The 144,179-nt window shown below is 39.0% G+C and overlaps 1 protein-coding gene across 1 annotated transcript; it reads left to right on the forward strand.

Annotated features, from left to right (window-relative positions):
* Positions 1-15,036: 15,036 nt before the first annotated feature.
* LOC135714984 (uncharacterized) lies at positions 15,037-117,032 on the forward strand. The gene is made up of 5 exons (XM_065238388.1): positions 15,037-15,335; positions 47,964-48,077; positions 68,372-68,488; positions 86,382-86,872; positions 116,673-117,032. Exons 2-5 carry the CDS (start codon positions 47,976-47,978, stop codon positions 116,917-116,919), a joined length of 957 nt encoding a protein of 318 aa, XP_065094460.1. The 5' UTR covers positions 15,037-15,335; positions 47,964-47,975; the 3' UTR covers positions 116,920-117,032.
* The last annotated feature ends 27,147 nt before the right edge of the window (positions 117,033-144,179 follow it).

The raw sequence follows: 144,179 nt of genomic DNA on the forward strand, positions 1-144,179 counted from the left end.
CTACTACCAAAGGCACAAATCTAGGGAACTGTATGGAAAATGTTTTGTAGAACAACTAAATAAACAGAAATGAAAATTTTCAAGTTAAAAACACTAAAATGTATGAAATTTCACCAGTTTTTTTGGTACTTTCAACATACTTTTCAACTTTAATGTATGATAATTAATTTTAATCGAGTTCTTTACCAGACAGCATTGATAGCTAAGACTTTAATCTTTCATTTAATATGTTGAAATAAGAAAACTACATTAATATTAAAAAAATATAGCTAACCAAAGTTGGTAATACAATAAAACATAGAATGTTGAATAACTCACTTAGCAGTCATTTCCGACCCTATGTTTCATGGGGATTTATTCATAACTTTAGGAGACCTATCTACCCTGAAAATATGTAAAACCTGGAACCAAACACCCTGTATTGATAAGTGTAATGGGCGCTAAAGGCAAATCGGTCGTCATATCACGTTAATTTCCCCTCAGTTTCTTTCTTATGAGCAAGGAATCAGCTCATAAGAAAGAAACTGAGGGGAAATTAACGTGATATGACGACCGATGACACATACACGTGATTTTGGTTTCGTATTGGACAAATGGGAATTTGTAATAGTAAAAGAAGCAAATCACATGATCTTTTCCTACTAGGTAAGGTACACTCATAAAATAAATCACATAACCAGTGGAAAATATCCATGTGAATTTCACATAACTTTCATGTGATCCCATAATTGGAAATTGCACCACTAAATCACATGAACGTTATGTGTCCAATGAAATCTATATGATTTCTCATATAGAATTTCTAAAGCTATGTGATATTCAGGTAAAAATCATTGATTTTGTTTTTGGAAAAATACTATGTGCGTTCCTAATAGAAACTAAGTGAAAACTTTGTTCAATGTAGGCTTCTTCTTCGACCATTTAAAGATTGTACTCGAAAAAATGCAACACTTTCTTTGGTGAATAACTTTTTATTGCATGGGTAAAAGAAAGATCGAAGTGAGAAGCGAAAAATGCTATCGAGACAAGTTATGTAAGTGTAAAGAGAAAATTAGTGGGTGAAAAAACCTTGAAACTGTGTCACTTTGTCCACCTAAGTTGGTAGAATGTTACTGAAGTGCTCACAGGGTAGAGTTTGGAATTAGGAATGAATTTGAGGGAAAGGGAGCGTCGAGTGGAGCGCAGTGGCCTGCTATCTGATGCTAAGCCTGGCCAAATGAGTGGGTTATTGGTTTTGTTTTGCACTTGTTTAGATTTGGAAGTTAGTATTAGCACAGACAAACAGACGTAACACATTGAATATTTCTCACTGTCATACATTGCCGCTAAAACATAACCGCCATCTATTGAGTACACCTTTAGTACGCTGAACAGATTGCGGTAGTGTGAAAACGTCAAAGGCAAGGAATTTTAAATTGACCGATAAATGCTTGTTTGATGAACAACTTGCGAAAGTTATGCCTGTTTGTCTGTGGTGCCAATTTAGAGCATTTTGCTTGATTTATTTATACGGCATCTACCAACTTCCGTAAACACAGTTAGTAGTATACAGTTCTACGCTACGCCCCGTAATGTGGGTAGATCACCTTTTCGTGGTACGTTATGGGATGTAAGATCTACCACCGATTCCTCAGCTTTGTCTACCGAGGATGATCTTTAAACAAGGAAAAAATGAGTTAATTGTCTTCATATATGTGATTCTTAGTCTTCTATTCGTTGTTCCCTAGTTCCTGACTAGGGGAACAGGATTTTTCAGTAATCCAAGGAACACATCTTAGTCCTTGTTACTTTTTATGCCTTGTTGATAGTGACAAGACTCGGCTTTGTCTACCGAGGATGATCTCGAAAGAAGGAAAAAAATGAGTTAGTTGTCTTCATCTATGTGATTCCTAATCTTCTATTCGTTGTTCCCTAGTTTGAAGTGGTTAAGACTAGGGTTCTGATGCATGGTCATTATCGGTGTCATACCTTAATTTTGTTGCTAAGGAATCCAATTTTGATTGACAAAGGGGCGGCGCGCGCAGGGTGTTTCAACATTCCGAAGGGTATAAATAGCGGGACCTTTCAATTAGAGTCGGATCCTTGCGATAAATGCTAGAGTGACAACTGTAAAAAAATCGAATACTTCATCATTTCTCAATAGTGATGGAGTAATACGACATGCACTAAACTAAGGACACGGGATATACTACAATAGATCAATTAACTGGTCGCAGTAGTGTTAGGTCCCGAACAGAGGAAAAAAAAATACAGTTCTACGAGTTTTTAAATTTAGTGGTATATTTTATTCATGAATCAAGACTGAGCTTCATTTTCACTTTTTCTTTCCACTGTTCTCTTCGGTTTCTATGATCTCGGCCATCAATCTTCCATTTACGTCACATATTCCTCGAGTACACCTATCACTTCCTCTGTTGTTGTTGTTGGTGTTGTTGTTGTTGTTGTTGTTGTTGTTGTTGTTGTTGTTGTTGTTGTTGTTGTTGTTGTTGTTGTTGTTGTTGTTGCTATCCAACGATGTACTTTCCCTCACTTAATCAGTCAGGTATCTTGTGCACCTTAAGTGCACGTGAAACGCCAACGTGAAACACTTCTATCCTGGGTGGCTGCTTGCTTTCTCCTTGGCCTGGACCCTGGTTAGATTTATTTCAACTTGTTTGATTACTTTGTTAAGCCTCCGTTGCCTTGAGTTAACACATATGGCTCAATTGTTTATCCTGTTTCTCCCCCTTTTTCATCTCTCGTTGTTGCTGTGTTTGTCTCTTATGACAATAATCCTCCCTATTGCTCTGCCCTAGAATGGGGGGTTTGACGATGGTTTGTCAAGTTTCATTTTGCATTTGTTTTTGTATTCATCAAAGTTATTTTTATAAGAAATATAATATTGCCATATAATTGTAATTTTAGGGTTGCTTTTGTAATTGCACGATAAATAGTTTACGTCAATTGAAACATTGAGTTGTATAAACTTGACGAATCATACCTCTAACATAGTAGTAGTTACAGTGTCGCATGACTGAACAACCACTGCCTGCAACTAGTGTTGGAGAGGCTGGCAGGGTTGACTACGGATCAAAACGATCATAACTCTAACACTAAAATGATCGCGAAACTAACGTCAATGCGCACTATTAGTTATAAAGTAGTTCTGTTTTCCTAGTAATTGATCTATGCTTCTTTCTATTGTTTTTATACTTTTTCAATGATCTGCCTACGTTTCTTTTTTTTTGTTTTCCATTTTATCTTTATTCTCTTTTTATTGTTCTGCTATTCTTTTGTTTTGTTTGTTTAGATATAACTAATACTAATACCTTTTTGTTTCCTCCCTAATGTTTCGTCTCTAATTTGTCTGCTATATCCCACCATCACGACGAGAGATGAGCTACCCTACATAGTACACGCCTATATGGGCGCCCAAAATAGTATGCCGCAAGTAAGTATATCACCAAAACAACTCAAGATCCAGAAATAAAAACCAATGGCGCTGCAGAATAATGAGGTAACTTCTACAATGTACTGTAATTTGTACAATAATACTCATATTACTCATATTACTTTAAACAATCGTCACGTCGGTCATAGCTTGTTATGATTGCCTGAACAATGCGTAAAGAGCAAATCGAAACATTGAACGTCGCGTGATAGTGGAATTTAATCAAGGCCTAAATACTTTTTCGTAGCCTTTTGTTTTCGGATTTGAATTATCGTCGGTTGCAGTGGCTTGCTTACTGAGCAGAAAAACGCGGTCCCAGGTCCTTTCATATTAAAAATGTATGGTAAGATCGCTTGTTTATCGGGTATTTTACTAAACCTTTCTTTGTCGTTGGTGCCGGGTTTGAATAGTTATAACAACTTGAGTAACGGTATGATGTGATATGAAGGAGCTCGGTGGCCTTAGAGCAACCGTTTTTGCTTACTGAGCAGAACATCCTGAGTCTAATCTCAAGCCCATCCACATCAAGATTCGTCAATCGTTTTATTTGTTAATATGACTACATGATAATAACAGCAACTCGATGATTAAAAAGGAGCTCGTTTGCCTAGTAGCAAACGTTTTTGCTTACTGAGCTGAAGTCCGTGGGTTCAATCCCAAGCTCCTTCGCGTTATGCGATCGTTAGGACATCAATTCAGCTTATCGTTTACCAAAACGAACCCTGCTGCAAACCCAACCCTCTTACCCAACATCCCTGTGATTCATCGTGGAAGTGCAGAGGACTCCTCGGCTTCCATCAAAGCGAGTGTCACGTCAACACATTCCTACCCATTCCTTTCTTGACTTGCGTTCAGGTGCGGCTGGCGCTGGTATTGCCTAATTCGAGATCACCAGTTTTTACACATTGAGGATGATTGCTAGTCCCAAACATCGTCTATTTATAGGTTCTCTGTGTAATAACAGCTGGTCTGGCAATAACAGAGTAGCAACCGTGGGCGGTGAATCATGCTCATGCTCATGCTCATGCTAATTGAAACAACAAAATGCAATATAACTTCAACCGGAATTGTTTGTTTAAATACTACTAAAGTTTTTTTTTGGTTCAATGCAAACAATTTTCTGTCCGTGTACCACACAAAAACTGGACGTGTGTTCAAGGTTGTCATGAAAGGACTACCTAGTGGTAAATCCCAGGATCAGATCAATGATGAACTGGCAAAATTTCTTGGAGTTGTGCTACTCCAAGTAATCAAAATGAAAATGAAATCCCGTCCTGGCGATTTGCGCAAATGGGGTTTCTCATAATTTTTATTTAGTTCACTTCAAATCTAGTGAACTAAACAACCTTAAGGCCTTGGAAAAAACCTAAATACTCCATGTCCGAGTGAAGTGGGAACACTTCAGGAAGACTGGAGGAAGTTTCCAACGAGGGGGACGACACGGAAATATTGTGTTTTGCTGTGGCTAGCTGCGCGTACGCTGAGTAGATAGAATGAAGATGTATCACGATTTTGAAGATTTCCTGCAAAAAGAGGATGCGCGATGCAAGTAGATGCGAGAAATGAAAGAAGATTTTTCGAAGATTTATTCGCTAGTGTGAGATTTTTTGAGCATCTAGAATTGAGATTTAGATGTGTCGCCCCCCTCGGTTTCCAAAACCTCACCCAGTGCCGTAAGTGACAGGGATGGGGTCACGGAACAAAAAATTGCTTCATGCCAGCTAAATGCATGAATTGTGGTGATTCCTCTCACGCAAAGGACGACTGTCTTGTGAAGGAAGATCCTTAGAAATTTAATTGTTCAAAATTTTGGGAATGTAAGACTCGCAAAGCAATCCTACAATCTCGTTCTAAGCACCAGGTAGGAAACGCTCCACGTTTCCGAACATGTACAAATTCCTTTGCTGTTAACAACAGTCAGCAAGGAAACAAATTCTACATTCGTACCCGTAGGTTAAAATATCACCCCTGTTTCAAATTCTTCATCTATATCTGCTCCCCTCGTTGCTAACAATGATCAGCGAGTAAATTGAGCTACCTATGCTGCTATTGCAACGGGTAGAAATCAAAATACTAGCCAACGTAATTATAACTGAAATTATGAAAATTTTGACTTAGGAAGCATTACTGCTCCTAAAATGGATTTTTTACAGAATTCATTAATTGACATGATTACTGATATGCTAAAAACTAACTCTATGTTTGATGCTATTCAAACAATATCGTCATGACTTTAAAATTCAGTAATGGATTTTAAAGCATTAAATATTTTAAATTGGAATGCTCGATCTCTTAAAGATAATGAAGAAGAGCTATTTAACTTTTTGATAGTTCATAACGTGCATATTGCCGTTTTAACTGAAACGTTCCTTAAACCTGACCATAAGGTTAAAAGGGACGCAAACTATTTCATTTATAGAAATGATTGTCTTGATGGACCCTGTGGTGGAGTTGCCATCATTGTTCATAGACGAATCAAACATAAAATTCTTTCTTCATTTGAAACCAAAGTTTTTGAAACTTTGGGAGTTTCTGTTAAAACAAATGTTGGACAACTTACATTTATAGCTGCCTATTGGCCATTCCAATGCGTAGGCCAGCAAAAGAATTTTCTCAAGGGTGACCTTCAGAAACTTTCCCGTCATAGGTCTAAATTCTTCATTATTGGTGATTTTAATGCAAAACACCACTCATGGACTAATGCTCAAAGCAATTCCACTGGAAATATTCTGCAGGGTTTTTCACTATTCAATATCCAAACAGCCCAACATGCTTTTTTCAGCAAGAAATCCCTCCACTATTGATTTGGTCTTAATTGAGTCATGTCAACTATGTAGCCAATTGGTTACCCATGCTGACTTCGGTTCTGACCAACTTCCAGTAACTTTTGAAATATCCCAAGAAATAATTTCTAATGCCAAAAGCTCTACTTCCAATTGCCATAGAGCTGATTGGGAGAAATATCGAACATTTATGGAATATAGCATCGATCCAAACATTCCGTTGCAAACCAAAGATGAAATTAATTATTCTCTTGAATCTCTGACTACTTTTATAGTTGAAGCAAGAGCTGCCTCAGTACCAAAATACGAGGTTAAATTCGATTCAATTATAATAGATAAGAGATGAACTAGCCTCAGGCTAAAAATCTCTATAATAAAGAAAAAAAAAAAAAAAAAAAAATTATAATAGACGATGATCTTCAGCTCTTGATCCGTCCTAAAAATGCCCGTAGGAGGCAATATTAAAGAACACGCGATCCTGCCATGAAAGTTATCTGGCAGGCTTTGCATGAACAAATTAAAAAGCGATTCTCTGCCCTGAGGAACAAAACTTTTGAAAGTAATGTTTCGAAATTAGACCCAAGTTCCATACCCTTTTGGAAACTCACAAAATTTTTGAAAAAAATCTCAAAAGCTTTTTCCAGCGCTTAAAAAAGGTGGTGAAATTTTGATAACAAATTCGGAAAAAGCTCAGAAACTTGCTAAGCAATTCGAGAGTTCCCATAATTTCAGTTTGGGTCTTACTAGTCTTATTGAGAATCAGGTTGCTCTGGATAATCTGAATATTTTCTCTCAGGAAAATATTTTTGATGATTCCTGGGGACGAAGTAAGATCTATAACTAAAAAGTTTCAAAATATGAAAGCTCCAGGTGATGATGGAATTTTTTATATCCTCATCAAAAAACTCCCAGAGAGTACCTTGTCATTCTTGGTAAAATTATTTAACAGATGTTTCCATACTTTCTTGATAAATGGAAAATTCAAAAGTTGTTCCAATTTTGAAACCGGATAAAAATCCAGCGGAAGCTTCTAGCTACCGTCCAATAAGTTTGCTTTCTTCAAGAAGTAAACTTTTTGAAAGATAATTTTAAATAGAATGATGCTTCACATCAATACAAACTAAATTTTTGCAGATGAGCAATTTGGATTTCGCCATTGTGGTAGATAGAGTTGGTATATAATAATAATCAAGGTAAATAATGGTAACTAATTATTTGAATACAAAAAAAAAGAAAGTTGAGTTGTATAGCACCACACTCAAGTTGAGTAAATTTGTGTCAGCGTGTAGTCGTACAATAATGTCACGAACGATTTGAGCATAGTTGAGTCAGGGTGTAGCGTTGATTTGATAATCAATGAAACGCACACATACATGCAATGTGGGAACAAACCGAAGCTTCACTGCTTCGTCTTTGTACATGATTGAATCTTGAATCAGTCATTTAACCAATCTTGTAGCGCACGGTTGTGCGTCTTGTTCTCGGTAGGTCCTTGTTGCGACACATGACCGAGGCTAGAAACCTCGGTCAGGTTACGACAATGGCGCAGTCTGAAATGTGTTTAGTTGGTAGTATCGCCACCTGTGGCGCGCATAAATTTTTATGTACCTACTCGACAACTCAAAAATTGAAATTTATTTGCCATAACCCATCATCGCACAAATTATGCAAAATTTGGGTCATTAAATCGCATGATGGCGTCTTACAATCAATACTGCGAAACCATTGACTTTTCAATGTATCGGCATAAACTAAAACAATAGGGGGAGGTAGCTCATCGATTCTTCCGGTTCGCCTCCTAGCATCGTGCTATAAGGTACCAGGCGATAACCAGGGTAGTTGATCGATAGCTCGATGACGTCATTTCGTTGGCGTCTGCAATGGGAAATTCTCATAGCAGGCGTTGACGATGGGACGTTGTCGAGTTGTTGAATAGCAACTATCGTGGTAACTCACCGATTACCTGTCGATCTGCCAAATTTGGAAAGACGTCTGCATTGAATTGTCTCATATAATAATATTCCGCCCACTATATCACAAGAAATTGCGAGTAGCTGAGTGGAAAGGAGATAAGTTAAGCATTGGGTACAGGACCAAGTCTCCCCTGGGTGGTGCAAGAAGATGAGCGCAATAGAATCATCAAGTTGCCATAAGGCACAGAATGAGACTATTGCATGGCTGGGTAGTAAAAGTCTTCCATACGTTAGTCATTTCAGGTGCCTAAAGCCTGACCAATATATATATATAGATACATTCATACCATTGGCATTTTGTATTTGAGATAAGACAGAGACAGGATGCGGAGGGCCCGCTTAGGGGGAGCGTAACCCATGTTATGGCTTCCATTTATTAAATAGTTCAGATAGGCTGGAAATGATAGGTTCATGTTGAGAAAATGTACCATATGGTGCCCGTTCACTGATCAAAATTAAATTAGATTCAAATCGTCAGGCCCTGCCCTGTAATAAGGGGATTGACTATGATTAGTCAAGTTTCATTTTGCATTTGCATATAATTGTAAGTTTCGGTTTGCTTTTGTAATTGTAAGATAGATAGTTTGGCTAAATTGACGAATCATACCTCTAAAATAGTAGTAGTTACAGTGCCGCATTATCTAACAACCACTGCCTGCAACTAATGTTGGAGGGGTCAGCAGGGCTGATTACGGATCAAAACTAACATAACTCTAACACTGAAATGATCCCGAAACTAACGCTCATTCATTGCACTTTGAGTCATAAAGTAGTTTTATTTATTTTCCTACTAATCTATATACACACTTAGTTTTTTCTACCGAGCTCGGCTGTGCGGGTCTCGGCGGGGATGGTTTCGCTGAGATCTCGGCGGGAGTGACATTTGATTGAGGTCTCGGATAATGCCTTTTCTAATAATCTGCCTACGTTTCTTTCCATTGTTATCTACTTTATCCCCTTTTTATTTTTCTGCTCTTCTTTCCTCTTCTCTTCTTTTGTTTTGTTTGTTTACATATAACTAATACTAATACCTCCTTGTTTTCTCTCTAATTTGTCTACTATGTCCCACCATCACGATGAGAGATGAGCTACCGTACATGGTACACGCTCATATACACTCCCAAAATAGTATGCCGCAAGTAAGTATATCACAGAGGCAACTAAAGATCCAGAAACAAAAAACCGGTAACGCTGAAGATAATGAGCTGTGGTGATTTATATGACTAAATAGTATTATTTATTTATACTAACCTAAACACAACGTGGGGTGACCCAAATCCAAACGATCACTAACCAAAATAATAGACTTATCTTTTTTCAGCAGCACTACACCAGCCAGCAAAGTTCAACAATCCATCGTTGCTTATGCCTTTGTTGTCGTTTGGAACCAGTTTTGCGAGGTAGGCGACGATTGTGCGTATTTCTCGCGTAACTTTTGAAAAGAGCCTATTTATAGCCTGAACAATACGTAAAGAGCAAATTGAAACATTGAACGTCGCGTGAAAGTGGAACTTAATGAAGGCCTAAGTACTTTTTCGTAGTTTTTAGTTTTCGGATTTGAAAGATCGTCGGTTACAGTGGCCTGCTTACTGAGCAGAAAAACGCGGTCCCAGGTCCTTACATATCAAAGAGATCTATGGTAAAATCGCTTGTGTATCGTGTATTTTGCGAAGCTCGTTGTTGTCGTTGGTTCCGGGTTTGAATGGATACAAAAATTTGAGCAACGGTATTATGTGATATGAGGGGCTCGGTGGCCTTAGAGCAACCGTTTTTGCTTACTGAGCAGAACATCATGAGTCTAATCTCAGGCCCATCCACATTCAAGATTCGTCAATCGTTTTATTTGTTAATATGACTACATGGTAATAACAGCAACTCGGTGATTAAAAAGGTGCTCGTCTGCCTAGTGGCAAACGTTTTTGCTTACTGAGCAGAAGACCGTGGGTTTAGTCCCAAGCTCCTTCGCGTTATATGATCGTTAGGACATCAATTCAGCTTATCGTTTACCAAAACGAACCCTGCTGCAAACCCAACCCTCTTATCCAACATCCCAGTGATTCCTCGTGGAAGTGCAGAGGTGTTCTCGGCTTCCATCAAAGCGAGTGTCATGTCAACACAATCCTTCCCATTCCTTTCTTGACCTGTGTTCGGGCGCGGCCGGCGCTGGTATTGCCTAATTTAAGATCACCAGTTTTTACACATTGAGGATGATTGCTAGTCCCAAGCATCGTCTATTGGTTCTCTGTGTAATTACAGCTGATCTGGCAATAACAGAGTAGCAACCGTGGGCGGTCAATCAAGCTCAAGCTCAAGCAAGCTCAAGCTATCGGCATAAACTAAAACAATATTTTAACTTCATACGGAATCATAACTCGTAAGAAGTAAAAATAGAATAACCCTCGTGTCGTAACCTGACCGAGGTTTCTAGCCTCGGTCATGTGTCGCAACAAGGACCTACCGAGAACAAGACGCACAACCGTGCGCTACAAGATTGGTTAAATGACTGATTCAAGATTCAATCATGTACAAAGACGAAGCAGTGAAGCTTCGGTTTGTTCCCACATTGCATGTATGTGTGCGTTTCATTGATTATCAAATCAACGCTACACCCTGACTCAACTATGCTCAAATCGTTCGTGACATTATTGTACGACTACACGCTGACACAAATTTACTCAACTTGAGTGTGGTGCTATACAACTCAACTTTCTTTTTTTTTGTATTCAAATAATTAGTTACCATTATTTACCTTGATTATTATTCTATACCAACTCTATCTACCACAGCCATGAACATTCAACTACTCATCAACTCTTAAGAGTAACCAATTTAATTCGTTGAAACAAATCTGAAGGCTTCTCAACTGGAGTTGCTCTTCTAGACATATAAAAAGCCTTCGACAGTGTTTGGCATGAAGGTTTAATTGCTAAATTGAAAAGTTTAATTTTCCACTTTATATTATGAAATTAGTTCAGTTGTTGCACTCCCAGGAAAAAAAAAAACACTTGAAAGGATTCAAAATAAGTTGTGAAGAAGTTTCCTCCCTGGTTCAGTACTACCAAGGTACATAGAATTTCGAATGTTGAGGCTTCAGAACAAATGTCCAACAAAATAATTAATAATTTCAGGCAAAAATCGTTGCAATCCTCAATTGCAACGATTAATTCCCTTTATACTTAGATAAGATTTAGTTTTAGTTTTTTGTTTTAAGATTTCAATTGTTATACTGTCATGCAGGTTTAAAAAACCTGTTTAAAATACTGAACTACCAAGGTAGGAACAATGTAAAAACACTTAGATATATATCATAACAATTAAGGCTGGTAAGTTACTGTAGTAACTGGAGCACCTAGGTTAAAAAGAAATGTAATTTATTTTGAATTTGGAACAAATAAAGAGTTAAAAAAGAATCGTAAATAATGGAAAACCAGGATAAATCAGGATGTTGTTAGAAAATCAGGATAAATTAGGAGTTTTTCATTTTTATCAGGATGTGCCTAAAAAATCAGGATACCTGGAAAAGCTGCTAGTGAACTAGTCTACTAGCACCGGTTCGAAACTAACGATTTAAAATTGGCTCACCACTTGACTAGCCTATTGGCTCCTTTACATCTATAAGCGTACCTCATTCTAGTCGAAATTCTAGTACTACACTTTGTTTGTTTTGATTCGCTATGAAAGTTTGACAGATAAAATGAGGGGTTCGTGGATATTCCTATTATTCGAGGTGTGCATCGATTAGCTTGGGACCGAAGAGAGTACCAGAGCTGAGCCAAAAAGTTGAGCACGTTTCTTCGGGACCTTCTGGTCTTAGAGTTACCTCTATGCTACTAGGCTGCTGAAATATCGGAATTGGCAGAAAACGCCGTGACAACAAGAAGACAAACAATATCCATCATCAAGTGCTGTTGGATTTCCGTAACGACGAAGATCAACAAAGTGCTGTCTGACGTAGCGTTGTCAGTTATAACCAATTTATCGGTATTTCCCAAAATCGTTCTGCTTGAACCTGAAAAGATATAAAACGACGTTGCTGTCGTGCCTCTGCTCATTACCGCTTCGGACGGCGTGGCCCTTGGTCCTGCAGCAAGCAGAACCAAGTCAGCGGATAAAGGTGGATCACGGCATGATCACCTGTCACATAATGAGGAATGAAAATTAGATATGCAAAATACCCCTCCCCCCGTCTATAATGTCAACTAAAAAAAGACATGGATTTGACGATAACTATTTTTCCGGGAAATAAATTTTAAGCAAACTGCAATTATAAGTAAAAACAAAAGCCAACATTTTCAAAACAATTGCTTAAGAGGAAACATACATCCGGTGAAATTATGTTGGTAAATTACCAACAACTGACTGCAAAAAAGATACGTTCTGCCCCGCCCATTCATAATAATGAGTATAATAGTCAAAAATGCATGACAAACATCAATTTTGCGTAGTTCTACGTCATACTGCGGTCGTGCCTAGGACAATACCCTCTATTTTTTTAAAAAATCAAAAGTTTTTTTTCAATGTCATATGCTTGATAGTCTTTCAACTAGTCTTTCCAGTTCCTTGCCGTTTTTGGCTACCCAGGAATCGACAGGAAATACTATTATCCAGTGACCTATCATTTTTTAACTTCCCGAAGTTTATTTAATTTTCCTTTGGAAGTTTCTTCCAACTTTCCCCGTAAGTTATTTTCTGATTCCTCCCAGAAAGTTAGTTATACTTTTGGTTTCGCTCAAAAGGTTCTCTCTCCAGTTATTTTTCCAACTTCCCCTGGAATATTGTGGTAACTATCCCTAGAAGATTCTACCGAAATTTTTTTCTTCCTGATTTTTCCCGACCTCGAAGTTTCTATCGACTGTCCCGTAAATCCTCTGGCTTCCAACTTTCTCCAGAAGTTCCTTCCAAATTACCTTAGGAAGTTTTTTTTTTATGTATAATGTATCCAGGAAGTTTCTTCCAATGTCTCCACGTAGTTACTTTAAACTTCTACCGGAAGCATCGATTGAATTCTCCCAGAAGTTTCTTTCGACTTCCTTTGGAGTTTCGCAATAAGCTTCCTCCGGAGGTTTTTACCGACTTCTATTGGAAGGTTGTTCCGAGCTTCTTCTGACTTCCCCTGGAAATGACTACCCCTGAAATATTTTTCAGGTTTCCGAAACATTTCTGGCCGTCTGCATGTGTCATCCATTTACTTGCGAAAGTTTGTTTTAATTGCAGTTCCTAGGATGTTTTTCTGACTTTTCATAAAACTTTGTTCAAACTTCATCCAGAAGGGGTCTTTTTTATCAAATTTTAGCCTTAGAAAACGGTGAAAATATAAAATTTATTAAAGTAGGAAATACCGATAAATACCGAGTTTTTTAAAACCTTAACGGCATCCCGCATTAACGGCTTCCCGCTCAATCGAAGACCATGCGCATCAAACCAAAACCGTTTTTTCAGGGCGACAATTTTACCGATTTTACCACTACAGAGTTAATTTTGACAATATTGCTTTTCATGTTGCCAAAAAAATTAGTGAACCACAACCCACATGAAAAACTCCAGGAATCAACTGCCACGTACTGCACCTGATTGGAACATACAATTAACGAATCACCAATGATAAAGAAATCTTGCATTAAATAATATTTTACGCTAAAACCCCTGATATTCTCGTTTTCGTTCGAACCGTTTTTCCATACATTTTTTTGTATGATAAATAAGGTTCGAACGAAAATAAGAATATGGGTATACATTTAGTAGCGTAGTCCTACGTCAACAGTTCGTACAACCAACAATCAATACGAAACTAACGATTTTAAATTGGCTCACCACTTTAGTAGCCTATTGGTCCCAAGCAAACGATTAACGTACCCTATTCTAGTTGAAATTCTATTACTATACTATGTTTGTTTTGATTCGCTATGAAAGTTTGACAGATAACATCAGGGGTGTGTGGATTCATGCAGAACATGCAGGGGTGAGTGAAATAGCTTGGGACTGCTTGGGACCGTTGTTCTGGTACTGAGTGAGCCAAAAATAATAATGATTTTCTTCGGGACCCAGTGGTCTTAGAGTTACCTCTATGGTACAACCCCATTAGTCCCTTGTAGTTTTTTTTCTTCATTTCCTCCTCGACTACTGAAGCTGATACCCAAATGAGCTGATGTTCGGAACCATCACAGGCACATTCACATTTTCAACCATTTTTAACCATAATGTACATAGTTTTAAGTTTTAGTTGACTTTTAAAAATGTATTTTATTTTGTTTGACCCTACCTTAATGTTTATAATTTACATGTAATGTTTATGCTGAAATGATATGAGGTTTTTATGCCCTTTTGAGTACGACTAGAATTTGAGTAACCATCTCAAAGAGAGCTTTTCCTCATCAAAGAACATTTCATTAAGCCTTGAAACTTGATGGAAATAATTAAATAAGCTGTTAATATAATATTTTTACTATAAGCTTATCCTGGACAGTTATATACGTAATTCTACTTCTAGAGGGACTGTGCATCTGAGTCTATAACCTAATTTTACTCCAGACTTAAACAACTGAGTATTGAGTCCCAATTCATGTAGAGAAATAATAAAAAAGGATAAATTAGTTAAATAAATTACATTTGTTATGTGATTGCTCATTGCAACTCAAAAGGAGGACTCGTATATATTACATTACACCGAATATTGCTTTACGCGCCCCTTGAACAAATACTTGTATGTGTTCACCATTTCAATGCATCACCGATGTTAACAACGTTTTGAGTGTGTCCTGCCGTTTTACTGTTTCTGAAGGGCTGCTAGGAAGCCGTCTTTGTGTACAAAGCTTTTTCACCCTATAATAAAACATAGCATTTGCGCGATGCAACCCTTAAATTTTATTAGTATTGGCGGAAGAAGTCATACTCAATACATAGTGTAGATTTTGGGGTTGAGTTTAACCATTATTTTTAGTAAGACATTGCAAATTGAGTTCATAGCCACTTCCAAGTAACGCAATGTTTTACAGAAGATAATTTGTGAGAATGTGGCACAAATAATCACAATCCTGTGTGAAAAAATCATTCCTGAAGTTTCGCTTCCGTACACCAAGAGTGGAAATTAAAATCTGATGTGATGCTGTAAAACAGTGAAAATTAACTATTCAAGAAACATTTAAACTTAATGTAAGTACATGTTATCAACATTTCACAAAAAAAGCTTTCTCACAAATATTTTGTTGAGTGTATGTATTTAAATTAGAAACCAGGTGTTGAAAAATAAGAAGAAAAAAAAAATCAGTAGGTAGCCGTTGACCGTCATGACTAAGAATGCAGATTTTGTATTCCATTCTGCAGGCAGCATATCCGCAGTCTGATTCATATTCATGCGTATAAATAGATGTTGTCATTGCATGTTAGCTTCTACCAGAATTAATATAAGGTTTGCGGTATTAACGCTTAGAAGAGGTTGTTCGTGAACTTAATAAATGAATGAATAGTTCAATTTAGCCATCTCAGGTGCTACTACAATTTAATTATTAGGGGTGATCGAATCATTCGTGTATTGTGTGTTAGTGATTGAAAATTACAGCTATTTTTCTACTAACAGTGTTAGCTTTGAAATTTGGTTATGCGGAAACGTGACAGTTTTAGCTTTGTAGTAATCTATACAGCTTTCTATTCTACTCAAAATGTATTGATATCGTGTTGTTTATGACGATCATTTAGCTTAGTTTTAGTTAAATCCTATAAAGCTTATTTAAATTGTACTGGAACGATTTACTAATACTATGTATCAATATGCATTTACTATGATTATGTTGAAGAAAAAATTCAATTCATTTCTAAATTCTTAAACAATCTTAGTTATGGGAGTAAAAATATGAGTTCAAAAATATTTTTTTTGTTGAAATTATTAACATGATAAAATAATTCTGAACTGGACAATAAGATTCAACGTGATCTTTTTGCAGAGTAAAAAAGAAAAAGAAAACATGTAGTAACAACAACCTTGGAAAAAAACTCAGTCTACTGGTGAAATTCGGACACCTCCTACAAGACAGCCACTTTCACCTTCACGTTACTTCAGTTTGTATTGCTATCAGCCCACGTGTATATTATTTCAAGATTTTCTTAACTGTTTTACTATTGAAACACATGTTTCAGCTTTTGAATATTGGTCTAAAAAATGACTGATCACTGTTGGAGAAAAAGGGAACTGAGAGTTGCTTCATTTCAAATGGAATTAAACATAATTATTGCAAACAAAAATAGCATATATAATTTGTGAATGACAGACAAAAAAACGAGTAAAGAATTCATGGGTGATCAGTAACGGCATGCAATAAAATAATGTTGAGTGTTCCATGGCCAGTTTATTTTCTTAAATATCTGTAGCATTCATTTTTTTAGTTGCATTTCTTTTTGTTTACCGATTTCTATTAACTTGTGAGAAGGGCACCCCCCCCCCTACACGTGTGTACATATTCATGAAAAACACGTAATTTTTACCAATTCCCACTTTTACTAAAAATAGGTAGTTTTGGGTAGGAAAAGTCCAAAATCCGAAGTTTTGATTAATTCACTTGTGAATCGGTTGACAATTAACAAATTGGTAGGCAACTCGAAAATCGGTAGGCAATTCCAAAATCGGTAGCACTATCGATAAATCGGTAGGTCTGGCCACCCTGTTACTTTACCGTTATATAATCATGTAGAGACGCAGGGAGAGTTTGCCACGCATTACCTTTGTTGTTGCTCGTTCATCGTTTTTTGATACCATCAATTAGATTTGTGCGTATAATCGTCACTCATTTCACATAGAATCGGCTACGTCCTACATAACTCCGAATGTCATCAAAAATAGATTTACAATTCGTGATCAACAGTTATGCTTCGCGGCATAGGTGTAACCAGAGGACAAGAGGGGAACAGATGTCGCTTAACTCAGTAATAATTTTTTTTTATATTTCTTACAAAGAAGAATGTACATGTTACTTGGAAAACCGGCCAGAGTGTCATATACAATTTGACTCAGCTCAACGAGATAGGAAAATGTTTTTGTATGCGACTCCCGTTTCGTGGTAACCACTGAACCGAATTGGATGTAACAACCACCACATGAATGGGACAATTCGGGAGATATGTCCTTAAGACCATATTTTCCCTAATTCGGTACAAATACAGACTACTTCGACCACATTTCCCATGCAAAAATTCCAAAATTTACCACCACATCTCAAAATTCCTTCCTACCTCGTTGTTCGCAAATTTCTATTTAGAAAGAGTTTAGTCTAATAAGGTTTACTTTTATTTCCCTCTCATTCTCTCTTGTTCTGTCTCATTCTCATATTTACTCACGCTGCATGTAAGCGTAATGTGGGAACGCTTTGTCTATATCTCGAGAACGAGTAAAGTCATGTTTTTACTTATAGCTTACTTACTTACCAATCAGGCTAAGGCCTTGTTGTCCTCTGCTCCACTCTACTCGATCCATGGCCACAGTTCGCCAGCCTCGTAGTCTGCGAAGGGTCCACAGGTCACCTTCTACTTGGTCGATCCACCTTGCCCGCTGCGCGCCTCTTCTTCTTGTTCCTGTTGGGTCGCTTTCTAGAACCATTTTCACTGGGTCGTCGTGCGGCATTCTTACGACGTGCCCAGCCCACCGTAGTCGCCCAATTTTTGCAATGTGGACGATGGATGGTTCTCCCAGCAGCTGGTGCAATTCGTGGTTCATTCGCCTCCTCCACGTTCCGTCATCCATCTGCACTCCACCGTAGATGGTACGCAACACCTTCCGTTCGAAAACACCAAGGGCGCGTTGGTCCTCCACGAGCATAGTCCAGGTCTCGTGGCCGTAAAGGACCACCGGTCTAATCAGCGTCTTGTAGACAGTCAACTTCGTGCGGCGGCGAATTTTATTCGACCGGAGCGTCCTCCGGAGTCCAAAGTAGGCACGATTCCCTGCCATAATGCGTCTTTGAATTTCTCTGCTGGTATCATTTTCGGCGGTCACCAGTGAGCCCAAATACACGAACTCATCGACCACCTCGATTTCGTCACCGTCAATCTGAACTCGGGGTGGGAGGCTAACATTGTCTTCCCTAGAACCTCTTGCTTTCATGTATTTTGTCTTTGATGCCCAATCCGTCTAGCTTCAGCCTTCAGTCTGATGTACGTTTCCGCCATCATCTCAAAGTTCCGTGCCATAATGTCAATGACATCGGCGAAACCAAGGAGCTGGATGGACTTCCTGAATATCGTGCCACTCGTGTCTATCCCAGCTCTTCTGATCACACCTTCTAACGCGATGTTGAACAGCAGACACGAAAGTCCATCACCCTGCCGTAACCCCCTTCGAGATTCAAAGGGACTCGAGAGTGTCCCCGATACTCGAACAACGCACATCACTCGATCCATCGTCGCCTTGACCAATTGCGTCAGTTTATCCGGAAATCCGTACTCGTGCATAATCTGCCATAGCTGATCTCGATCGATTGTGTCGTATGCGGATTTGAAATCGATGAACAAATGATGTGTGGGCACGTTGTATTCGCGGCATTTCTGCAGAACCTGCCGAATCGCGAAAATTTGGTCCGTGGTAGCGCGGGCACCCATGAATCCCACCTGGTATTGCCCCACGAACTCTCTTGCATATGGTGACAGACGGCGGCATAGAATTTGGGAGAGTACCTTGTAGGCGGCGCTCAGCAGTGTGATCGCGCGGTAGTTGCAGCAATCCAACTTGTCGCCCTTTTTGTAGATTGGGCATACGACACCTTCCATCCACTCCTCCGGTAATATCTCCTCCTCCCAAATCTTGGCAATTACCCAGTGCAGCGCTCTAGCCAGTGCTTCACCACCGTATTTCAATAGCTCACTTGGTACACAGCAAAAAAAAATGTAATATCGATCAACGTAATTCAAGCTGATGTATGAAATAATGATGTAATAGCAAAAAGCAGATACAATATTACATCAATGGATGTAATTTTGTTCGCAAAATCGATGTACATCGTACAATGTGATATTACACAACCGATGGATTGACCTGGTTGCAGCAGTTTCGATGTAATATTCAACAACTTTTTTTGCTGTGTAGTTGATCTACATCAGTTGCTTTGTTGTTCTTCAGCCGACCGATCTCCTCCTCAACTTCTTGAAGATCAGGGGCCGGTAGCCTATCGTCTTCTGCGCGTGCTCCAAGGTCTGTTGCCGTGCCACCTTCGTTTTCTGCTGCTTCACCGTTGAGGTGCTCGTCATAGTACTGCTTCCACCTCTCAATCACCTCACACTCGTTCGTGAGAAGGTTACCGTCCAAGTCCTTGCACATATCGGCTTGCGGCACGTAGCCTTTGCGCGAACTATTTAGCTTCTCGTAGAACTTCCGTGTGTCGTTTACGCGGTACAGATTTTCCATCGCCTCGCGATCTCGGTCTTCCTGCTGACGCTTCTTCCTTCGGAAAACCGAGTTTTGTCTGTTCCGCGCTTGTCTGTATCGCTCCACATTCAATCTCGTGCGGTGTTGCAGCATTCTCGCCCGTGCTGCATTCTTCTCCTCTACTTACAGTTTGCATTCGCCGTCAAACCAGTCATTTCTTCGGTCCGGGATTGCAGTACCTAGTGCCGCTGCAGCAGTACTACCTATGGCTGAACGGATGTCCCTCCAGCCATCTTCAAGAGAAGCTGCGCCAAGCTGCTCTTCCGTGGGTTGCACTACCTTCCAGCTGCTGCGCGTAGTCCTGGGCAACTCCGGTGTCCCGTAGTTGCTCAATGTTGGGTCGTGGCGTTCGACTTCGACGTGTGTTATGCACCGTCGAGAGTTTTGAGCGCATGCATACTGCAACTAGGTACTGGTCCGAATCTATGTTCGCACTGCGGTACGTGTGGACGTTGATAATGTCGGAGAGGAATTTCCCGTCGATTAGAACGTGATCGATTTGGTTTTCTGTGTGTTGGTCAGGTGATCTCCAGGTGGCTTTGTGGATATCCTTGCGGGGGAAAAAGGTACTTCGAACTACCATACCCCGGGAGGCTGCAAAGTTCACGCATCGTTGGCCGTTGTCGTTCGATACGGCATGCAGGCTGTTTGGCCCGATTGCCGGTCTATACATTGCCTGAGCGTTCATGTCACCGATGACGATTTTGACGTCCCGTTGCGAACAGCCGTCGTACACCTGCTCCAGCTGCGCATAGAACGCTTCTTTCTCGTCGTCGGGTCTCCCTTCGTGTGGGCAGTGCACGTTGATGATGCTGTAGTTGAAGAAACGGCCCTTAATCCTTAACTTGCACATCCTCGCGTTGATCGGCTGCCAACCAATCACGCGTTGGCGCATCTTACCCAGCACTACAAAGCCGGTTCCCAGCTCGTTGGTGGTGCCACAGCTCTTGTAGAAAGTAGCCGCTCGATGCCCGCTTTTCCATACCTTTTGTCCCGTTTAGCAAAGTTCCTGCAGTGCTACGACTTCAAAGTTGCGTGGTTGAAGTTCGTCATAGATTAACCTATCGCAACTCGGGAAGCCGAGCGATTTGCAGTTCCATGTTCCGAGTTTCCAATCGTAGTCCTTATTTCGTCACGTAGGTCTGTGCCGATTGTTCCGATCCGTATTTCTTTCTTCGGTATTTGAAACTTTGTTTTTTTTCCAGGGCGGCTTGTTGGGCCTGCCCCAACCCCCTGTCTCGCCGGGGACCATCGTGCACAGCTCTGTTTAGAGTCCCACACTGGGACTAGGACGGTGATCAGCCGCTCCTAACATGGAGAACAGACGCCGTTTTGAGCCGCACCTCCATGGTGAGCAGACGCTCAGGTTTGGTGAAGCATTTCCTCTATCACCGTACTATGGTTACCGCGCCAGTGTTCGCGTCGCACCTCTTCACTTTGCTATTGCCGGACTGGCAACATTGCCTAGGCTACGCCAACCAGCTGTGTCCATGTTTCAGCTGGTAGTCTTTTGTTATCATATGACTCGAGGAGGCGTGAAGTAGGAACTTGTGAGGACCAGGGCTAGGTATTCCGCTCCTTCCAGGTTGTCAACTCACCATTTTGTAGCCCTATTACTTATAGCACCTTATGTTTTATTCGAAAAACTTCATTGTACGACATTTTGGACATTGCCTCCTCTATATGTAAACGAAATAAGCAAAAATGTTGCTATTTTACTTAATTAGTCTCAATAATCATTTCTGCATGGGAAAACATGTCTCCGAACTATTTTGAAAAATAGGAGCATGTTCTGGTACTTTTGCTTGACGACATAAATAAACAAATAGATCTTTTAAATTTGTCGAACCTCTTAACGGAATACCTTTATGAAGAGCTTTGAGCGTGTTGGTTTATTTCCTTTAAATTCCGTTATAATTACTTATCTTAGCATGCCTGATGGGAATATACATGACTTCATTTTTTCGTTCGCGAAGTTAAAGAACGTTTTGGGATCAGATTTTATACTGTTCTCTACTCTTGAATTGTAATTATAATATACCGGTAGCCTCTTGAGTAGAGGATATCCGGTTTCGTCGGGTCCCGCCGACTTCCCGTTCCGGTACTGGCGGTGTCGGGGGGTGCTATGAAGTCTGCGATGAATGCGATCGATGGCTTGGTTTTCTGCTTGAACTTGTTGTCATACTTGTCAATGGTTGCGAGCTCGGCGAAGTAGGTACTGAGTTCATCAGCTACCGTTTCCGGATCGGAAACCGTGGAACCATTAACCTGGACGTGAAGTGGTTTCGTGCGTCGTTTCCCACTAAGGGCGTTGATTCGCTGCCAGAGATCGGCCGAGGATTGCGATGCGTTCATCCCTTCCAGGAACTCCATCCAACTGGATCGCTTGGCATCTCGGATTTTTTGTCGGCATTGGTTGTGTAGTTCACGGTAGTGACAAAGGGCCTCCTCTCTGTCGTGGCGTCTGATGGGGAGCCGCTTTACACGTCGAACTACCTTCTTCGTATCTTCATTCCACCAGCGGAGCGCTTTTCTCCGAGGCGAGGAATTAAAATATTGCTTTAATTTGTTATTTGTCATTGTAAAGTTAATGTTATCGCAGTGTTTATTATATGTATCCATCATTTGGTTCAAGGGTCCAATTTTGGCATAATTCGTACGATGACGATTTGTAGCAAATATCAATGCGATGTGATACGATATCGTTTACGAAAGAAATCATAGTAAATTCACGACGCTCTTTTAATGTTTGGATATTTATGAGTATACACCGAGCTGTGTAAGATGGCAGAGGAAATACAGTCCAACCTAACTTGCGGAGTGCATACAATAGAAACTGCTTTTGAACGGACTCTATTCGTTCTTGGTGTGTGATTGAAAAAGGAGACCAAACTCTGCTGCAATATTCTAATATCGAACTTACATAAGCAATGAACAATGTTTTTATCGTATACGGATCGTGAAAGTTACAGCAGTAACGTTTTATGAAACCAAGCATGTTGTTAGCTCTGATAATAATTGTGTTATAATGATCGGTGAAAGTAAGTTTTGAGTACAAAATAACACCTAGATTCTTGAGCACTCATACATAAAATTTCCAGTGAAAACTAGATGTCTTAGTGCTCATTGCAAGACAGCGTATATCACGTGATATACGCTGTTATGTGAACGGGATATTAAACTATTTAAAATATCTCGAAATACTGAATTATAAATTTTTGTAGTGATTTGTATCATTTCCACAAGTCTTAAAATACAAATAATCAAATCAAGTCCCAGTAGTGAGAGACAAACCTGAAAATTCTTTAATGAAGTAACAATCACATTTTCTTGGATTTTTTTTGTGTCCGAGATAAAATATCTCGTTCTGGTCATTTGAGGAAATAATAATTTATGAACTATATTTTAAAGTTCTATGATTCATTTTCTCAGATTCTTCTAATCAAACCAAATTTCAACTTTATTTAGCTTTTATAAGATTGAAAGGATATTGAATTCCATTGTTGTTGCTCGAACCTATATTATTCAGTGTTTTTTGTCAGTTAATACAGTTTGAGATACTTGCATCTGTATTTTAAGATGTTTTAAGTACTCATCCGCTCGGTAAACATTTTTATACCCGTTATCTCATGAAAATCATGTTTAAAACAGGATACGCCTTTAGTGGGATTGACACTGATGAAGACTGCACAATAGACTGATGAAAAATTTGAAATTTTCGTTCCACAGTGCTCAAACGGTTCCAAATTGGGTCCAAACGGTTCCAAATTGGGTCCTGATTAGCCTCCCAAAATTTGAACTACTTTAGTAAGAAACTGACTTGGCACAAACCATTTCAAGTTTATATGGGAATTACTATAGGAAAACCTATGTTTTTGTTGATATCTATCTAACAATTCACCACATCATTATGCTGGTGCGAAGAATAGAGCACAAATATCATGGCTACTATGTCACACTGCAGAATACAGTGTTGCCCACAGAACAGCTGCTTGATCATGCCATAAGATTTTTTTTTCCTTGATTTGTTTTCCGTCGATCTTGTTTTCCGTGCTGAGCACCAATTCTACCGACGCACGGATCAATCTAGCAATCTAGCTGGCCAAAACAATTTTTTCGTTGTAACTATTTCAGATGTAATTTTAATACGTCTATAATGGTACTATGACCATATACATGGAATATGTTCAGACTAAAACCAATTACCTGTACCGTACATGGGTGTAACTTTGGATAATGAGCGTAACTTTCCACCACATTTTTCTTCTTTTTGTTACACTGAAAAATAGTCCAAAAACTGTTGCGAAAGGTATTTTTAAACCCCTAAAACGGCATTATGGCCATATACATGGTACATTTTCAGTCTTCAAACCAATTATCAGTACCGTAAATGGGTGTAACTTTGAATTATGAGGGTAGTTTTTCACAATATTTTTTCCTTTTTGTTACACCGGAAAATAGTCCTAAAACTGCTACAATAGATGTTTTGTCACTTCTAGAACGGTGCTATGATCATATGCACGGTATATTTTAAGATTTAAACAAGTTAACAGTACCGTAAATAGGTGTAATTATGGTTTACTTGGGTAACTGTCCACCACTTTTTTCTCCATTTTTTGTTACACTAAAAAATTATGTTAAAAAGTTACCGAACCTGTTTGACACCTTCATAATGGTACTAAGACCATGGTATATTTTTAGACAAAAAAACCAACTACCAGTACCATGCATGGGTGTAACTTTGGATATTGAGGGTAACTTTTCAACATTTTTTCTTTTGTTACACCGGAAAAAAATCATAAAACTGCTACTAATGATATTTTACCACCTATATAATGGTACTATGAGCACATGCATGATATATTCTCAGACTTAAAACCAAGTACCAGTACCATACATTGGTGTATTTTTGGTATACGAAGGTATTTTTCACACCTTTAACTCGCTATTAAGTGTAACTGGCAAGCAATGTGTTCCTTAAAATAATAATAAAATGAAAAACGTTCAGGTTATGCCAAAAGAAACAAGCATATTTAATAATCACAAACTATGAACAAGCACAACAAAACTAAAAACACATAATCTAATCTGAACATGACCACGGTTCTCCTTCAGATGATGTTTCCGTGCTATCCGACAATTCATCCGAATTAGAGACTGTATAAAAATGATCAATTGTAGGTTCAGCTGGCAACAACATTTCCAAAGACTCCTTTAAGAAGGGTTTGGATTTCTTTCGCGGTGTTTGTCTCATTCCTAGTGAAAAACGAAAATTTACATGATTATCATACTATTATAACTCGTAGAAAACGGCATACCTGAAAGTAGAGGATCCGAGTCAAGAAGTAGCCTATTGAACACGTCTCTGTTACACGATTCTCTAGAAAAATTCCTGGCGAAATTCTCACGACATGATCGAATGTGCTTGTTCCTGGCCTCTACTGCTTCTTCTGAAAGCTGCCCTATGGGAAGCAGTGCATTTTCAATAACAATCCCACCGTGTATCAATATTTTATGAATCGTGGGCGTCATAGGGTGCCATGGATATAATTCCACATACAGTTTAGCGGTGTCTTTTGTATAAATAGAAAATTTGTCGATGTCAATTTTATGGCCAGTAGATAGAACCTCCAGAATAACTTTGAAGCGATAGAGTAAATTGCAATCAATACCAGTTATATCGGCTGAAATAGTTAGTTCTGCGAAAAAACGTCGACTGGTATTACCATCATTCGTATTTCCAAATCCTGACTTGGGTACATCCACTAGAAGGCCTAGTTTTTGTTTAAATTCATCTTGTATTCTAGTTTTACTTTGCTTTACGATATCTTTATCCTCTTGTAACTGCAGCCTCCATATTTTTTAGGTAGTTTATACGAAAGATGCAGCATACTTTCAAAGATACGGTTCCTTGCATGTAACACCGAGAGACCAAAGTTTAATGCTTCTGGATTAATTTCTTTTATAATTTCTAGATTATTAAAATCTTTAGATGCTCCACATATGTAACATCTCATCGTAGAGTTCGTTTGCGTGGCAGCGTTGCAAACCTTACCGTCGACCATTGTAAGCATCAGCGTGTGTTTGATCAGTCCGCATCGTGCTCTCTTGCCGTGCGGATCTATTTGCTTTTTGCAGAATGAAGTGTTACTACTACCTAAAGCTACAACAAATTTAAACAGCACTTTTCAGTGCTCAACCTGTAAAAATTTTTCTACCTTGTTCAACTCTTATTCCTCTTCGATCCTTGTTTGGACCCTACCCGAGGTAATCCTTCTTGGATATCGATTTGGAAAATTCCTCTTCGATCCTTCAGATTCTTATAGTAATCTGCTTGGAAGTCGATTTGGATAAAAATTTACTGCCACCCGCCTAAACGCAAAAGAAAGGGGCAAACTCTTGACCCCCCTTCTGATGAAATTAATTTGAGTAATCAATTTGATTTGCTCACGGATGATGAGAATGATCCATCATCCAAGAAAAAATCTAGTAAACTTTCCAGGCTTAATGCCAAGACGGAAAAGATTCCCCCTATTGTGATAACCACTTCCGATTTCCATGCTCTTCGCATGGAACTTTTGAATTTCGTGAAAGTTAAGTTTTCACTACAAACTGGACGTCGGGGTGAATGCCGTGTATTGGCTGAAACCTTGGACGGATTTAAATGTCTTCTCAAGTATCTTACTGAGAAGAAGCACAATTTTTTTTTATTTACGACACCAAAACTGAACGTGTGTTCAAGGTTGTCATGAAAGGACTGCCCAGTGGTGAATCCCTGGATTAGATCAAAGATGAACTGGCAAAATTACTTGGAGTTGTGTCACTCCAAGTAATCAAAATGAAAATGAAATCCCGTCCTGGCGATTCGCGCAACGGGATTTCTAATGATTTTTATTTAGTTCACTTCAAGTCTAGTGAACTAAACAATCTTAAGGCCTTAGAAAAAGCTAGCCTTATGCTCCATGTCCGAGTGAAGTGGGAACACTTTAGGAAGACTGGAGGAAATTTCCAAAACCTCACTCAGTGCTGTAAGTGCCAGGGATGGGATCACGGAACTAAAAATTGCTACATGCCAGCTAAATGCATGAATTGTGGTGATTCCTCTCACGCAAAGGACGACTGTCCTGTGAAGGAAGATCCTAAGAAATTCAAATGTTCAAATTGTGGTGAAAACCCCAAATCCAATTTTTGGAAATGTAAGACTCGCAAAGCGATCCTACAATCTCGTTCTAAGCGACAGGTAGGAAACGCTCAACGTTTCCGACCAGGTACAAATTCCTCTAACAACGGTCAGCGAGGAACAAATTCTACATTCGTACCCGTAGGTACAAATATCACCCCTGCTTCAAATTTTTCATCTGTACCTACTTAGAGATGAACTAGCCTAAGGCTAAAAATCTCTTAAATAAAGAATAAAAAAAAAAAAATCTGTACCTACTCCCCTCGCTGCTAACAATGTTCAGCGAGTTGATGGAGCTACCTATGCTGCTATTGCAGCGGGTAGAAATCAAAATACTAACCAAAGTAATTCTAACGGAAATTTTGACAATTTTGACTTAGGAAGCATTACTGCCCCTAAAATAGAATTTTTACAGAAATCATTAATTAACATGATTTCTGATATGCTTAAATCTAACTCCATGTTTGATGCTATTCAAACTGGAGTAAAATTTGCAAATAATATTGTCATGACTTTAAAATTCAGTAATGGATTTTAAAGCATTAAATATTGTAAATTGGAATGCTCGATCTCTTAAAGATAATGAAGACGAGCTATTTAACTTTTTGAGAGTTCATAACGGGCGTATAGCCGTTATAACTGAAACGTTCCTCAAACCTGACCATAAGGTTAAGAAGGACGCAAATTACTTGATTTATAGAAATGATTGTCTTGATGGACCCTGTGGTGGCGTTGCCATCATTATTCATAGACGAATCAAACATAAAATTCTTTCTTCATTTGAAACCAAAGTTTTTGAAACTTTGGGAGTTTCTGTTGAAACAAAATTTGGACAACTTACGTTTATAGCTGCCTATTGGCCATTCCAATGCGTAGGCCAGAAAAAGAATTTTCTCAAGGGTGACCTCCAGAAACTTACCCGTCATAGGTCTAAATTCTTCATTATTGGTGATTTTAATGCAAAACACCGCTCATGGAATAATGCTCAAAGCAATTCCAATGGTAATATTCTGTTTGATGATTGTTCTGCAGGTTATTACACTATTCAATATCCAAACAGCCCAACATGCTTTTCTTCTGCAAGAAATCCCTCCACTATTGATTCAGTCTTAACTGATTCATGTCAACTTTGTAGCCAACTGGTTACCCATGCTGACTTCGGTTCTGATCACCTTCCAGTAACTTTTGAAATATCCCAAGAAATAATTTGTAATCCCAACAGCTCTACTTTCAATTACCATAGAGCTGATTGGGAGCAGTATCGAACATTTATGGAATATAACTTCGATCCAATCATTCCTTTGCAAACCAAAGATGAAATTAATTATGCTCTTGAATCTCTGACTACTTCTATAGTTGCAGCTAGAAATGCCTCAATACCAAAATGCGAGGTTAAATTCGATTCAATCATAATAGACGACGATCTTCAGCTCTTGATCCGTCTTTAAAATGTCCGTAGGAGACAATATCAAAGAACACGCGATCCTGCCATGAAGGTTATCTGGCGGGATTTGCAAAAACAAATTAAAAAGCGATTCTCTGCCCTGAGGAACAAAACTTTTGAAAATAATATTTCTAAATTATACCCGAGTTCCAAACCCTTTTGGAAACTCACAAAAATTTTGAAGAACCTCAAAAGCCTATTCCAGCGCTTAAAGAAGGTGGTAAAATTTTGATCACAAATTTGGAAAAAGCTCAGAAACTTGCTAAGCAATTCGAGAGTTCCCATAATTTCAGTTTGGGTCTTACTAGTCCTATTGAGAATCAGGTTGCTCGGGATTTTCTGAATATTTTCTCTCGGGAAAATATTTTTGATGATTCCTGGGGGACTGATTTGGACGAAGTAAGGTCTATAACTTAAAAGTTTCAAAATATGAAAGCTCCAGGTGATGATGGAATTTTCTATATCCTCATCAAAAAACTCCCAGAGAGTACCTTGTCTTTCTTGGTAAAATTATTTAACAGATGTTTCCATTTGGCATACTTTCCTGATAAATGGAAAAATGCAAAAGTTGTTCCAATTTTGAAGCCGGATAAAAATCCAGCTGAAGCTTCTAGCTACCGTCCAATAAGTTTGCTTTCTTCAATAAGTAAACTTTTTGAAAAGATAATTTTGAATAGAATGATGCTTCACATCAATACGAACTCAATTTTTGCAGATGAGCAGTTTGGATTTCGCCATGGGCATTCAACTACTCATCAACTCTTAAGAGTTACCAATTTAATTCGTTCAAACAAATCTGAAGGCCACTCAACTGGAGTTGCTCTTCTAGACATAGAAAAAGCATTCGACAGTGTTTGGCATGAAGGTTTGATTGCTAAATTGAAAAAGTTTAATTTTCCACTTTATATTATGAAATTAGATCAAAATTATTTAACTGACAGAACTCTGCAGGTAAATTATCAAAATTCCAAATCTAATCGACTACCTGTTAGAGCAGGAGTTCCTCAGGGTAGCATTCTTGGGCCTATATTGTATAAAATTTTCACTTCGGACCTCTCTGATTTGCCTCAGGGTTGCCACAAATCTTTGTTCGCTGATGACACAGGCATTTCCGCTAAAGGAAGAAGTCTTCGTGTTATTTGCAGCAGACTGCAGAAAAGTTTAGATATTTTCTCTTCTTATTTACAAAAATGGAAGATTTCTCCCAACGCTTCCAAAACGCAACTTATAATATTTCCACACAAGCCTAGAGCTTCCTTTTTGAAACCTAGTAGTAGTCACATAGTCACTATGAACGGAGTTCCAATTTCCTGGTCAAACCAAGTGAAATATCTTGGATTAATACTTGAAAAAATATAAATTTTAAAGATCACATTGAGGGCATTCAAGCCAAATGTAACAAATATATAAAATGTTTGTATCCTCTTATAAACAGGAAATCCAAACTTTGCCTGACGAATAAACTTCTAATATTTAAACAAGTTTTTAGACCGGCCATGCTTTACGCTGTGCCAATATGGTCTAGTTGTTGCACTAGCAGGAAAAAAGCACTTCAAAGGATTCAGAACAAAGTTCTGAAAATAATTTTGAAGTTGCCTCCCTGGTACACTACTACCGAAGTACATAGAATTTCGAATGTTGAGACTTTAGAACAAATGTCCAACAAATTGATCAATAATTTCCGGCAAAAATCGTTGCAATCCTCAATTGCAACGATTAATTCCCTTTATACTTAGATAAGATTTAGTTTTAGTTTTTAGTTTTAAGATATCAATTGTTATACTGACATGCAGGTTGAAAAACCTGTTTAAAATACTGAATTGCCAAGACAAGAACAATGTAAAAACACTTAGATATATATCATAACAATTAAGGCTGATACGTTACTGCAGTAACTGGAGCACCTAGGTTAAAATGAAATGTAATTTATTTTGAATTTGGAACAAAAAAAAAAAGCGTGTGGTTGATTTCAATAAATTTATCAAAAACAGCTACTTTTGTTCGTTGCAGTGCTTCTATGGAGCCTTGAATGTACAATATTTTTTCGTTAGTGATGTCGACAGATTCTTTTAAAAAACTAAATCAAGGTGGATGCAATTTAAAGCGTCAATAATAATATTAATAATAATTGGGATTCATTTTTTTAATTATTATCGAACATCTTTGGCGCGAAGGGTCTCAGAATGTTATGAAAATTTTCTCACAGTTTTTATAAACAACAACAGAAATTCAAAAAATTCAGGGTGGTTAATTTTTTCGGAAAATTTTAGTTATAATTTCCAGATTTTCCCGAATATCACGTACACTCAAGTCTTTTTTACACGGTTTTTTTTACGTGGTTTTTGACGTAGACTACGTCTTACAGGAAGGTATTGGGGGTAAATCGAAAATCTAAAATTGCGACCGTCACGAAAAGTTGTAATTTTTTGAACGCTATAAGCTTTGTCATTTATAGATGAAATTAAATCCGAATACACCAATCGATAGGAAATACCTTTCGTAAGCTGTTGCAATAAACTTTTTTTTTTTTTCAATTTTTCATAAAAAAAACTGTTTTAAAAATTGACATATAAAAAGCGATAATTTTATCACTGTTTTCATGAAATAAACGTTCTCCCCAAACCCAGTCCTCATAAGCAAGTACCATTTTGGTTGCACATCGTGCTGCTTGAATCAGAAAAGTTATAAAACAGCGCTGCTAATGTGCCTCAACTCATTTTCGCTTCGGACGGCGGGTAAGCAGGTAGCAGCAGCAGCAGCAGCAGCAGCAGCAGCAGCAGCAGCAGCAGCAGCAGCAGCAGCAGCAGCAGCAGCAGCAGCAGCAGCAGCAGCAGCAGCAGCAGCAGCAGCAGCAGCAGCAGCAGCAGCAGCAGCAGCAGCAGCAGCAGCAGCAGCAGCAGCAGCAGCAGCAGCAGCAGCAGCAGCAGCAGCAGCAGCAGCAGCAGCAGCAGCAGCAGCAGCAGCAGCAGCAGCAGCAGCAGCAGCAGCAGCAGCAGCAGCAGCAGCAGCAGCAGCAGCAGCAGCAGCAGCAGCAGCAGCAGCAGCAGCAGCAGCAGCAGCAGCAGCAGCAGCAGCAGCAGCAGCAGCAGCAGCAGCAGCAGCAGCAGCAGCAGCAGCAGCAGCAGCAGCAGCAGCAGCAGCAGCAGCAGCAGCAGCAGCAGCAGCAGCAGCAGCAGCAGCAGCAGCAGCAGCAGCAGCAGCAGCAGCAGCAGCAGCAGCAGCAGCAGCAGCAGCAGCAGCAGCAGCAGCAGCAGCAGCAGCAGCAGCAGCAGCAGCAGCAGCAGCAGCAGCAGCAGCAGCAGCAGCAGCAGCAGCAGCAGCAGCAGCAGCAGCAGCAGCAGCAGCAGCAGCAGCAGCAGCAGCAGCAGCAGCAGCAGCAGCAGCAGCAGCAGCAGCAGCAGCAGCAGCAGCAGCAGCAGCAGCAGCAGCAGCAGCAGCAGCAGCAGCAGCAGCAGCAGCAGCAGCAGCAGCAGCAGCAGCAGCAGCAGCAGCAGCAGCAGCAGCAGCAGCAGCAGCAGCAGCAGCAGCAGCAGCAGCAGCAGCAGCAGCAGCAGCAGCAGCAGCAGCAGCAGCAGCAGCAGCAGCAGCAGCAGCAGCAGCAGCAGCAGCAGCAGCAGCAGCAGCAGCAGCAGCAGCAGCAGCAGCAGCAGCAGCAGCAGCAGCAGCAGCAGCAGCAGCAGCAGCAGCAGCAGCAGCAGCAGCAGCAGCAGCAGCAGCAGCAGCAGCAGCAGCAGCAGCAGCAGCAGCAGCAGCAGCAGCAGCAGCAGCAGCAGCAGCAGCAGCAGCAGCAGCAGCAGCAGCAGCAGCAGCAGCAGCAGCAGCAGCAGCAGCAGCAGCAGCAGCAGCAGCAGCAGCAGCAGCAGCAGCAGCAGCAGCAGCAGCAGCAGCCGCAGGAACAAAACTTTTGAAAATAATATTTCTAAATTATACCCGAGTTCCAAACCCTTTTGGAAACTCACAAAAATTTTGAAGAACCTCAAAAGCCTATTCCAGCGCTTAAAGAAGGTGGTAAAATTTTGATCACAAATTTGGAAAAAGCTCAGAAACTTGCTAAGCAATTCGAGAGTTCCCATAATTTCAGTTTGGGTCTTACTAGTCCTATTGAGAATCAGGTTGCTCGGGATTTTCTGAATATTTTCTCTCGGGAAAATATTTTTGATGATTCCTGGGGGACTGATTTGGACGAAGTAAGGTCTATAACTTAAAAGTTTCAAAATATGAAAGCTCCAGGTGATGATGGAATTTTCTATATCCTCATCAAAAAACTCCCAGAGAGTACCTTGTCTTTCTTGGTAAAATTATTTAACAGATGTTTCCATTTGGCATACTTTCCTGATAAATGGAAAAATGCAAAAGTTGTTCCAATTTTGAAGCCGGATAAAAATCCAGCTGAAGCTTCTAGCTACCGTCCAATAAGTTTGCTTTCTTCAATAAGTAAACTTTTTGAAAAGATAATTTTGAATAGAATGATGCTTCACATCAATACGAACTCAATTTTTGCAGATGAGCAGTTTGGATTTCGCCATGGGCATTCAACTACTCATCAACTCTTAAGAGTTACCAATTTAATTCGTTCAAACAAATCTGAAGGCCACTCAACTGGAGTTGCTCTTCTAGACATAGAAAAAGCATTCGACAGTGTTTGGCATGAAGGTTTGATTGCTAAATTGAAAAAGTTTAATTTTCCACTTTATATTATGAAATTAGATCAAAATTATTTAACTGACAGAACTCTGCAGGTAAATTATCAAAATTCCAAATCTAATCGACTACCTGTTAGAGCAGGAGTTCCTCAGGGTAGCATTCTTGGGCCTATATTGTATAAAATTTTCACTTCGGACCTCTCTGATTTGCCTCAGGGTTGCCACAAATCTTTGTTCGCTGATGACACAGGCATTTCCGCTAAAGGAAGAAGTCTTCGTGTTATTTGCAGCAGACTGCAGAAAAGTTTAGATATTTTCTCTTCTTATTTACAAAAATGGAAGATTTCTCCCAACGCTTCCAAAACGCAACTTATAATATTTCCACACAAGCCTAGAGCTTCCTTTTTGAAACCTAGTAGTAGTCACATAGTCACTATGAACGGAGTTCCAATTTCCTGGTCAAACCAAGTGAAATATCTTGGATTAATACTTGAAAAAATATAAATTTTAAAGATCACATTGAGGGCATTCAAGCCAAATGTAACAAATATATAAAATGTTTGTATCCTCTTATAAACAGGAAATCCAAACTTTGCCTGACGAATAAACTTCTAATATTTAAACAAGTTTTTAGACCGGCCATGCTTTACGCTGTGCCAATATGGTCTAGTTGTTGCACTAGCAGGAAAAAAGCACTTCAAAGGATTCAGAACAAAGTTCTGAAAATAATTTTGAAGTTGCCTCCCTGGTACACTACTACCGAAGTACATAGAATTTCGAATGTTGAGACTTTAGAACAAATGTCCAACAAATTGATCAATAATTTCCGGCAAAAATCGTTGCAATCCTCAATTGCAACGATTAATTCCCTTTATACTTAGATAAGATTTAGTTTTAGTTTTTAGTTTTAAGATATCAATTGTTATACTGACATGCAGGTTGAAAAACCTGTTTAAAATACTGAATTGCCAAGACAAGAACAATGTAAAAACACTTAGATATATATCATAACAATTAAGGCTGATACGTTACTGCAGTAACTGGAGCACCTAGGTTAAAATGAAATGTAATTTATTTTGAATTTGGAACAAAAAAAAAAAGCGTGTGGTTGATTTCAATAAATTTATCAAAAACAGCTACTTTTGTTCGTTGCAGTGCTTCTATGGAGCCTTGAATGTACAATATTTTTTCGTTAGTGATGTCGACAGATTCTTTTAAAAAACTAAATCAAGGTGGATGCAATTTAAAGCGTCAATAATAATATTAATAATAATTGGGATTCATTTTTTTAATTATTATCGAACATCTTTGGCGCGAAGGGTCTCAGAATGTTATGAAAATTTTCTCACAGTTTTTATAAACAACAACAGAAATTCAAAAAATTCAGGGTGGTTAATTTTTTCGGAAAATTTTAGTTATAATTTCCAGATTTTCCCGAATATCACGTACACTCAAGTCTTTTTTACACGGTTTTTTTTACGTGGTTTTTGACGTAGACTACGTCTTACAGGAAGGTATTGGGGGTAAATCGAAAATCTAAAATTGCGACCGTCACGAAAAGTTGTAATTTTTTGAACGCTATAAGCTTTGTCATTTATAGATGAAATTAAATCCGAATACACCAATCGATAGGAAATACCTTTCGTAAGCTGTTGCAATAAACTTTTTTTTTTTTTCAATTTTTCATAAAAAAAACTGTTTTAAAAATTGACATATAAAAAGCGATAATTTTATCACTGTTTTCATGAAATAAACGTTCTCCCCAAACCCAGTCCTCATAAGCAAGTACCATTTTGGTTGCACATCGTGCTGCTTGAATCAGAAAAGTTATAAAACAGCGCTGCTAATGTGCCTCAACTCATTTTCGCTTCGGACGGCGGGTAAGCAGGTAGCAGCAGCAGCAGCAGCAGCAGCAGCAGCAGCAGCAGCAGCAGCAGCAGCAGCAGCAGCAGCAGCAGCAGCAGCAGCAGCAGCAGCAGCAGCAGCAGCAGCAGCAGCAGCAGCAGCAGCAGCAGCAGCAGCAGCAGCAGCAGCAGCAGCAGCAGCAGCAGCAGCAGCAGCAGCAGCAGCAGCAGCAGCAGCAGCAGCAGCAGCAGCAGCAGCAGCAGCAGCAGCAGCAGCAGCAGCAGCAGCAGCAGCAGCAGCAGCAGCAGCAGCAGCAGCAGCAGCAGCAGCAGCAGCAGCAGCAGCAGCAGCAGCAGCAGCAGCAGCAGCAGCAGCAGCAGCAGCAGCAGCAGCAGCAGCAGCAGCAGCAGCAGCAGCAGCAGCAGCAGCAGCAGCAGCAGCAGCAGCAGCAGCAGCAGCAGCAGCAGCAGCAGCAGCAGCAGCAGCAGCAGCAGCAGCAGCAGCAGCAGCAGCAGCAGCAGCAGCAGCAGCAGCAGCAGCAGCAGCAGCAGCAGCAGCAGCAGCAGCAGCAGCAGCAGCAGCAGCAGCAGCAGCAGCAGCAGCAGCAGCAGCAGCAGCAGCAGCAGCAGCAGCAGCAGCAGCAGCAGCAGCAGCAGCAGCAGCAGCAGCAGCAGCAGCAGCAGCAGCAGCAGCAGCAGCAGCAGCAGCAGCAGCAGCAGCAGCAGCAGCAGCAGCAGCAGCAGCAGCAGCAGCAGCAGCAGCAGCAGCAGCAGCAGCAGCAGCAGCAGCAGCAGCAGCAGCAGCAGCAGCAGCAGCAGCAGCAGCAGCAGCAGCAGCAGCAGCAGCAGCAGCAGCAGCAGCAGCAGCAGCAGCAGCAGCAGCAGCAGCAGCAGCAGCAGCAGCAGCAGCAGCAGCAGCAGCAGCAGCAGCAGCAGCAGCAGCAGCAGCAGCAGCAGCAGCAGCAGCAGCAGCAGCAGCAGCAGCAGCAGCAGCAGCAGCAGCAGCAGCAGCAGCAGCAGCAGCAGCAGCAGCAGCAGCAGCAGCAGCAGCAGCAGCAGCAGCAGCAGCAGCAGCAGCAGCAGCAGCAGCAGCAGCAGCAGCAGCAGCAGCAGCAGCAGCAGCAGCAGCAGCAGCAGCAGCAGCAGCAGCAGCAGCAGCAGCAGCAGCAGCAGCAGCAGCAGCAGCAGCAGCAGCAGCAGCAGCAGCAGCAGCAGCAGCAGCAGCAGCAGCAGCAGCAGCAGCAGCAGCAGCAGCAGCAGCAGCAGCAGCAGCAGCAGCAGCAGCAGCAGCAGCAGCAGCAGCAGCAGCAGCAGCAGCAGCAGCAGCAGCAGCAGCAGCAGCAGCAGCAGCAGCATCATCAGCAGCGGAAGGTGGTTCATGTCAAGCGCGCAGAGTTCGAGTTTTGCACCTCGAACTTTGCGCGTCGTTCCCGTCGAGATCATTGGCAGCGGTAGCGGCGTCGCCTCGATGGCGCAAGCGCTCCTTACCTGAATGATAACTACAAATCTCGATTAATTTTAGGAAGGACATATCAGCTTTTGTAAACAACGCATTTTATCGTTGGTTTGGCATAACTAATAGCTCGGCCCACATACTAACACAACTATATCAGGTAGGGGAAAATTTCCCCCTATCTGATGGTAGTACTAGCATGCGTGGACGAGCTACCAGTTACACCAAATCGACGATCAAATGCGTTGTTTACAAAAGCTGATACGTTCCTTCGAAAAAGTAATCGAGAAATACTTCTTGGGCTGTGACCAATTGCCAATTGCCAATTGTTAAATTTAACTTGTGTTTAAACGTGACATTTCGAAAATGCCGGAAATTGATCAGTTTTCAAACAGACCTCAGCCACGGTTACCAAAATTTAACTTCTAGTCGGTCCGAAATAACCACGCTCGTATAGCAGGGCTATTCGATAACTCATCTGTCACTTTTTACCACGAGTTAAATTAAACTCACCCATTGCGACACAGCCTTGGAAGTAAAATTACGGCCATCCATAAATTACGTATATTTTTGACCAATTAACCCCCCTTCCCCCTCGGAGCGTGTTTTGCAATACACCTAATACATGGCTGGTCCCAACTTCTGAAACACCTCTCCTCCCTCTTTTTTTTTTCCTTTGGTTTGTTTTTTCCGTCGATCTTGTTTTCCATGCTGAGCACCAATGCTACCGACGTGCCAGGAAGGCAGCTCCCACACCTGGACCCTACCTATCGACCCATCAACTCATAAACCGGGGACCAACGGTTTTACTTCCCATCCGAAGGAAGGCGTGATCAGAGATGTTATGCCTCAGAACATCCCGGCGGCGCCGACTGGGATTGAACTCAGGCCTGCTGGGGTGAGAGGTAATCACGCTTACCACTACACCACCGGCGCCGTTAAACTCTCCTCCCTCAACTACTACGTTATTTATGAAAGTTCCCTAATCATTGGGCAACACTGAAAGGCAGCAGCACACACCACACAAAATGGGTTGGACATTTATGCTAAATTTCGGTATTGATAGTCAATATCGATCAGAACATTTTAGCTTGAAATCCCTCCATTTAATTCTCGGTACATCTTTAATCTATTGATTGAATTAAAAAAAATCTTAACATGATTTTTTTTAAGATTTCGTGCGTTTTGTGAACGCACATTCATTATTTTGCATAAGAAAACAGGAACGGGGTGTTTATGTGGTGATAAAAAGGATTTTTCTACACAGATTACAGTTTTCTGTACCAAGCACTGTAATTATCAGACGGTACCTATATTTATGCTTTTAGATTAGCTATGAAAGTCCCTCCTACTTGGAAAATTATGCTATAGAACGGTTTATACAACCCCATTTTTTTGCATAATTCTTCAAGTAGGAGGGACTTGCAATGCTTATCTCTTAGCATAAACAGAGGTACCGTCGAGTTTTTTTCAGTGCTAGGTTCTAAAATTCGACAGTGAGCATTCAAAAGGGCCTGCTTTTTCGATTCTCTTCATCGATTTTCTGTTTACAGCTAAGTGAAACAATTCAAGCTGAACATTGCATTAGGTCCTAAGTAACACTGACAAGGTTCTCTTCGTCGACTTTCTCCTTGAATCCACTCGGCCCAGGTATTTTCAGCACACATATCGATAAAAGAAGTTATTATCTAGCATCTAATACGACAAACACAACAAGAAACGATTCTGTGCTCAAGTTATTACGGCTGTGTTCCATTTGGTGAATTTTTACTTAAATTTGACAGATGGAAGATTTTCAAATAAACTTGCTATTCCAGCAGACTTATTTCTGACAGACAAAGAATCAATTTGACAGACGCTTGTCCAGAGTCCTCAACGACGTGAAACAAAATTGCACGAAATCACACGACCAACTCGTAAGCCAACTTTGAACTGCTACAGCAAGCAAACAGAAACGAAAAAGAGAAAAACAATTATAGGGTATTGTTCACCTATTATTAACGTGTTCAATGCACTACTGCATTGACAGTTAGCTCCCCTTTGAAAAAATGGGTTGTGGCCAGCTAGATTTGTCAAATACCCCTCCGTGCGACGCCAGGAAGGCAGCTCCCACACCTGGACCCTACCTATAGACCCATCAACTCATGAACCGGGGACCAACGGCTTTACTTCCCATCCGAAGGAAGGCGTGATCAGAGATGTTATGCCTCAGAACATCCCGGTGGCGCCGACTGGGATTGAACCAAAGCCTGCTGGGGTGAGAGGTAAACACGCTTACCACTACACCACCGGCACCGCTGTATGCCATAAGATTATCTATCTCTTAAACAATTAATAACTATTTAATTTGACATTTGACTGAAAAACGATATTTCGCAAAGTTTTAGCTTAGAAAATTTACCGTAAGAATAGTTATAGAACTTTTCAAAAAAGCAATATGGAAAATGGGTAGAAGACAATGGATAAAAAGGTTAGTTTTCCCATATTAATTTCCATATAAACTTCGAATGGTTTGTGCCAAGTCAGTTTCTTACCAAAAAATTTTGGGAGGATTATCAGGATCTGATTTGAAACCGTTTGAGCACTGTCGAGCAAAAATATCAAATTTTGCATCAGTCTACTGCACATTGTAGTCGAAATACGTATCTGTCTTGGATACAACAATTGTCCCTGACGAAACTGACCGTTAACAACTCTGCTCGTAACTATGAAACTGAAGTACCAAAATGTTGATTTTGTCTGGTTCTAGAATCCAAAAATCGGAGCAATTTTAAAATTTTCCATCATAATTATTTTTTTGCCAAAGTGCTTTAAAAAGTCAATGTTTGAAATCATACAATTTTTCGTAACTATGAAGCTTTACAAGATATAAACTTTAAGGTTCAATTTACTTTGCTGCTTTTTGGATAATTTCAAAAGCAGTTTTTTCCGACGCATTATTTCAGATTGAAAAAAGCTTTCACTATTCGATTCCTTTTGATATTTTACACAAAATAACGCGAGCTTTTTGCAATCTAAAATAATGCGTCGAAAAAAACTGCTTTTGAATTTTTTAAAAATGCATCAAAGTAAATTGAACCTTAAAAATTATCAACATGCCAGTGCATGTTGAAAATTTGATCAATTTCGGAATTTAAAAAAAGTTTAGTGAACTCCGGATCATAAAATATCGCAAAATATTGCAGATTTGTCTATGTTTTATGCATTTAGAAATGCTGACATGCCCACATTTGATAGAAAATTGCAAAATTATTACCCTTTTACATTGATTTTACATGTCTGTAACAGTTCCGCAATACAGTAATGACTCAATTTTGTCCCTCCGCGGGGCAGACTTTTAGCTCTCAATAATGTAACAAAACCGTAATTTAAAAACTTTCTCATTCATCTTCAAGATGGATGTTTATGGTATACTTTGGAGCAGTATTAGAAAAGCTTTTCAAAAAAAGTGCTATCAAAATCGGGTTATTACTTGAATTTGTAAACTTAAAAGTGTCCAATACAAATACAAAGCTTTAATCCATATTATATTAGACCCTTATGAAAAAAAAAACTCTGAGAAGATTCTAATCAAAAGAAATCCTGTGAAGAGTACTACTGGAATAATAATGAAAATAAGGCTAGTAAAATAATTCATGATCCGAAGCTATCAAACTTTTCTACGTGATGTTTCTAGAGTTTCGATAAATTTCGTTAAATTTCTCTTATATCAGAATCCTGGAAATTTCTCCAAAACAGAATAAAAACCACGATCTAGTATAAAAAATCTCAGGGTTCTGAAAAATCTAGAAACTTGCAGGCATGATCTTAAATTTTAAAATATACGTTGAGTATAAAATTTCAGGTGAATCCTAAGGGTACAGTTTCAAAAAAGAGATTTTTAGGAGAACAAGAATAATTCCAAGGACATTTTGGAAAGAATATAGAAAATTTTGAGCAGAATTTTAATACTTTTCCGAGGTGCATTGAATGGAAATTCTATGGAGATATACAATTATGTAAGGAAGCTTCAGTGAATTATTGGAAGAATCATTCCAAGTTAATCTTAGCCAAAATTTGAAGTAAATCTTGGCATTAATTCCATAATTTTTGGTAGAAGTAAAGAAAACATCAAGGAAATCCCAGAAACACATGTTCACTATACAGTAGTTCCACGCAAACTGATCTTCAAAAATTTGTACTAAAAGTTGACGTAATGAAAATTGAAGTAAAACGGAAGAAAAATTGGCTTATGCCCCAATTTAAAGAGAGAGCTTGTTAAGCTACCCGAAGGCTAGTTCATCACGGAGATGAAAAGCTAATTGTTGTGTAAGAAGTGAATGAATTTCCAGTCATTTTTCGGGAGTTCGAGTTTCGATCCCACTATAGCGTGGCCTTTGAATGATCGAAGTGAATAATAGCGAATGATGATAGAAGTGCCAGCCAGGCAGAGATGAGGGTGGTATGGAGGAAGAGTCGATCATATCTGGTTACTGTGTGACTGGAATTGACTGGAGAAAACTATGCGTGGAATGTTGGTTGTTCGGGTTTCGATAGAATAATTGTTTATTTTTGTCGTTTCTAGTTCAAATGAAGTCAATTTCGTTGTTTTTGGTGCCCAGTCACGTATGATACATTATGGTATGCTTTAGATGTGTTTAGGTTTATTTTTATCTTTTATTGCATTATGTACTAGGTTGGACCCGGAGGCAATAACATAGTTGAATCTTCCTAATAAAATACATTTGGATCTATCCTAGGCCACTATTGTTGAAAATCATAACTGACAGAACTCTGGCGGAGCGGCGCCGGTGATGTAGTGGTAATTCCGCTGAGCTTCTAAGCTTGTGAGCGAAGGGGGAAAAATGGGAGTGAGGTTTGCTGCCATTTATGTTCATGTTTTCTATCACACGCTCTTACTCTGAGCTTCTTGCGTCGAACAAAAAACGAAAAGCGCACCTCACATCAAATTATCCTCTCGCTGAAGTTCAATCTTCCTCTCTCTCGACGAGTTTTTGTTTACTTCTTCCATATTCCTGCCGCCCCTGCGCTTTGGTCAGAGAGCGTATAGGGCGCCGTTGTGCCAATTTGGTCGTGGCTGGCACATTACGAGTATGAGAGAGTGATTGCAGTTTGCTCAAAAGTGCCTGAGTAAAATGCAAGTATTTTCGATGAATACCCGAAAAAAAAATAACAACAAAAATACAATAAAAAACAATGTAACAATAAGACGAAAATTATTGTCTTAACAATGATTTATATTGTTACGTCTACAATAAATTTACCTTGATTTATGTTGTACAAAACAGTAAATTTCATGGTAAATGGAAAATTTACAATAAAAAAGGGGGGTTGTTAAGTATCTTAACAATGAAATTTTCGTGATTTCCCCATACAATTTTTTTTCAAAAACATAATATATTATTGTTATTTTATTGTTGGTTGGCGAATTTATTGATTAAAAAAAATAACAGAGTACTTTAGAGTGTATGTGTTGGCTTGACAGATCTACTTTATCGATTTTAAAAATAAATCGAAAAAATAAAACATTGGCCCCGGGAAGTGAAGGGGGTGGTATGTATGTTACGGGTGATTCCTTTTTTTACTGGTTATGGATTGAGATTCGATCCGGAACTTGTGAGAAATGGAAGCCAACTCCCCTGCACTCGATCTCTCTAGGTCACGTCTCCTTGGTGGTTGAGGGTCGTTGATAAGTTAATGCATTCAACTGGAGAGAATCGCCCATGAAATATGCTTCCACCTGAGAGTTATTTCATGACATCTTCAAGTGGTGGATTTTTCTATTATTATTGTATGATTATTGACTGCACGGAAAAGGTCTGCATTAAGCGGGATTTAGATGATACAGGAGAGTTGAGTTCAACTCAAACCGATCTGGTCGTAGGCGTTCAATTGACTTGGCAACGAATAGAGCCAAACGAACTGTCAAAGCAAGAGCCATATGAGCAGCGCCTATCTTGATTACATTGGCAGTGTTGCTGACCCTCTCATAGTCTGCATGCTTCAATCAGATTTATTTTTATTGTTCGTGAAGTAACCCACAATGAAAACACACCAATATTTAATGTAACAACAATTTTTATTGTAATAGAGTTGTTCATTATTGTTCGTGATCGAATCATGTTAACAATAAAATAAATGAAAATAAAATAAAAATCATTGTAACAACATTTTATTATGTACATTCATTGTACAGATAGGTAGCAGTTTTGCCGTTTTCGGAAGGGTACAACATTATAACAATCATTTTTATTGTCGACAATAAATATTAATGTCAGAGCATTGTTTCCACTGAAAATTTCACTGTAATTTTTTTTTCGGGTACCCGTAGTTGTTACAGTGAAGATATACACCCATATTCTCGTTTATGTCTGGACGTGTTTGCCATACAGAAACATTTTTATTTGATTTTGTGTGGTGGATGGGTTTCGGGCGTGGACAGGCATATGGGTGATAATATTAAGTTTACGTTAGGATAACGTTGGAACATTGAGAAATGTATCGCTTCAGTTTAAGAAGCACTTCACTTCGCAACCGATGAACCATTCTGACGGCCCACATTGCCGTGCTGGCGCCGTGTGTTGGCAGGGTCCAATATTGAACAGTTTGACGTTTATAAAGTACCATCAGTTAAAACTGTATTTTTGAACTTTATCTCTATACATTCTTATAGCGAATTCGTTTATTATCGGGGTTGGAACCAGTTCCAACCCGTGCGAACCCGAACTTTTTGTCAGTGCGAACCTCGACCCGTGCCAGGTTTCAAAAACAAATGATCAAACTGACGTTTGCTAGTTAACAAGCAGACCCAATCGTGATACCCGATCCAGGTTGGAACTGAATAATAAACGAATTCGCTATTAGATGTTTCTTAGTAGATTATCATGTTGGTGTAAGCTGATTCAAAGAGTAAATGGTATTAACATTGAGCTGTCCATAGTTGGGCGTTGTTGAACCTCTGGTACTTGCACGACATTTCATGTGAATACCAAAGTAACCATATAATCACAAAATAGCTTTAGGTGTGGGTTCAGAGTGGTACAATGTCACTGAGATATGGTTAGTTGGGTATTCAGATGAAACTATTACTTTAAAAAACTAATCCTGGTTGTATCTCTTTTTCGTTTTTTCGTTTGCATGTAACACTGTTTGATATTACTAACCGCACCGAGCCTTCATTCCGGCTGGTGAGCGAACCTGAAGAAGAAGAAGAAGACCATAAACCCCTTTGTTTTGTTAGTGGACCTGGTCTGCGATTCAAGGTTGGACTCTGTGATGATAAGTATCACATAACAGGTAAAGTAGGCAGCATCATCTTTATCGAAATGTTAGTATTATTGACAATAATCATAATTAGATTATATGCAAATTTATATGATAGGTACCTGGATCAACGTTGTTTAAACATGCGCATTCAATCGTGACGGCTAATATATATATATATCAATTTAAGTCAAATATATATATATGTATACATATATGGATATATATGTATATGTGTATATGTGTGTATATATATGTATATATATATATATATATATATATATATATATATATATATATATATATATATATGGATGTGTATATATATATATATATATATATATATATATATATATATATATATGTATGGATGTGTATATATATATATATATATATATATATATATATACATATATATACATTCATTAAAATTACTCACTATAAATTTCATGCATTGTTTCTTCTCATTGTAGACAGCGAATAACGAATAGCGAGCAAGGGCGCTATAACCTAGGCGAATACAGGATTCCCTCCTTATAGGTTACGTCCGCACACCGCTCTCTGTTGTCCTTCGACTGAGGTCAGCTGGATCGATTGAGGGATGGCAGTGGGTGGGCGGTGCCGTCCACGCTTGTACGGAGGGAGGACTGTACGCTCGAACACAAGGGGTAAATACCTGTGTTCCATCCCAGGAGATCGGAAAACCAAGGAGTGTACATTAACTTTCTTAGCTCTGTCACTCCCAACGATTTATATAGCCTATTTTCAAATCCTGCATACGGAGCGGTTGGTACGGTATGTCCCCGCTCTTTGATTACCTGTGGATTAAATGTTAACCACTGTCTATACTTATTAAGTAGACATGGTAAACATTCACACGCTACACAGTAGGCCTGGCCGCTTTATTGTTTGTTTCACATCCTTGATGTGCAGCAGGCATTAATAATGACAAGAAAAATGATAGATGTATCATTTTCCAGGATTCTTTCAAGTACTGGCTGTGTATGTGTAGACTAGACTAGACTAGACTAGACTTCTTCCATATTCCTGCCGCTACTCACTCGAGGTGAGGGCTTGCTAAACTCGCAGGACAAGGGTGTTTTAAAACCTCCAATGAGTTTGAGGAGTTTCAGCAAGCCTGGTTCCCGGTTCATGAGTTGATGGGTCAACAGGTATGGTCTAAGAGTGGGAGCTGCTTCCCTGCTTCACATTAAGGAGATAAATAGTCTCATCGTTTGCTTATCATGAGTTTTTCGAAATCACCATCGTCGTCGCCGTCGGTATCGTTTTCGACAACTCGATCATAGATGGTACGTGATATGAGAGGCTCGGTAATCTTAGAGCGACCACTTTTTCTTACTGATCAGACCATTCTAAGTTTAATAAAGGATGTAACATGAGCTGGCGCTTTTTTTTTTGAAGTTTTCGGAGATTTTGGATTAAATGTATGCCCTAATAAAAATAATTGCTTCACCGACAACCATTGTAAGGCGTCTAACATCAAAGTTGAGGAAGTGAATCTATTACATCTCAAAATCAAACGCATTATTTTATTCTGCAAGCGCTGTAATCTCGATGTTTGTGTTGCATTGGCCAGAAATAAAATGGAAGGGCAAAAGTCAAGATGAGGAGAGATGATTGATTTGTATAGCTGTATTTTACTGGCAATAGTTAAATCATTTTTCAGTCGACATAGAATTCCATACTTCTTGGCAATTTTCTTGATGACATTGTCAATGTGAGAGTTGAACTTAAGTGTGTCATCAATAATCACGCCAAGATATTTAATCTCCCGAACGCGATCAATAGTCTCATCATCAATTACAACAGAGAGGTTCTCATTTACTCGTTCCGCGAAATTACCATAAATTTAGTTTTACTTGTATTCAATTTTAACTGCTTATACTTCAACCATCTACTTAGAGAACGCAAATCTTCATTCAAGTGTAAAACGGCATCATCTAAATCCTTAGCTGCAATGAATAACACAGTATCATCTGCAAAAAGATTAATGTCGCAAAATCGTAAAGCACGTCGCAAGTCATTAATATACATAATAAATAACAGGGGCCCTAATACACTTCCCTGGGGCACTCCAAGGTTATTCTCCACGGGACTGGAAACAGAATCATTAAAAACAGTCCGTTGAGTTCTGTCAGACAAATAGCTTTCAAACCATTTATGTACAGTACTCGTAATTCCAAAGCGCTTGATTGATCTCAACAATAAGGGCCTAGAAATTGTTTCAAAAGCGCGTTTAAGATCCAAAAAAACAGCAACAATCGTATCTTTACACTCCAAGTTATTTTTCCACTTCGCTAATACCAAATTCAACGTGGTTTCACATGAATGACCTTCCCGATATCCCGATTGTTCTGGTATCAACAAACTATTACTATTTAAATACTCCAACAGCTGGCCTTTAACAACAAGTTCTAATTTTTTTTCTAATGTGTGCAACATGTTGATGGGAAGAAAATCTTCGGCTTTAATCGTTCCAGCAACTTTTTGAATAGGGACCACTAAGGATTCCTTCCAAATTTGTGGCACATGTCCAGTTTGTAATGATTAATTAATAAGGTCCAGCAAGATGTGGCCAATGACATGAAAGCAATCTTGAATAACTCTAGCATTAACATTATCTACTCCAGCCGATTTTCCTAATGAAAAACAAATAACTCTAAGTTCATCTAATGTGATTGGGTGAAAAACTTCAAATCTACAACTACTATTAACTGGCTGTTTTATTTCGTCAGGTTCATCGACCAATTCAATAGATTGATTAATAAATGAAACGCTATCTACGAAATAATCATTAAACTTAGCTGCAATTACTTGTTCTGACTGTTGTAATGTGCTATTAAACCGCGGTTTGCAAAAGATTTCAAAATTTTCCATAACTCTTTGCTGTTGTTTTGATGCTGATCAATCTTCCTTTGAACATATTCTCAACGAGTTTTCTTTATCGATTATGAATACTTATTACGCGCGATTGTGTACCTAGTCCAATGATAGTCATTATTAGACTTAAGACATGAATAGTGTATAACGCGAATGATAATGGCTCTGCAAAGTTTATTCGGTTTAGCCTTTAATTCACATACATACACACACACACACACACACACACACACACGCACACACACACACACACACACACACACACACACACACACACACACACACACACACACACACACACACACACACACACCACACACACACACACACACACACACACACACACACGCACACACACACACACACACACACACACACACACACACACACACACACACACACACACACACACACACACACACACACACACACACACACACACACACACACGCACACAGAGGCTCACACACACAGAGACACACACACACACACACACACACACACACACACACACACACACACACACACACACACACACAGAGAGGCACACACACACACACACACACACACACATACACACACACACACACACACACACACACACACACGCACACACACACACACACACACACACACACACACACACAGAGGCTCACATACACAGAGGCTCACACACACAGAGAGGCACACACACACACACACGCACACACACACACACACACACACACACACACACACACACACACACACACACACATACACACACACACACACACACACACACACACACACACACACACACATACACACACATATGAACTGCCAGCTGCCTCATCATTCACTGCCTTGTGAGAGTCTGAATTATTGGGAAGTAAACGAATCACTGACAGCCGAGCACTCAGTCAGTAACTCAGTCAGCACGTTTATTCTTCCGTGATGGTACCCAATCATTGTTTTGAATGGCGGAGCGTACATTTTATATGGAAAAATTCCTCAATTACATGCTGTGTGAGCGAAGGCAAGCGGTGTGAGTCACCTGTTCTTGAGTGACTGCATGTTTTTATTGGCTCTTTCATTGCCTCGTTCTTAAACGTTTGGTACAAACGGTCTGGACAGAGCAATGCATTGAATAGTGCAGTGATTTCACTCTCAGCCTAAGCAGTCAATAATTTTACGCTCAGCTCATGCTCATTCTCAAATTTTGTACTAAAAGTTCATGTTTTACGGTTTTGGCCAATTCTGAAGTGTCCATTGTGATCATTTCAGAAAAGTTAGCATTTTTTAAAAAGCTTTCCAATGAACATAAGTTTGTTTTATTAGAGTTCTAAACATTTGTTTTTTTTTCTCATTTGTTAACGAGAATGTTATTTTTCCGTGTAGCAAACCAGTTTCCTACAACTTTGTGCCATACGTCATTTAGATTAGATAAGCCGTTTTCGTGCTATGATTTATTTAAAAATATCGAAAACGTAATTTTAATAATTTAACGAGAGTAAAAATAGCCTAATTCTATTTTCATGAATGGCAGTTTACCCATCGACTAAGAATAGACTTTTGGTACTCTAATCTTGATCAGTTTTTCGCTTTAAATACCCTAAGTGGCGTGCGTGGTCATATTAATTTAAATTTTCATTTTCTTTTTCAGATCACTGGCAAAATGGAAATAATTCCTGAAGGTAAACATTTTGTCCTGGTAAAGGAAGAAGACCTGCATGAAGTTCTTAAAGTGTTGGAAAAATACTTTCCGTATGCTATCAAGGTACGTCTTTTATATGAGTTGTTCACAAAAAGGTATTTTTTATGAATAGGGTTGGTTTACCAGTTAGGGTGTATAACTGATACACCAACCCTATTCATTTTATTCGTTAATTGTCAAAAGTTTTTAATCCGTTGCGTTCATAGACTTTGCTATAATTCTAAACATTGAATGTTCAAAGGAAAGTTGGTTCGTCCTTGTTGAAAAATTGTTTTAGGCCAATTATTTGCATAATATAAGCTAAAAGAGCAAATTGAATTCTGTGTCGGTGCAACAACATATAAATTTGATACTGTTACGGAGTTTCAGTGAAAATACATTTCAGTTTTAGGTCTACACACAGTAGAGTGTATTCTCTAAAAAATATACATTTGAAAATTTCAAGTTATTTGCTGTCATGGTTAAAAATATATAGCTATTTAAGTGAGTCCAATTGTTTTCGTAGATAACCCTTTACACATAAAATAGTGCTATGTTTTATCATTAATTGAGTTAAATTACATTAGAACACAAACAAAAAGACCGTAAACAATAGAATCAAGAAGACTGACAACTTTCCTGTTTTTTTCATACGACCACTATGACACAGGCACAATCTCATGGACATGTTCCGAGTTCCTCCAGGGAAGTGTACAGAATCTGACTTGAACTAAAACCCATCATGCGACACATCTAATCACATGAGAGTACAAAAATAAAATCATTGATCATATGTATCCTGGACCACATTGGTCACACCGGGACATTATCCTGGTGCCCCAAGGATGTGGCCAGAATCCGACTTGAGTTAAATCTCTTAATGCGATATATAATATTTTATATGGATGAAGGGTCAGATCCCACCATAGGTAGATAAATTCAGGTTTTTACAAATAATTCAACTAGTGCATTAGGGTGGTTCAAAATACCGATTAAGCTCCACCAAGCCCAATCGATTTCAAATCAGGTCTTGGTAATTCTCCCAAAATTTGAGCTTATTTGGATGCGAACTCATTCTGCACTGGCCCTTTGAACTTTATATGGGAATTACTATGGGAAAATGGATTTATTGTTCTCATCGTTCTAGCTCTTCGTTGTAATGATCTTCAGAAAAACTGAATCTTTGCTGAAGACCCCATTTATACCCCGTTCACATTACAGCCTATATCACGTAATATAAGCTGTCTTGCAATCAGCACTCATACATAGGACTTCCAGTGAAAACTAGATGTATGAGTGCTCGTTGCAAGACAGCGTATATCACGTGATATATGCTGTAATGTGAACGGGGTATTACATTGAACGTCAGAATAATTAGTTATTAATTAATGAACAAGGTGATATGCCTATGACATGCTCCATAAATTTCTCAGCAGGCAACATTGGTGTGCTTGGCACGAAGAATAGGGCAAAAAATCATGAATGCAGTTGATAAATCATATCAGAAAGTTATAGGCTTCGACATCTAAGATACACCGGGTCAAGTGGGACCTAAAAATTTGATAGTTAAGCATTATATGCTTGTGAAATCTTCAATAATCAATATTTAAAATGTTTAAATTTGTTTGCATCCCTGCACAAGCGTAGGCACATAAAATCCCAGATACCCAACATTAAAAAGTTCAAAAAATAATTGATCGCACATGTTGTGTTTACGGAGAAATGTATAAAAAAATGGTGGGTTTGTGTACAAGACACGACCGCATGGTTGACGTAGACTACGTTAAGCTGTGTAGTGAAATTCTCGTGTGTTTTTCTAGATATTTATTTAAAATACAGTAGAAGTGATTTCGGTCTTATGTACATATTTTGGATTTTCTACTTAGTAAAACTTGGTTAAATTCAGGACCTCATAAAAATGCGAAAACATATTTTATTAAATTTGGTTCCTAAATAACAATCAGATATGAGTAAGACTTTCTTCAGGTGATTCATTGAAGCGTCCAACAATGACCGTCATGATGGCTGATATTCCCTAGCACTTCAAGATTTCTAGGACACAAATCTTGGACGGTTGTGACATCACTCATGAAATTGAAACTCCTTGTGTACTGGACTGCAACAAACGTGAAGTTCAGGTTTCTTTGTTATAAGTTTTGTGAGAGCTGATATCTGTACTCTTGAAATTTTTCTAAGGTAATGAGATTGATCCTCAGCGATTCAACTTCAAAACGCTAAAAATAAATGCACACACAAAAACGGAGTGCACAATTTTGCATCAATATTATGCAACATTTCATAGTTGATCGAGATGATATCAATTAGCCATGAATCCCTCCAATAAGTTCTCGGTACATCTTTTATCTACCGATTGAACAAATAAAAAAAATACTAAGGCTGTGTTCCATATATGGGAAATTTTTACTTAGATTTGACACTACGACAGTAAATTAAAATGTTCGAAAATCCCTCAGTTGTACATCGGCCGATTTTCGAGAAAGCGTCTGTCAAATTGATTCCTTGTCTGTCAGAAATTAGTCTGCTGGAATAGCAGGTTTATTTGAAAATTTTCCATCTGTCAAATATAAGTAAAAATTCACCAAATGGAACACAGCCTCAGGCTGTGAACCATTTGCCGAGTTAAATTTAACTCGTAGTTAAAAGTGACATTTCGAAAGTTATTTCTTATGTTCAAAAATACCCGTGCTGTCGATCGACCGGTTTTCGAGCCACGGTCGTCAAAATTTAACTTCTTGTCTGTCAGAAATAACCACGCTCGGATAGCAGGGTTAATCGATAACTTTCCATCTGTCAAATTTTAACCAAAAGTTAAAATAATCCACCAAATGGTTCAGAGCCTTAATAACTTGAGCACAGAATCGTTTCTTGTTGTGTTTGTCATATTAGATGCTAGATAAAAACTTCTTTTATCGATATGTGTGCTGAAAATACCTGGGCCGAGTGGATTCAAGAGAATCTTGTCAGTGTTACTTAGGACCTAATGCAATGTTCAGCTTGAATTGTTTCGCTTAGCTGTAAACAGAAAATCGATGAAGAGAATCGAACATTACAAGCAGGCCCTTTTGAACGCTCATTGTCGAATTTCAGAACCTAGCACTGAAATTAAACTCGACGATACCTCTATTTATGCTAAGAGATAAGCATTGCAAGTCCCTCCTACTTGAAGAATTATGCAAAAAAAAAAAAACTGGGTTTGTATAAACCGTTCTATAGCATAATTTTCCAAGTAGGAGGGACTTTCATACCCAAGTAGCATTTCTTGTTTTATTGCACTCTATTAGTGGTTTGTGAGATCAATTTTATAAAACCGTCAATAAAATTAATAGCTCCAGCACAACCTTTTGATAACCGCTATAAGATCGTCTTACAGCTTAGTGGACTACTCTTGATAAGGTTTATAAAGCGTGTTTGAGAATCACAACTGCCTTAAAACCTTTTGTCAGAAAGCCTCATACTCTACAAAAGGTTCTCATAACCGCTTTAAGAGTAATATTGTATTCAAGCAGTTTTATTACGCTTTGGTTTCAGTTATAAATCCAATTTAATTTTTATTTTCTTCGAAGCAACCGCCATAAATTAGCTTGTTGTTGTTCTGTTTTGCTGAAACTTTTTTTTTTCATATGGAAATCTTTAGCGGTAAAAGTAGGTTTGAGTGTTGGTGTCAAGATCACCATGCAATCAATTTTGTTTCATGGCGACATTAGTCAAAATCTTAAAGAAAATATATGACTTTTTAGAAGTTTCAAAACATATGCGCTTGAAATTTTATCGTGTATATTGGAATAATATGAGCGTTAAATAAATGCGCCTCCAAAATAATTCAAGTTAACAAAAAAGGTTGTTTCAGAAATCAAATGAATTTGATGGAATCATCTTAATTTTACAGAAAATAGATCCCAATACATAAATTCATACCAATGCACACTAAAAATCATGGCGACAGAGGACAGCAGGCAAGAAAAAACACCAAGCGTAATTTCTTAAAATGTCTAATGCTTACATTGCACACTGGGTCTGGAATGCAACCTAGCGGAGCAAAATTAATAACTCCGAAACGAAACATTTTCGCGACTTGGTGTCTTGGGCAAAAGTTCTCATCATAATAAGTACCATCTATTGACATAAAAAATAGTTCAAAACTCTTCCGCAAAGATGGCGCCGCAATTTAACTCCTTTCTCTGACGTTTTGGAGACTTGATGTCTTCAGCAAAGTTGTTTATCTTGACAAAATGAACAGCTCTTTCAAAGACGTGAAATTTCCACAGTCTATTGGTTCCAAGTTATATGGAGTTAAAAAAAAATAATGTCGAAAATATATTTTTTTCTTTCTGTTCCGTTTTTTTTTGCTTACAACCATATAATGTTGTATTTTTCTCTTATGCAAATGCAATAAATAAATAACTTTTGTGAAGAAACATACTGGATTAAGCTTCAAATTTTAAAGAAATTGTTGAAACACGAAAAAAAAGAGACAATTTTTGAACTTTAATATCTCCCAAAGCGCAAAAAATCGCAACCTGAAATTTTCAGCAAAAATTAAGCAATACTCTGTAAACAAAATATCAAAATTTTTAGATTTCTTTATTTTAGCGGAACATGATTTTTTTTCTATAATTTTTTTTAATGCATTGAACTTGTGTTTTGAAGACTTGACGACTTTGGCAAAGTTATTTGTCTTGATGAAATAAACAACTCTTTTTAAGACGTTAAAACTTCACAGCCTACTGTTTTCGAGTTAAATGGAATTACAGGAAAAATGTTAAAATAAGTGTTTTAATTTTAATTATATTTTTTAAATGCATATACCTCGAAAACAGTAGACTGTGAAGTTTTAACGACACCTTTGCTGAGAAATTCTAAATAAGAAAACTAGAGCAAAACAACTGTTTTTTTACAGCCACCCTAACTTAATTCAAGAAAATAGCTCTGAAAAAGTTGTTTTTTTTTTTTACAAAGTTGCTTGAAATTAGCTCAGCTATAATTTTGTTGAAGAATGTATACCTTAATTTATTCAAACAAAAAAGTTAGATTTTTTATTTTATTGATAATAGGAACCACCCTAGAATTTATAGTCATAAAAATGAGGGCCTAACTATAAGGAACAACTTTCTAGAAGAGATTTTAGTCTAAAGATTCAATTTCAAGCTCAAAACATATCATTCCATCTAAATCTGCATTCTGGACCACTGTGCAGTGTGCATTGAATGAAAGCAGAACAGAAAAGCATGATTTTATTACGAGTACTTTTTTCTTTTTACAACACGGTAACCGAAAAATACCCAATAATGACTACAAAGTAAGCATTTTCGAGGGAAACTGGGACTACCCATTAAATGAGTAAAATTTTACCCACTTATGAGTAATTATAACTACAAAAATAAGTAGTAAGTATTCATTTTTGAGTAACACATACTCATAAATGGGTAATATGTTTACTCATTTAATGGGTAGTCCCAGTCTCCCTCGAAAATGCTTAGTTTGTAGTCATTATTGGGTATTTTGCGGTTACCGTGAAGAGCAATTCATGTTTTTATTTGAGGGCAAATGTATTTTCCTATTCTACGGGTGCAACCGATGAATTTTACAAACATTTGGAAAAGTTTTGAATGGTACATTAACCTTTATGAAAAGTTATGCATGATTTCAACTTTTTTGTCCTAGAACTGTCACCATTCCATTTATTTCGACCAATGGAATGGTAAGGAGGCACACTCTTTACAGCTTGTGACATCCGCAGAAAATGCATCGGCATTTTTTCTTGGAGTTTATTCACGAAGGTTTGCGGCGAACTGTAGCAAATAAACGGGCTCATGCTAAAAATTTTGTTGATTTTCTTTGCGCTTCACTTGGAAATACCGGAAATTTTTGATTCTTTACTATGTTGTAGAAGTAAACCGCACATTTACACTTCTGACTAGTTGCAACTGAATGCTTATAATTGTTTTAAAGTAACTTTTCATGGCCAACTAGCTTTATTGCGCTTACTTATATAGCAATATAAGGATTTATTTTTAGGTTTTACAAGGGCAATTCATATTGCTTTTTTTATACTTCAAAGCAATCATAAAACCTTTAATAAGTGAAAATAGCATAAGCATCAGTTGGTTTTTTATAAGCTTTATAGGGGTTTTGTAGATAGCTATAAAATGTTCCATGACTTGCATTGTATATGACCGTCATAAAGCTGTAGATAATGGTTGCAGCTGCAATAAAACCTTTATAAATTTTGAATATAGCCAAGTAGCTCTAAATTTGTTACATGGGTAGCTAATCTAAAACCATGAATAGAGGTGCCGTCTGATAATTTATCACATTTATCCTATTTATCACCACATAAACACCCCGTTCCCGTTTTCTTATACAAAATAATGAATGTGCGTTCACAAAACGCACAAAATCTTAAAAAAAATCATGTTAAGATTTTTTTTTAATTCAATCAATAGATTAAAGATGTACCGAGAATTAAATGGAGGGATTTCAAGCTAAAATGTTCTGATCGATATTGACTATCAATACCGAAATTTCGCATAAATGTCCAACCCATTTTGTGTGGTGTGTGCTGCTGTCTTTCAGTGTTGCCCAATGATTAGGGAACTTTCATAAATAACGTAGTAGTTGAGGGAGGAGAGGGGTTTCAGAAGTTGGGACCGGCCATGTATTATGTGTATTGCAAAACACGTTCCGAAGGGGAAGGGTGTATTTTAGGTAATTTAACTCGTGATTAAAAGTGACAGATGAGTTATCTGATCAATTTCCGGCATTTTCGAAACGTCACGTTTAACTACACGGTAAGAAAAAAGTACCCAACGGCCAGTTCACTTTTACCTACTTTTGACTAGTTTGTCTCATTTCCTCCCTTTAATGTTGTCAAAAAAGAAGGAGCAAAACCACCCAACAGGGGTAGTAAAGTGTGGGAACCCAACGTTGGGTATAATCATATTTAACTACTGTTGGGTACAACTAACTTACTTTTGGTTAAAAAGCTAGTGGAAAATTCCATACGAACTACACACAAGTAAATGAAAATTACTTTGACCCGCTTTACCTACTTTTGGGTTCCTGCACTATAGTGCCGAGATGAGTGAAAAGAACTTAATTTTGGGTACTTTTTTCTAACCGTGTAGGCTTGCAATTGCTCATTACAGTTAAAATGCTATTTTTCGGTATTATGAAACAATGGGAAACTATAATGATAATTTTTATTTGTAAGATACAAGAAGAGGTGGTAATGTTTGTATATGACATATAAAATTTGTCAATTTTGCTTTCAGAAGGTCACAACTAGCGATTTTATGATCGCTGATTGCTCGCTCATCGCGTTGCTCATCGTTACAGCTAATTGCTATTTTCACACTCTGAAAGCTAAATTGACATGTTTTATGTGTCATACAAACACGTTACCTTCTGTTCTTGCATCTTGTAAATAAGAATTATCATTAAAATATCTCAAAGCTTCCTAAATCCGAAAAATAGCATTTTAGCTGTAATGAGCATTTGCAAGCTTGCGTTTAACTCGGTAATTGGTACATAGCCCAAGAAGTATTTCTCGATTACTTTTTCGAAGGTACGTATCAGCTTTTGTAAACAACGCCTTTGATCGTCGATTTGGCGTAACTGGTAGCTCGCCCACGCATGCTAGTACTACCATCAGATAGGGGAAAATTTTCCCAACCTGTTAGCGGTGTTAGTATGTGGGGCGAGCTATTAGTTATGCCGAACCGACAATAAAATGCGTTGTTTACAAAAGCTGATACGTCCTTCCGAAAAGTAATCGCGATTTGTAGTTATCATTCAGGCAAGGAGCGCTTGCGCCATCGAGGCGACGCCGCTACCATCCGAGCAGGAATGAATGTTTCGATACCTTAAATTGGTATGGATGAGCCTGACATAAGAGGTAAAATACCGAAAAATAATACCAAAAAAATGTTCCCACAATACCATTCCAATACCAAAATTATGATAATGCAATACCAAAAAAATACCACCCAAGCATTCTTTTGGTATCCAAATATCAATTTTTGGTATTCACAAAGTATTTTGCATGTAATTTTTTGGTATTATTTTTTGGTATTTTACCTTTTATGTCATGCTGGTCAATACCAAATTTAGGTATCAGATCAGAATTAGGTATTCATTAGCTATTTTCTCCTGCTCGGGCAGCAGCCAATGATCTCGACGGGAACGACGCGCTAAGTTCGAGGTGCAAAACTCGAACTCTGCGCGCTGACAGTGTGGTATCCCAACTACCCAACCGAAAGGAAATAAGTAATCGTCCAGTTAATTATTACCGAGAAATCACTTGACACGGGAATCCAATTGACTCGATAAAACGTGACTTACCTAACCAAATACTGATGACTCAATGGATGCGATACTAGGGTTGCCGCACACGGCATCCGCTGTACAGTGGTGCCATCATCACACACTAAACTATGAGGGGTAGGGTAATGCGGAGATTAAGTCCTATGTACAGCTCACAGACAGGAACCGCCTTCCTAATGCCACAAACGAAGTGACAGACGACTAACTGGCGAAGAAATCCATTAAAATAATGTGGTTCACTGTAATAGAATTTTCTTGGAAGCTTGTGCCATCATCCACCAGATGGGTAAGTTTTTTTGTTTTGATTTGAACAAAGTTGATTTTGTGTACAATGATTATTTGACAGTGTGCAAAGAGTGTATCATTTTGTGAACCAAAACATTCTAATACATTTGGTGAAAATACTAATACAATCCAGTAGTAGTGTTGCCATGTGGTACAATCCAGTAGTAGTGGTGTTGCCATGTGGTACACTGAAAAATTGAAATAGCAGGTTAGTCACCAAAGTTTTCGAGCCGCTCCGTCTGTCACTTCGTTTGTGCTAATGCTTCTGCTGTTGCTGCTGCTGCTGCTGCTACCTGCTTACCCGCCGTCCGAAGCGAAAATGAGTTGAGGCACATTAGCAGCGCTGTTTTATAACTTTTCTGATTCAAGCAGCACGATGTGCAACCAAATTGTACTTGATTATGAGGACTGGGTTTGGGGAGAACGTTTATTTCATGAAAACAGTGATAACATTATCACTTTTTATTTGTCCATTTTCAAAACAGTTTTATGCGGGAAAGCTTATAGCGTTCCAAAAATAACACCTTTTCGTGACGGTCGCAATTTTAGATTTTCGATTTACCCCCAGTACCCTCCCGTTAGACGTAGTCTACGTCAAAAACACGACCGATTAGCCGTCCTGCCATGGTGGAGGCATAAGAAGTATATTTTTATTTGTCAAATACAATACAAAACAGTACAGAAAGAGACACTCGTGAATACTAGTGTAGCGACATCTGTGTGAGGATAGATGTACCTCTTGAGCAAGTATGGTAGTTGCACATGTACTAGATGTTTGCACCGAGAGCACAAACGAAGTGACAGACGGAGCGGCTCGAAAACTTTGGTGACTAACCTGCTATTGCAATTTTTCAGTGTACCACATGGCAACACCACTACCAGTGGATTGTACCACATGGCAACACTACTACTGGATTGAACTAGCATTTTCACCAAATGCACTAGAATGTTTTGGTTCTATCTCTTTCACTCTACTCAAAACTGGAATGCATAAAAAAATGACAAAATGATAAACTCTTTGCACACTGTCAAAGAATCATTATACACAAAATCAACTTTGTTCAAATCAAAACAAAAAAACTAACCCATCTGGTGGATGATGGCACAAGCTTCCAAGAAAATTCTATTACAGTGAACCACATTATTTTAATGGATTTCTTCGCCAGTTAGTCGTCTGTCACTTCGTTTGTGCCGAGAGGGTCGACACATCTAAATCTCAATTCTAGATGCTCAAAAAATCTCACACTAGCGAATCAATCTTCGAAAAATCATCTTCCATTTCTCGCATCTACTTGCATCGTGCTTCATCTGTTTTGCAGGAAATCTTCAAAATCGACATAAATCTTCCATCTATCTACTCAGCGTGCGTGCAGCTAGCCACAGCAAAACACAATCTTTTCTGCATCGTAGATAGAGTCGTCCCCCTCGGTATGCACAAACAATAATATTAAAAAAATGCGCAATAGGACTCACTTTCCCCATTCACCGTGGGACCTATTTTGAATTTTGTTTATTGTTTATTCTTCATATACATCAACTGTAGCTGAATGATGTTAATATTAATAACAATAGCTACACGCAAACCAAAAATTGATTCAATGTTAGTGGCACTTCCTATCAGCCTCGGCAGCCAATGTAGAGAATGATATTAGTTGGCCATGCAGACGATACAACACTGATAAATTGAACTATTCCCATTTTGCTTGAAATTTAATCAATTTGTCATTAAGCTCAGTTTAATCATATCGAATGATTAAAAATTAATACTCTATTTCTAAAAAATAAGCATCTGATATTAAATCCAGTTTAATCATGATTGATTAGATTGAAAATTATCTTTTTAGAATAAATTTCATTAATTTTTTATTCTATTTTAATACTTTTGGAATGAATTTTAATTAATGAATATTAATATTAAAAAAGAATTAAAATTTATTACTGTAAAGATTATTTCGAATTTAATCATGCATGGCTACTACTACTACATGACTCAATAAAGTAAAGCGGGAATCTGCATACTTTTTAAGCTTTTTTGATTTAATTTATCTTTGAATGAATGATTTTTAATCGTTTTTATTTTGTGTTCTGTCGTCACTCTCTATTAATTTATAATATTGTAGAACGACGTACACACTTGCTTCAATTCTCTCCTATTCCCGTTCTGCAAAATCAAATTATCGTACTGTGAGCGCTTCTTATTCGCTTTAGCCTATCCATGTTTCGAAGCAAGAAAAGAGCAGTGGAGAAAGCAGTCGTCTAATAAGCGCAACGTTCGTGGTTCAAATCCTTTTTTTCGTCGTAATTAATTTCTCTCGCTTATAAACTCCACATCGGTCTCCAATTGTCTTGCATTGGACCGCAGCTCCGTATATCTCATCCTCTGTTCATGCGGTCTCCACTAACATCCTGCGATTCATCATCATAATCGGTTGCTTTATTCGTGAGAACGTTATGGCAGAGCACTTGGCTGGGTTCACTAATATTCGGTTTAAAATACACCAATTGGCGAAGACATTAAACTGGCGTTTAAGAGAAAGACAGCAGTTATCGAGTGGATTCGTAAATAGTTTTTGAGGTCATCTGCATATTATTATCGATGTTCTGCGATAATCAGATGCACGTCGTTGAAATAGGATGGAAATATACCACTGGAGAGGGACATGCGACATGGACGATGAAATGGAGTTAACAAGCTGTTTTTTTTAAATACGGACGAAAATCCATCGGGTCCAGGGTAAAAGGACGATTTGAGCTGCATCGCGGCCTTGGATATTTTTTGATTAAAATTATCGAAACATAGAAACTTATGTCAGAAGATCAACAGTATACATAGTTTGTCATATGTATAAGTGCTTGAAGTACATATTTTTAGAAATGGATCATCAAAACATACCGTAACGTCTCGTAAAGATAGTACTTTACATTCGAATAGGACAGAATACAATAGGGGTATTCGCAAAGCGCATCGTAAACCTACTGAGATTATTAATCAAGCAAATTTCATAGAAATATCGTAAGATTTTTTGCGACAAGATTTTATGTAATTTTACATGACAGAAGACAGAACTATGAAGAACGGTCAGTTTTTTTTCATTCAGCTATCGCATGATTTTCCGTACATATTACTATGAATTTCAATATAAACGAACGGTAGGTATCATTGGATTTTGCAAACAATTTCGAATGTCATTTCGAATGAAACTCATGCGGGAAATGAATGAAATGTATAGTTTGATAGGGTTAATTATTTTCAGGTTTATTTTGCACGACAAATGAACTGAAGTTCAAAAGATTTTACAGCACGACAATTTGTGGTAGCTGATGATAGAAAATTAAATTGATTAGATTTGCAAGTACTAATTTTTGATCTTTTGCCTTACTTTTCCAGGATCCTCAGCGTATTTCTTTTATGAAGCACTTAGCGTCATTCTGTCAACTCTGTTGCCTTCAACACAGCAGTTTAAGTTGATTCGGTTATTGAAGGCAGTTCCGATTTCTGAAATCGAAAATTGTAATAATCACAAATCAACTGAGACTTTTATACTTACGATTTTGCGATTCTACTTGCTTGTTGTTAAAATACTCGTGTCTATTTAAAGATGTATTAAATTATCAAAACAATAGCAATAGGTTGTATCTGTTGAAGTGGATATCGAAAAATCAGCAGCAGCAGCTAGCTTAAATGTCTGCTAATGTATATAAAGTTGTAGACTACAATGGAACAATACGATTTAAATTTTACTTACGGGTTTGCGAAGCCTTGTGCAACGTCGTGTAACTGGATCTGCTATCTTGTTTTTTTTTTTTTTTTTCTCTGACCTCATAATGTTCAAACGATCATCGTATGATACTTTGCAGCATAAATTGACGGAACAATCATGGAACGATGATGTTCTGGGATCCCACGAATCTCCCGCGTCATAGATAAATCAAAATTAACTGAATTGCCGAAGTCGGAGAAGCATACACGATGAGGATTATGCTGTGAAGGGCTGACATCCAGTGTTATGTACACGTAGTACAATGACATAAAACGAGTTTGAGGGTTCAGCTCAAGAAGCTTTTCAAAGTTTTCGATTACCAGTGGGTTCATAACTTCGCAACGGGTGAGGAGCCTGAGGGACAATTCCGAAAACCGATCCGATAGTGGCAACCCGGGACGGGACTTGACAATCGATCTTCTCACTCTTCTTAATGTTTTTGGAGAATGCCCTTCGGAAAGTTGTGCATGGTGTTTGACGGAGTTGACTAGTGATGCCAGGAATGTAAAATATTTTTTTTTTTTAATTTAATTTGGATTTTATCCGGCGTTTCTACCGCAGTTTAGCAGCTTGTACATCACTTTTTGCTCAACACAATAAAAACAACCACTAACAAACAACAATATGCATCGCTTAAAACACGCAGTGCACTCAATTTTTCAACTTTACTTTCGAAAATATAAACAATTAACAGCCTTATTGATTCCGGCATCACTGCCAGCCAAATTAATGCGATCCCTCTGTTCTTTTTATTCCACGATTACTACTGTCAAATCGACCAATCAGAAACTGGCTCGGGTTTGACAGCAAATTGGCTCGAAATCGCTACCCGATTGTCAAGTCCCGTCCCAGGTGGCAACATGCCCGCCAACACTTCTAGACTCATCGTATGAGTCGAGTGCATGCATCCTAATGCGATACGAAGACAACGATACTGGATACGTTCCAGTTTGATGATGTGAGTTTTAGCTGCCGACTGGAAACAAAAACTACCGTATTCTAAAACCGATAAAATCGTTGTCCGGTACAACGTTAGAAGATCTTGCGGATGAGCTCCCCACCACGTTCCGGTAGTTGTTCGGAGAAAATTGATCCTTTGTTGGCATTTTCGTCTCAGATACTCAATGTGGGATCTCCAGGTGCATTTGGAATCGAACCAGACCCCAAGATATTTGAAGGACATAGAATGAGTGATCGGTTTACCCAAAAGTTGAAGCTTTGGTTGTGCTGGGCTATGCTTCCTAGAAAAAACGACCAACTCAGTTTTCTCCGTGGAGAATTCGATACCTAGCTGAATAGGCCCAAGTAGACAAATTGTCTAAGGTATCCTGTAAGGGTCCTTGCAGGTCGACCCCGTTGGGCCCTGTCATAGACACTACGCCGTCATCTGCAAGTTGTCTCAACGTGCAGTTGTCACTTAGACAATTGTCAATTTCTCTGACGTAGAAATTATACAAAAGGGGGCTTAAACATGAGCCCTGGGGGAGACCCATGTAACTAAATCGAGAAACTGTAGAGTTTCCATGAGAAAAGCTCATATTTTTCTCTGACAGCAAATTGTACGAAAAGTTATTTATCAATGGAGAAAGGCCACAAGCGTGGAGTTTGTCTGAAAGGACTTCAACCGATACTGAATCAAAAGCCCCCTTGATATCCAAGAATACACAAGCCATTTGCTCTTTTTTAGCAAAAGCCAACTGAATTTCTGTGGAAAGCAACGCGAGACAGTCGTTCGTTCCTTTGCCCCTACGGAATCCAAATTGAGTATCTGAGAGTAGGTGGTTCGTCTCAACCCATTTATCCAAACGAAAAAGGATTATTTTCTCCAACAATTTTCGAATGCACGATAACATCGCGATGGGACGATACGAGTTATGATCAGGGTTGCTTCCACTCACTTGCTATAAAAAAATATTATTCGGAATTATGCAATCATTAGATGCAATAATGCTATGTTGTACTTGTTAGTAACAAGACGAGGGAGTAAAGTATGTGTTTGACTCATAAAACCTGTCAATTTCGCTTTGAGAGCGTCACAATCAGCGATCTTATGATTCGTGAGCGTTCACTCAGAGTGAGCGCTCACGAGTCGTAAAATCTCTGATTGTGACGCACTGAAAGCAATATTGACAGATTTTATGTGTCAAGCATATACTTCATGACCTCTTCTTGTGATTTACAAGTACTAATAAGCATTATACTATATCATGATTTCATAATACCGAAAAACATTTTTTTATAGCAAGTGAGTGGAAGTAACCCTGGTTATGATCTGACGCGGGTTCCGGGTCATCCGGAACAATATTGAGCTCCAGGAACTGACAAAACAAGTTCAACATGCGCCTTTTAGCGACGTCTGGGAGGTTCTTCAACAAGTCGAACTTGATTCTATCAGCCCCCGGAGCCGAATTGCCACACGAAAGGAGCGCGAGTGAGAGTTCCAGCATTGAAAAAGGCTGGCTGATCTCGTCTACCGAGTTCGTCGTTTCGCGAGGAATCATCTGTGCCGGCACGGAATCAGGACATACTTTTCGCGCGAACTTGAGAATCCAACGATCTGAGTACTCCTCGCTCTCGTTGTTCGAAGACCGGTTACGCATCCTTCGCGCCGCGTAATCATCGATGTTTCGCGCGATAATCTGTCCACGAATTGCCGCTAGTATCCGCGTTTCTTGGCTTTGATGAGAAGAGTACGTTTCGAAATTCACGGGTGTTCCACGTTTCCGGAAAAGCTTAAACGCGTCGGACTTTTTACGATAAACCCCAGTGCATTGCTGGTCCCACCAAGGGGAAGGAGGTTTCCTACGGAAAGACGTTCCAGGAACCGGCCGTGTTTGAGCTCGAAGCGCGCTGTCTAAGATCAGATTGGAGAGGAAGTTATATTCCTCCAACGGTGGAAGCCCTTCTACCGACGACACGGCTTCCTCTATCGCGGTCTTGAACGTTGTCCAATCGATATTACGGGTGAGGTCGTACGCGACGTTAACGGATTCCGACAGATTGAACCCACTGGCAATCGAAATTTTGATCGGCAAGTGATCACTACCGTGGGGATCTTGGATCACATTCCACGTGCAATCTAACGATAATGATTTAGAGCAAAGTGTGAGGTCTAATTTACTTCCATTTGAGGATGGACCAGCCAAACGTGTTACTTCTCCATTGTTAAGAATTGTCATATTGAAGTTGTCACAGAGGTCATATATCATAGTAGAACGGTTGTCATCATACAGTTCACCCCAGCCTGTACCGTGGGAATTGAAATCCCCCATAATCAACCGTGCGCAGGAAGTACTGAACATATATCTGAAAGTTGTTATCGATTAACAACGGCTCTAGGAGGAATATAAACAGAAGCAATACAAAGGCTCTTACCTTTAATAATAGCCTGACATGCGACAACTTCAATACCTGTAAATTGTGGAAGATTCACTCTATAGAAGGAATGGCACTTATTGATCCCCAAAAGTACCCCTCCTCCACGCGAATCCTCACAATCCAGTCGAATAATGTTAAAATCATAAAAAGGAAGATCTATATCTGAAGAGAGCCAAGTTTCACAAAGAGCAAATGCATCACAATCATTATTGTGAACTAAAAACTTAAAAGAGTCTAATTTTGGAATAAGGCTTCGGCAATTCCACTGTAGAACAGTGATCTAATCCCCGACCTCGTTTGAAAAATGCAAGCTGCAAGGAGGGGCCATTTCTATGTCAATTGCTTCAAGAGGGTCTTCACAGAAGGAAGCATTGCCAGAACAATGCTTTTGAGAGGATCAGAAATATTGAGGTACTTGAGGATATCGTCCACAATTTTATCAAATGAGAACAACCCAGATGAAGAAGGGGCTTCTGTTCTTAAAAATGGGACATCAGGGGTTTTGGATGTCCCAGGGAGAGTTGGAAAATCCTGGGTATAGTCAGTTCTGCGGAACCCAGGAGGAGTAGAAGTCTCTTTTTTCCACCACTCCTTGATTTGGGCAAGCTGATTTGGGGTTCTTGATCTGCAACTTTCCACGAACGGATGCGTTTTCGTTTCCGTGCAGAAAAACGGAAAGAAGTTCCCTCATCAGTCAAGTCAGAGTCAGTCTCATCATCTGACAAAAGAGAGACTGGATTTTTGTCGTTGGTCGATGGCGTGGCCGTCTTAAGCATTTCCGCAAAAGATTGCCGGGAACGTTCCTTGAGTGAGCGCTGAAATTTCTCCCCGCGTTGTTTGTACACCGGGCATGACGAGAGACCATGAGGAGTTCCCTTACAGTACACGCATTTTGGTGCAGTGACTGTGCAGGCGCCATCCTCGTGCTTCTCCCCGCATTTGGAACAGCGTGCCTTGCTGGCACAGTGGGACACCGTATGTCCCAACTGCTTACAGTTTTGGCAGTTCATGACCCTGAGAACGAACAAGCGCACAGGTAGTCGAAGTTTTCCCAGCTCGATGTAGTGAGGAAGGGCTGAACCAGAAAAGGTCACACGGAACGAGTCTGTGGGGGTAAAACTCTTTTTACCCTCGCTGACTGATACTGAGCCCAGTTTTTGGACATCCAGTATCTTCACCGGGGGAAGCAAATGGTTCTTGAAACGGCCAACCGCCTGCTTCTCCAAGATCTCGGGGGTCAGACTCGAAGCGACGTTAACGTCACCGAAGCGGTGACCACACCTTCGATCTCCACATCACGAGCTGGGATGTAAACTCTATACTCGAGCGTAAAGAGCTGGGAGACAGCAATCTCATTAACCTGTTTCAGATTAGAGACGGACACATTGAGAACAAAAAGTTAAATTTTCCCATAGTAATTCCCACATAAACATCAAATGGCTCAAGAAACTCAAATTTTGGGAGAATTATCAAGACCTGATTAACACTCCGAATACGATGCCTCGTAAAAGCGTGTACCGTCAAGTTGGCAACCTAGCCATTCCTTGATTAATTTCAAAAATTGTGGTACTTCTAGAATTCCTAGGGTCTGTAGATTATTTTGATCTTAAGAATATTGAAATAGGGTCGTCTACTTTTTTAAAAAGCGAAAAGAGTCGTTGCACTTTTTTTTTAAAGGTGCTTTTATGGATTTGGCAAGTGGCTTAAGATCTATAATTTAGATTAATAGGCACAAATGTTCATAATTTGCCAGAATACAGTCATGGTTCCTACATATGGATCCTGGAGATAACGGAACGGTCCTCCGGAAGAATCGGAACATCCGTAAAAGTGGGCAATCCACGAAACTGATCCTAGAGCTCCGCGGTATTTTCGAAATCATTTGGAACTGTGATATACGCAAGAACTTTGGGTCATGACATAAACATGGTTCCGGATGGCCATGAGGTCGTCCTCCGAAAAATCCGAAACATTCGTAAAAGTGGTCCATCTATGACACGGATCCTAGAGCTCCGCAGTTTTTCGAAAACACTTGGAACTGTCATATAAGCAAGAATTTTGGGTCGTGACATAAACATGGCCATGGGACTGTCCTCCGGAAGATCCGGAACATCCGTAAAAGTGGTCCATCCATGAAACTGATCCTAGAGCTCCACAGTTTTTGCGAAACACGTGGAACTGTGATATGAGAAATAAATTGGGGTCGTGACATAAACATGGACCCGGATGGCCATGGGACCGTCCTCCGGAAGATCCGAAGCATCCGTAAAGGTAGTCAATCCATAAAACTGTTCAATATCAGCTCCAGGGTTTTTATAAACACTTGAAACTGTGATATAAGAAAAAAAATTGGTCGTGACGTAAACATGAACCCGGATGGCTTTGGGACCATCCTCTGGAAAATCCGGTACATGCGTAAAAGTGGTAAATCCATGAGACTGGTCCTAAAGCTCCACAGGTTTTTTTTTTCGAAAATATTAAGAACTGTGACATAAGAAAGAATTTGGGGTCGTGACATAAACACACACCTTTACAAAAACGTTTTTAAAAAAGTAGGTTGTTGAAATCCATCAATAAATGGCTATGTTATGTTATTGAAAACTTGCCGTTAAACGCTTTTCGGAGGCTTCGTAGTCGGTGTAAAGTTATTTACTAATCGTATTCGGAGCTTATAGAGCTAATAAAATACTCTTCTTATACCGCAATCTATAAGCGCACGGTCATAAAAATAGTGTTCAAAATCTTAATTTCACATGCTAAAGATGCATATACCTTGATGGACTATTCAAGTTTGTTCTTAATGCAGTTTTCAATCAAGTAAATGCTATTCTTGTGGTAGAAAACACTCTTTTCCAAATTCAACAAAGTTTGGGTCATAATATGTTTGAAATTTTAATTCCTTGGCGAAGAAGTGCATGGATATTGTGCCATGAGTCGCAAACGCCTTCTTCCAAACCGTAATATTATTTACAAATGCTTATTTATTGTTTGCATTTTAAAAGAAGGCAACGGAAAACTTAAGAAGTGATTGTTTGATCATCTTACATCTTCATTGAATCTTCCTAACGCGACACTTCTGAACGAATGGTCTGATTGAGGCCACCAATATATAATAAGAAAGGGCTTAACGAGTACTAAGAGCATTCGAATTTTTACTTTCCCAAATGTTTAATATTTCCATAATGCCAAAAAATTTGTCTTTCTTAACGGGACACCATCATAATGTGGCTGTTTTTGAAACTGTTTAAAATTGAAGTGAAATATATTTTTATAAGAAACACAACTAGTGTATGAAATAGTACTTTCATTTTCCATGTATAACTCAACCTGTAAGCAGGGTTAGTTAGTTATCTTTGTTAAGGAGACTTTTAGCCGAATTCTGGTTCGTCTCCGATAAGCAGGGTTGCTTCCACAGCAAGTCATAAAAAATGTTTTTCGAAATTATAAAATCTTTAGATGTTATTATGATATTTTGTACTTGTTAGTTTAAAGAAGAGGTTGCAAACAATGTGTTTGACACACCTGTCAATTTTGCTTTGAGAGTGTCACAATCAGCGATTTTATGATTCGTGAGCGTTCACTCAAAGTGAGCGCTCGCGAGTCAAAAAATCGCTGATTGCGAAAATTTGATAGGTTTTATGCAGGCTTGCAATTGCTCATTATAGCTAAAATGATATTTTTCGGTATTATGAAACAATGGGATACTATAATGTTAATTTTTATTTGTAAGATGCAAGAAGAGGTGGTAAAGTTTGTATATGACATAAAAAATTTGACAATTTTGCTTTCAGAAGGTCACAACTAGCGATTAGCTGTAACGATGAGCAACGCGATGAGCGAGCAATCAGCGATCATAACAACCTTCTGAAAGCAAAATTGACAAATTCTATATGTCATATACAAACTTTACCACCTCTTCTTGCATCTTACAAATTAAAATTACCTTAATAGTATCCCATTGTTTCATAATACCGAAAAATATCATTTTAGCTGTAATGAGCAATTGCGAGCCTGGTTTTATGTGACAAACACTTGCCTTTCAACCTCTTCTTGTATCTTACAAATATAAAATATCATTATAACATCTTATGATTCCAAAATTCCGAAAATCATTTTTATAGCAAGTGAGTGAAAGCAAGCCTGGCGCTTGCATAGCACTGAAAGAAATTCAGTTCAAAATCAAAAATTTGCATGTTCATAATGTATTTATTGTCTTAACATTCAATTTATTTACAATTTGTTGCCTGCCAATTACCTGCGGCATTGCTGGCATAAGATCACGTGGACGTTTCTATACAATCTGTTTAATATTGACGACGGATAGCTCACGATATGTCACTTGTTGAGATCTGCGATGATGTTTTGAACGGTCAGATGTTCGAAGAGTTAAGTCTGCTTGTCTGCAATCTGACAAACATAACTAAAATCTTATTTACTAAATGGCAAACAATGTTGTGAACACTGTTGGATGCAAGTTTGTATAGAAACGTTAAAGTGATCAGCAAATTGAACGTTAAATGCTTGTATGATATATGAGAATGGCGAATTACGTCTGCATCTGGTATGGCCATATGAATTATTGTCTAATGTTACTAATAAATTATATTTCAGTTCCATCAAACGATAATGACGTACCTGAAAGATAAAATTTGGCAGTTTCATTTCTACATCTCTAAAACATGGCCAGAAGATCCGATTTGTCTACATTTTCCAGGATGCACCTTAACCGTAAGTATTAAATTATTATGGAAATATTTATAGTAATCAGAATCGAAGCATTTGAATGTTTTTCGGTTCTGAACAATATTTTGTTTATTGTTATCACATATCACACAAACCGTATTGCCCCAGGCTTCACCTTCAAGCGTGATTTCATAAATGCTAGTTTCTATTCGTTGTACTTATTGCATTACCGGGTCAGTCGCCAACCATATTGTACTCTTTTCTTTTCTTTTATTCATGATTCATTCATTTAACGTCAGTCTCTGTTCCGCAATCTAGTGCCGATCATCGACGGACATCAATTGCCATTCATTGACGGTAATCGAATGTTCAGGGAGGTGGCTTCCACACCTGGGTAGATATCGCACCCATCAACACGTGGGCTGGGACTAAAGGCTTCACTTCCCTTCCGAAGGAAGCTTTTGCAAAATCATGAAGTATGATGTGTTGAACGACGAGTTTTAATTCTAGTTGAGAAATGGCCACTTCCTAAAGGGCCCCAGAACATTTCCGTGATGGCCAATGTGATCGTGGTCTCTCAATAAGGCTACTACCAGCCGAGTTTTGAAAAACCATGAAGTTGGATATGTCACACGATAGGTTTTGGTTCTTTTAGAAAACTAGCCTCTTCCCCGGAGACACCGGAACATAACCGAGAGGTCTAGTGTGATTGTGGTTTGTCAATAAGGCTGGCCATGTTTTGTAAAATCATGAAGTTTGATGCGTCGCACAACGGGTTTTGGTTCTTGTCGAAAATTGGCTACTTCCCGGGGGCTCCGGAACATTTCCGGGAACTATCGGTATATCGGATATGGGTCCAATTACATCATTTGAGTGAGAAAATATTATGTTCACCGTGTGTATAATTATTACAGAACAGTAAAGCCGAATGCCGTGAGAGTGAACCCAACGTGCAGAAAAAGTTTGAAAAATGGTTTTTTGAGTGCTAATTTCATTACGAAATTTATGCTAATTTAGACCTTAGCCACATTAATATCGAAATAAAGCTTTCGCTCGTCTTAAAGTAGATAACTTTAATATCAATGAATTTAATTTAAAATGGGAGAGATTAATGAACAAATCACGGTAGTGCTACTGACAATTTATGAACATAACATAACATCTACTCGAAAAACCAGTTCTTATACGTAATTATCAACACTCTTCCAGTGACTGAAATCTGTCTATTTAGTGTTAACCTTTTCTTTCCCATAGTTGCTCAAGATAATCAACAAGTGGGTGATCATTTTTTTTAACAAACTTATGCTGCAATATGCATTTGATATATTTTCAAATCGAATTCTAACATTTCAAAACAGTGAAAAATCTTGTGGTAAGTATAGGGTTCAACATTTTCTAGACCGCTCCGGAAATCGAGTCCGCCGGCTCCAGATAGGCCAAGACTCCAAAAGTTTGAACGGATCTTCCTGCGGCCCATCTGGTGACCACTTGGAGCCAATGACCAGCTCAGGGGAACGACACTTCAGGATTATCCCATTTTTACCCAAGCCTCTCATAAAATTTTCAACGTGCGCAAAATTTCAATCCATCCTATCCAGGGTAGAGAACTACTTCGGCCTAATCGCCCATTTTGGGCCTATCGAGCAGAAAACTTCAAATAAATCCATGATTTCAGGGTTAACTAGTCAATTATGTGTATGGTACGATACTTTAGTTAATAAGCTTCCGAACGAAGTCAATGAGAAAGCGTGATATGAAGGTTTGCACCCATTATTCCCAAAAACAAAAGAAGCGCTCCGACCGAATCAATTTTTATCTTCATCGGATAGGCCGAAGTGAATTCATTGGCGGTTCAATGGCGTTTCAATGCGTTAGGCCGAGTTTAGAATCCGTAGGCCGAGTTTGGCGTCAAGAAGCAGTGTTAGACTTTTGGCAATATATCAACGATTGGTTTTTCTTTATCAAATCTTTTGGTACGTACGGAAAGGTAAATTAATTTGGATCCATCAGTAATTATAACATTCCGTTTCGTGCTAAACTGCGTTAGATTAAGAAATACTAAGTGCGGGTTGTGCTTAATAGGCCGGAAATGGGGTAGTTAACCCTATTCTTTCTATTCCCAACTTATCCCTTCTGCATGCACTCAAATTGTCAAGCAAGCCGTGCAGTTTCTCGAAGTTTTCAGATGACAAGATATTTACCTTATTTGACAAAACCCAGGTAATCATGACGTTTGATTATAAAGATTGCTGACGTTTATCGTACGTACACTACGTCACGTATATGTATACGCAAAATGCTTTCATCGGGAAAAAAAACTTCATAGCGGAAAATGTTCCCGATGAAAACAAATCACTGACACAATAATACTTTAGCAATCTCTATTGAAAACAATTAGAATGAAGAAAAGAAACCTACTGCTGTCATGATAACCTGGGTTTTGTCAAATAAGGTAAATATTTACATTGCTTGTACCAAAGAATAATCGGTCTCGGGGGCAAAAACATCAAGTGCATCACGGAGGAGACGGCAACGCACATCCATTTCCCGGACTCAAACCGATCGAATTCGACGGATAAGAGCCCAGCTGTCTGTGTGTTGTAGCATGAAAGTTACCGAACAGGCGCGAAACAACTGTTGATTTCGTTCGAATTGATGATTCTAGCCCCGGGAAAAGCCACACCAATGAAACCCCCTACGACAAGCAGGTGGAAAAAGAATTCATGTTATTTTTTTCCACTCGACCTAAACTTTACTCGTCGCTGCTGCTGGCCAAGGGTTTGGATATGAAGGAGCTAATGGTGAAGTAAGACACCCACCGGCTGATGGAGTTTCTGTACGAGAATATTGCGAATCAAATTCCCGTCCAAATACAGCTGGGAATGTTCACCGGAACCTACACTGAAACAAGGACCATAGTTAGGAATACTATTTTGCAGAAAACACTTTCAATATAACCACGCTTATTACCGTTAAATCTACTTCGATTTCAGTAACTATGAATATAAGCAAATTTACTATGACTTTGGCAAAACTACTATGCTTGCTCAAATTGCGTAGATATTTGGATAGAAATAAAAGTAACATTAAATGAAATTGTTTTCAGCAAAAATCTATTGGTGAGGGTACTTAATTTAAACCAGCAATATAGTATTTTTGCCGATGGATTTTGTATCAGTGTAGTGATCCATCGCCACCATTCATCCTACTGTACAGTTTCGACGTATTCCGTACGGAACCGTTTTCTGTGCTTGAGCTGTCAGCTTTTTTTTTAACTCTTTATTTGTTCCATATTCAAAATAAATTACATTTCATTTTAACCTTTTTTAACAGTAACTTACCAGCTTTAATTGTTATGATATATATCTAAGTATTTTTACATTCTTCCTGCCTTAGCAATTCAGCCTGCATGTCAGCATAACAATTGAAATCTTAAAACTAAAAACTAAAACTAAATCTTATCTAAGTATAGAGGGAATAAATCGTTGCAATTGAGGATTGCAACGATTTTTGCCTGAAATTATTAATTATTTTGTTGGACATTTGTTCTAAAGTCTCAACATTCGAAATTCTATGTACTTCGGTACTAGACCATATTGGCACAGCGTGAAGCATGGCCGGTCTAAAAACTTGTTTAAATATTAGAAGTTTATTCGTCAGGCAAAGTTTGGATTTCCTGTTTATAAGAGGATACAAACATTTTATATACTTGTTACATTTGGCTTGAATGTGATCTTTAGAAGTTAATTTTTGGTCAAGTATTAATCCAAGATATTTCACTTGGTTTGATCAGGAAATTGGAACTTCATTCATAGTGACTATGTGACTACTACTAGGTTTCAAAAAGGAAGTTCTAGGCTTATGTGGAAATATTATAAGTTGAGTTTTGAAAGCGTTTGGAGAAATCTTCAATTTTTGTAAATAAGAAGAAAAAATATCTAAACTTGTCTGCAGCCTGCTGCAAATAACACGAAGACTTCTTCCTTTAGCGGAAATGCCTGTGTCATCAGCGAACAAAGATTTGTGGCAACCCTGAGGCAAATCAGGGAGGTCCGAAGTGAAAATGTTATACAATATAGGCCCAAGAATGCTACCCTGCGGAACTCCTGCTCTAACTGGTAGTCGATTAGATTTGGAATTTTGATAATTTACCTACAGAGTTCTGTCAGTTAAATAATTTTGAACTAATTTCCTAATATAAAGTGGAAAATTAAACTTTTTCAATTTAGCAATCAAACCTTCATGCCAAATACTGTCGAATGCTTTTTCTATGTCTAGAAGAGCAACTCCAGTTGAGTAGCCTTCAGATTTGTTTGAACGAATTAAATTGGTAGCTCTTAAGAGTTGATGAGTAGTTGAATGTTCATGGAGAAATCCAAACTGCTCATCTGCAAAAATTGAGTTCGTATTGATGTGAAGCATCATTCTGTTTAAAATTATCTTTTCAAAAAGCTTACTTATTGAAGAAAGCAAACTTATTGGACGGTAGCTAGAAGCTTCAGCTGGATTTTTATTCGGCTTCAAAATTGGAACAACTTTTGCATTTTTCCATTTATCAGGAAAGTATGCCAAATGGAAACATCTGTTAAAAAATTTTACCAAGAAAGACAAGGTACTCTCTGGGAATTTTATATAGATATAGATAATTCCATCATCTCCTGGAGCTTTCATATTATGAAACTTTCTGGTTATAGACCTTACTTCGTCCAAATCAATCCCATAGGAATCATCAAAAATATTTTCCCGGGTGAAAATATTCACATAATCCCGAGTATCCTGATTCTCAATAGGACTAGTAAGACCAAAACTGAAATTATGGGAACTCTCGAATTGCTTAGCAAGTTTCAAAAGTTTTGTTCCTCAGGGCAGAGAATCGCTTTTTAATTTGTTTTTGCAAATCCCGCCAGATAACTTTCATGGCATGATCGCGTGTTCTTTGATATTCACCCCTATTCTGTATTTCGTTTCGAACGAAATTCTCATACAAAAAAAATATTTTTTGTATGAGAATTTCGTTTGAAACGAAATCCAGAATAGGGGTGATTGTCTCCTACGGACATTTTAAAGACGGATCAAGAGCTGAAGATCGTCGTTTATTATAATTGAATCGAATTTAACCTCGCATTTTGGTACTGAGGTAGCTCTTGCTTCAACTATAGAAGTAGTCAGAGATTCAAGAGCATAATTAATTTCAACTTTGGTTTGCAAAGGAATGTTTGGATCGAAATTATATTCCATAAATGTTCGATATTGCTCCCAATCAGCTCTATGGTAATTGAAAGTAGAGCTGTTGGGATCAGAAATTATTTCTTGGGATATTTCAAAAGTTACTGGAAGGTGATCAGAACCGAAGTCAGCATGAGTAACCAATTGGCTACAAAGTTGACATGAATCAGTTAAAACCAAATCAATAGTTGAGGGATTTTTTGCAGAAGAAAAGCATGTTGGGCTGTTTGAATATAGAATAGTGTAATAACCTGCAGAACAATCATCAAACACAATATTAGCATTGGAATTGCTTTGAGCATTTTTCCATGAGCGGTGTTTTGCATTAAAATCATCAATAATGAAGAATTTAGATCTATGGCAGGTAAGTTTCTGAAGGTCACCCTTGAGAAAATTCTTTTGCTGGCCTACGCATTGGAATGGCAAATAGGCAGCTATAAACGTAAGTTGACCAAATTTTGTTTCAACAGAAACTCCCAAAGTTTCAAAAACTTTGGTTTCAAATGAAGCAAGAATTTTATGTTTAATTCGTCTATGAACAATGCTGGCAACGCCACCACAGGGTCCATCAAGACGATCATTTCTATAAATGAAATAATTTGCGTCCTTCTTAACCTTATGGTCGGGTTTAAGGAACGTTTCAGTTATAACGGCAATATGCACGTTATGAACTCTCAAAAAGTTAAATAGCTCATCTTCATTATCTTAAAGAGATCGAGCATTCCAATTTAAAATATGTAATGATTTAAAAGCTATTACTGAATTTCAAAGCCATGACAATATTTTTTGCAAATTTTACTCCAGTTTGAATAGCATCAAACATGGAGTTAGATTTAAGCATATCAGAAATCATGTCAATTAATGATTTCTGTAAAAATTCTATTTTAGGGGCAGTAGGGTAGAGAACTACTTCGGCCTAATCGCCCATTTTGGGCCTATCGAGCAGGAAACTTCAAATAAATCCATGATTTCAGAGTTAACATATAAATTATGCATATGGTACGATACTTTAGTTAATAAGATACCTAACGAAGTCAATGAGAACGCGTGATATGAAGGTTTGCACACATTATTCCCAAAAACAAAAGAAGCGCTCCGACCGAATCAATTTTTATCTTCATCCGATAGGCCGAAGTGAATTTATTGGCATTTTAATGCGCTAGGCCGAGTTTAGAATCCGTAGACCGAGTTTGGCGTCAAGAATCAGTGTTATAATTTTGACAATATCCCAACGATTGGTTTCTCTTTATCAAATCTTACGGTACGTACGGAAAGGTAAATAAATTTGGAAGCCATCAGTAATAACAACATTCCGTTTTGTGCTAAGCTGCGCTAGATTAAGAAAAACTAAGTGCGGGTTGTGCTTAATAGGCCGGAAATGGGGTAGTTATTCCTACTGCTTCCTAAGTCAAAATTTCCGTTAGAATTACGTTGGTTAGTATTTTGATTTCTACCCGCTGCAATAGCAGCATAGGTAGCTCCATTAACTCGCTGAAAATTGTTAGCAACGAGGGGAGTAGGTATGGATGAAAAAAATGAAGCAGGGGTGATATTTGTACCTAAGGGTACGAATGTAGAATTTGTTCCTAGCTGACCGTTGTTAACAGCATAGTAATTTGTACATGGGCGGAAACGTGAAGCGTTTCCTACCTGTCGGTTAGAACGAGATTGTAGGATCGCTTTGCGAGTCTTACATTCCCAAAAATTGGATTTGTGGATCTTCCTTCACAGGACAGTCGTCCTTTGCGTGAGAGGAATCACCACAATTCATGCATTTAGCTGTCATGTAGCAATTTTTAGTTCCGTGACCCCATACCTGGCACTTACGGCACTGGGTGAGGTTTTGGAAATTTCCTCCACGCACCAATACGAAGACGACGATGAAAGCACCCACATCGACCGGAGAAAAGGCTTCCCGCAATAGGCAGCATGACTAGGCCGCCGTCATCCGGTCGGGATCGACTTGCACTGGTGTGACCACGATTTGAAAAACAACCGGTCTTTTTTAGTGCCAATTCAAAAACGGAAAGATCAACATATTTTTTCCGTCAACTAGCGGTTCTACGTCAAGCTTCCGTTCATGCCCCTAGGAACAGCCCCTTCTACTTTTTTTCGTATCTATTGAATAAGCCGAAAATTCCATGCATTTTGTGCTCGAAAATATGTAATTTTGTCATCAGAAAACGAGGCGTTTCCGTGATGGGAAAAGTGGTTTCCATACAAAGTCGCCGAATATTGATTCCGAGCACTGAACATGTCAGACGGTACCTATCTTTATGCCTTTTAACACTCCGAATACGGGTTTTAACTTTACGCCGACTACGAAGCCTCCGAAAAGCGTGTAACGGCAAGTTTGCAATGGTATAATTTCTTAATGAATTTCAAAAACTGTGGTACCTTTAGAATTCCTAGGGTTTGTAGCTGATTTTGATTGTAAAAAGATTGAAAATAGAGTCGTCTACTTTATTAAAAGGCGAAAAGAGTTGTTACACGTTTTTCTGAAAGGTGTGTTTGTAGGGTTTTGAAAGTTCAATAGAGGATAAAAAGCGTCCTGGAGAAAATCTTACGAAGTGTTTCTGGTTATTTGACATGGTCATGTGGTATTCGGTAATTGCGAGAATTTGTATGTACCACTTCAATACTTTTTTTTTTATGTTAATTTATTTGTACAGGCTCAATCGAATAAACTTTACAGAGCCGAGTTATCATTTGCATTATACATGATTAATGTCTTAAATCTAGAGTTAAAGGAATTGAACCGATTACTCGCGGTCGTCTCGAGGTTAGTGGAGATTTACAATTTTTTGGATGGGGAAAGGGAGAAGGAGAAATATGATTTATTATACAAATATTTAATTAATCCTAAAACATGAACTTATTTCTATTCATCTTGAAAACAAACAAAAAAAAAAAAACTACACGCACAATACACAAACTAAACACAAGGTTAATCAAACTTACAATCTAAGGTTAGTATTCTTATAGTAAACATATATGAGTTTCATAAACTCCAGATCACGTCTAGCCAAAATATCCCGAACTGGAACATTAGGTTGTCTGCCTCGAGCCCGAAGGGAATCGCACAGCTCAGATCTGACTCCACGATGCTCAGCACAAGACCAAAGGATGTGATCGGCGTCTTGGTAACCTTGTCCACATTCACAGAGATTGCTGTCTCCCAGCCCAACACGAAACAAGTGAGCGTTTAACGAATAGTGATTGGACATGAGGCGAGACATCAGACGAATGAAGTCTCGACCCACATCCAACCCCTTGAACCAAGGACTCTTCGACACCTTAGTGATGATCGAGAATAGCCATCGTCCCAAACTTCCTTCACTCCATTTATTTTGCCAGCTGGCGAGCGACTGTTGACGATAAATGAAGAAAAATTCATTGTAGGCGATTTGTCGATCGTAAATATCGCCTTGCATAGCGCCCACCTTAGCAAGTGAGTCCGCCTTCTCATTGCCCGGAATCGAGCAATGAGATGGGACCCATGCAAAGGTGATGACAAAAGATCTCAAAGATAAAGCACTCAGAAGCTCTCGTATTTTCATGAGAAAATACGAGGAGTGCTTTACCGGCCTCATGGATCGAATAGCCTCGACAGAACTGAGACTATCCTAAAAATAAAATAGTGATCTGGTGCAAGTGAGGCGATCGTTTCTAGCGTATAGTGTATTGCCGCCAGTTCAGCAACATATACGGAACAAGGAGCTTGAAGCATTCGAGAGGCGCTATGAAATTCGTTAAAAATACCAAAACCAGCGGACGACTCTATTAGTGATCCATCTGTGAAGAACGATCTTGCGGAATCAACTTGGCCAAACTTTGCAGCGTAAATTGACGGAACAATCATGGAACGATGATGTTCTGGGATTCCACGAATCTCCCGCGTCATAGATAAATCAAAACTAACTGAATTGCCGAAGTCGGAGAAGCATACACGATGGGGATTATGCTGTGAAGGGCTGACATCCTGAGTTATGTACACGTAGTACAATGACATAAAACGAGTTTGAGGGTTTAGCTCAAGAAGCTTCTCAAAGTTTTCGATTACCAGTGGGTTCATAACTTCACAACGGGTGAGGAGCCTGAGGGACAATTCCGAAAACCGATCCGATAGTGGCAACATGCCCGCCAACACTTCGAGACTCATCGTATGAGTCGAGTGCATGCATCCTAACGCGATACGAAGACAACGATTCTGGATACGTTCCAGTTTGATGATGTGAGTTTTAGCCGCCGACTGGAAGCAAAAACTACCGTACTCTAAAACCGATAAAATCGTTGTCCGGTACAACGTTAGAAGATCTTGCGGATGAGCTCCCCACCACGTTCCGGTAATTGTTCGGAGAAAATTGATCTTTTGTTGGCATTTTCGTCTCAGATACTCAATGTGGGATCTCCAGGTGCATTTGGAATCGAACCAGACCCCAAGATTTTTGAAAGACATGGAATGAGTGATCGGCTTACCCAAAAGTTGAAGCTTCGGTTGTGCTGGGCTATGCTTCCTAGAAAAAACGACCAACTCAGTTTTCTCCGTGGAGAATTCGATACCTAGCTGGATAGCCCAATTAGACAAATTGTCTAAGGTATCCTGTAAGGGTCCTTGCAGGTTGACCCCTTTGGGCCCTGTCATAGACACTACGCCATCATCTGCAAGTTGTCTCAACGTGCAGTTGTCACTTAGACAATTGTCAATTTCTCTGACATAGAAATTGTACAAAAGGGGGCTTAAACATGAGCCCTGGGGGAGACCCATGTAACTAAATCGAGAAGCTGTAGAGTTTCCATGAGAAAAGCTCATATGTTTCTCTGACAGTAAATTGTACAAAAAGTTATTAATTAATGGGGAAAGGCCACAAGCGTGGAGTTTGTCTGAAAGGACTTCAACCGATACTGAATCAAAAGCCCCCTTAATATCCAAGAACACAGAAGCCATTTGCTCTTTTTTAGCAAAAGCCAACTGGATTTCTGTGGATAGCAACGCGAGACAGTCGTTCGTTCCCTTACCCCTACGGAAACCAAACTGAGTATCTGAGAGTAGGTGGTTCGTCTCAACCCATTTGTCGAGGCGAAAAAGGATCATTTTCTCCAACAATTTTCGAATGCACGATAACATCGCGATGGGACGATACGAGTTATGATCTGACGCGGGTTTTCCAGGCTTTTTAATGGCTATAACTCTCACTCGCCTCCAATCATCTGGAACAATATTGAACTCCAGGAACTGACAAAACAAGTTCAACATGCGCCTCTTAGCGACGTCTGGGAGGTTCTTCAACAAGTCGAACTTGATCCTATCAGCCCCCGGAGCCGAATTGCGACACGAAAGGAGCGCGAGTGAGAGCTCCAGCATTGAAAAAGGCTGGCTGATCTCGTCTACCGAATTCGTCGTTTCGCGAGGAATCATCTGTGCCGGCACGGAATCAGGACATACTTTTCGCGCGAACTTGAGAATCCACCGATCCGAGTACTCCTCGCTCTCGTTGTTTGAAGACCGGTTACGCATCCTTCGCGCCGTGTTCCAAAGCGTATTCATCGACGTTTCGCACGATAAACCGTCCACGAATTGCCGCCAGTATCCGCGTTTCTTGGCTTTGATGAGGCTCTTGAGTTCGTGTTCAAGAGTCGAGTACGCTTCGAAATACTCGGGTGTTCCGCGTTTCCGGAAAAGCTTAAACGCGTCGGACTTTTTACGATAAACCTCAGTGCATTGCTGGTCCCACCAAGGGGTAGGAGGTTTCCTACGAAAAGACGTTCCTGGAACCGGCCGAGTTTGAGCTCGAAGCGCGCTGTCCAAGATCAGATTGGAGAGGAAGTTATATTCCTCCAACGGTGGAAGCTCTTCTACCGACGACACGGCTTCATCTATCGCGGTCTTGAACGTTGTCCAATCGATATTACGGGTGAGGTCATACGCGACGTTAACGGATTCCGACGAATTGAACCCACTGGCAATCGAAATGCCGATCGGCAAGTGATCACTACCGTGGGGATCCTGGATCACATTCCACCTGCAATCCAACGATAATGAATTAGAGCAAAGTGTGAGGTCTAATCTACTTCCATTTGAGGATGGACCAGCCAGACGTGTTACTTCTCCATTGTTAAGAATTGTCATATTGAAGTTATCACAGAGGTCATATATCAAAGTAGAACGGTTGTCATCATACAGTTCCCCCCAGCCTGTACCGTGGGAATTAAAATCTCCCATAATCAACCGTGGAGTAGGAAGAACTGAACAGATATCTGAAAGTTGTTTTTGACTAATCGAAACTCGGGGAGGAATATACACAGAAGCAATACAAAGGCTCTTGCCTTTAACAAAAGCCTGACATGCGACAACTTCAATACCTGGAAATTGTGGAAGATTCACTCTATAGAAGGAATGGCATTTTTTGATCCCCAAAAGTACTCCTCCTCCACGCGAATCCTCACGATCCAGTCGAATAATGTTAAAATCATGAAAAGGAAGATCGATATCTGAAGAGAGCCAAGTTTCACACAGAGCAAATGCATCACAATCATTATTGTGAACCAAAAACTTAAACGATTCTATCTTAGGAATAAGACTTCGACAATTCCAATGTAGAACAGTGATCAAATCCCCGACCTCGTTTGGAAAATTATCCATCGAAGGAGATGATTGCTGCAAGGAGGGGCCACTTCAATGTCAACTGCTTCAAGAGGGTTTTCACAGTGAGAAGCATTGCCAGAACAATGCTTTTCAGAGGATCAGAAATATCGAGGTAATTGAGGATACTGTCCACAATTTTATCAAATGAGAACAACCCAGATGAAGAAGGGGCTTGTGTTCTGAAAATTGGGGCATCGGGGGTTCTGGATGTCCCCGGGAGAGGTGGAAAATCCTGGGTATAATCAGTTCTGCGGAATCCAGGAGGAGTAGAAGTCTCCTTTTTTCCACCACTCCTTGATTTGGGCAAGCTGATTTGGGGTTCTTGATCTGCAACTTTCCGCGAACGGATGCGTTTTCGTTTCCGGGCAGAACCTTCCGGAAAACTGAAAGAAACTCCCTCCTCAGCCAAGTCAGAGCCAGACTCGTCATCTGACAAAAGAGCGAAGGGATTTGTTTCGTTGGTCGATGGCTTGGCTGTCTTAAGCATTTCTGCAAAAGACCGCCTGGAACGTTCTTTAAGAGAGCGCTCTAGTTTTTCCCCGCGTTGTTTGTACACCGGACACGACGAGAGACCATGAGGAGGAGATCCTTTGCAGTACACGAATTTTGGTGCCGTGACTGTGCAGGCGCCATCCTCGTGCTTCTCCCCGCATTTGGAACAGCGTGCCTTGCTGCCACAGTGAGAGGCCGTGTGTCCCAACTGTTTGCAGTTTTGGCAGATCATGACCCGAGGAACAAACAAATGCACAGGTAGCCGAAGTTTTCCCAACTCGATGTACTGAGGAAGGGCTGAACCAGAAAAGGTCACGCGAAACGAGTCTGTGGGGGTAAAACCCTTTTTACCCTCGCTGACAGATACTGAACCCAGTTTTTGGACATCCAGTATCTTCACCGGGGGGAGCAAGGGGTTCTTGAAACGGCCAACCGCCTGCTTCTCCAAGATCTCGGGGGTCAGACTCGCTTCGGTGACCACACCTTCGATCTCCACATCACGAGCTGGAATGTAAACCCTGTACTCAATCGTAAAGAGCTGGGAGGCAGCAATCTCGTTAGCCTGCTTCAGGTTAGAAACTACAACACGAAGTTTATTATGCCTAACCTTCGTGATTTCGGTCACGGCCGAGTATCGCTTCGTCAGATCAGTGGAAATTTGCATCAAGTTCAAAGGTTTGATTTTGGGCTGAAAGTAGACAACCCATGGCCCAGTCGAGTCATCTGGATAGGCTCGCGATCGGGGGCTTTTCTGAGACGAACCATGAATGACAGGACGTTTTCGTCTTTTCTTGCCCTCGAGTGGCAAACTGGTGTCATCTTCCGACAAAATGTCCATATCGTCTTCTGACGAGACGTCCATTTTGCCGTACTAGTGGGAGCGGTAAACGCTCTACCACTGAAACGATGCTTAAAACCACACAGACACAATAAACAGAAAAAAACTACAAACACAGAAACATAAAATTAAATTTAACTGATGGGCGAGAGAAAGAAACAGGAAAAAAAACTTATCTGCTATACTACTACCACCGAGTGATTACACAGCAGCAGCGGAGCGACGCGCAGCGTGGGTGACCTTCGATGCGCGTGTGCGGGCGATCTTTGTAGTGGTGTGCTTGTATGAGGCTCGGCACTCAGCTGGACACACGATGATGGATGACCGGTATAAATGCGGAGGCAGATGTTGACACTCGATGACGATGATCTGTGTGCAGGTATGCGTGATCACGCACCGATGAAGCACAAATTGGTTTGCGAATATCCAATTGCAAGTGAACAATTTTCTTTCCGATGACACCGAAAACCACACTTTCTTCTCAGAAAAACGCACTTTCAGATAATTGTTTAGCCGGGTACAGTAATCACTAAGCGAGAAAAAACTGATAATTTAAACCAACCGAATACCGAGAAAACTTCCGAAATACCGGAGCGCGAAACAAGTCGACTGTACTTCTTGCTAGGTAGCAGTGGGATGACTTCAATACTTGACGCATTTGACCACAAACGTTTGGTTGCTGGGTACATTACCAAAGAGCTTTGGGGGTGATGTGACTGGCAGCAAGGCGAGCGAACGTTCAATGAAAATTAACTCTTAAACAACAACAATAATGTATGATGGTCCTGAAAAGAACCGTTTTGTAGTGAAGTGGGTCGTTCCCTACAGTTTGTCGATTTTTCCCATACAAACTTCAAGCCCTTTGAGCGAGGGGTTCCCGTGAAACAAATTACTTCAAACTTTGGCATGGTGTTTCTGACCCCTTCAAACTACCATTCCAGGGGGTAGCATTTGAAATTCCAGACTTTGACTCTTTTTTTCATTTAACGCTGAAACATTCTATTATACATAGGGGAAATGGATGTAATGTCGGCCTACATGCCTCTAATTTGGGTCCATACTTAAATTCGGCAATCGGCTAAATTTTCAATTACGACCAAAACTATTCATTAATACCGTCCCAATGATGCGTTCATCTAGATAAAATTTATAAATAGCAGATTTTTAGCGATGGGCCCAATCTTAGATCTATAAGCCAACATTAGAGCCATTTTCCCTATATGTTAATATGTGTTTTATTCATTACTTTATTTTTGTAGTCCACTCAATTGATGATGAAGCGAAGGTTTACTGTCCTGAAAAATTCTGTAAACATACTTCTTACAGTTCAGGTAATACATAATGTTTGTTTTTGTATACAATTATTTGGTATATATTACTTTACACAGTTAAATAGCTATTTATGCAGAAAGTTGTAAAAAGACGGTTTTTTCAACACGAGTCGTAGTTTATCCAACGAGACTTGCCGATTTGGGAAATTACGACGGTTGTTGAAAAATTCAAATTTTGCAAAGAGTTGCATAAACAATTTTTCGATACTCTTTTGAGTGCAATAACTCAAAAGAGTGTCGAAGAGTGACACTTTGCAGTAATGAGTCATAAAAAATGTTTTATGTGCAATTATTACTTAAACAGCATATTTTACTGTTGTCAAGTGATCATCACATGTTTTTTAAATATAAATGTATCGTTTTGAATAGAAAATTGGATTCAAACACATTGTTTTGATTGGTCTCGCTTGCTCGGGGTCATGAAAGGGAATTCTGGGACAATTGATACAAACTATCTTAAACTTGTAATTTTGTTCATGTAAGATTATTCAAATCACCTGATGCCAGCAAAACAGACCTATCTCAAGTAAATTTTTACAAAATGCTAAAGTATGTTCACTAGTTCAAAATGACAAGTTAGTAAAAAGTGTGTCCTGGAAATGGGATGAAAACAATCATTATTTGACTGTATACAATTTACGTGATAGTTTTTTTTTCCTTTGTGCGGGACCTAACACTACTGCGACCAGTAAATTGATCTATTGTAGTATATCCCGTGTCCTTAGTTTAGTGCATGTCGTATTACTCAATCACTATTGAGAAATGATGAAGTATTCGATTTTTTTACAGTTGCCACTCTTGCATTTATCGCAAGGATCCTACTCTAATTGAAAGGTCCCGCTATTTATACCCTTCGGAGTGTTGAAACACCCTCCAAAGGCACGCCCCTTTGTCAGTCAAAATTGGGTTCCTTAGCAACAAAATTAAGGTATGACACCGATAATGACCATGCATCAGAAGCCTAGTCTTAACCACTTCAAACTAGGGAACAACGAATAGAAGATTAGGAATCACATAGATGAAGACAACTAACTTATTTTGTTTCCTTGTTTCAAGATCATCCTCGGTAGACAAAGCCGAGTCTTGTCACTATTAAACAAGGCATAAAAAGTAACAAGGACTAAGATGTGTTCCTTGGATTACTAAAAAATCCTGTTCCCCTAGTTTGAAGTAGTCAGGACTAGGAATCGGTGGTAGATCTTACATCCCGTAACGTACCACGAAAAGGTGATCTACCCACGTTACGCGATAGTACTGAGGCTTTAATTTTCAGGCGGGTTTGACCCTAGAAAATTTTTCACAGCTCGATAAAGAAGTGTAAATTTCTGAATCATGAAAATTTTTAGTGTGATAATTTAATAGCTAGAGAATGAGAAATCTGAAGACATACTTCAAAAACTCCGCGTACGGGCTAGGCAAAAAAGGAGTACACGGGTTAGACAAACAAGGGGTACACGACGCTAGGCATACGGTCGTTAGGCATACGGACGTTAGGCATAATGTACGATAGGCATAATGGACGTTGGGCATAAGAGCCTTAGGCATAATGGACGTTAGGCATAATCTACCCGATGAATTCCAGAAGGATAATAATGGAAACCGTTTATTGATTGCTGACTTCGGTGACAATAATGAAAGAGCCTTAATTTTTGGAACTCATGAAATCTTGCAACGTCTTGGACAGGCAAAGTATTGGGTTACAGATGGTACGTTTACCACAGTTCCTTGTTTGTTTCGGCAACTCGTCATTGTTCATGGAAGTTTCGCTCCCTCACATCAGCAAACGGTTCCGCTAGTTATCATTCTGATGACAACAAAAACAGAATCGTTGTATCGAAAAGTATGGCAGGAAATCCTGGAAGCAGCCGGTATGTTTTTTTTTGTTTTTGAATGAAAAGCCACATAATTCACCATTCTTCATTTCATGAGCTGTTCTTTGGCATCATATTTTATTCAACCTTAGCTGTTTTTTTGTTATTGAATGAAAAATCACAGAATTCACCATTCTTTATTTCATGAGCTATTTTTTGAGGAAAACTTTTTCTTCTTTGACAATTACAATATGTGTGTACGAATATATTACAACAAATGTGTAATTTTTTAATTTCTAGATGCGATTGATTTCAAGATATAGTTCAAAACTATGGTGAGTTTTCATTGCCAGATTACTTAACCACTATCGCTACTAATCTTGGATCTAAGTAAATATGTAGCTACGTCACTTATGATATGATAAATAATGGATTCCAAACTGTGCTTATTGAATAAACTATCATAGTTAACTTGTATCATTTTTTATTCAACGCTTAGCCTAATTTAAGCATTGTTTACCATGCTCGAAACAGGTTTCTAGAGTTGCACAGCAGTAAGGTATTCTATGCCTAACGTATATTATGCCTAACTTTCATTATGCCTAATGACTTTATGCCTAACGTCCGTATGCCTATAATCCGTATGCCTAACGTCCGTATGCCTAACGTCCGTATGCCTAACGTCCGTATGCCTAACGTCCGTATGCCTAACGTCCGTATGCCTAACGTCCGTATGCCTAACGTCCGTATGCCTAACGTCCGTATGCCTAACGTCCGTATGCCTAACGTCCGTATGCCTAACGTCCGTATGCCTAACGTCCGTATGCCTAACGTCCGTATGCCTAACGTCCGTATGCCTAACGTCCGTATGCCTAACGTCCGTATGCCTAACGTATTTATGCCTAATGGGGTACACTCGCAAAAAAGTGTGCTTGTACTGTCGCATTTATGGCCCTTCGCTCATTTTCAACTTCTATTCAATTTTCATACTACCGTAATGTAACGAAATTATCTAATTCTAAGACCAATAAATTATCACATTAAAAAGCTTCATGTTAGATAGCATTTCCAACCAACTCTAAAAAAATGTTTCATCAAATTATGGAATAATAATATATTATAATGATATTTTGTATGTGCAAGTAACAAGAAAAGATTGTAAAGTTTGTGTTTGACACATAAAACCTGAAAATTTAGCTTTGTGAGAGACACAATAAGCGAAGAGTGAAGAGCGAAGAGTGGGTGAGATGAATGACAAAATCTCTTATTGTGACTCTCATGTAGCGAAATTGGCAGGTGTTATGTGTCACACAAACTTCACAATCTTTTCTTGTTGCTTATACACACAAAATAAAATTTTATCATAATACACAACAAAATAAAATATTATCATAATATCATATTATTCCATCACAATTAAAAATCATGTAGTGGAACAAGTGCGACAACCTAGGCATAATTGTGGATTCACAATTTAAACGTTGATTGCGCTTTGGTTGTGATATATGTGATAGCAATATTCCAAACCAATCGCTACTATTACTATTAGGTATTCTGTAGTTCCGAATGCTAATAAAAATGTTTTTTTTCGTAGCCATATAATAAAATCTATGAAAGTGTTGGTATATTTTGTCCGCCAGATCAGCTTGATAAAATGTGCATGATAGAACGTGAGGACATTCTCTTTAACTGGACTGAACCTATTTATATGAACTTCACACACGTTGGTATAATGAACAAAATGGATAACATCTTTCGCACAAAAGTTAATGGACAACTAGTTGGCCGCATCTATGGGGATATCTACGTTCAGGACAACCCATCTGAATTGGATCTAGAGTTGGAACCAATGTCAATGAATGAAGCTGCTATCCAGTCCCTGCGAATTAGAGACGTGAAAGACATTCACGATTTATATCCTGCGAGGGACATTGAAAGCATAGAGCTATTTGAGAAATTAATGAATCAGCTGCCAGGCTTCGGAGTGTTCAGTAAAACTAACGATGAACTAGCTGCGTGGAGTTTACAATCATACTATGGCGGAATGTTTTCTATGCAAACCAAGCCGGAATTCAGGCGAAAAGGGTAAGTTATTTATTATTATTTGGATAGAATAATATAAACTGTTAGCTTCTCCAATTATCCGATTTTTATATATATTTATAATAAATAAATAAATAAATTCCACTGCACTATTATTGCAGATTTGGAAAGTGTGATAAATTAATTAAGAAAAAAGAATTATCTAAAAGTTTATGATTTGAGTTGCTTAAAATTATTTGGTTAGCAACTATGCAACTGTGCGTGACGTTACAACGTTTTGCACTTCTCAACTACACTACTCAACAACTATTCACCAAAACGCTTTGAGCTACTCAAATCAGAAAATGTTTTTTATTATTTTTTTCCTAAATTTGTTTTCCGTGCTGAGCATCACCAGGGAGGCAGCTCCCACACCTGGACCCTCGACCCATCAACTCATGAACTGGGGACCAATGGCTTTACTTCCCTTCCGAAGGAAGGCGTGATCAAAGATGTTATGCCTCAGCACATCCCGGCGGCGCCGACTGAGATTGAACCCAGGCCTGCTGGGATGAGAGGTAATCACGCTTACATTACACCACCGGCGCTGCTAAATTAGAAACTGTTGATCAATTCTTATAAGAAATTTAATGCACTTTCCAAATCTGCAATAGACTTCTCTGACGTTTGTGAAATGCACAAGTATTAGTGCAGAACTCGGGGTAAATTATAAGTATTAGTGCAAGAAAACCTTTGAATTTACCCAAAGTTCTGCACTAATACTTTTGCAATTCACAAACGTCAGAGAAGTCTTAAAGCTGGAGTCAGAATGCTGCGTCATCGTTAGCGTCAGCGTCAAATTTGAATGCTATCAAAATTGAAAGACTAACGCAACGTCGATGTGAAGGGGAGATGTTTGTGGAATAGCAACTTGAGATGTGTTACACCCAGTGTTGGCAAAATCAGAAATCAATTGATATTTTTCCGCTCTCATGTGCACGCAATATCACGCGTGATATTGGAACAAAATATCATGCTTGATATTGATTTTACAAGCTCCTTTGATATTGCGAGACTATTCACAACGTGCAAAAATCAAGCTGAGAGTTGACTCGACACAAAAATGATTCTAACGGCGCCGGTGGTGTAGTGGTAAGCGTGATTACCTCTCACCCCAACAGGCCTGGGTTCAATCCCAGTCGGCGCCGCCGGGATGTTCTGAGGCATAACATCTCTGATCACGCCTTCCTTCGGATGGGAAGTAAAGCCGTTGGTCCCCGGTTCATGAGTTGATGGGCCGATAGGTAGGGTCCAGGTGTGGGAGCTGCCTTCCTGGCACGTCGGTAGCATTGGTGCTCAGCACGGAAAACAAGATCGACGGAAAAAACAAACCAAAGGAAAAAAAAAAACAAAAATGATTCCGTTGCACATCATTTACTTAGAAAGAGAAAGTATAGTATGCTATCTCTTTTTACTCTTCACCAATGGCAGACACGAAGCGACTGCTGCCAGCAATTATGGAAGTTTCGGTTGCATTCGGGTGTAAAGCACAAATTATGAAACTCAATCTCACCACAGTTTGCTGAGATTTGCAGCTGGTGAGTTTTGTTAGCTTGATATTCCGAGCTGCGATCACAGCTTGCAAAATCAACCGCAGTTGTTTGCTTGTTGATTTTGTCCACGAAAATCAAGCGTGATCTTGGGCGTTGGTGAGATTTGATTTTTTGATATTTTTCCAACACTGATGTAACTGATTTCATTTGACGAATGAACCCCATCGTCAACGCTGACACTGACGCACTATTGTGGCTCCGGATTACTATTTAGGAGTAACTTTTCAAATTTTCAGTAAAAAAACAGACACAAACCATCACGTATAATGAATAGACACATTATACGTGATGGTTTGTGCCTGTTTTTTGATCATGATCATGATCATGTTGTGCGCAATCATTTATAAAACTACGGTTTTGCAGTCATATAGAGTATCCTGAGCCCATTCGCCACATCCAAACATGTTCTAAAATCTTCAGGAAAATAGTCCACAATAGGCGTAGTAAGGGTTTACTGTGCCCTTAGATTTTTAATAAATGATGTCCCTATCTATCCAGATTGAAAAAAAGGTTTAAAGTTTAGACAGCGCCGGTGGTTGAGTGAGTGGATTGCTATCGCACCTCAGTGGCCGCCATTGTTGTTGAGATATTCTCTGGTCATATCTTCTTTAGGAAGGAAGAAGACGTTGGTTCCGACTCATCATGGGGATATATAGGGTCCAAGTGGAGTCGCCTCGCTGGTGTCGGTTATTGGAATTTACGTGGCGTAGCAGATTCTCTTCTTTGGTTTTATTACGTCCCCACTGGGACATTCGGCCAGCTCTCAACATCTAATGACTAATGATTCCAAAATACTGAAAATCATTTTTTTTATAGCAATTGAGTGGAAGCAGGCCTGGTTGCGTTACATAAAAGTAGCTCATGGTGTATTTTCATAACATGAAAACATGAAAAAAAAACACAAATTCATGAAATCATGAATATTTTTTCTGAATTCGGAGATTGGATTTGTTCTCGTGTAGAAGAAAACAAAAACATACATTAAGCACATAAGTGTTTTACTTTTTCCACTCATATTCAAGCAACTTAGAGTAAACGCTCCTATCGTTGCGGTACGTTGAAGCGTTAGGTTCCAATAGTTGTGTATGGAGACTCCATACAACTATAGAAGCGTTTATCCTACTTCAATCCCAAGTGGTTTTTGTTAAATCTTCTGAACCACAACAAAGGATGCGCATATCCCCTAACCAATTTGTGCCTTCTGTCAGTTTACCCAACTAACGAACTGAATTCGATAGTTGGGCCGAGGTGGTGGCCCAGCCCAATCAGGGAATTTCGGCTGTGGCAAGTACAATCATACTCTATGCCCAGGAAAGTCGACACATTTTTCAACTCGAAACATTCGTAGACTGGACCGAAAATCGAAACCCAACCGCCTCCATCATGGTCTTGATTTATAGCTGCGCCTTTATCGGCTGAGCTAATACTGACAAAAAAAAAACCAAAGAAAAAATTAACCAGGATTCTTAATAGAAGGGGCGATATATCCAGAATTATAAACTTAAGCTAATTCCAGGACACAGATTTTATCAACTTCTAATTCTAATTCCTTATTTTTTTTTATTTTAGACACTTTAACGCTCTTGGGTTATTCGTGACTTGTTCGGGGGTGCGATTTGAACTCGTGACTTTGGCATGAGAGGTATAGATGCTACCACTACGCTGGGGTCGCCCCCTGATTCTGATATTAAACACATTTTTCAAAAGTTTCAGATTCCTTAATTTTTTTAATTCAAATGTATGGATTTTTTTAAACTTAGTATTCTCAAATAGCTTTTAGATATCTCGTACTTCAAATAATGTTGTGAGTTGTGAATGTTTTTTTGATTGTTTCAGGCAGAATACCTCATATTTCTTCTTCTAACTGCTACCTTTAAATTATTTTTATCTATGCTCAGCGTATCGCAACAAAATTCAGGTTTAAGTCCTTAAAACTCTCAGTACCAGAATGTTTAAAATACAATAATCAAGTCCCAAAATCATAAACATTCGTTCAACCTCTAAACTTCCATGCAATAAAATTGTTTAGGTAATTCTTTAGAAAAATAAAACTGTTAAGGGTAAACTTTAAACTATATTTTATGTACCTTAACACTTTCGTTGCACATATTCACAGGTTAACTTTCAAAATTTCCTAGGAATTCTCTTTGCATCCCTCACACAATTCTAAGAGACAGAATTCAGCATTCTCTTATCAATCTCACCGCGGTATGTTCTACAAAAAAAATGTTGTCTTTAGAGTTCCATTGGGACTGTTTTTATATTCAGATTTTCTAGGATTTATTACCACAATTCTCTTATCTAAACTTTGCAGCTTTGAAGTTTCCTCAAATTGTGACCCTAGGAATTGTAATATGAATTGTCTTCAGAGTACCTTGCTTAGATTTCCTTTGAATTATTCGTGGGCTTTTCGTTACATTCCAAATGAAATTCTCCTTATAATTACCATTTATTCATAATACACTTGGAATATTCGAAAAACTTCACCTGATTTTCTCCTCTCAAAGCTTATTAAATACTTTTCAAAACTAATTTGAAATTCTCAACGGAAGTCCTTAAGAATACTTTCCAAAATTGCGAAGGAGTTCTCTGCAGAATGTCTTTGGAATGACGCCTATTGATTAAATGTCAATGAAATTAATATCGTGGAAAAGGAAACCCAGGGAAATACTACCACATCAATAAATCTTACAAACTCTCCCAAGAGAAAACATCAAAAAAATATTCTTCAACATCGCAATCGCAATTCTCGTCTAAGCAGCTTCTGTAAGTCTTTACTTCTATTGATAAATCCCACAAGCAGACGTTACTGGATGCGTGAAACATGGCGGTTTTTACCTTATTGGGTAGCCCAAAAAATCCCGTAACCAAATGTAAATCTTTGCGTGAAAATGCCATGTTCGCCATGTTTCGTAGTCGCAAATATGCTAGAATGCACAAAAATACGGATGCAATAACACAACAGACGGAAATTTTGCAGATATGATAGGTTACTTCTACACAATATCGATGTTGCATGATGGTGTTTTACCACCCATTGTAACACGGAAACTAAGTTCGATAGCAGTGGACTCTCTTATCTGTTTGTCTTGATCATGCTTAATAACCTCTGATTGTCTTCAAGACGTCGCTGTATTAATGGCCAAAAACGGGTTGGGTGGATCGATAGGCAAAGACGCCTATACGCATCTACGGGACAATAAAGAATCTCCTTCTATAATTGGTCAAAAAGACGAGCCCCCAAACAGGCAGATGCCCCAATTAGTGGGAGAAGAGCCGCCTTTTATCCATGAAATGTTATCAACAAGGAGTTGGCATTCCCACTCTCCCCGTCCAAATCACTTCAAACGGGTGCCCTGGTGGACCCTCCCTTTCCTTTTGTACATGTATTTAAATGTTAATGTTTGGTAAATGTTATATATAATGAATCATCCTTATGCAATGGCAGGTGAATGGCATGGTTTACACGTTCAATTCGCGTTCAAGTCAGTTGAATTCAACTGACTTGATCAATTGACTTGCCCTGTCTAAACCCAGCTTAACTAAGGGATAGAAGTATTGTTTCAATTTGGCTTTCGAACGCCTTGTTGCCATAACAATATTTTGATTGTTGCGCAGAAATTGATGTTGGTGTTTGGTATATTATGAACTTTGATTGATTTCGTCTAATAGCCTTTGACTTCTATTACTCTAAAAGTTGAACCGATGCATGACAATGATTATTATCGTGCATCGTCACTTGATCAGTGACCTCCTCGCCGATGCCGTGCATTAGCTTCAACAGACAACTGGAATAGACTAGACACTTTCCGGCGCCGGTGGTGTAGTGGTAAGCGTGACTGCTTTGGAAAGATTGTGTTTTGCTGTGGCTATGTGCTCACACGCTGAGTAGATAAAAAGACGATTGATGATGATTCTGAAGATTTCCTGCAAAAAGATGATGCGCGATGCAAGTAGATGCGAAAAATGCAAGAAGATTTTTCGAAGAATGATTCGCTAGTGTGAGATTTTTTGAGCATCGAACATTGAGATTTAGATGTGTCGCCCCCCTCGGCTCTGCCGAAAGTGAAGACATTGGACTGCCTTCAAATGCAGTCAGTATCAATCTTAGGCTAAAAAAAATCGTATTCCATGTCGAACTCGTTTCGTGTGACCTTTTCGGGTTCAGCGTTACCTCACTACGTCGCTATAGGCAAGGTTTGGCTGCCTGTACGTCTGTTTGTACCTCGGGTAATGAACTGCTCTAAATGTAAACAACTTGGTCACACATCGGACTACTGCTCGAACAAACCACGCTGCGATCAGTGTGGCGAGCAACATCAAGAGGGCTCTTGCGGTGCTCCTCCAAAATGCGTGTACTGCAAGGAGAGCCTGCATACCCTGACTGACTGCCCGAGGTATAAACAGCAGGGAGACAAAATTAAGCGGTCTCTGCAAGCTCGCTCCAAGAGAACAATAGCAGAACTCTTGAAGAATACCGCTCCATCTTCTCAGACCACACCAAAAAGCATTAACACGTTCTCCATTTTGCCAGTTGATGATCTAGACTCTGACTCAGAGGTGGTGAGGGTAGTCCGTTTGTCTTTAAAGGCAATACGAGAAAACGAGCAAAAAACACAACACCGAAAAGCCTCGTAAGGCCACTCGTACGGACCACCCTTCCACCTTGGAAAAATCAAGAGGTAACGGAAATGCACCGAAACCCATTCCACCGGGGTTTAAACCTTGTAATTATGACAAGAACTTTCCGTCACTTCCAGGATCATGTCTGACTGTCAAACTGATGTCCCAGTTTTTCGGCCAGAAAATCAGCTGAATAATCAGCAAGAACATGCCTCCATGTTCACGTTTTCTGGTATTGTGGATAGCTTCTTCAGTATATTCAATATCTCTGACTCAACGAGGAGCATTATTAATTTAGTGCTGCCAATGGTGAAAACTCTTTTGAAGCAACTAGCTTCTAGGTGGTCCTTCCTTGCATCGATCATATCCTTTGATGGATAATTCTCCAAATGAGGTCGGGGATATGATCTCTGTTCTTCAGTGGAATTGTAGAAGTCTTATGCCAAAACTTGACACATTCAAATTTTTAGTTAACAACTCACTTTCTGATGCATTTGCCCTTTGTGAAACATGGCTCTCTTCAGACAACGATCTTGCTTTCCACGATTTCAACATTATTCGCCTTGACCGTGCAGATTCGTATGGAGGGGTGCTTCTGGGGATCAACAAGCTCCATTCCTTCTACAGAATCGATCTGCCTTCGGTGACAGGCATTGAAGTTGTTGCATGTCAGGTTAACATTCGAGGTAAATGCCTCAGTATTGCCTCAGTATATCTTCCACCGAGAACCGCGATCCCTCATCAAAGTTTCGCGGATATCTGCACGGCTATGCCGGAGCCACGGTTGATCTTGGGAGATTTTAACTCTCACGGTACAGGCTGGGGGGAACTGTACGACGACAACCGCTCAACATGACATGTGCGACTTCTTCAAAATGACAATTCTGAACACCGGGGAAGCAACACGAGTAGCCCAACCAGACTAGACCTCTCACTTTGTTCGAGTTCACTATCGTTGGATTGCTCGTGGAAAGTAATTCAAGATCCCTACGGTATTGACCATTTGCCAATCAAAATTTCTATTACCAATGGTTCATCTTCTACTCGCTCGGTTGACATCGCGTACGATCTTACAAAAAACATTGACTGGCGAAAATTCACGACCGCGGTTCTTGATGTCAGTCAATTGGTTGAAACACTTCCTCCACTGGACGAGCACAAACGAAACGTTTTCCGGGTGTTTCCGTTCGCAAGCGACCTCCCACTCCGTGGTGGGATATGGATTGCACCGACACGAACAGTGAGAAGTCCGCCGCGTTTAAACGCTTCCGCAAACACGGTAAGGTCGAGGATTTCGAGTGGTACACCGACCTCGAGAAAACGTTTAAAGGCTTGATTAAAGCCAAAAAACGCGGTTACTGGCGTCGGTTCGTCGATGGCTTGTCGCGAGAGACTTCCATGAGAACACTCTGGAATGTCGGCGGTAGAATGCGAAACGCGTCATCACCGATTAACGAAGACAAGGAGTACTCGGACAGTTGGATATTCAGCTTAGCGCGGAAAGTTTGCCCGGATTCGGTGTCGGTTCAAACCAACGTTCGTGATCGTCCGTCGGGTAATAACGAAATAGATTCCTCGTTTTCGATGGTGGAATTCTCACTTGCTCTCCTTTCATGTAACAATTCAGCTCCAGGAATGGATAGAATCAAGTTCAACTTGCTTAAAAATCTCCCAGACGTCGTGAAGAGACGCTTGTTGAACTTATTCAATCAATTTCTGGAGCACAACATTGTTTCGGATGACTGGAGGCAAGTAAGAGTTATCGCCATTCAAAAACCTGGTAAACCCGCGTCAGATTATAACTCGTACCATCCCATCGCGATGCTGTCCTGTATACGGAAATTGTTGGTGAAAATGATTCTTTTTCGTCTAGGCAAATGGGTCGAGTCGAATGGTTTACTTTCAGATACGCAATTTGGATTTCGGAGAGGCAAAGGAACGAGCGACTGTCTTGCGTTGCTTTCAACTGAAATTCAACTGGCCTATGCGCAAAAACAGCAAATGGGTTCAGTTTTCTTGGACATTAAGGGGGCTTTTGATTCTGTTTGTATCGATGTCCTTTCGGATAAACTCCACGATAGTGGGCTTTCACCAATTATGAACAACTATTTGAGCAACTTGTTGTCTGAGAAATATATGAGCTTCTCTCATGGAAACTCGACAACTTCACGAATTAGTTACATGGGTCTCCCCCAGGGCTCATGTTAAAGCGCCCTTCTTTCAAATAATTATGTAAAAGACATTGATGGTTGTCTTGATGAAAATTGCTCGCTAAGGCAGCTTGCAGATGATGGCGTTGTTTCCGTCACTGGGCTAAGTGCACCGGACCTGCAAGGACCATTGCAAGATACCTTAGACAATTTGTCTACTTGGGCTTTGAAGCTAGGTATCGAATTCTCTTCGGAGAAAACTGAGTTGGTTGTTTTTTCTAGGAAGCATCATCCTGCACAGTTACAGTTTCAACTAAAGGGTAGAACAATCACTCAAAGTATATCTTTCAAGTATTTAGGTTCGATTTCAAAAGCACGTGGGGAAAACATATTGCGTATGTGAAACAAACTACCATCTGATCACTATTTTATATTATTGATAGCCTTAGCTCGTTGGAGGCTATTCGATCAATGAGGCCGATGAAGCACTCCTCGTATTTCTTGACCGAAATCCGAGCTAAATTGAGTACTTTATCTAACTGCTCCTATACTATCACATTAGTTTGGGTCCCATCTCATTGCTCAATTTCGGGTAATGAGAAAGCGGACTCGCTAGCTAAGGTGAGCGCTATGGAAGTCGATATTTTTGATCGACAAATCGCCTTTGCGGAATTTTTTTCAATTACCCGTCAGTACGTCCTCACCAACTGGCAACAAAAATGGAATGAGAGTGATCTGGGAAGATGGTTACATTCTATTCTCCCACAGGTATCGAACAAGCCATGGTTCAAAGGATTGGACATGAGCCGTGACTTTATACGTGGCATGTCAAGGCTCATGTCTAATCACTACTCGTTAGACTCGCATTTCTTCCGAATCGGGCTCGCAGGCAGCAATTTGTGCGCTTGTGGTAGTGGCTATCACGATATCAACCACGTGCTTTGGTCATGCACCCTACATTGTGTTGCTAGATCCGAGTTATCCGCATCCCTCAGGTCCCGAGGAAAACAACCTTTGCGGTCCATTAGAGACATCTTGGCGAGCCGAGATCTCGAATATTTTAATTTAATTTATGTGTTTTAAAACGGATCGATCTGAGGATTTAGTAGTTAGTGTCATCTTGTGTTCTCTCAAGTTGCTAGGTCTCCATCGGTGTACCCCCATGTTTGTCTTTTTCTCCAGTATGTCGCTTAGTTCTAGATCAAGAGCACATTGCTCTAAAAAACCTTGTGTTCTCAATCCCTACCCTACCACCCGTTTGTTACAATTTGTTACCCCTAACCTCGATATAGCCTCGAATAATCGGCCCCCGCTTTACTAACGTTAGTTTTAAGTAATTTTGTTTCCCAAACGATGAATATCGGCTCCGCAAAGCTACGGCAAATGAGCCTTGAAAAATAAAAGCTTTAAAGAAGAGCATGTTTATTGCTCTATAATCGTCAATGAATGATAGTTTTGAATCTAAGATAACTCCTAAATCCCTAATTCTTTCAAACTTTTCTACTTGATTTACTAGAGCGATTGATGTATGGTGTGTTTCATTTCCTACACACCAGCTAGGGGAAAAAGTTGCCTTCGGCAATACCTTAACCTATTATCGGGGGGGGGGGGGGGGGGGTAAAAAAAGTCCTTGGGCACTCAAATTGCTCTGAAACACAATGTATCCACATGACAAACTTGAGCTCTCAAGGACGTTGTTTACCCCCTGACGATAATAGGTTAAGGTATTGCCGAAGTCAACTTTTCCCCTATTGAATTACATTTTTGTACGTTAAATTTTAAAGGGTTTTTGTTACACCAAACATAGAAAATGTGTATTTCCTTCTGGAATATCTCGATGCTTTCTTTGTTTCTTATTTCTTAAAAGAGCTTTAGGTGATCGGCATAAATAAGAAGTCTTATATTTTTAAGAATGAAGGAAATGTCGTTGGCAAAAAATATAAACAACACAGGGCCTTAATAAGACCCCTGGGGTACTTTTGATGTGACTTGAACATTATTTGATTTCTCCCCTCGTTAGTTTTAACGTAGTTAATATAATGTTTTGGGCATGATTATGTTTCAAGTTCGGTTTTTGAATTGTACTCCTCAAATGCAATATCAAAGGCTAGATTTAGTCGATCGCAAATGTTTCTACTTTTCTCTTTATACTCGCACTCGTCGGGTCTTTATTTTGCGTGAACAAATAAAGAAAATTCCATTGCTTTGTGAAACGCTTAGCTTAACGTTAAGTATGCTTGGAGCCAATTCAGAAGTCTAGATTCCATTCCTATTTTTTTGCAATTTAAAGAGTAATAATGGTATGTCGATTCGGTCAAATGCTTTACTGAAGTCAGTATAAAGAGCTTTTACATGATTGATTTCATTGATTCCTAAACTTGCAATTTTGTCAAAAATAAACTGCAATGTTTCATTTTCCCCAACGACTGCTAATAAGATGCTCTCATTTTCAGTGGCTCGAATAGTCAATACTACGCTGATTAAAGTCTCCGTATATGTAAACTTTTATTTCTGAGGAAAGCTCGGACGTAGTTTCGTCAGCAATATTTTTTCCATTATTTTAACGTCGGTCTCTGTTCCGCAATCTAGTGCCAATCACCGACGGACATCGATTGCCATCCATTGACGGCAATCGAATGTGTAGGAAGGCAGCTTCCACACCTGCGTAGGATATCGCACTCATTCAACACACATGGGCCGGGACCAACGGCTTTACTTCTCTTCCGAAGGAAGACGTGACCAGAGATTTTTACGCCTCAGAAAAATCCCACCGACCTCGGCTGGGATTGAACCCAGACCCATCGGGGTGTTAGAAAGCAGTCACGCTTACCACTACACCACCGGCGCCGGCTCGTCAGCAATATGAACAAAAAACTTTTCATATGCGCATGTTTCTCCAGCCACATGTTTTTCACCCATACATGTGTTCGAGTTCTTAAAATTTTGTAGTAGTGATAAGGTCTGAATTAAATTTTACCGAAATAGCAATTGCAACACCCCCTCCTGACTTCTTTTCAAACATTTAGAAAATTTCGGTCATCTCTAAAACATTCAGCAGCGCCGGTGGTGTAGTGGTAAGCGTGATTACCTCTCACCCCAGCAGGCCTGGGTTCAATCCCAGTCGGCGCCGCCGGGATGTTCTGAGGCATAACATCTCTGATCACGCCTTCCTTCGGAAGGGAAGTAAAGCCGTTGGTCCCCGGTCGAAAGGTAGGGTCCAGGTGTGGGAGCTGCCTCCCTGGCGTCGGTAGCATTGGTGCTCAGCACGGAAAACACGATCGACGGAAAACAAACCGAAGGAGAAAAAAAAAAGAAATCTCTAAAACATTGTAACTATTACCAAAAACTTCTTCATTCCTAACACTTTCATCCCAATCTTTAATCTTAGCCGAATTTTCATACGATTGAAATTTTGGAAGTACACCAACATTTCTGTTCCTAGCTGTATTTGAGGTGAAGTAGTGTGCTAGATCGTATCAGCCGAAAAATTTAAAATATTAAAAATAAAAATCTCTCCTTGATGTTTTCCTCCAGGGAGTAATGCTGCGTGCTGTTAACAATGTCAATTGACGTTAGATATTGGTCTAGCACTAAATTTCACTCCCGAAACTTATATTCTTAGTAAGAAGGATATCAAGCGGTATGGCTTTGACATTGCTATCCATATGAATGTTACTAGGGAAAAGTTGAAAATCTTACTATTATCTTAAAAAATCAACTTTTTTTTGTTCAACCATTGCATTGTTTTAATTTTACTGGTGAGTTTTCTAAAGATCGGTACTCGGTTAGCTTGCGTATATAAGAAACAAAAACGAGACAGTACTTTGAATATCAGTGGTCCCTTTACGTTGTCAATGACATTTGCGCAAAGGCATTGAGAGGAATTATATTGATATTCTAATGCCGCGGATACACTTGGATGACAAACTATGAGCATGAGCATTATTTGTATAATAAATTATTATAACGATTAGCTGTAACGATGAGCAACGCGATGAGCGAGCAATCAGCGATCATAAAATCGCTAGTTGTGACCTTCTGAAAGCAAAATTGACAAATTTTATATGTCATTCATAAACTTTACCACCTCTTCTTGCATCTTACAAATAAAAATTATCATTTTAGTATCTCATTGTTTTATAATTAGGAAAAATAGCATTTAAGCTGTAATGAGCAATTGCAAGCCTGGATAGTGGCAGGAGCTTAAAATTCTCCATCTTGAAATGTTGTTGTTGTTGTTGTTGTTGTTGTTGTTGTTGTTGTTGTTGTTGTTGTTGTTGTTGTTGTTGTTGTTGTTGTTGTTGTTGTTGTTGTTGTTGTTGTTGTTGTTGTTGTTGTTGTTGTTGTTGTTGTTGTTGTTGTTGTTGTTGTTGTTGTTGTTGTTGTTGTTGTTGTTGTTGTTGTTGTTGTTGTTGTTGTCGTTGTTGTTGTCGTTGTTGTTGTTGTTGTTGTTGTTGTTGTTGTTGTTGTTGTTGACTATATGTTTTGTATTACTTCTGCGTGTAGTAAAGTTTTTACATAGTTGAAGATGCTAATTTCAAATAACAGACTAAAGTGTTGTTGTTGTTGTTGGTCATTGGCAAGTCGAGTCATTTGGATAGACTCACGATCGAGGATTTTTCTTAGCCTGTCCATTGCCAGACTGAGACGACGAACCAGGGATTATATCATCAGATTTCTGAGTCCATCTGGTTATCCATATCGTTTTCTGATAAAACATTAATTTTACCGTACTAGTGGAATCGCAAAACGCTCTATAAGTTTCAAATTCACACAAACACAATGCGCAAAACAAACACAAATTGAAAATTTAACTGATTGAGGAGGCAAAGAAATAAAACCAAAAACTTATCTGATAATCCAAAAATCGATGTGCCTGAATGCCATAATATTCCATCTAATCTGATCAATTCATTCATTTCATATCGTTTGAAATCATGCGATTCTATGATGATGTAAGATTTTCCCAGTTGATAATTTTGTTTGGTTTGATCAGATAATTGATAAGTACGAAATAATGAAAATCCCAGACAATACGCATTTGTCTCATAATCATGAAGCTATTTCCGAAAAAAAAAATAACGTTTGACATTTCACTCAGATTTCAATACGTCTTATGTGTTTCCTTCTCAAAATAACAGAAAAAACTGGTTCGATTTTTGCAGTTCAGAAATCATTACGTCTTCGCCAGACCTAGCTTCCAACCAGTTGCGGCATAATCACTTTTTTCCTTGATTTTTTTTTCCGTCGATCTTGTTTTCCATGCTGAAAACCAATGCTACTGACGCCAGGAAGACAGCTCCCACACCTGGACCCTATTAATCGACACATTAACTCATGAACCGGGAACCAACGGCATTATTTTAACTTTTGTGGTACCCCTGTTTACTGTTCGTATCATACAAGCCTTTTAATGAGTGGACAGGTAATTGCCTGGACACGTCCTTTCCCAGTCAGGTATGATATGGTATATGAAACCAACTACCTTTCCAGGATTAGCAGACCAAATTCCACTAGGTTGTAAGATAACACTACGAAGAAATTTAGATCTACGCCTGTGTCATGCACCGCAACTGCAGAGCAGATATTCCGAGGTTTCACGTTCTATGCTACAGAAACGGCAGATATCGCTCTGAACCCGACCAATGTTCTTCAAATTATATCTACTCGGATAATGCCCAGTTACTAGGCCAGTGTATATACTAAGAGCCCGTTTATTGAGCTCCAAGAGCTTTTTGGTATGTGTTACATTTGGAGTTATAAATCTTTTCGACTGGTTGCACTTCGTGACGTCCATCCAGTTGGCCATCACCCCTTGTTCTTCCCAGCGTTCGAGTTCCATTTTTACCGTACAGTTTGATATTCTTCAGTATGGTTTGAAACTATCTTTAACTTCCTCAGGGTTAGATGGACTCTTTCTAAGCCCCTAGTTGCTGGTCAAGCCACGGCAACCGTCTGGGGTGGGCGTAACATGCGCCTCTTTTGATGATAGTTGTGGTTAAGGGTCGTTACAATGGAGTCGCCTGGAAAAACTTCAACTTACCTTTTCCCTCTGATTACTGGATGAGACAACAAAGTGGATTATTTGAACAATAAGAACAATAGGAATACAAAACAATCAAAGAATTTTCAATTTTTCAATTCAGAGTGCAGTGAGAAAAGCAAAAAGGGGTTTTAGTCTAGGGTTTTAGTACTTGCGCATTTTATTTCACTGCATTTCACCGGTGAGCTAACGTTGCGGCCGTGATGCACTCGTTGGTCGACATTGATGAATGGGCTCACGTGGCAGTCATCGGTAGGGTGTCCATCGACGAACGCAGCTGTGCAGGGCTTCTTCACGACGGGAGGATTCCAGATGCGGTGGCAAATTGGCCTATTTGTAACGGAGGCCAGCAGCGTTTCAGTTCACTTTGGCCCGGGGAGTGGTACCAGGTGCGCATACAAACTACCGCGAGTGTCTAACGGTAAGTCGAGTGAGGTTTATAACGTATTTGGAACGGTCTTCACTAATGTCCAACGGTTCCCTAATGTCACAATGGCGCTTTACTGTGCCAATCACTGACCGTCCATGCACTCGCGTCGTACCAGTACGAATTTGTTCCAAACCGTGGACCGAATAAAAGTAAATACCACACTATTACCTCACTCGACGGATTGATCAGCCCTTGGCGAGCGTGTGGTGACACCAGTCGATCACTGACCTTAGGATCTAAATTGGAAATAACTTTTCGAAACGCAGTCACGTGTAATTTGTGACAAGCCGCGACGTCACTCCTCCGGGCAAACACACTATATAAGAGACCGTGCTTTTGTCCCCAGAATCCTTATATAGGTTTTCGGGGATTGCTATCAATAATAGAAGCCCATACACAATGCTGCATACGTGGCATCTCGGTGTCTCCTCTTCGATTACGGGTTGACAGCAAAAAACAATTTTATTTTCATAGGTTGGTATTGCGGACATTTAAAATTTAAATTTAAATTTTATAGCAAACGCTAAATTCCCTAATCCTATATTTTAATTCGATTTTACTACAAACTATAAACAAAAATAGTAACAAAACTAATTAACTAATGCAAAATATATACAAAACCGCAAAATACCAACCTAGGGCTACTAGACATAAAACATTCATCTCTCAAACACATAACGTGGAGTATATACAGACAAATCTTTTATACCTAGACATTTACTAACAATTTTAATTATTTACAATATATACAATTTTTCAATGCTAAGTGCCCCAGTAATAAGAGCACGATTGTAACCGTGAAATGGTTGGTAACAGGTTCTGGGCCAATTAACGGTGAATTGGATCCTAATTTTGCGAGATCGTCTTCCCTTTTATTCCCTTCAATGCCACAGTGTCCAAGAACCCAATATAAGTTTACTGAGTTCTGTTTGCACAGCTGTCGCAACAAGAAAATACATTCCCAGACAATCTTTGATGTACATGACTTTCAGAAAAAATACAGATATTTGCACATCTATATTTTCACCGACTTCCCAATCCGAACGCAACATTTCACATACGTTGAAGGGAGTGTCATAATTGTCCTCTGGTTTCATCCAGTCTCCATTCATACTCATCACTGGTCCTCTTTGGAAGTATTGTAAAATGCTTAGGTGATCAACCAGGTCACCAGGCATGACTTTTTTAGACCTTTTGAGCCTTAGATCACTTTTTTCCGCTTCTAGTTGCACGTATTCATGCAAGGGTAGTAGATTGAGAATTGTATCTAACGCTTTTGATGGGGTGCTGCGCATCGCACCCGTTATAGCAATACATGCTAGACGTTGTAGTTTTGCAAGCTTTCTCTGTGTGGTAGCCTCTTTCGTTTTTGGCCACCACACTAACGAAGCATAAGTTATTTTTGGACGGATTACTGATGTGTAAATCCACATTGTCATTGTTGGTTTCAAACCCCATTTTCTACCAACAATTTTGGAGCATAACCACAGGGCACTGGTTGCTTTGTTGATCACAGAATCAATCTGAGCATTCCAATTCGACTTGGCATCCAGTATAACTCCTAGGTATTTGACCTGTTCACTAAGACGGATCTGTTCTTCTCCAAGCTTGAACTCCTTTAGGCCCTCCTTAATACACCAATATTGGGTAAACTTTAGAGCTTGTTGCATTCTTTCTGAAATGATACCGTCAAACTTTCCTCTAACTACGATGACTATATCAACCGCAAAGCCCACAACTTCGAACCTTTCGCCTCTAGGCTTTTTAGAAGATCATCTACAACTAAAGACCACATTAGTGGTGAGAGGACTCCTCCTTGAGGACTGCCTCTCGTTGCCTTTACTGTTATAGATGAGCTTCCCAGACCAGAAGTGACTTTTCTTTTTGCAAGCATACCAACGGCTTTACTTCCCTTCCGAAGGAAGGCGTGATTAGAGAATTTATGCCTCAGAACATCCCGGCGGGGCCGACTGGGATTGAACCCAGGCCTGCTGGGGTGAGAGGTAATCACGCTTACCACTACACCACCGGCGTCACTCTGCTGCATAATCTCGATCGGTTTTTTTTTCATAATGATTATTTGGTAGGCTTATTGTCTTTTGGAGCTAAACGGAGCGAAGGGATTGATACATATTTTGCAATAGTATTATCATCTTGATTTTTTTTTTCAACAAACTATTTTTTTTCTCTTCCAATCTCCTTTTCTTCTCCATCGATTCGTATGTCGCAAGATCCGTCCAATGTTCTGCCGTCAGTTCTGGTTACGACTGTTGTGCTCTGGTCTCCGGGGTCACCATGTCAGAAGTCCCCAAACCGTAACGAGAAACAGAATACGGTCGCAAAAAGTCCTGCCCGGAAGTTGTATGACCACAGTTGTTGAAGTTGTTAACGAAACCACACTGCTGCGTAATAGATGACGAGCCATATGTGAAGGCTGACTTCAACCAGAATCCAGGAAACCTGTATGTGACTCCCAAGGATAAGTGTGATGTTCCTGAGAACCTCCGGACACAGAAGATGTAAAAATTCGCCAAGAAGTTCTTAATTTGGGAAGCGATTTGTACTTGCGGAAAGCGGAGTACACCTTTCGTTACGGAAGTGTATCTCCAAAAGCGGATTCTCCTTCTCCTGCAGGCTCATGACGGTCCGACGATCTTCTGGCCGGATTTGGCATCATGCCACTACACGAAGGACGTGCTAGGGTGGTATAAGGCGAATGATGTTGATTTCGTGCTGAAAGATCTGAACTCCCCAAACACTCCAGAACTGCACCCAATAGAAAAATACTGAGTCATTATTAAGGGGCACCTTCTAAAACGACCTAAAGTGGTGAAGAATGTAGAAGAAATGAAGAAAGCATGGGTTAATATGCAAAAAAAAAACTGTCAATTCTGAGGTCGTGCAGAACCTTATGGCTGGGATTAAGGCCAAGGTTCACGCATGCGGATACAAAGGCGAAATAAATTAAATGAATGATGCCAAAACTAACTTTAATTGTTTCTTCTAAGTCCCTGAAAATTTGGTGATAATCGTTTAAAAACTTGTGTTGAGAATTAATTTTGTGAGTGCGGGTTTTAAACGGTACACCCTTTATTTGCTGTTTTGTTTTGATTCTGCGTTCCGTTTCTCATCATTCCATTTCGCTGCACTTCATTTCTAAATAAATGTCTTTTTTTTATCTATTTCTTTTTCTTTTATGGAATTCTTAATCGCGTTAACTTTACGGAGCTGATTAAATCAATGTAGTTTGAGCAATTTTTAGTTTGCACGGTGTGCATATTAGCGGGGTTCATACTTAAAAGTGTTCAGATTTAGAACGGTCAGATTACCAAGGGGTCCACGGTATTCCTCTTCTAATTGCGGAAATTAAGCGAGGAGGGAATCTCCTTTTCCACATCCATTTAAATACCTCCCACACCTTTATACATATTCTTTCCTTCTACAATTAAGCTTTTAGCGAGTAGTTGAAGATGCTAATTTCAAATAACAGACTAAAGTGGTAATTTTTATACGATAGATGGAGGAGATGAAAGTCTAGAGTTGATAGTTCCGTTAGAGTACGGCAGTGTGAAAATTGCATATAGATAGTAGATTGCGAGCTAGGACAACTTTTAAGGAAGGTACAAATCGGTTTTTTCATTTCTCTTTACCAAACTCCCCCTTTGGAGAGGGATGGTTAGGGGTCCCCCCCCCCCCGCCACTACTGGCAAAAAAGAGATGAACGCCGACCAACTCAAGTACCAACGATGTGTTTGAAACAGTTCTACCGATTTTAACCGCACTTCAGTTGTTATTTGAAGGAAGGCTTCCAGTCGTAGGTTTGGAAATTGCAGCTATTGTTTACCCCTACCACGGTATGTGATTCTGTCATCGTCGACTTGACTATCTCGAGGGGACACGGTTGGGGTAGGTGCTGCTACTGTTCCTTTCGACCAATGACAGTAATTGATTAACAGACTAAATTGGTAATTATTATACGATAGATGAGGAGATAAAAGTATAGAGTAGATAGTTCCGTTAGAGTACGGCAGTGTGAAAATTGTATATAGAGAGTAGAAAGCGAGCAAGGCCAACTTTAGGAAGGTACAAATCGATTTGATCATCTAGCCAGTGGTGGCGGGGGGAATACCTCTCACCATCACCACGTATCCTGCCAATTTATTGTACTTCTTCAAAATATACTTTGTAATATTTCGGCACATACTCGTATTCTGGCACATACTGGAATCTGTGGGAAGAAGTTTTATGCATACATGTTTAATATTCAATTGATGTGTGAAATACTTCATTCTTACATAAATTAGCTAATAATCTATAAATACAGAATTCTTCAATACACTTAGTAAATAATAAGTATAAATTGCGTTTTGCTGATCCTCTACGCTATGCCTTTTTTTTGCAAGTTGCATGTACCTCATTGATTATCACAATCAAATCTGTGAAGGTTTTAAAATATTTCACCTTGGTTTTTTTTGAGGAAAAGTGTTTTGAAATTTAAATAAGTCGGTGTTGGATACTGAAAATATAAAAAAAAACTGATTCGTTTCAAAACATATTCAGTTAAAATGATTTTATTTTATTTTTATTTCAGAGTCGAAATGCCATATGGCAGTTATTTTTGGTTCCGAAATCATTAACACATCTCAAACAATGTGGTGCCGGTAGTGTAGTGGTAAGTGTGATTGCCTATCACTCCAAAAGGCCTGGGTTCAACCCCAGTAGGCAACGCCGGGATTTTCTGAGGCATAAAATCTCTGATCACGCCATCCTTTGGAAGGGAAGTAAAGCTGTTGGTCCCCGGCTTATGTCTACGGAAAACAAGATCGACGGAAAATAAATCAAGAAAAAATAATTCTGTTCGCGTTACACAAAATTACTGATAGACAAGAATAAATCCTCACTTTTTCGCTTGCTCCTTTTTGTCTGAATCTTTTATTCTTATAAAAGAGATTTAAAACCTAAACAAACCCGGCTGTATGAACTTTAGATCCCATGCATTAATTATGTCACGCTTAATCGAGCAATAAATTACCCACTCCCCCTATCGTGACGTTTTTTCTATACCTAATGCATTGCTTGTTACAAAATCTTAGAGGAGGCGGGCCCACTTAGAGCGTGACATAATATATGCATCAACCTTTATTGAAGATATGGTTTGAAAAAATTTAGGTTAAGTGCCGTGTTAATAGATAATCATTGAATTTAGCAGTTAGAAGTTAGTCTCTCTATCTCGCTTATTCCAATTCTAACTAGCACACTTCAATTTGATGCTCAATATAGCTTCTTAATTGAACATCAGTAAAATTGTTCTAACACGCTCGTTAAGTGGCGTAATTATTTTTTTGCAGAATAGCTGTTCTGAAACGCAGAAGTTCCACTTTTCTATGAATTGCTCGTAAAATTTCATTACTTTTAGAAATGTTATATCAAACCCCACTGAGTCCCGTAATGTGAATAGATCACCTTTACGTGGTACGTTTCGGAATGTAAGATCTACCACCGATTCCTGGGCCTGACTACTTTGAACTAGGGAATTTAACGGCGCCGATGGTGTAGTGGTAAGCGTGATTACCTCTCACCCCAGCAGGCCTTGGTTCAATCCCAGTCGGCGCCGCCGGGATGTTCTGAGGCATAACATCTCTGGTCACGCCTTCCTTCGGATGGGAAGTAAAGCCGTTGGTCCCCGGTTCATGAGTTGATGGGTCGATAGGTAGGGTCCAGGTGTGGGAGCTGCCTTCCTGGCACGTCGGTAGCATTGGTGCTCAGCACGGAAAACAAGATCGACGGAAAAAACAAAGCAAAGAAAAAAAAAAAAAAAACTAGGGAATTTGTCAGTAATCAAAGGAACACACCTTAGTCGTTGTTACTTTTTATGCCTTGTTAATACTGATAAGTCCTCGGGTTGCATGGATCTTGAAACAAGGAAACAATTAGATAGTTAGCCTTCATTTTTGTGATTCCTAATCTTCTATTCGTTTTTTCCTAGTTTGAAATGATTAAGACTATCTTTTTAATAAGATCTGATGATGTGATGCTTTTATGTCATTATTGGAGTCATTTCTAAATTTTTCTGCTATAGAATCATTGACAAAGGGGCGCGCCTTTGGAGGGTGCTCTCAATCTTCGAAGGGTATAAATAACGGGACCTTTCAATTAGAATCAATTCCTTGTGATGAAGGAACAAATGATAACGGTATCAAAACCATCATCATTTCTCAATGCGTGATGGAGTAATACCAACCGGTGGAAACTAACGATTTTAAATTGGCTCACTACTTGACTAGCCTATTGGTCCCAAGCAAATCGATTAACGTACCCCATTCCAGTATAAATTCCAGTACTACACTATGTTTGTTTTGATTCACTATGAATGTTTGACAGACAAAATGAGGGGTTCGTGGATTTTCCTATGTTTCGAGGTGTACATCGATTAGCTTGGGACCGAAGAGAGTACCAGAGCTGAGCCAAAAAGTTGAGCACGTTTCTTCGGGACCTTTTGGTCTTAGAGTTACCTCTATGGTAATACAACATGCACTAAACTAAGGGCACGAGATATACTACAATAGATTAAATTACTGGTCGCAGTGGTTTTATGTTCCAAACAGAGGAAAAATAAATCCTGACTAAAAAAAAACTTGATAGATGGCTTCAACCCCTAAAACATAAAAAAATTACAAAGAATAGAGTTGGCTGGAAATGCTAACATGAAGCTTTAGTGTGATGATTTATTAGCTAGAGAATGATCTTTTAGAAGAGGGTAGGTGGATAGTTCCGTTAGAGTACGGCAGTATGAAAATTGAATAGAAGTTGAAAATGAGCGAAGGGCCATTAAAGCGACAGTTTTCAAGATAAATCGTTAACTTCGCGTATGAAGTAACATAAAAAACATTTTGAATACAAAGAATATATTTTCGAGTAAAACGATTTATAACTTTTAAATTTAAATGTATTTCGTCTACTACTTGCAGACCTTATCAGTGCCAAGTACTCAACATTATACACAGCAAAAAATCGATCAATGTAATTCAAGCTGATGTATGAAATAATGATGTAATAGAAAAAAGCAGATACAATATTACATCAATGGACGTAATTTTGTTCGCAAAATTGATGTACATCGTACAATGTAATATTACATAACCGGCGGAATAATCTCTGTGCAGCTGTTTGGATGTAATATTCAACAAAAAAATTTTTCTGTGCAGTTTGGATGTTATACTCAACAACTTTTTTTTCTGTGTAGATACTATATATCCATAGATAAGCGGAGGCACAAAAAGTTGTTTTGACCACCATGGAAAATTAATGATCTTACTGGCATCCGTGAAAAAAGTTCGTGCAATCATAGAGCTCTTCGTTGTGCAGTTTTGTTTTGTTTCGTACGTAAAAGTTCAAAATGAAGTGCAAAGCAAATGTTTGTTTCGATGAATGGTTTGCTTTATCTTTCCTTCTTCCGTTGTCCGCGAAATAGATCGGAATGTGGAGTGTGGAAAGCGTATTGTGCTCATAATATTACAATAATTCTAGCTCAAACAACACCATGATGGCGTCATGCTCGTTTGTCTACACTAACTGACAGTTCGTTTACCTACATTATACACGGCGAATGAGAACGACCCAAATTTGAGTTTAGTTCACTCACAACCACCAAAAGTGCAGGAACTCAGCGATGAGTAAAATTTGTCTCTAATTAAACGTTACTTCACATGAGAATCAAGCGTATACAGAGCATCACTGTTTTAAGGAATCAGTGATGTCTAATAAACGCTGAATAATCAAACATGTTATCGTATAAACTCTGTTACAACTCATATAAGTCGAATAAAAGCTTTTCTCGACATACCTTAAGAACACCAAGTAGTTCAATGTTGTGGTTGAATAAATTCTCCAGATTTGTGTGAACAAAGCCTGAACAGAAGTTATTATTTAAAATAGTACCAGTACTATTAAACATGCAGTTGAATAAAATGGTCAAGAAGTCGTTTCTTCCATAGACGATTGTTTGTTGGGTATCCTCGTTGATCGATTCTCTTCATCGACTTTCTCTTTGGTCTACCACGGCAACATAAATGGAACGGAAAGTTTGAAGAAACTTCCGTTGAGCGATGGATGATATTTTTGGAGAAAGTTGAAAGATTCTTCCAAGGTAAGTTGGAAAAAAATATTCCGGGAGATGCTGCAAGAAACTTCCATGCAAAGTCGGACACAACTTTCGATAGAAATCATAATAATCCTTTCGAAGAAGTGGGCCCAAATCTTTTTTTCCCCTTGATTTGTTTTCTGTGCTGAGCACCAATGCTAAAGACGCCAGGGAGGTAGCTCCCACACCTGGACCCTTCCTTTTGATCCATCAACTCATGAACCTGAGACCAACGGCTTTATTTCCCGAAGGAAGGCGTGATCAGAGATGTTATGCCTCATGACATCCCGGCGGCGCCGAGTCTGATTGATGCTTGGGTGAGAGGCAATCACGCGTTGTAGGGAAAATTTACAAGTTGTAGGGAAAATTTACAAAACAAAATATTAAAATGTATTGAAATATGTTTAAGTCGACCGGCAAATTATCTCGAGAAAAGCCATCAGCTGTTTTCTGACTACCGGGTAGCCAGAAATGGTCGGGAAATGAAACACTCTGCCCAGGTAAGCCGAGAAAATTTTCATCCCGGAGATTACCTCGACCGGTAGGAATCGATCCTGCCACCTCTGGTTTAGTAATACTATTTGAGGCCCTTTACGTTGAAGTTCAAATCTTATCCCCGCACAAGTCACGAATGGAATGGCTTCAATTGAGTTAATGTGACTTTTTTTTTCATTAATTGAATGTTCAACACACACACACTGCCCAACAAAACACCGTACCGAATTGTGCGAGATAGTACAGATACTGCAGTACCGGTACCTTCCGTTGGAGATGTTCTCCATCATCATCGCCGCACACTAAATGCTGCACTGGGCTGACCTCGCCGCAATGCGGCCGCAGGACGAACGTATTAATGTCCTGCTCCGAGCGGTAATAATTCAGCACCATCATGTTGGCGTACACACCACACCACCACACCGTACATACCAAAAATCTGAATCAAGTTCCAGCCAAATGGATTGCTGATCTGCTTCCAGCAAAAGTAGTTTTTACTGACCAACCAGCAATCTAAACATTTTTGCTGGAAGCTCAGTAATATGCATGATCTGTCAAATATGGGATCAAATATTCCACATTCCCGAGGCATTTTTTTTTTAGAATCAAGAAGTGCTTTTTTAACAATATTATATTGCTCATGCTTGTGAAATTCACTACGAATCAGTAAGTAAGAGCATTTACATTATCACTACGTGAATTTAACTAGGTTTATTATTTTGATTTCAGCTAAAATCCTTGCGAGAAGTGCTTCTGAATCTTTGAGATGTGTTATTGCAATGTGAAAAAAACACATGGATTATTGTTCTATCAAGCAATTAAGATAAAAATTTGATTCACCTAATAAACGAACTATACCTATACCTAGATTATATTTATATTAAACTCTTAATTTGACACAATCTTTAGAAAAACAAATAAAATTGCTGGTGATTCAGTAAAATATTTATTATGCAGTTTTGCTGAACAAACCAGTGAAATATTGCTGGTTTTGCAGCAATGAGCTGTCAAATGAGATGCAAGATGTTTTACTGGTCGTTCAGTAATAATATTTTGCTAGCTCGGCAAAATCCAGCAAAATTGGCTGGTTTACGGCAATAAAAAATGGGTGTGTAGATGTAGTACGCGTACGCTAAAAATCAGTAACATGAAATATTTTTCTGAACGTTCCAGTAAACTGTATGAAACGTCAAAATCAGGCCAAAATCTATCATTCGCTCCTTCACGATTTATGGTTATTTTTATTTTCAAGTAGCGTTCGACTAGTCGATTAGATTAATTAACAAAATATGGAAATTATATAAAAAGAGCTTTTGTCATGAAGTAAGTTATACTAAACTACCCAGCCCAGTGGCAGGCGCGTAGGCTTCATGTTATACCGTGACAGCGGGCCCAGAACAGCAAAATAAACGATTTGAGCCCGGGACATGCTGCTTACTGTCAAACGCTGCTGTTAGTATAGGCCTTGTCACTGGCCTGAAACTACCTTAGCAACCTGAATTAAGTTGAAAAACTTTCGTTTTTCTCTGAAATTTACAGTTTTCTTCATTCGTAAACTTAACCGTAAACGTCGTAAACGTCTCCTAAGTAAAGAAACAACAACAACAAAAATAACTCACACAGGATGGCCCATCATAGCTTCTTCAAGACATGATTTTTGACGTAGAACTACGTCTTTGTTGACTATACTGGGGTACAAATCAAAAAATATGTGTGGTGAAATAGTGTTAGGTTTTGAACGAGGGGCGATCAACTTCATAAATCTGGAGTCCTTTTTGATTGGGTCGTATGTAACATTTTTGTCAATCAGAGAGACGGGGTGTTTTGTTTTGATGAACAAAAAAATGTTTCTATTTTCAATTAAATGAATAATTCATTCATAATTCCCATTAACTAACATCTCAGAAGTGTTGCTATCAACTGAGTAAGGTATTGATAACGTTCCTGTTGAAAAACAAACGTTTTTTAACCAATCAATATTATACGACCTTTTGCATGCCGTGTTTTTACATTCGACCGTGTGCTTTTTAGCGGTTAAAAAAATGTATTATTTTGAGTAATTACTCACGAAAAGCGTAGTTATCATTTTAAAGACCACCCACAACCATTTTAGATTGAATATTTGCTAAATTTTCACTTTTATTAGGCAAAAACAACAGGTCTTATGTACAGTTTTTACGCTTCTGTCAACTTTGTTACATACGACGATTGACACCCCCATAGAAGTTAGGTGTCGTATGTAACATTGAGCTATGTTTTGGTCAGTTGACACATACGACGAATAGTTTTTTGATGAAAAAATGAAACAGAAATGAGGTAGTGGGCCCAAATTTTACCTTTAGAAAGAGTAATCAGAGTAGTGTCTAGTAGCATTAAAATGTCAATTTGTTTACGTTTGTTACATACGACCCAATCAAAAAGGACTCCTGAAATCAGCTGAATTGTAAATACACACTTCGGAAAATACACAAAAAAAACGTAAATGCGTACACGCTGAAACTAAAATACCATATTAAAAATACTCAAAAATACATCGAAAATACTTTGTATACGAAAAATACGTTTCATAATGAATTTAATACACCTTATTACAAAAATACACAAAACTTTCAAATACATATATACGGAAAAATACAAAATACATCTTTTCAAGTCGGATAGATGAATCGAAAATACTGAAGTTGACAGCCCCTCGGTTTTGAACGCCTGTAACTTTGTCATTCATAAATTAAATTAAAATCCAAATACGCCAATCGATAGGATATTACTTAACGAATCTGCTGAAATAAATAATTTTCCAATTTTTGATCAAAACACTTTTGAAAAATGCGCAAATGATAATTTTATCACTGTTTTCATGAACTAAACGTTTTCCCCAAACCCAGTCATCATAAACAAATACCACCTGGTTGCACATCATTCTGCTTGAACCTGAAAAGATAAAAAACAGCGCTGCTTTCCTGACTATGTTTATTACCACTTCGGACGGCGTGGCACTAGGTCCTGCAGCAAGCAGGACCAAGTCAGCGGCAAAATGGGGATCACGGCGTGATCATGACCATCACAATGAAGAATGAGACTTTATGTATGTAAAATCTCCTCCCCCCCCTTAACAACAACCCGAAAAATACATGGACTTTGACGATCACTGTTTTCCGGGAAATAAATTTTAAGCAAACCACAATTAGGGGTTCTTCATTAACTACGTAGACATTTTTTGGGATTCTTGACCCCCCCCCCCTCCCCCTGCGTAGACAATTGTCCATACAATTTTTTTAATTTTTATGGGCTGTGGATAATTGCCAACCCTCTTCCCCTTAAACTCTGTCTACGTACTTTATGAACAGCCCCTTATAACTAAAAACAATTTTTTACACGTAAAGCCAAAATTTAAAAAAAAAATGCTTGAGATGAGACATACATTCGATGAATTACTAACAACTGACTGTAAAACAAATTAAGGACCATGGCATGATTCTGGATACAAAACTCTCTTTCAAGCAGCACATCTCGCACGCCGTCGACAAAGCTTCCAGAATCCTAGGGTTTATCTTCAGGATTGGCAAAGACTGCACGGATATCTACTGCCTTAAATCGTTGTACTGCTCCTTGTCTCGCTCCATATTAGAATACTGCTCGGTTGTCTGGACTCCTCACTACAACAACGGTGTCGAAAGAGTTGAGTCTGTTCAGCGACGGTTCCTGAGATATGCGCTACGTAAACTGCCGTGGACGGATCCCTTCCGATTGCCTAGCTACGAAAGTCGTTTGCAACTTATCCATCTGGAGCGCCTGTCGGTCCGAAGAGATACAGCAAGGGCATTGCTAATTGCGGATATTTTTTAAGGACGCACCGATTGCACTTTTCTCCTTGAGCAAATTGACATCAAGGTTCAACCCCGATCCCTACGGAATAATTCAATGCTGCGCCGGCCCATACAGTGAACTAATTATAGCATGTTCGGCAAGGAATCAAAAATATCTCCAAATGACAAAATAACAAGCGATCAACGAACCGAATAATAACGCTATGTCAGAAGTGGAAAGCAATAATGATATAATCTTCACCGTTCTTTTTCATGACAAGCAGCCCGTGCGACACAACTCATTCGGGGCGGTTCTTCTGAAAACGAGCAAATTGTTGGCAAGCTGCTTCACGAAGTAAAGCCGAAGATGATACACGTGTGTTAATTGGAATTTTTTTGTTATGTCTTTTCCCGATTTTAGTTCGTTTTTTTCTAGATCAGTTTATTTTGTTTAGTAATGTTCCGTTTTTTTACGAGATGACTATCTATGTACTTATTGATGTTTTGTTTTAGTACTTTTCATGTTTAGTTTAAGTTACATCATTGGCCTGTTTGGCCTGTTGATGTTCAGTCATATAAATAAATATCTCGTACCTCTATATCTAGATAAACATTTCAATAGGTCCTATCTGCATTGATCGATTCTCTTCACCGACTTTCTCTTTCATCAATAACTCAGCTGCAAAACCTTTCCCTGTTGTATTTGACGTATATGTATGCAATAGATTAACATCCAAAGTCCATCCTTTTTTTTACATATTCTTCACAAAAGAAACTTTCTTCCCCGCCCCATTCATAAAAAACGGAGGGAAATCCTGTCAGGTGCGGTTGCACATCTTTCTGCTTGAACCTAAAAAGATATAAAACAGCACTGCTATCGTGCCTCTGCCCATTACCGGTTCGGACGGCGTGGCACTTGGTCCTGCAGCAAGCAGGACCAAGTCAGCGAATAAAGGTGGATCACGGCGTCTTTATACATGCAATGACGACATGGTGAATTCACTCAGTGTGGCTTCCTGCATCATACACGGAACGAAAACATCAGCAATATTTCGACTGATTATTGTATTGCTCGAGCCCTTTTCAGATGAATTCGTCATCCACATGACTGTCCTCCAAACAAAGGATGATATTTATTCGAAAATTGTCTGTAAAACAAACAGGGGTCAGAGGACAACAATTTAAGGAAAGGATGACTTGCAAATGCTTTAGATTAGATTATTATTTCGGTTGTTTACATTTCCATATTGAATAGCCATGAACAGCCATTCATCATGGATACAAAAATTACTTGTTGGTAGCGGAAACTTTCTCCACCACGAAATAGACAATCACACTTAAAACTTTTCGTCGAGATTCCAACAGCCGAGACTCAGCTAACAAATATCATTTTATTGAGATATCAGCTAACAAACAGATATTTTGCATATATGTCAGCAAAAGTAAATGCCGAAGTAATCGGCTGTTGGAGATTTTACCGAGTTAGTGTGATCTACGGTTTCCACGCTTTACCAATGTTCATACCACCTCTGATAGCGATGGCAATGCTTCCACCTCGTTTGTCTGCTCAGAGCAGCAAATGACGTACGAATACCAAATGCATTTAAATTTAAGATGACTAACATTCTGCAGAGAGCATTACGCATTTCAACTGAAGGCTCTATCCCTTCTGATAACAATGTTCATCCTGTATTCGAGAGGAAAATCATCAATAACCGCCATCCGGTTGTAGCTATCATTCAAGAAGGCGATTTCGATGTTTCCATTTGAATGGTCTGAGGTTTCATTCGAACAGAGGACGATGGTTGATACAGTGTACGTCACAACAAAAACGATAATGTTGAGGGTTGTGGACAACAAAAACGATAATGTTGAGTATACGTTTATGTGCAATCGTTGGAAAAAGTAGTGCATGATGTTGTTGGCCATGGTGAGTGGCGCTAGTGTGGGGGAAAATCACGCCGATAGCACTGCTGCTGCAGCTGCTGATGACGACCGGAAATCACACTGTTCGGCGAGACCGGATGGAATTCGATTTTGAAATTTGTGTTAGGGAAAGCGCTTTTTGCAGGCAATCGGGGATAATTTTGATCACCATAGCAACAGTTGGACATTTGTGTAATTTTAATAGTGACTTATTGAAAATTGATAAAGTGTTAAATTTAGAAGATTCTTTGAAAAATTTCCAGTTGATTGGCTTGTTTAGAATGAAAATTCATCTACTATTGACAAAGTTCGACAAAGTTCGTAACGCTATCGATTTTAGTTCTTTGAAATTGCACCCCAATATGTTGCCGAAAGACGTAATCCTACGTAAAAATATTGATCGTAAAAAAATAGTAGGAGTATTCACATAGCGCATCGTAAACGTATACACCCTCGTAAATGCGTAAACTACCATTACACTTCATGACGCTGGTATTTTTATAACAGTGTACATATGCTTACGATGCGCGTAGTGAATAACCCTAGTATATCAAATTATATTTGCAGCAACTGTTTAAAATCTAGAGTTGTGTTATTCCATATGTCAGTTCTAAAATATTCTCTTTTTTTATTACAGATATGGCATTCAGCTGGCACAGGCGCTTACTAAACTTGTAATGCAAAGAGGGTACGTGCCGTTTGTTGTGATAAGACCCGAGAACGACGCTTCCCGTGGTCTTTATACTAAGCTAGGATTCAGGAAAGCATTTGAAAGCGTTAGAGGAACATTCAAACCATACATTTACAACGTGGAAGATGACAAGGAAAACGAAGAGAATAAAAATCAAGATTCAAACTGTGACAGGGAGAAAAAGAACTGTTGAGCAAAGCAAAAAACAAACAATATCTATTTATCTTCTGCGCACGTATATTTATAGCTAGCGTATTTCAAATGCAATCAATAAACAATTTGCTTGATTGAATAATATCCAGTTTACATTCCGGTGTACATAATTTTAAACTGTCGGTATAGTTAAAAACCTAAATAATCCACTCTCGTTATGTACATTAAACATAGTTTCGGAAGCAGTACCATAGAGGTAACTCTAAGACCAGAAGCTCTCGAAGAAACGTGCGGTCCCAAGCTAATCAATGCACCCCTCGAAACATAGGAAAATCTATAAACCCCTCTTTCTATCTGTCACACTTTCATATAGAATCAAAACAAACATAGTGTAGTACTAGAATTTCGACAAGAATGGGGTCCGTTAATCGACTTGCTAGTGACTAATAGCTATGTCCTCATCCGTGTATGTTGCAACAAAGCAGGCAAGCAATATATCATTATCCTTCTACCACTCGGATCGAGCTTTGTTACAGAGCGAGTTTGTCATGGTAGTCGTAGCAACCGTTTTGTCTGTATCGTTGGTTGCTTTATGTGTTTGTATTCGCTGATGTTCGGTGCAATCGGTGGTTTACTGAGACTCTTCAATAGGGTCTCCGCACTGTTTGATTTTGACCTGACTCGCCAGCTGCTTCACCGGAGGTTTAGTTCGTTTTTTTCTAGATCATCAATAGATCAATACGAAACTAACGATTTTAAATTGGCTCACTACTTGACTAGCCTATTGGTCCCAAGCAAACGATTAACGTTCCCCATTCTAGTCGAAATTCTAGTACTACGCAATGTTTGTTTTGATTCGCTATGAAAGTTTGACAGATAAAATGAGGGGTTATTGGTTTTCTTATGTTTCGAGGGGTGAATCGATTAGCTTGGGACCGAAGAGAGTACCAGAGCTGAGCCAAAAAGTTGAGCACGTTATTTCGGGACCTTCTAGTCTTAGAGTTATCAATACGAAACTAACGATTTTAAATTGGCTCACTACTTGACTAGCCTATTGGTCCCAAGCAAACGATTAATGTTCCCCATTCTAGTCGAAATTCTAGTACTACGCAATGTTTGTTTTGATTCGCTATGAAAGTTTGACAGATAAAATGAGGGGTTATTGGTTTTCTTATGTTTCGAGGGGTGAATCGATTAGCTTGGGACCGAAGAGAGTACCAGAGCTGAGCCAAAAAGTTAAGCACGTTATTTCGGGACCTTCTAGTCTTAGAGTTACCTCTATGCTAATAGGCTAGTCAAGTAGTGTGCCAATTTAAAATCGTTAATCGGTTGGTAGTACGCTGTAATCGCACAATGATACGCTATACAGCGTACTACTTCTGACACTATGTTCAACGTACAGAACGAGAGTAAAAACGATTGTCGCTAGTGGGCTATTCTGGGTTTCAAATGTACCGATAATATGACCTATCTTATTGCAGTATATCTTCACTGGTCCATTAAATTTCATCCAAAATCCGAACTGTCAAATTCACACACACATAAAATCTGTATGAATATGGACCAACAACATTCTTGTCGAAATTTACAACTGGTAACATTTAGGATAATTTTTATGGTGAATCATTTCCTGGGTAGTTTTGATTAACGAACTTTTGCATGAAAAACTTAAAAATTATCCATAAAAATTCAGAAAACTTTTCCAAAATATACTAGATTTTCATTTACCGGTGCTGAGAGCCTTTCTCGTACCTTTTCTTAAATCCTTTTCTCGTTTTTTATTTCGCTAATGTTAGATTCTAGCCACTTCCTCTAGGCTACATGTTCAGGTGTGACCCGGGTAGGTACCCATAATTCATCATGTTTCAGAACATCACACCATGGTTCCCTCTCAGGCCATTCATAACAAAAATGACATCAAGAAAATCGTGTTTCCTGCTCGTCATGATGTGGTCTTATAGCGAATTTGTTTATTATCGGGGTTGTAACCAAGGGTTGCGAATCCGAGCTTATTGCAAGTGCAAACCTCAACCTGAGGTAGATTTTAAAAACAAACGATCAAACTTACGTTTGTCATAAAACAAGTAGACCCGATCCAGGTTGGAACTGAATAATAAACAAACTCACTATTAGATATATATTTCAAAGTGTATTAGGGTATAGTCGTATAGTGCAACTCCATCGTAATCGCCCATTTCCTTTCAATCGAGCAGAAAACATCAATAATGTTAATGTTGCACAACTGAATAATACCAACAATCAATACGAAACTAACTATTTTAAATTGGCTCACTACTTGACTAGCCCATTGGTCCCAAGCAAACGATTAACGTACCCCATTCTAGTCGAAATTCTACTACAACACAATGCTTGTTTTGATTCGCTATGAAAGTTTGACAGATAAAATGTATTTATTTATTGATTTATTCGTCAATCAATCAAATCGTAGACTACATATTAACATTAGGACTTATGTTCTATGACTTCGCAGGGTTCTGAAATATATTTCATTCCCACTAAAAAAACTTATCAAAATCTAACCCCCTTAAGTACTCTGTGAGCTTGACTTTTTTACCTATGGAATGAGTATTTAAGGGGGTTAGATTTTGATAAGTTCTTTAGTGGGAATGACACTGATGAAGACTGCACATTGTAGTCGAAATACGTATCTGTCATGGATAGCAAAATTAATTAAGTGGAATTAAATGAAAGATAACCTTTTTTGCTGTTTTATTTAAGCATTCCGCTAACAACCCAATTTCATTACTTCATTATGATGGCTTTGGGATTTTCCTTATTAAAGAGTTGCATAGATTTTTCTCCTTTAGTTTACTTAAATCTTTGGTTTTTATTAGTTAGGTAGGTTCCGATTCAAAACATTGTAGTTTCATTTTTATACCTGTGATCTTGACTTTTTTACCTATGGGATGAGTACTTAAGGTGGTTAGATTTTGATAAGTTCTTTAGGGGGAATGACACTGATGAAGACTGCACATTGTAGTCGAAATACGTATGTGTCATGGATACCAAAATGAATTAAGTGGAATTAAATGGAAGATAACCTTTTTTTGCTGTTCTGTTAACGTAGTTTTTGAAACAGCCCCTTATGTATTTACACTCATTACTTTAAAACAAAAGGAGCGTTTCTAGCAAATCCATTTTTTAGCCTTCATTAGTAGAACGAAGAAAACCTAAAAAAACGAATGACTTATCAATGCGTTAAGAAGGAATTGAAACTCATAGAACGAATTTGGAATCAAGAATCTGTGTTAGATTTCTAACTAAAGGGTTTTCCAATAGGGATTTTCATTGCGGCCATATTGTGGAAGCTTCAAGTGTCAAACTAGCTGTCATTTATTCAGTGTGTCTTGCCAAACTATCATGGAGAGTTAAAGTACAGAGGTAACTCTAAGACCAGAAGGTCCCGAAGAAATGTGCTCAACTTTTTGGCTCAGTTCTGGTACTCTCTTCGGTCCCAAGCTACTCGATTCACCGCTCGAAGCATAGAAAAATCCACGAACCCCTCATTTTATCTGTCAAACTTTCATAGCGAATCAAAACAAACATAATGTAATACTAGAATTTGAACTAGAATGGGATACGTTAATCGATTTGCTTGGGACCAATAGGCTAGTCAAGTAGTGAGCCAATTTAAAATCGTAAGTTTGATATAAATGACAAAATTGTTTTATCAAAGTAAGTGTTCTTTGTGAGCAACGTTCTGAGAGCCTCGCCCATATTACGGTCGCAATAATCTTCCTACCGAGAGGACTATTCGCAACCTGCGGCTGATTGGGTTTGGAGCAGTTGGAAACAGATCCCGATTTTGCCCGAATAACCTTGTTCAGCGACGAGGCCCAGTTTGGGATGAACGGGTATGTGAACAAGCGAAGCAGAATTGTTGGATTTGGAACAACGCCAATCCACACGAAGTCCACAAAATGGCAATGCATCCCCAGAAAGTTACTGTTTGGTGTGCATTTTGGACCGTACTTCTTCAAAAACGACGCTAACGAGGCCATCACCGTCTATGAAAGTTTGACAGATAACATGAGGGGTTCGTGGATTTTCCTATGTTTCGAGGGGTGCATCGATTAGCTTAGGACCGAAGATAGTACCAGAGCTGAGCCAAAAAGTTGTGCACGTTTTTTTCGGGACCATATTTCATACAGAATGTTATTGATAGGCCTTTCAATCGAAAAATAAATCGCGTCAATATTTCACACACAGTTTGTTTTATTCAACTTTAAAGATAGGAAACGCCTAATTGAAAACCCTTTATATCTCAACAATTTGTGACTTTTTATCAAATCCAACAGTACGTATCGAATGGTAAATAAATTTTTAGTAGCATCACTCCATTTTTGGGTTCATATCCGTTCAAAAAAGGTGGGTAAAGTGCGAGCTGTACTCAATAGAACGGAAATTAGATCAAAAGCCCTACATTAGGGTAGAGCGCTACTTCGTCGTAATCGCCCATTTCCGTTCTATCGATCAGAAAAGATCAATAATATCAATGATTTCACCGTGCACAAATCAATAATAGGTTTGTTCCGATGCGTTAGTTCATTAGCTACAACATAAATCCTGTTAGAGCGCAATGTATGAATATTTGCGCTCATTGTTCTCAAAACAAAAGAAGCGTTCCTAGCAAATCCCCTTTTTCTACGTTTATCCGTAGGACGAAGAAAATCTTATGGCGTTTCAATGCGTTAGGACGGAATTGAAACTCGTAGGACGAATTTAGAATCAAGAAGCAGTATTAGATTTTGAACAATATCTCAACAATTTGTGACTCTTTATCAAATCCAACGGTACGTATGGAAATTCGTTCAGAAAAGAAAGGTAAAGCACGGGTTATCCTTAGTAAGACGGAAATTAGATCAAAAACCCTATTTTACCAATTTTGAAGAGATTTTCTCGAAATCAGGTCGTATATGTGGTTGAATTTGGTATAAATGGTGTGACACAGAGGCGCATCCACGATTAGATATATGTATAGGACAAATTATGGGCAGTTGCAAATTCCTGTAGTCTGTTATTTTCTAGTTACATAAATATTGTTTTAGCATAAGTAAAACATTTTTCAAATATATTTTAACCACAGACAAACAGACATAACACATTGAATATTTTTCACTGTAAAACATCGTCGCTAAAACATATCCGCCATATGCTGAGTACACTGTGGTGGGTAGTACGCTGAACAGATGGCGGTAGTATGAAAACGTCAAACGGAAGGGAATTGACTATGCGCGCCACAGGTGACGGTACTACCAACTAATATACTTTTAAATTGACCGATAAATGCTTGTTCGATGAACATCTTGCGAGTGTTATGTCTGCTTGTCTGTGTTTTAACTGTTCTATATATGTAATCAAATTTGAAAGCTTGAATCAAACGAATCAAGTTACACTGTTACAAACAGTAGAGATCACTGCTTATTACTATTGAATTCCTTTTAATATTACATCGATCTGGAATTTATGATGCCGTTTCAGAATAGAATCGAGCAAGGGTTATTGTAGTTTTGCATTCCATATTAATAAGCTTCGTTACTGAAAATCCTCTTTCAGTATAGCATGACGTTACTGGGAACAGTAACGTGTTACTGCAGTGACAATCCCGGCAGACACCGCAGTATTTCTGCCCAGGTGAACGATCCTTCGGTTCGACCTGTTTCTTCTTTCCTTGTCTGCTAGGTGTGGTGGCGACCAGGTCTGAACATACTCATTACAGCCAAATACTACTTTTCGGGATTATGAAACTATGAGATATTATAAAAATATGTTTTATATGTAAGATGCAAGAAGAGGAGCTAAAATTTGTGTAAGACACATAAAATCAGTCTATTTTGCTTTCAAAGGGTCACAATCAGCTATTTTAGCTGTAATTAGTAATCATCATGAGTAAGTACTGTTCGTTTAATAGATAATGGCTAATTGTGACACTCTGGAAGCGAAATTGACAGATATTATACACAAACTTTACCTCATCTACTTGCATCTTATATTTAAAAATGACTTTTATAATATCTCATAGTTTCATAATTTCGAAAAGTAGTATTTTAGCTGTAATGAGTATGTCCAGGCATGGTGGCGATACTGGTTATATTGGTTGAGCAACCACAGCGATGACGGCAAGTGTGATCCGTATAGTTGATTATTAGCCGGGGAAGCGAACAAATCCTTTGTAATTAGTTTCCCCTCAATGGCGATCCACATAAAGCCCTACAGTAAAAGTATGGACGACTGTCACCACAAAACTGAAAAAAGCTGTTCCAATCGAGCAAAGCGGTGCATTTTGACGGTCCGATTGGAACAACTTTTGACAGACGTCCATACTTTTACTGTAGGGCTTTAGATCCACACTCTCACTTTTGTGCCTCAGTTACCGTGCAACGGTCGGTTTAAATCCGCGTAACCATACTGGTTCACTCCGGGAAATGCTGGGTATTAATCCTTCGTGAAAATGACACAAAACTCACTTTTTCAGGGGAAATATCGACGAAGTAGAAAACGCGTTCAACTCTCCAAAGGCCCACGCACATTAGATCCGGATCGGACGCGTTGCGGCAAAGTGACAGCTAAATCTATTGTCTAACTGTCAAATTTACGTCAACGCAATGCAAACGGATCTAATGTGGATGGCCCTTAAGTGGTTCGTAACCTAATTATTTTATTTTTAATACTTTCAGCGGTATTGAAGGTAATCAACATATAAGTAAAAATAATTGATATAATGGCAAATAATTTAAATGGTTTGAAAATAATTAAAGTATCAAATATTGTCAGTATTTAAAGCATTTAATGACATTTAGAGTATATTTAAAGTAATGCAAGTAGTAATGACAAGATTTTAAATATTTGGTCAGTAGACTGCGTATTATTGAAAGACTAGTGCGTGCCCCTCGAGTCGGTATAGTCGCTATATTCAAAGTATGGCGGATAGAATTTCGATCTATCAAAAAGCGTAATCATTTCAATATATTGTAGACCAACAATTGAAAAGGTACTATCAACTTGTATAAACAAACCGTTGATCATTCTTTCCTCGCCAATCGAAGGTAAATTACCAGCATCATCGGATAGGGGAAATTTTCCACAACCTAAAGATGGCGTTAGTTTGCGTCACGTTTAGTCATGAGAAAACGGTTGCCGAAATTTTGTTCGCAATAGCTGATGTGCTCTTTTCTCTTGTTGGTCGTGATTTACTCGATTGGTTCCGCTATTTGACAGCTCAATTGGTTCCCGAGATTCTATCCGCCAGACTATATGAATATAGCGACTATTGAGTTCTCCAAGTAGGATCTCACGAACACTACACTAATAACATAATTTCAAGAGCAAATTTTCATTATGTCGTAAGTAACATTCGCACCAATCCGAGAAAAATAAAGTTTTGTTTTGATGACCGAAAAGTTATTCCTATTTTCAATTAAACTCGTGTAATCTCATAGTGATAGCAATGTTTAACATATATAGCAGGGTTCTAATCATACAAATGCAAATCGCTAGCTTTCATGTTAAAAAATACTGGTTTTTAAGTCAAAAGTTATTATACGTCGTTTGGTGGCCCCTATTGTTACTTAAGTCAAAGTGTATTTACCAGGATATTCGCGAGAATTATCAACTACGTCTCCTTACGTGCAGCCCATTCATCATTTTAGGACCACCGAAATCATCTTAGCAACAAACAGTTCGATTTATTCACTTTAATAATGAGAAAGCGAAACGACGAACGTACACTTTTCACGGGTTTCTCAGCGCTGTTACTTAAGTCAAACGGCATCTCCATAGAAATTGGGTGACTTAAGTAACATCGAAAACTATTTTGATCGGAAGGTGATTACGTCAAAAAGCAATTTGACTGGTAAATAAATTTAAAAATGGGATTTGATACTATATTCGGACAGTATATAGTGTAATAGCAGGAGAATCGATTGACACTGATAGCTCGACTTTGTTTACCTTTGTTACATTCGACGTAATGAAAATTTGCTCTTGACTTAAGTAACATCGAAAACTATTTTGATCGGAAGGTGATTACGTCAAAAAGCAATTTGACTGGTAAATAAATTTAAAAATGGGATGTGATCCTATATTCGGACAGTATATAGTGTAATAGCACGCGCATCGATTGACACTGATAGCTCTACTTTGTTCACCTTTGTTACTTTCGACGTAATGAAAATTTGCTCTTGATTTAACACACACTAGCGTGCACGGTAAGAATTAAACTTCCATTTATGAGTAAAAGTGAACCCATTGTAAATAAAAGCGGCACCACTAATTAATGAGTATTTTATTATGCCAATTAAGTAGTAACTGTTAGCTACTGTTAGCAGAAACTCATTGTTGTTAAAATAATTTACTCATTAATGAGTAAAGCCACCTTTATCAAAAATTTGTTAACCTTTATTCACAAAAGGGTTCTTGACTGTTACCGTGCGAACGTAGGGTTTGTTTTTGCTTTGTTGTTTATTTTTACTTTAGAATGACAGCAAACAAAAAAATTCTCACAGCTAACAAAAAATGTCATCTCACTAACACACGCAAATCGCACCAAAACGAACTACACTGTAACTGGAAAGTACCCATTAATGGGTGAAAAAGTGCCCATTTCGAAGTAAAGTAGGTAAACTCATTTAATGGGTAAAACGTCTTTACCCATTAATGGGTAAAGACCTTGTACGTCAAATCATGGGGTACTTTTTTACCCATTTTTAAATAATAATTGGCTTTATAAAATGGGTACAAAGTACCCAATTTTGAAATCCTTAAACCAGAATTTTTCTTTTAGAATTTGTATGATTTATGGATCATTGAAAGAGCCACAATGAATAGTTAAGAATACAAAACGTTATTTATATTTATATCTTTATTTCACCATTTTCCATCCAGTGGTCTTTCCATCGTTCGTGCAAGAAATGGTGCTCCCAAAGCTCTCCTGGGATCTCCTTGCTGATCCGGCTAGTTCTGTCCCTGCAAGTTTCAGATTGATTTTTAGATGTGGGCAGAAAGAAATAAAATAAGAAATACCTACTTTTCAAACGAGCAATTTCCATTCGACATCGTTAAGACACTTTGCGACTGAAGCGAGGACTGGAAGATGTTATCTAAGTTGCTTTTCACCCATTAATGAGTAAAAAAGTACTCATTATTCTCGCCCGAAGCGCTCTGAGAAATGGGTAAAAGAGTACCCATTATTTGAAATTGAACTTCACCCATTATTTGACAGCCTCATATAGTCATCAAAAATGGGTCCTTTTTTACCCATTAATGGGTACATGGCAGTTGCAGTGTATAGTCGCTACACGGTGTTTCGCGAAAACCCATTAATGGGTATAAAAATACCCATTTCCGCTAAAAGTGCCCCTCCTTATTCAATGGGTAAACTATGGTTTACTCATTAATGGGTAAATGGGTGGTCTGTCAATAAATGGGTGTTTTTTCCCCCATTTTCTTATATTGTGCTTACCCATTTTTACAAACGGAGGATGGAGGCACTTGGTTATTTGTCCTTACCCATTTTTACAAACGGAGGATGCAGGCGCTTGGTTATTTGTCCTCGCTGATATAAAAAAACTTTCTAATACATTGAAAATAAATGCATGTGTTCCACTCAAATTTTATTGCACGAAATATTATAATACCATATTGGATAAAACTGTATAGACTTATCCGTAAGCCTCTCCAATGTTTCGGAATCTAACCTTTTCCGGAGATCGTCCATTTTTGCTAAAAAAAAAAGCTGCGGACAGTACCTAACTGTTTGCATTCCCAATGAGTGATGGAATGAGACGATAAAATTTCCAAGTGTTTTTTCACCCATTAGTGGGTAAAACATATACCCATTATTCAACCGCGAAATGATTTTAAATGGGTATTTTTTCACCCATTTTACGATTTCAAAATTCCCCCATTTTGTTACAGCTACATACATGGTTTGAAAATGGGTATTTTTTACCCTTTAATGGGTTTTTACGAAACACCGTGTATATTCATAGTCTGGCGGATAGAATTTCGATCTATCATAAAGCGGATCCAATTCAATATATTTTAGACCAACAATTGAAAAGGTACTATCAACTTTTATAAACAAAATGTTGATTATTCTTTCCTCGCCAATTACCGGCACCATCGAATACACGGTGCTTCGCAAAAACCCATTAATGGGTATAAAAACACCCATTTCCGCTAAAAGTGCCCCTCCTCATTTAATGGGTAAACTATGGTTTACTCATTAATGGGTAAATGGGCGGTCTGTCAATAAATGGGTGTTTTTTTACCCATTTTCTTAAATTGTGTTTACCGTAAAATGGGTGAAAAAATACCCATTTTCACAAATGAAGGATGCAAGCGCTCGTTGATATAAAAAAACTTTCTAAAACATTGAAAATAAATGCAGGTGTTCCGCTCAAATTTTACGCGAAATATTATTATACCATAATGGATAATATGTATTGACTTATCCGTAAGCCTCTCCAACGTTTTGGATTCTAACGTTTTCCGGAGATCGTCTATTTTCGCCAAATATGCTGCGGACAGTAACTGTTGAGTCGGTGACGGAAATGAGACGATAAAATTTCGAAGTGTTTTTTCACCCATTAATGGGTAAACAATATACCCATTATTCAGCCGTGAACTGATTCTTTAAATGGGTATTTTTTCACCCATTTTATGATTTCAAAATTCCCCCATTTTTTGACAGCTGCATACATGGTTTGAAAATGGGTATTTTTTTACCCATTAATGGGTTTTCACGAAACACCGTGTAGGGGAAACTTTCTCCAACCCAAAAATGGTGTTAGTTTGCGTAGGCGAGCCTTGAGTCACGAGAAAAGTGTTTCCGAAGTTTTGTTCGCAATAGCTGATGTGCTCATTTCTATTGTTGGTCGTGATTTGCTCGATTGGTTCCGCTATTTGACAGCTTAATTGGTTCCCGAGATTCTATTCGCCAGACTATGAATATAGCTAGAGTCGGTGTATAATGAGTCACGCCAAGAGAAAAACAGTTGAACTCGCATCACGGTTTTCGAAGGATTCCCTTTCTTTTCACTTGGCAACAGAGGACTTCTACATCAACTTCAAATGACTTCTAGCGAGAGAAAAAATATTGCGACTGTAGTAAATCATTATATCAGTGATTTTGTCAAATTATCTTAACAAAAAAATAGTAGAAATTCTCATTACTAATCATTACCGAGCGTATCCCATGACAATTTAACGCTCACTGCGTGTTTATGCTCATTTCTTCGATTATATTTTATATTTTATTGCAATACCTTTCGTGGACCTTCATAGCATCGTAATGTTTATTTACTTTGCACGATAGGTAGCCGGTTTGACAGTTCAATAGGTAGACTTGGCTTCACTCTTGGCGTGACTCATTATACACCGACTCTAAATATAGCGACTATAGCCTGGAGAGGCCTATATGACAGCCGGCCCAGCACAGCAAACTAAATGATTTGAGCCCGCGGGACATGCTGCCTACTATCAAACTCTGCAGTTGGTATAGAGATTTTCACGTCCGGTTGTATTGGTGCGATATGTGAGAGTGTGTTAGTGAATATCCGAGGAAAATACATAACAAATCGATGTCAAACTCATTTTGACAGATCTACTTTCATACATTTCTTAGGTTAGCCAGAGGAAAATAATAAACAACTTTACACGGCGTTGCTCCCGCTAGTGTGCGTGCGTTAAACGTCACTAATCTCTATAGGCCTTGTCACTGACCTGTGTTGATCGCTATTTTTGCAGCGGGAAAAAAACGGGACTTATCTTTATTCAAGACGCGGGACAACATAAACCGAAGACAACAAATTGATTAGTTGTCTTCGATAAATCGGATTTTTTTCCCTGCCAAACGAATTAAATTAACAACTTAAAATTATTCACTCAAGGAATAGTGGTGAGTATGTCGCCGGTCGTGAATGAAAACAAAACAGCACTCACGGTCAGAAAAAAGTGCTCAAAAGTAAGTTCTTTTCACTCATCTCGGCACTATATTGCAGGAACCCAAACGTAGGTAAAGCGGGTCAAAGTAGTTGTCATTTACTTGTGTGCAATTCGTATGGAATTTTCCACTCACTTGCTACCCAAGAGTAATTTAGTTGTACTCAAAAGTAGGTAATTTTGATTATACTCAACGTTGAGTTCTCACATTTTACTACCCCTGTTGGGTGGTTTTGCATTTTTTAAAGAAAAGTAGACAAACTAGTCAAAAGAAGGTAAAAGTGAACTGGCAGTTGGGTACTTTTTTTCTTACCGCGCATAACACACGACACACGCTCAGAACATCCCGTTGGCGCCGACTGAGATTGAACCCAGGCCTGCTAGGGTGAGAAGCAATCACGCTTATCACTACACCACCAGCGCCGCTAGTCGAAATGCTAGTACTACACTATAGAGATTGCTAAAGTATGATTGGGTCAGTGATTTGTTTTCATCGGGAAAATTTTAAGCTATGAAGTTTTTTTCCCGATGAAAACATTTTGCGTATACGTATACGTGACGTAGTGTGCGTACGATAAACGTCAGCAATCTCTATGTTTGTTTTGATTCGCCGTGAAAGTTTGACAGATAAAATGAAGTGTTTCCTATGTTTTGAGGGGTGCATCGATTAGCTTGGGACAGATGAAAGTACCAGAGCTAATTCAAAATGTTGAGCACATATCTTCGGGACCTTCTGGTCTTAGAGGGGTCTACCAAGATAAATAGACGTAACACTTAATTTTGAATCATCGTTCACGACTGATTTGAATATTATCATTTCCGCATAGGGTTGATGCATATATTATGTCACGCTCTTAGGGGGGAGGGGGTCTAAGATTTTGTGACAAGCAATGCATTAGGTATAGGAAAAACGTCACGTTAGGGGTGGGGGGGGGGAGGAATGTAATTTTTTGCTCGATTTAGCGTGACATAATTAATGTATGGGCCCATACTTCGTACCACAGCGGTGGCATCGGATCACTTTGACGTTTCTTTATGTTTGGTTTTTGTTGCAGGCAACATTGTTTACGACTTAGCAAGCTGTTTTCCGCGATAAGCTCGTAAGATATCGTTACTAAGGTCCTATTTTTTTTGATACAATGTTTTCGAGGAGGGTTGCTTCCACTCACTTGCTATAAAAAAATGTTTTTTGGAGTTTTGAAAACATTAGATGATACATGGTACTTCTAAGCTACAGGAATAGGTTGTAAAGTGTGTGTTTGACACATAAGATCTGCCAATATCGTTAGCACTCACTCTGAGCGAACAATCACGAATCGTAGATCGCTTATTGTGACGCTCTGAAAGCGAAATTGACAGGTTTTATAAGTCAAACACATACTGTACAATAGGGTGTTTCATTTTGAAAAAAGTGATGAATTTTTGATAGGCCACCCTCCAGTTCGATTCATAGCCCCAAAATATGAACCTGTGCAAAAAATGGTAAAGATTGATGAAGGTTTAGAGGTCGCGCCAATGATTTGGATTTTGTATGGAGATTTTGGTGAATTAGTATGGGAAATTATTGATTTTCGTTTACATTGCTCTAACTTTGGTTGTAGTTGTCCAAACGTTGAAAAAAAAAAATATGTGGTTGTCATGACAATGATCAACAAGCCTGTTGTTGTTGCGATGAAATTGGCGTTGTTGCCTTGTACATATTCATCTGTCAATTTACCCTATTTTGCCATTTTTTCACATTTTTATAATTCTTGATACGCTGCAAAACTGAGCGTAGCAACTGTAGGCTTTTTGTTTATTGCCATAGCAATAACATACTAAATTTTTTCGACATTTGGACAAGTAGAAGCAAAGTTATAGCGATATAAGCGATTTTTTAAATTCTTCCATAGTAATTCCCATACAAATTTCAAATCATTGGCGCGACCTCTAAACCTTCATCAATCTTTACCAATTTTTGCACAGGTTCATATTTTGGGGCTATGAATCGAACTGGAGGGTGGCCCATCAGAAATTCATCACTTTTTTCAGAATGAAGCACCCTACTGTACAACCTCTTGTTGTATATTGGAGGTATTAATTATCATTATAACATTTAATGATTTCATAATTCCAATTTTTTTAAAGTGAGTGGAAGTAACTCTGTTTTCAAGAAAAACTTATTCAATTCGTTACGTCTGTTTGTCACACCAATGCCATCAGCGTCAGGAACATTCATAAACACGGCAACGGAAACATAAATGCTAGTCAGCAGAATTCATCGATTTGACAGCAGCGATATCGAGGGCGATCGTCGGATGGTACCCAACGAGCCAGGCGCAGGGCATGCAGAACTCGTGGTGCATTGTAACATAATTTAATGGGAATAAAGTTAAGGTCCACGCAGATTTGATCCGGATCGGACGCGTTGTTGAGTAGCGTTGTGGAGTGGTTGGATATTATTTTTGAAAAGAAAACCTTCTCGGAAAAATTTCAACTTGGTCAATTATGAGTTACGTGTTTTTTCGTCCATATTTTGGTTGTATCTGGTTGGATATTATTTTTAAAAAGAAAGTCTTGTCGGATAAATTTCAACTTGGTCAATTATGAGTTAAGTGTTTTTCGTCCATATTTTAGATCGAGTGATCGCAAATTGCAGCTAAATTTACTACAACTTGTTTTTAAAAATCAAAGAAATATATGATGGTATTGAAATTTTTGTACTCATCCTAAATAAGAACCCAATCGTAAACAAAAATTGCGTATGAACAGAATTTAGTGTACACTAGAGTGCTCAGCGTCATTTGGCTCACGGGAACATCTCGGTAAAAGGGCTTGTAGTTTGTATGGAAAAAAAATCGACAAAATGTATGGGTGAACAAGCCACTTTCACATTCGCGGCTCTAGGTGGCTCTGTAGTTGGTCCATTTTCTTTGTGTATAAAATGTAGAACCTTTGGAGTATTTGGAACAAATCAAAAATCAAGCCAACCAGTGGTGTAAATTAACTGAAGTGACAATTGTGGTCAAGCGAACAGAAAAGTGACATGGAACTTTAAAAGAAATTCATGGTCATGTTACATATCAAAGTTGGTCGAGTTCATGGTTGAATTACAAATCAAAGTTTGAGATCTACAAGTTTTTTTGTACCCTGAAACATCAGTATCGTGAAAAAAAAATTAGAATCAAACAAATTGCTTGAAGACCGCGATTTCGAACGAATGTTTAGAATTTTCTTTTAAATCTTGTACTCATCCTAAATAAGAACCCAATCGTAAACAAAAATTGCGTATAAACAGAATTTAGTGTACACTAGAGTGCTCAGCGTCATTTGGCTCACGGGAACATCTCGGTAAAAGGGCTTGAAGTTTGTATGGAAAAAAATCGACAAAATGTATGGGTGAACAAGCCACTTTCACATTTGCGGCTCTAGGTGGCTCTGTAGTTGGTCCATTTTCTTTGTGTATAAAATGTAGAACCTTTGGAGTATTTGGAACAAATCAAAAATCAAGCCAACCAGTGGTGTAAATTAACTGAAGTGACAATTGTGGTCGAGCGAACAGAAAAGTGACATGGAACTTTGAAAGAAATTCATGGTCATGTTACATATCAAAGTTGGTCGAGTTCATGGTTAAATTACAAATCAAAGTTTGAGATCTACAAGTTTTTTTGTACCCTGAAACATCAGTATCGTGAAAAAAAAAATTTAGAATCAAACAAATTGCTTGAAGACCGCGATTTCGAACGAATGTTGAATCAATTTACAAGAGCTTGAAGGAAAAAAATAATAAAAGTTTAGATAGGACAGACAAATTTTGAGTTTTTAATATAATATAAGAACAGCTTTCATAGTTTGAAATCGCAAAACAGAATCATAGTTATAGAATTATTCAAATTTTGTTTTTTATTGCTTTATTTGAGAGGTTTTATTCAAATTTCTTGGGGCCCAAAATTTAGTAGGTTTTTGTAGTCCGAGACTACCAATTTTCAAGTTCGTGATATAAAACATGGTCTTAAGCATAGCTTCAACATAATCCTATTGGCTTTGATTTTTGAGTCACAATGCGGAACCAAATTGTATATAGGGATCTTATCCTATAAAAATGTTCGCCTTGATTTTGAAATTCGCAAATGAAACACCATCGAGATCTAGTGGTTTTTAAATGCGAGCTTCGTCCTTTACGGATAAAATGATTTAATCAAAATGTTTACTTGTTACCGCTTCAAAACCAGTCACAATGTAAAATATAGTTTAATTTGAATGGCTCATAACTTGTAAAATTGTAAATATCCATAATTTGTACATAATAAAAATTAAAAGAAATGTGTTATGTTTCCTCCACGGGATCTGTTTTCTATGTGTGTAAATTTAATTTACATCTATTTGTTTAAATTATTAGCATACAAAAAAACACTTAAAGAACAAATTAAAAAAAAAACTACATTGTCGGACTCCCGTGGTCATTATGAAAAAACGGCAACAAAACACATAATTATATGCATCTAACCCTAAAATATTGCCCTTAAAATTAGTTAACCAGCACCTATTTATGAATTATGTTAGTCTATGCATGCAGACATTTATGAAATAAATAAATACAATAAACAATTTAACAAACACATTGTGTAAAAGTGTGTAAGGTTTGCTAGATTGTAAACTATTTAAATAATAAAAAAGACGGCAAAGATCCGCACTAAATTAAAATATAAATAAAATTCTGCTAACCTATTCATTGAGCGAGACCGACACTGCTACACAGCAAAAAAATAATTTTAAATTCACATCAAAGTGGATGCACTTCATTCGTGTCGAAAATATGGTGTAATATTACTTGCCAAAAAGGACAAAATTATCATTAATACAGTGCATGAACTGACATTACGCTGCTTTTACTGCATTTGTTTATTGTTGTGGCCATAAAAAATACATGCGCTTTTTGACATGATTGAAGTGCATCCTCTTGGATGTAATATTAAAAGTTATTTTTTGCTGTGTAACATCTCAAATGTTTTGAAATCTCTATGTTTCACCATGTCCGGATGATCAACAACGGGAGATGAGAGTTGGGAGAGTGAGTACGGAAAGGGGACTCCAGGCGAAGCGGGAAGTTGTAGCGGGAGTGATTGGTGACTGGACGTTCGAAGAGTGCACACACAATATTCCAGTGAAGAGGACGAACAGTATACCAGTGGGAAAAAACCGCGTGAGACTTTTACCCTCACTCGGATTTGAAGAGAAGTAAAGATCGACGACGATTTTTCGGTCAGAGTGTAGACGGTGGTTTTCCGAGACTCGATCCACCCGGGATTTTTCTATCAGAAAAATTCTACGTGTGTGAGGTGTGATACGTGATCGATCAGTGAAATTTTCCCGAAGAGTTTGGAGGTTGGAAAGCCGCGGAGTTCCTTAATTCCGGAGTCGGATTTATGGCCGAGCACGTTTACTGGTATACCCTACCGTGGACGTCGTTCGGGAATACCCGTCGTGCCAGCAGTGAGACCGACACGTGCTTTAGGCACTCCAACAAGACGCGTGGCACCTCAGTAAGACACGTGGTGCCCCTGTGCAATTAACCTCGACACTCGAAGGCCTAGTGAAGCATTCCCCAGCACTCCAGTGAACCCAACAGCGGTGCAGGTAGTCGGCGGGCCCCCACGTCATTCCGTCCACTACACACGGTTGCCAAATAAAGAAACGGACGCTAAGGAGGTCCCAGCCCAGTAAGGACCGGAGGGTTCACCCCCGCTTGCTTGTGTTTTTCCTCTCCTTCCGTGAACGCCTTAGCATCACGACGGCCCGCTGGCATACGCAGCAACAGCATGCAGCTGATAGGTATGTTCCCGACCATTTGTTTACTCTCTCTCCCACGCCGTACGACCTTCTAAGGGCCCCACCAGTTCCAGCATCGGCCGCAACGATTTCCTAAAAATGCATCCCAATCCTTCCCGATATGAGTCAAATAACAAAAATAGAAAATGATTTTGTAACCTTTCTTACTTTTCTATCTGAGCCTTTATGCATGAATCTGTGTATCTATTGTTCTCTATTGATGTTTAAGGCCACCTTGTTTGAGAAGTGAGTCCACTCCGGGTAAGTATTGTGCCGACCCTAGAGAAAGAGCAAACCTTGAGTTAGTCAAAAATTACAATTGGCGATTCAACGAAAAATAACCCCCCTAGTTTCCAAGAATATTTTTTTTACACTTGCTCGGGGAGACTCACGATTCCGCCTCTATTCATCGTGAATTGTCGATTTGTTTCTTTAATTTAGCTGTTCGAAGATGTAAGGCAAACGTTTGTTTGATCCATAAAAAAATAAGTAAATTGGTAAGCTATATTTACTAAACACACAATTATCGTACTTTATTTCATTTTGTAGATACATTATTATGCTCAAATTTATTAGTGTTTAGGTGATCTGAATTCAATATTTTTATACATAGCTTTTTTCTTTAAGTTCTATAAGCAGTCAAAATGGCGAGTGTGATGGATTTAGTTGTTGAAAAATTGAAACAGCTTTATTTTGATATCAGGGTGGATCATTTGAACGAAGATGAGTTAGATTTTGAACTTGAAGTTAGGGATATTGTGTTTAATAATAACGAATCGATTTCCAAAAAAAGAAGAGCTCTTAGAAAAACGTTGAAAAATTAAAAATCGGAAGAGAATCCAAAAAAATCTCTCAAACAAAATCCTCTTATGGACTTTTGAGCTCGCTTTCGAGTATGCGTAGCTAAATTCAATGAAATTGATGAGACTATTAGGATTTCATCGAGGAGTGTGCCACCAAGGTATCAGTCGAGGCTGTTGCATATAGGTAGTCGGTTGATTCTGCTAGAAAACTATGTAAGCCCAGAAGAGGGATTGGAAATTGGTAGAATGCTAGAAGCCGTTTTCTTACGGTTGAATAGATATTTCTATGGCAAACGTTCGATTTTATCGAACGAATTGAAGGGGATGAATTGATCAATATTTTTGATGAACTGGGAAATCCTTCAGTAGGGACTACAGTCCCTCTATCAGCTCATACAGTAACTTCCTCAGTTTCATCTTTGGTAAGGAATACTAATCAGCGGTTAGGAGATGATACGGAGATAATGGGATCTCTAGTTAGGTTAGGGTTGCTAAATCCAGATAATCAGGAGGAAGTAAAACGGAGAGATGTGATGGATGCATTAATCCAACTAGAGCATGAACTTTATCTACTCCGGAGGCTTAAAGACGTTCATTCTACTTTACAGCAAAATCAAATTGCAACTCAGACTTCGCAAGTGACAACCAGTGCGGATCATACTATTCCGAGTTGCACCACGACCTATACGGGTACAATCCCCAAAAATTCCTCTAACGACAAGGGTTTCGTAATTTCCTCAGGTCTCCGCTCCGTTTCCAAGGATCAGTTTCGCAACTAATTCAACGTCGAGTAGTTCGATACCTCGTGTTGCGACTTCGGTCAATAAAAACCCACACCTAGGTCCAGTAACGATGCCGTACGTTCCTCAGTTTATTCCGGTTACTGCTACAGCGTATCTTCCGATGACGACAGCCCCTGTGATGCCATATGCACCATGGCCGGGATATTACCCTTGGCAATCATTCGGTCCGGGAAACACTGTTTTCACTTCCACAATAGGGCAATATATTCCGCCATCAGGGAATCAATTTCCCACCTCAGGGCAGGCGCCAGTTTCACAGCCTTTGGTAAGCCGTGAGAATCCTCTACCTTTTTTAGGGCGGTCTTGCTTAACCAGTTCCAGTTCCAGGTCAAGTTCAGGTACCACATCCACCTCTGTTCCCTTTTCCGATAGATGTTCCGCGTGGTAACTATGGACACAAATCGTTACCTGTTTCCAAGTGGAAATTGGAGAAGTACGCTGGAACTGATCAGGGACTTAAATTGAATGAGTTTCAGGTTTTAGTATCACAGCTAGCCCTATCGGAACGGACCACCGAGGCTGAGCTATTTGACTCGGCTTTCCATCTGTTCACAGGACCAGCGCTTAATTGATACATGACCATGCGTTCCTCAGGGTGGCTGACCAGCTAGCCCCACTTAGTAAGCGAGCTCCGGAGAACTTTTGCTCACCCTGAATTGGACTCGTTGGTGCGTACAAGGATCTACCAACGGCGTCAGCAGAGGAATGAATCGTTTCAGGAATACTATTACGATATGGAAAAAATGTTCAGGTCCATGATCGCCATGAGCGACACAGAGCAGCTGGTTATCCTCAAAAGGAATATGAGGTCGGACTACAAGAAGACGCTTCTTTGGAAGCCGATTTTTTGTCTTCCCGAACTGCTAGAAGCAGGGCATGTGATTGATGCGTCAAACTTTTCGCTGTATGCTAAAGTGTTCGGGAATGAAAAGTCCACCAATGCGGTTTCGGAATTCAAACCTGGTAGAGGAGATCCCAGGAATTTCAACAACTCCTCCGTTCAAACCAAACCAGCAGAGTCCAAATAATAACAAGCCAAAAGGGGGAATTTTAAAAAGAAAGAAGAAATTGAGGATGGGAAACCCAACAATCCTCCACCATCAGGTCCCCCAAAGCAACCCGATCCGAAGGAAGGTCCTTCTAAACCTACAAGGACATTGGAGAGGCTGATAGAAGCACATCGACCCCCTCGTAGCTACGAATGCCTATATTGCCGACAACCCAATCATTCGTTGGAGCAGTGTAGGAGTTATAGGGGTTTGCTTTGCCTGGTGTGTGGTTTCAAAGGATTCGAAGCCCACAACTGCCCATATTGTAGAAAAAACGGGTTGCAGACGGTCCAAAATCGCCGACCGTCGTGCCCATCCGCGTAAACCCCGTGCCGTTAGATGTCACCCTTGCGGAATTCTGGGAACCTTTTCCGAAGGATTTGTGTTCGGAGGAGGAATCTCAGGTTCTCAATATTACCCTAGTCGATACCCACGATAACAGACCGTATGCCAAAATCAAAATCTACGGCATTCCTTCAAAAGGGTTACTGGACTCTGGAGCCAACTTACCCTTATAAGTGAAAATGTATTTTGCCAAATAAATAACAAAAATCCGAAACCATTAACCAGTCCTGCGGTGATTCGCTCTGCAAATGGGTCAAAACTAGAAGTACTAGGTCAATTGTCCATTCCATTTAACTTCGCTGGGCGTATAAAGATAATTCAAACTCTAGCAGTTAGAAATTTATCTGCAGACTGCATCCTCGGCATGGACTTTTGGCAGAAATTTCGGATCTGGCCGACCGTCCAGGATTGTGCCGTATCGTAGAAGACGATACTTCTCCAAGGACTGAGCCAGTTCAAATTACGTTTAATGATTTTGAACTCGCTCAACTAGAAGAAGTTAAGACTTTGTTTCAAGGGGCGTGTTCAGAAAGGCTGACCATGACGCCTCTGATCAAACACCGTATTGAAATAGCTGACGAATGGAAGGGGAAACCTCCTGTTCGCCAGTATCCATACACGCTTTCCCAAAAGGTACAACAAAAAGTTGGGGAGGAGTTAGAGCGAATGTTATCGATCGGTATAATCGAAAGAGCTTACTCTGATTGGTGTTCAAATGTTGTGCTGGTCATTAAACCATCTGGGAAGGTTCGCCTCTGCTTAAATGCTCGAAAAATAAACGAGAGGACGATTCGTGATGCATATCCCTTGCCCCATCCAGGCCGGATCCTCGGTCAACTTCCCAGGGCCAAATACCTGAGTACGATTGACCTGTCCGAAGCTTTCCTCCAAATTCCTTTGGAGAAAGGTTCTAGGCGGTACACGGCGTTTAGCGTACAGGGCAAGGGAATGTTTCAATTTACCAGGCTACCGTACGGTCTAGCAAATAGCCCGGCTACTTTGTCCCGATTAATGGACCGCGTTCTCGGGCTCGGTGAGTTAGAGCCGAACGTCTTCGTATACCTTGACGTCATCGTATCGGAGACGTTCGAGCATCACATGCAGCTCCTTAGCTCAGTAGCGAAACGTCTAGCAGAGGCCAACCTTTCCATCAATTTCGAAAAGTCTAAGTTCGGAGTGAATGAATTGCCATTCCTAGGGTACCTACTATCAACGGAAGGTCTTCGGGCAAATCCGGAAAAGGTCCGAGCAATAGTGGACTACGAAAGATCAACAACGTTCACAAAACTGTGGAGGTTCCTAGGAATAGCAAATTATTATTGCCGATTTATAGACGATTTCAGCGGAATCACCTCTCCGTTATCCAACCTTTTGAAAACAAAGTCGAAGGTCCTGGGCTGGAATGAGGCTGCAGAAGATGCATTCAATTTACTCAAGGAGAAGCTCATCTCAGCCCCGATCCTTGCCTGCCCAGATTTTTCCCAAAAAATCACTATCCAGACTGATGCCAGTGACGTGGCAGTCGCAGGGATTCTGACGCAGATACAAGGTGGATACGAAAGAGTTGTCGCCTTCTTTTCGCACAAGCTTACTACTCCGCAAAGAAATTATCATGGTTGTGAAAAAGAAGCACTAGCAGCTCTTCTGTCCATCGAAGCCTTCAGAGGTTATATCGAGGGCTAACATTTTACGGTGATCACAGACTCCGCTGCCCTAACCCACATCCTGACTGCGAAATGGAAGACAGCTTCCCGTTGTAGTAGATGGTGCCTCTCTTTACAACAGTTCGATATGACCATTCGTCATCGTTGGGGCAAAGAGAACATTGTAGCGGACGCTCTCTCGCGTAGTGTTGCTACTGTTGTTGCTGATCAAGGTGCTGCTGCTGTTGCTGATAAAGATGCTGTTGTTGTTGTTGTTGCTCCGTCCACTACCCTCGCCACTACCAAATCGAACCCAAATCCAATGGAGTCACCCCAGTATTGGTATGAAGAATTTCTGGAGAAGGCCTCTGACCAACCAGATGATTATGTGAACTTCCAAGTTCGTGAGGGTGTGCTGTTCAAATTCGTACCGAACCCCAGTGATTCTCATGATAATCGTTTCGACTGGAAGATAATTCCACCTCCGAATGAACGAGCTTCGCCACAGAGTATATGGAAAAACCCTGAATGTAGGTCAGTTAGTTTACAGGCGAAATATGAAACTGTCCAGCGCTCTAGAAGCGTATAACGCTAAATACGGACCTCAGTATCTGCCTGCAAAAATCGTTCGTAAAATAGGTTCGTCTTCGTATGAGATTGAGGACCTTGATGGAAAGTCTCTCGGAGTTTGGTCCGCCGTACATCTGAAGCCAGGGTGATGAATATGTCAATACCGTAAACCCTACTGGGAGGTTCGCTTTGTTTCTTCTTGAACTCAACCCGTCGGGTCGTTGACCTGTAAATAGCAACACTCAATAAAAAAGGGGTAAACAAACAGTTTAAGTCCTTCCAAAATATCCTAATTCGGAAGTTATCATCGTTTTAGTCCGAATATGTCGAATCACATCCACTTTGTACCGATCGGTCCAAACAAGAAGCTGTCCTCGAAAAAATTCTTATCTCAGATCCAAATTCACTGCCTTCACTCGCATCAGCATCCACGTAGCAGTTCGTTGTTAGCTAAACAATAGCGTAGGTGACTGGATTATCTCTGTGTTCGCGTTGAACCCCGTGTTTGCGAATTATAGTGACTTTGCGTTCACATTGAAATTATGGGAGCAAAATGTTGGCTCGCATCTTTTCTTATTGTGATCGATGGGGTTTATAGTAAAAGCCTGTGATCGAGGGACCAAGAGTTTTAAATAAAAAAAAAAACGGCTTGGTCACACTAAAAAAAAAAAAAATCCACAACGTCACCTTTCCAGGAGAAAGGATGGAAGTTCGTGCGCGAAAAGTAAAAATAATTAAATTTTCGTCGAGGTAGTATAAATATTAGCCTCTTCGGAAACCTAGGAGACAGAAATGGTCTTCTAAGGTATTTAGCAGTTAGGTAGGTTAAGACCCTTCGTGGAGGTAGTTGTATCTTTGGCCTCAACGGAGATTCTGGATGACGAACACAAAAGGACAAATAAGTTAGGAATTTGGTAAAAATAATAATAATAATAATAATAATAATAATAATAATTATAATAAAAAATAGGGCTAGAAAAAAGAATGAAACGGTTGAATTAATGTGAAAAAAGAGTACCCAAATGAATGAGAGTATGATTGAGAGTGTGAATGAGAATAATAAATTTAAGAATATCGTTAAAAAGTAGGAAAAGCTGGTGTAGATTAGAGAATTAAAGCTATGCTAATAATTTAAAGCAAAGAAAAATAAATGAGCAAAATACGTATCCGCAATTTGAAGTTGGAACGGAATAATGAGATCTATCCATTTAATCAGTATGCTACGGGTGAATATAACTGACAAAAAAAAATTAACCGGATATTTGTGTTGTCAACGGACAGCTAAAGTTGCGGACGTTTCGATTCACGAAGTGATGAATAAAAATTTCGAAGTTGGTTTAGAAATTTTTCCTTGGGAGGCGGGATGATTGGCACCGGTTTAAAACCAGTCACAATGTAAAATATAGTTTGATTTGAATGGCTCAAAACTTGTTAAATTGTAAATATCCATAATTTGTACATAATAAAAAAGAAAATTACTATTGTTAATTAGTCTTAAGAAATTATGTGTTATGTTTCCTCCACGGGATCTGTTTTGTATGTGAGTAAATTTAATTTTCAAATATTTGTTTAAATTATAAGTATCATACCAAACACATAAAGAACAGATTAAAAAAACTACACTGTCGGACGGCTACATTACACATAATTATATACATCTAACCCTAAAATATTAACCTTAAAATTAGTTAACCAGCACCTATTTATGAATTATACTAGTCTATGCATGCAGACATTTATGAAATAAAAAAAATACATAAATAAATAAAATAAACAATTTAGCAAATACACTGTGTAAAAGTGTGTAAGGTTTGCTAGATTTTAAACTATTTAAATAATAAAAAAGACGGCAAAGATCCGCACTAAATTAAAATATAAATAAAATTCTACTAACCTATTCAACAAGCAAGACCGACACGGCTAACATCTTAAATGTTATGAGAACTCTACGTTTCACCATTTCCGGATGATCAACAACGGGAGATGAGAGTTGGGAGAGTGAGTACGGAAAGGGGACTCCAGGCAAAGCGGGAAGTTGTAGCGGGAGTGATTGGTGACTGGACGTTCGAAGAAAAATATAATCAATTTTTTTCTTTGATTTTTTTCCGTCGATCTTGTTTTCCGTACTGAGTACCAATGCTCCTGACGCCAGGAAGGCAGCTCCCACACCTGGACCCTACATATCGATCCATCAACTAATTAACTGGGGACCAACGGCTTTACTTCCCTTCCGAAGGATGATCAGTGAAAAAGAAAACAAAACATAAAAAAATTTGCCATATTATTTCCGGAGTGGTTTGAGATTTGGGCGTAATTGCATTTGTAAACAAATACGTCAATCACCGATTTCTCACGAATAAAAGCTCAATCCCGAATAGTAATAACACTATTAGGTAGAGGAATGATTTCTCTATTATTTGGTATAGTTTGTTTGTGAGATTGAGCTTTTATTCAAGAGAAATCAGTTATTGACGTGTTTGTTTTCAAAAGTAATTACGCCCAAATCTCAAATCACTCCGGATTTTTGAATCAATAAACATATTTTTATTTCTACTGCGTGAATTGTCAGACTTCATAAAATAAATATGATTGCATCAACAAGAAATCTCTTTTAAAAACAAACATATTTTTGTTGATGACCCAGCTGCCAAATTTGACAGCTTACGTCAAAACCATGAAAGCTCTTGTAAATTCGAAAAGATTTTCTTTTTGATTTAACAATCCATGGGTTTTGAGGAACAAAAATACTGGATTGTTGAAACAATAATGATTTCTTTTTGCAGCCAAAACAAAATAAAATTCTTATTGATTTTACGTCAAATATTATTACGTTTAAAATATTTTTTTCTGCGTGTATTGTGCGCCGGCCTTTACCCTCACTCGGATTTGAAGAGAAGTTAAGATCGACGACGATTTTTCGGTCAGAGTGTAGACGGTGGTTTTCCGAGACTCGATTCACCCGGGATCCGTTCTATCAGAAAAATTCTACGTGTGTGAGGTGTGATACGTGATCGATCAGTGAAGCTTTTCCGAAGAGTTTGGAGGTTGGAAAGCCGCGGAATTCCTTAATTCCGGAGTCGGATATTCGTCCATTCACAACATACAAAAATATGCATGAATGTTGCAAGAACCATATGCAGTCTCAATGTCACAAGTCAGCATCTAAGGTTGCCTAAAATTTGATGAAGGATGTTCCTGTTAACGTTCAACTGTTCTCGGCTCATCAGAAGTCCGTGGAGGAAAACAGGAAAATTATAAAATCTGTTATTTCAACCGTTATATTTTGTGGGACTCACGATTTTCCATTCCGTGGTAAAGAAACCCATACCGGAGTTTTTGAAGACCTGATTCGGTTCAGAGCAGAATCAGTAGACCCGGAACTGGATGATCATCTTTCTCAGGCAAAAAAGAAAAAAAAGAAAACAAACGTAATTTATCTCTCGCCACACATGCAACACCAGCTCATTTCTATCTATGGTGACGTCGTCCGTGATGAGCTAATCGCAGATGTACCTACAACAAGCTGCAGCATACAGCATTAGACTGGCCCACATTTATATGGGAGATATTTTAATATATTTTTTTAACGGGCCAACCCCTAGATTTGTGTCATTAGGCGAGAAAACCACTCTCTGAAAATTTCAGCTTTTGAATTAAAATTGATATGGAGATATTGCCCAACTAACAATTTTCACAGTGTAAACGCTTTACTCATTTCATTTATACAGCCTCGAGCTGTATTCAAACGTTATACGATATGAGGAAACCTTAACTTAACCTCTATACAAGCAAATCTGGCGAACTAAGTCAGCTACTGATGGTTGTATGGTTTTTCAGTGCGACTGACAAATTGTATAATGGTTGTGAAAAAGTTGAGTAAACGCTCTCGAAAACTATTTTGCTAGCTTCTGCTTGTTGATATTATGGAGAGATTCATTTTTGAATTTATATAACGAACGATAACCCAAATAATTTTCGTATACGCAATTCTCATATACATTAAAAAGCGAATATCTCAATGAAACAAACCGGATTCATAATGCAGTCTTGAGCAAAGTTGTTACTTGTTGTTTGAACTACAAGTTTTGAAAATCTGAATAAATTCGAGATTAAGGAAACTTTTTCATGATCGATAGAGAGTAGGAGTGTCATTTATTTATTTATTTATTTGTCGTCAATCAGTGTATACCGTTTTACAATAGTTCTGTTGCCTTATATGCTATTTTAATTAAAACGTTTTATTTGAAATTGTCAATAAGTGTAAATTACATACACAAATATCTAAGAAATAAAAATTGTTTTAAACTTAACGAGA

This window comes from Ochlerotatus camptorhynchus, unplaced genomic scaffold (assembly GCF_037179485.1).
Source record: "Ochlerotatus camptorhynchus isolate MF236.1 unplaced genomic scaffold, CSIRO-AGI_Acam_v1.1 ptg000771l, whole genome shotgun sequence".
Lineage (NCBI taxonomy): Eukaryota > Metazoa > Arthropoda > Insecta > Diptera > Culicidae > Ochlerotatus > Ochlerotatus camptorhynchus.

Excerpts from the sequence above, each read along its gene's own strand:
- LOC135714984 (XM_065238388.1), top strand. The coding sequence starts at position 47,976 with ATGGAAATAATTCCTGAAGGTAAACATTTTGTCCTGGTAAAGGAAGAA. Across the intron at positions 48,078-68,371 it reads ACTTTCCGTATGCTATCAAG|TTCCATCAAACGATAATGAC; the intron begins GTACGTCTTTTA and ends ATTATATTTCAG. Across the intron at positions 86,873-116,672 it reads CCGGAATTCAGGCGAAAAGG|ATATGGCATTCAGCTGGCAC; the intron begins GTAAGTTATTTA and ends TTTTTATTACAG.